The sequence below is a fragment of the Mustela nigripes genome, chromosome 14 (assembly GCF_022355385.1).
Source record: "Mustela nigripes isolate SB6536 chromosome 14, MUSNIG.SB6536, whole genome shotgun sequence".
NCBI classification, from domain to species: domain Eukaryota; kingdom Metazoa; phylum Chordata; class Mammalia; order Carnivora; family Mustelidae; genus Mustela; species Mustela nigripes.
In genome coordinates, this window is record NC_081570.1 from 50991481 (window position 1) to 51135659 (window position 144179).

General features: G+C 36.7%; 1 protein-coding gene and 2 non-coding genes across 6 annotated transcripts; 1 reads left to right on the forward strand and 2 right to left on the reverse strand.

Annotated features, from left to right (window-relative positions):
* Positions 1-21139: 21139 nt before the first annotated feature.
* Positions 21140-21278, reverse strand: LOC132002420 (U4 spliceosomal RNA). Its single transcript, XR_009399889.1, has one exon. It is a non-coding gene; the product is annotated as a U4 spliceosomal RNA (small nuclear RNA).
* A 4781-nt stretch (positions 21279-26059) lies between these two features.
* Positions 26060-26200, reverse strand: LOC132002415 (U4 spliceosomal RNA). The gene has a single exon (XR_009399887.1). It is a non-coding gene; the product is annotated as a U4 spliceosomal RNA (small nuclear RNA).
* Positions 26201-45513: 19313 nt separating this feature from the next.
* Positions 45514-120922, forward strand: ATG4C (autophagy related 4C cysteine peptidase). 4 transcript variants are annotated; one of them, XM_059374970.1, is made up of 11 exons: positions 45514-45556; positions 69501-69638; positions 77771-77854; positions 83466-83699; positions 85606-85936; positions 87950-88020; positions 91500-91636; positions 97612-97690; positions 98348-98424; positions 105282-105401; positions 119769-120922. In XM_059374970.1, the coding sequence occupies exons 2-11, from the start codon at positions 69563-69565 to the stop codon at positions 119934-119936; spliced, it is 1377 nt and encodes a 458-aa protein (XP_059230953.1). In that variant the 5' UTR covers positions 45514-45556; positions 69501-69562; the 3' UTR covers positions 119937-120922. The 4 variants fall into 4 exon arrangements, with proteins under 4 accessions (XP_059230953.1, XP_059230951.1, XP_059230950.1 ...); XM_059374968.1 differs by lacking the exon at positions 45514-45556 and adding an exon at positions 45656-45905; XM_059374967.1 differs by lacking the exon at positions 45514-45556 and adding an exon at positions 45658-45859.
* Positions 120923-144179: the final 23257 nt, after the last annotated feature.

Below are 144179 nucleotides of genomic sequence, written 5' to 3' on the forward strand. Positions count from 1 at the left end.
AGCCAAACCAGTGAATGTGGGAAATGAGCATTTCAGGCAGAATGTTTAAACAGTATGTGCAGATAGAACTTTGTCTTATCCTGTGCGACTGCAAATAGTTCTATGTGATTCGGGCTTGGTATACAAAGTCAGAAATTATGATAAGTGAGAATGGAGAGATAAAGCAGAGGCTGTTCAGGAAGGGGTTGGTATGCCAGGCGGAGGAATATAAAATACACCCTGAAGGAAATGGCATAGGAAGTGGAGGATGGCAGGGAATGAGCAGATGGAACTTGAATTCTACAATGACCCTGAATTTAATGTAGAAAATGGATTGAAGAGAAGTTAAAAGTGAGGGTGGAAAGACTAATCAAATGTTGTGGTATTAATCCATAGACCTGGTTACTATAACAGAAACCTCCCCTGCCAAAGAAGTGGTGTACATGAGATCAAAGTTTTTCCTCCCTGAGACGGAGCAGAAGCAATCCAGAGCTGGTAGAGAGCAGTTCCAGGCCATGGATTCTCAGGTGTTACCCTTACCTGTTGTTCCAAGATGGTTCACTATTTTTTTTAGAGGGGGAAGCAGGCTCCCCGCCGAGCAGAGAGCCCAATGCGGGGCTTGATCCCAGGACCCCGAGACCATGACCTGAGCTGAAGGCAGAGGCTTAAACCACTGAGCCATCCAGGTGCCCCCCAAGATGGTTCACTATTACCACAGATGCATTACAGCCTGAGATACAGAAAAGTGAAGAAGGGGATGTATTTCCCTTTAAGTTTATGACCTGGAACTTCTACATCACTTCAGCTCCTATCCCATTAGCCAGAATTTAGACACATGACCATTGTCTAGTGCAAAGATAGCTTCAAAATGTAGTTTTTATTCTGTGAGGCCATGTGTCCAATGAAAAAACAGGTGTTTATTTTATTTATTTATTTTCTTATTTTTAAGTAGGGTCGTGCCTAGCATGGAGCCCAACACAGGGCGTGAGCTCACAACCCTGAAATGAAGACCTGAGCTGAGATCAAGAGTCGAATGCTTAACCAACTGAGGCATCCTGGCACCTCAACAGGGGTATATTGCCTTAAAAATGGGGGAGAATAAATTTTCAGGGAAACAGCACACAGTTTCTATCATCTAAGTACAAAATATATAAGACCCAAAGCCATCTATAGATCCAGTACAATCCCCAACAAAATACCAATGGCGTTATTCATAGAAATGAAAAAAAAAAAAATCCTAAAACATTTATGGAACCAGAAAAGGCCCAGAGTAGCCAAAGAAACCTTGGGGAAAAAGAACAAAGGTGGAAGTGTCACACTTCTTAGTTTCAAACTCTATTATGAAGCTATAGTAATAAAAACAGTATTGTATTGGCAAAAAATAGACACAGAACCCAATGGAATACAATAGAGAGTCCAGAATTAAAACCTTGTTTATATGGTCAACTAATATTTGATAAGGTAGCCAATAAGGAAAGGATAGCTGCTTCAACAAATGGTACTGAGAAAACTAGAAAAACATATATACAGCAATGAAATTGGAACACTATTCACTCTACCCACAAAAATTAACTTGAAGTGGATCAAGAACTTAAATATAATACCAGATACTATTAAATTCCAGAAGAAAATGTAGGGAAGAAACTCCATGACATTGGTCTTGGCAATGATTTCCTTTAAAGATTTATTTATTTATTTGACAGAGAGACAGAGACTGAGAGAGAGAGAGCAGAAGGAGGGGGAGCAGGAGAGGGAGAAGCAGTTTCCCTGCAGTGAGCCCAACATGGGGCTCGATCCCAGAACTCTGAGATCATGACCAGAGCCAAAGGCAGATGCCCAACAGACTGAGCCACCAGATGCCCCAGCAACAAATTTTTGGATATGACACACAAAAAAATAAATAAATAACAAAAGCAAATCAACAAATGAGACTCTATCGAGCTTAAAAGCTTATGAATAGCAAAAGAAACAATTAACAAAATGAAAACCTACAGAATGTGAGAAAATTTGTGGAAACCATATTTCAGTTAAGAAGTTAATGTCCAAAATATATAAAGAACTCACACAACTCATTAACAAAAAGACAATCCAATTTTAAAAATGAGTAGAAGACCTAAATAGACTTTTTCCCAAAGAAGTCATACACATGACCAACAGATTCATGAAAAGACACTCAACATCATTAATTATCAGGCAAATGCAAATTAAAACCCCGTTGAGATATTACCTCACATATTAGAATGGCTATAATCAAGAAGACAGAAATAACAAGTGTTGGCAAGGATTTGGAGAAAGGGGAACCCTTGTGTACTGTTGGTGGGAATGTAAATTGGTGCAGCCACTTTGAAAAACAGTATGGAGGTTCCTCAAAAAAAATTAAAAATAGAACTACCATGTGATCCAGCAATTTCACTTCTGGGTATTTATCTGAAGAAAATGAAAACACTCACTTTAAGAGATGTCAGCACCACCATGATCATTCCAGCATGATTTGCAGTAGCCAAGATATGGAAACAACCTAGGTGTCCATTCACAGATGAATAGGTGAAGAAAATGCAGTAAACATTTACAATGGAGTATTATTCAACCATGGGAAAGAGGGACATTCTGCCATTTGGAACAACATGGATGGAATATGAGCACTTTATGCTAAGTGAAATGTCAGAGAAAGATGAGTACTATATGATATCACTTGTATATGGAGTTTTAGAACGCCAAATTTTTAAAAACAGAGAATAAAATGATCATCAGGGGATAGAGGGTGAGTGGACAGGACAGAGGTTGTTTAAGGGTACATAATTATTTGCTGTTTATGGTCCTAGGGCCCCGGGATCTGAGCCCTGGGTTGGGCTCCCTGCCCAGCAGGAAGCCTGCTTCTCCTCCCTCTGCTGCACCTCTTACTTGTGCTCTCACTCAAATAAATAAATAAAATCTTTAAAAAAATTATTTGTTGTTTAATACAATAAGCAGTACAACAGCCCCAGAGATATGACACACAGTACAGTGAATATATATATAATCATCAAACGTAATATAATCAATCAATATAATCATCAAACTTGCTAAAAGACGAGGACTTCATTATTCCAGCTACTGAAAACAAAAGATAATTATGTAATGTGATAGAGGTGCTAATTATTGCTACGATGGCAATCATATTACAATATATAAATGTATGAAAGAAACATGTTATAGCCCTTGAATTTATACAAAGTTATATGTCAAATATATTTCAGTAAAAAAGAAAAGGACCTGAAGTAAGGTAGTGGCAGTGAAAATGAAAAGAGGTGTACTTGTTTGAGAGGTAAGTAGGAGATAGAGTGGACTCAGTTTGGCTATGGAGGGTGAAGAACAAAATGATGCCAGAAATAATAACCAGGTTTCCGACTAGGGTACCTGGATGGATGATGGTGAATAACTTTTACTGAACAAGAATACAAAAGAAGAGATTTAAGGAGGAAGTAAAGAATTCAGTTTTGCACAGGAACTAGAGACACAGCAGTCTGGAAAACCTGATTCCCTAAGAGCCAATACGAAAGAGCATTTTATTTAGGCACTATCCCTTCAAAATAGAAAAAAAAATCACTTGATTTTATTACATCACTGTCAAAACTCAAAACTATTCAGTTATTAAGGAATCCTTGGTCATCTGGATAGACCAAATACAAATTTTTTTAGTTATTTATTTGATGTACTTGATGTATTCTCCTAGTTTCCATTGTGGGTGAGCACTCCAGTCCAAAAGAACTTCCATCTCTGCTCAGATTGGCTCCTCTTACGAACTTTCCATAATAAAATGCTGAAGGCTGGAGTTCGTAAATTGCAAACTGCTCATTAGTGCTTTGAAAACACATTGTTTCCACTTACCAGCACAAAAGAATTGTTTGGAGTTTCATTCTTTAATTTTAGTTTTATTTGTGTTGTTGCTATTGGATAGGTTCTGTTTAAGAATGCTGTAAACCAGGGCAGCTGGGTGACTCAGTGGGTTAAGCCTCTGCCTTGGGCTCAGGTCATGATCTCAGGGTCCTGGGACCAAGTCCCACATTGGGATCTCTGCTCGGCAGGGAAGCTGCTTCCTCCTCTCTCTCTCTCTCTCTCTCTTTCTCTGCCTGCCTCTCTGCCTACTTGTGATCTCTTTCTGTCAAATAAATAAATAAAATCTGAAGAAAAAAAAAAAAAGAATGCTATAAACCATGAGAGTGCGAACAGACAAAAAGGAGAGTGTAACCTGCTTCATGCTAAAAAGGACTCTTCAGAGAAAATCACCTTTATTACGGATCAAGGTTAGGTTGGAGGGCTGATGTCTGAGGAAGTGAGTTTCCTAATACTGAGTCCAGAGTTATTCAGACCTGCCTACCCAGTTGCAGACAGAGCAGGAACTGGGGAGACCCCTCGTCTACCCCCAGCATGGGCGGGGCCTGTCCCTGGAGGAGCAGAGAGGAAAAACAGGGCGCCTCTCTGTAGCTAGATGCCAAGAAGCAGCAGCTGAGCTGTTCATGCCCAATTTCTTTTTTCAAACATTACCCCCAGGGTGGAATGTATGCCGAGCTGGCAGAAGATCAGAAGCACTATACTAATACATACGCTAATGGCCTCCTGTCAAATGTAAGAAACATCAGGAGCAGGAAAGAAGTATTCTCTATAACTCTGATAGCATACTCGCAGGTTAAACACATCTATTTGTCTATCTAGAAGGTCCAAATTGTTTGATTTATAGCTCTTTCTAATATTCTTGATAAAAATTTATTTTTTTCCTTTGCCTTATAAAGTTCAAGAAATTACTCTGCCTATACTTAGAGTTTTAATAGTACCATCACTTTATCATTATGAAGCAATTATACTAAGCACCTACCTGTATGTAACCTTGGGATAGATACGTTAATCTCATATTTTATCACTGCTATGATTTCAAGAGAGGACATTTATTTTAACAGATTATGAAACATGAGGGTACAGATGAGTTCAATGCTAATGACAGTTCCCAAAGGCCTTTATCTATCTTGTTCAGCACGGCTCCCAAGCTTAGTGCCTGGCACATAAAGGGTCTCAATAAATACGTGTTGGATAAATGAATACACTTTCCCCAAATCTCACATTTATTTGGATGGTCTGTTTCTAAGTTAGTGTTTATGGGCGAGCCTTCATATTTGCAAAAGAAATATGTTCTGGAAGACTTTTCAATTGGGAAAATCCTCTGTACTTTGAAATGTTCTCAAGGAGAAGAAAGCCAAGAAGAGAGAGGTAGTTAAAAGGAAAAGTGTGATGCTCTTTTTTCAAGTGGGTATTTGCATATATTCTTTCCCCAGGCATTTTCTCCTCTCGACACAGTTTCCCCCTCTTCTTTCCTTTCTTTGTACTCGTTGGCTGCTGCTTCTCCGTCCTACCCTTCTCCTCCTCTTCTTCCTCATAGAGAGGGACACCTGGCACCCAGGAAGGAGGTATACCAATTTAGGGAGCCTGGTCTGGTCTGCCCTAGAGGAGTGAGGAATTCTCTCGACTGGGGGGATGGAACACATTGGAGGAGACGAAAGTTTGCAACTTTCTAAACCAATTGTGACATTGGTATTTCTCAGCACAGACCGCCTCACTCATTAAAGAGAGAATAAGAATCATTTTTCAATTAAAAAAAGAATTCAAGTAAGAGATAAGCTGATCAAATTTGTATTTTAAACAAACTCTGGCTGGTGTTTGGAAGATAGATGGAGATGGAGACTTGGAGAATGTAGATTGTTGGCAGTTGTCCAGCCAAGAAATTCTGAGGGCCTGATCTGTGGTAGTGATTTTAGGAATGGAAAGGAGGAGACCTGGCTAATTAACGATGTAAACTTGTCTTGAAGAGTGACTAGGAATTAACCTGGCAGAGAAGTGAAAAAATGATATTCCTAGGCTGGAGGAGAGGCAAGGAGATGTGGACAAGGAAGAACTCTTCTGAGAAGTAATTAACAAATAATTCAGTGTGAGAGGCACACAGTACCACTATGAGTGTGTCAATCAAAACCAAGAGCTGCACAGTAAGTAGTTAAAATGGTGAAAACAGATCTTATTCAGGAACTATTACAATAGGAGAAAAGAGAACTCAGTATAGAATTGGGCTCAATTTAGGATATAAAGGAAAGTGGGGATTTGTAGCCAAGGATGGGGTGGGTGGGTAGGTAAGTCTATCAGTGGATGGAAAATTACTTAAAGGGTAGAATAATCTTGCTCAAGTGACCTAATAGGATTCTTGCTGAAAGTAGGCCAGAATCATCAGGTATCACCTGGGAGATTGCGGGGAGTGGCGAATTTGACCAGGTATTGAGGGTGATCAGATATCTGAGGTGAGGGATTCCCTCTATGCTGACTTAGCAGGATTCTTGCCACAACTGCACCATGCAAGCCCAACAAAAATTGACTCTGAAGCCCAACGTCAAAGCCTAGTTGAGAAGACAGTTTAGAGGAATCTGAATTGTTTGGCCAAAAAGAGCATCTTTGTCAGGTAGAGGCAGAAGAAAGAGATGTTTGGGGAGTCAGAGTCTAGTTCATGAAGGGTCTCCTATGTTATGCTTAGGAGTTTGGTCTCCTTGATAGCTTATGCTGCACACTACCCACATCCATCTTTTTCTCTTTGTAAGAAAGAGGCTCTGAACTCCAGGGCATGCAATAAAATCAAGGAGTCCTTGGGTAGGAGGGCCACAACCCCTCCAGAAAGATCCAGAACCATAATCAAGAATCCTCACACAGGGAGGGCCTGTGGTTCCTTTGTGAACGACCTTTCAATCCTGCAAACCTCATAGCCTCAATCACCACGGAGTGTTATCTGAATATAGGCTGCCCTTTCAGTCTCTAATTTCATTGCATTGACTGAGGCTTTAGTGAGTCTATTGTTGGAAAAGGAAGCATTTGTGCCTCAAGTACAGGAAATCACCAAACAATTAACTTCCATGGACTCGTGCAGCCTGGGTCAAATGCCTCAGTGTGATTGTCTTTGTTTCATGTCAGGCTATTGAGGAAATGTTTTGCAGGTCAGAATCTTGGCTTTAATGTGTTGTTTTGAGTCAATGGGATCAGCTGTGAGACCTCTCACAGTGATAATTATCTATAGCAAAATGTGAATATAGCCGTCAGAGGTCTGCCATGAGGAAGAAAGATTTCAGGGGGGAAGAGTTTTCTCTAAAATACACTGTAATTTGGATATTCGGAGGTGGGAAGGGCCACTTAAAGAGACCAGGGAGAAACTAGCGTGGGAAGAAGGGGAAAGGAAAATAGTTATTACATTTTGTGGACAGGGAAACATTAACCCCTCAGAGACAAAGAATTTGGTGTGTGGGGGGACAGTAGGCAGAGGCTGTTGAGAGGCACTTGAACCAATGACTTCTCTGACCTAGGATATGCCTCAGAGAGAAGTGCCAGAGAAGCCTCCCAGAGGATGAGCTTTCACAATGTCACAATATTTTCCAGGAAACCATTTAGGATGGATCATTTGGCTAGTGGAAGAAAACTATATTCACACCCTGGAACAATATTATATATTAAGAAAGTGGCAACTAATTATTATTACTATTATATTTTTTTCTTCATGGAGAAAGCAATAGGAGCTAAGGGCACAAGACTGAAATTAAATGGATCTGAGTACGAATCCTAGCTCTATTGCGTACTGAGTCACTTGGCATAAATTACTTCTCTGATATCACTTTCCTCATCTGAAAAATAGGAATAATGACTCATTAATTTTCCAAAATATTTGCTGAGCAGTGAGGTGGGGGAGGAAAAATTTCTTTTTCCCCTCTACCCATCTTAAGCTCATAGGCTGGTGCTCTATAAATTAGAATGACAAAAGACAGATTAACAAGAGAAAAACTGCTCACTCCGAGGTGAGCAGTTCAAAGGGATGGTTAAAATTTGGGCTTATATGTATCTTCACAAAAAATAAATTTTTAGAGAATTGACAAGACAAGGAAAAGGGCTTTGAATTTCAATTGGGTGGCAGACTGTGGGAAGGCAAACATGGGGGAAATCATGGAAGGGCTTGTTAGTGAAGTTTGTTATATAGAGTCCCTGGGGCTAATAAGGGTCTAGAGTTTTCTCCCATGATTAACTTTTGTCCTACCTGGCAAAGATAGAAAGGGAAATACTTTCACAAATTTAGGTCCTGCTTTTAGGCAAATAAGGGAAGGGCAAAGAGTTTTTCTTCTGTTTCTCAACCGCCTTCAATTTAAAATACGTGGCTTATTCTGGGGTGAGATGTTCTGCCACTCTCCAGCAGCTACTATGTGAATGGGACGAATAAGATTCCTACTTTTGAGAGGCTTACATGCCACGTGGGAGTGTAGAAGGAAAGAAAAATAACGAATACGTAAATAAGAAATGGGATGGGGGCACTTGGGTGGCTCCGTCGGTTAAGCATCTGACTCCTGATTTGGGCTCAGGTCATGATCTTAGCCTCGTGAGATCAAGTTTTGTGTTGGGCTCCATGTTGGGTGTGGAGCCTGCTGAAGAGTCCCTCTCCCTCTTGCTCTGCGCCCCATTCCCTCCCTCTCCAGAAAACAAACAAACAAACAAAAAACAACAACAAAAAAAAAAACCACATCACCACCACCAGCAACAACCAGATGATTTTAGAATGTGATAAATACTGTAGAGGAAATACAGTTTTAAGTGTGTGGTCTCTTGAATTAGTCAGCCTGGGTCCAAATATTGGCTCTGCTACTTACTAGCTATGAGATCTTTGCAAGTTACTTAGTCTCTGTGTTTCCATTTCCTCATTTGCTATTTGTTTGTTTGTTTGTTTAAGATATTATTTATTTATTTGACAGAGAGAGAGAGAGCATGAAAGTGCACACAAGCAGGGGGAGTGGCAGCAGAAGAAGGAGAAGCAGGCTTCCCGCAGAGCAGGGAGCTGGAAGACAACTGGATCCCAGGACTGGGGACAGGACCTGAGTAGAAGGCAGACACTTAACCCAATGAGCCACTCAGGCACCCCTCCATTTCCTCATTTGTAAATGGGGATAGTGACAGTACCTACTTTGTAACTTCATGGGGTTATTGGGTGTGGCATCTAAATGGGGTGTCTCTTGATCTGATGGGGGCCCGTCAAATGTGGGGTGACGATCTGGTGCAAGCCAGTAGCACAGGAGGTGAAAAATTTACCTGAGGCAGAACAAAGGACATTAAAGTTTATTGAACACACAAGGGAGTGGTGGGCAGGACAGCGGAGGAGAGGCTGTCTTTCAGGAGGCAGTGGGTGGGGGCTGCTTCTAAAAGAGAAAAGATAAGGAGTATGGTGACTTGTGGAATTTTCCCTTTTTTGGAAACTGTGCCTAGTTCTAAGTAGCCCATTGGTCAGTTAGGGCCTATGGATATTTTGAGATGGGTCACCAGATGGGCCTGTTTGTATTCGGCCAGATGGTCGCTGTGGGCCCTTTCTACATTCCATTGCTTAAAGTCTGTTTGCCTAAAAGAGGCTTCTACACTGGGGAGATTAAATGAATGAATGAATTAAATAAATGAATGCATCCATGTGAAGTGCTTAGAACTGTGTGTGTCCCACAGGAATTGCATACTAAGAGCTACCTACTAGTACTATGAAGATAGTGATAAAGGACAATAAATGCGGAGGGTGGTGCTTAAGATAGTCAGTGAAAGACTTACTGAGATTGTGGTGATTAAGCTGTCACCCGAAGTGTGAGCAGGAGGAGGGAAATCTAAATGTAAAGATCCTACAGCAGAAGTAGCTTAGCATATTTGAAGAAGAGAAATGTGGCCTGTGTGGCATGACAGTGAGCAAGAAAAAAAGTTGAATTCTATTGGTTTTCTACTGTGGTGCAACAAATTGCAACAAACTCAATGCCCATTTATTAGCTCACAGTTCTGTGGGTCAGAAGCCTGGGTGGGCTCAGCTGCATTTTTCACTTAGAGTCTCTCACAAAGCTGAAGGCAAGTTGTTGGCCAGACAGTACTCTTATTTTTTTATTTTATTTTTAATTTTTTAAAAGTATGCTCTAAGCCCCACGTGGGGCTTGAACTCATTACCTGAGATCAAGGGTCACACGCTCTACTGACTGAACCAGCCAGGTGCCCCAGACACACAGGACTCTTACATGAAGGCACCAGAAGAGAATTCACTTACAGACCCTTTCACTTACAGATCCATTCAGGTTATTGGTAGAGTTCAGTTCCTGGTGGTTGTAGGACTGGGGTCCCCATCACCTCGGTGGCTGTTTCTGAGGTACTCTCATCTTCTAGAGGCTTCCTGCACTCCAAGGCCTCTTCCTCCCTCTTCAAAGCCAGCAAAGGCGAGCCACATCTTTCTCCTGTATTGAAGTTCTCTGACTTCTGCTTCTGCCTCTACTTGCGCAAACTCAAGTAATCTCCCCTTTGCCATGTAACATAACACAATCACAGGAATAATACGAGGGATGGAGATCATGGGGGCCAAAATTCTGCCTACCACATGCATGAAATAAATTGTAGATGTATTCTTAAACCAGATTATGAAAAGACTGATAGAGAGTGTTGATGTTATTCTCCCCACCCCCCAAGTTTCCTTCCTTCTTTCCTTCCTTCCTTTTCCTTTTTTCTTCCTTCCTTCTTTCTCTCCCTCCCTCCTTCCTTCTGTCCTTCCTTTCTCTCTTCCTCCTCTTTCTTTCTTTCTTTGTTTATTTCTTTCTTTATAGCACAGGGGGAGGGGCAGAAGGAGAGAGACAATCTCAAGCAGACTCCATGCTGAGCAAGGAGTCCAAGGTGGGCCTCAATCCCACAGAACTGAGATCATGACCTGAGATGAAATCAAGAGTCAGACGCTTAACTGACTAAGTCATCCAGGTGCTCCAAGTGTCAATGTTATTCTAAGTCTAAATGAAACCCTTAAGGTTTCAAGCTTACAAGTGTCCTGATCTGATTTATATTTTCCAAAGGTCATTCTGGCTGCAGGTGAAGAACGGATTGTAAAGATTGTTAAGCAAAGGCAAAGAGGATATGCCTGTCCAGATATGAGATGAAAATACCTGGGACTAAGAGTGATGGTGGACATGGAAAGAGAGGATGGATATTGGCATTCTTCAGATAAGGTCAGAGGAACTTACTGATCAAAGTAGGTATAAGAGATATGGAAAAAGAAGTGATCAACTTGGAGGATCGTAGTGCCATTGCTGAGATGGGAAAGAATGGGGAATGGTCTGTTAAGAGTGGAGAATGGATTTGGGAATCAAGAGTTCTGTTTCACATGTGTAATAGGAACCAAATCTCTTCACTGGTTTCTGTTTCCATTGTTGTCTGGTTCCTCCCCACCGACCGCTCTTCTTAGCAATCACAGTAATTCTTTTAAAAAACTTCAGCCTTACAGTATCACTTTCCTGCTCTCAACCCCCAAATGGCCTCAGTTCACAGAATGAAATAGTTTTTTTATCATGGTCTACAGAACACTCCCTAATCTGACCCTTGACTCTCTCTCCAACTTTGTTTCCCATCATTCTTCTCCTTGCTCACTGTGCCTCAGCCACTCTGGCTTTCTTCCAGTTCCTCAAACTTTGCAAACCTGTTCCCATTTCTGAGTTCTCACAGTTGCTTTTTCTGTAGATCCCAGAAGGTCCACTTCTTCACTTCATTACAGTTTCTGCCCAAATGTCTTCTTCTCAGATAGGCCATCTTGACCAATCTATAGAAAACAGCAACACTGTTGCTCTAATTCTTTGTCCTACTTTAATTTTCTATCTAGCATCTATCAACATTTAACATTGTAACTTAAGTTTGTTTCTTATCCATTTCTCCCACAAGCCTCACCAACCTACAAAAATTGGGATATCAGTGAGGTTTTTTGTTGTTGTTATTTTTTTTTTAAGATTTTATTTATTTATTTGACAGAGAGAGACAGAGCAAGAGAGGGAACACAAGCAGAGGAGAGTGGGAGAGGGAAAAGCAGGCTCCCCACAGAGCAGGGAGCCTGATGCCAGGCTCGATCCCAGGACCCCAGGATCATGACCTGAGCTGAAGGCGGACACTTAACGACTGAGTCACCCAGGCACCCTATCAGTGAGTTTTATTATTTTTTTTTTATTTTTTTTTTAAAGATTTTATTTATTTATTTGACAGAGAGAGAGATCACAAGCAGGCAGAGAGTCAGGCAGAGAGAAAGGGGGAAGCAGGCTCCCTGCTGAGCAGAGAGCCCAATGTGGGGCTCGATCCCAGGACCCTGAGATCATGACCTGAGCCAAAGGCAGTGGATTAAACCACTGAGCTAACCAGGCGCTCCTATCAGTGAGTTTTAATATACTTTTCTCTTACTATGAATAAAGCTGATAAGTTTTTCATATTTATTTTATGCAGATTTTTCCTCATTTTAGTAAATATTGCATATTACATATTTTAGGACTGAGCTTCCCCTTTTAATAAAGTGGTTACTTCTGTATTAAGTATGTGTCCTATTCCATTTGGGCTGCTATAACAAAAATATCATAGAATGTGTAGCTCAAATAATAAATACTTATTTATCAAAGTTCTTGAGGCTAGGAAGTCCAAGGGTCAAGGTATTGGTAGATTCAGTGTCTGAGAGCTACTTTCAGGTTCATAGATGGCCGTCTTCTCTCTGAATTTTCACATGCAGAAGAGGCAAGGAAATCTCTGGAGTCCTTTATAAGGGCACTAATCCCAGTCCTGAAGGCTCTGCCCTCATGACCTAACACCTCCAAAAAACTTCAAATACTATCACATTTGGGATTAGGTTTCAATGTATGAATATTCACGGGTATATGAGCATATAGTCTATATTAGCGTGTTAAGTATGTTTATTTATAAAGACCCTTTTCCACAAAATATTTGAGAAAGGTTTTAAAAAGGCACATATAGGAAAGTACTACACTATAAATAAAAGAAAATAAAGGCTAAGAAAAAGAAGAATACTAACATGGCAACCATTGGGGTAAACATAAGTTACTGTATTTTTTTTTAAGATTTTTATTTATTTATTTGACAGAGAGAAATCACAAGTAGATGGAGAGGCAGGCAGAGAGAGAGAGAGGGAAGCAGGCTCTCCGCTGAGCAGAGAGCCCGATGCGGGACTCGATCCCAGGACTCTGAGATCATGACCTTAGCCAAAGGCAGCGGCTTAACCCACTGAGCCACCCAGGCGCCCCTACTGTATTTTTTTTTTAAATATTTTATTTATTTATTTTACAGAGAGAGAGAGATCACAAGTAGGCAGAGAGGCAGGCAGAGAGAGAAGGGAAAGCAGTCTCCCTGCTAAGCAGAGAGTCTGATGCGGGGCTTGATCCCAGGACCCTGAGATCATGACCTGAGCTGAAGGCAGCGGCTTAACCCACTGAGCCACCCAGGTGCCCCTAAATTACTGTATTTAAATCACACAATTTTCTATGAACATCTTAGTGTTGACAGGTATAAAATTGTTCAATAATTTGCATTTAGACACAAAGATGGCCCCAAATTATCCTCACTTCCTGGTATTCATGCCTTTGTGTAAATCCTTCTCCTTGAGTATAGGCAGGACCTGTGACTTGCTTCTAACCAATAGAATATGTCAAAGGTGATGCAATGTTAGTAACCTCTGTCATTGCATTACAGAAGACTGTAACTTTGATCTTGCTAGCGGATTTTCTCTATGGACTCTCTGACTTACTGGCTTTGATGAAGTAGGTCACCTATGGAAAGGCCCATGCAACAAGGAACTGAGGACAGCTTCTCCTCAACTGTACAGGGGCTGAGGCCCTCAGTCCAATAGATGACAAGGTGTTGAATGCTGCTAACAATGATGCGAACTTTAGTAGATCCTTCCCCAGTCAAACCCTAGATGAGAGACCAGCCCAACCCTGATTAGACCTGATGGCAGCCTTGTGAGAGACCCTGAAGCAGAGGACTGAGCTAAGCCATCCCAGATTCATGACCAAGAGAAGCTATGACCTAATAAATGAGTAATTTTTTAAAAGATTTTATTTAGAGATTGAGAGAGAGTAGAGAGCACAGGGAGGGGCACGGGGAAAAGGAGAGAGAGAATCTCAAGTGAGGCTTGATCTCAAGACCCTGAAATCATGACCCGAGCCGAAATCAAAAGTCAGACAACTTAACTGACTGAGCCTCCCAGGCGTCTCTATATGAATAATGTTTTAGCCCTTTAACAAGTGACTGATATTTTAAGTTACTCAGTTTGTGGTAATATTGTTACACAGCAATATATAACTTATAAAACTACAGTGTAAGAAATACCACATTTCATTATTTTTCTCAATTAAATAAAATCCTTTGGGCTCTTATCTATCAGGGTTGGTAATTCAATCATAGTTATTTTTAGAAGGCCCTACCTCATTCATTATAAAAGAACCTAAGGCTTATGTAACTTACGAAAACTGATGTGGAGGAGAGAGTTATAGAGAGTTCTCAGTCCACTGATTTGCTGCTGAAACACACATTGTCCCTTCTTACACTCCATTCAAGGGTGGTTGCCTCTGCTGAAGATAGCATCTACTCCCTCTGCCGAATTTGGCAGCTGGAATTTTCACTACAGGGAAGATTACAGCTTAGTGCTCAGTCCCCAGATACAGAAAGCCACGCTCAACAACATTCCTGCTGCGTCCAGGCCACTGTGAGAAAGCAGAATGAGGAGGCCCACAGCTAGAGGACCTAGCACAGCCTAACTGCCCACTCTGGATATAATCCATCTCTGCTCCAGTCCCTTCTCTCTTAATACCGGAAGTTCTCGTCTTTTAGGCCAACTCAGCAAGTCTCCAAAAACAATGTTTTCTTAACTAGGTGAGGGAAGCCTAGACTCTACCAAATAGAACACAAAGTCCTGGCTACCCTCCCCTCTCCAACCCTCAGACTCTTCCCGAGGAAGCAAGGAAGATTCTTTTGTGAAGATTCTCAATCTTTTGTGAAGATTCTATAGCAATTTAAATAAATTAAATTTAAATAATTTAATGTAAATAATTATTTAATTTAATAAAGTTAGTAATAATAATTTAATAATTATTTAATTATTAATTATTTAATTTGTCATTTAGGTTGCTAGCCACACCATCAGGGCAAGATGAAAACACTTCATCATGAAGTTCTCACTATCGTGAAAGATTCTGTTTTCACAAAACAAAACAAAACAAAAACAAAACAGCACTCTTCTTAGCTCTAAATTCTACAGGAGATTTTCTTTTTAAGAATAAAAAGGAAATAAAAGGAGAAAAAAAAAGACATAAAAGGGACACAGTATTACGATTTGTAAGTTCTGGTCTACTTAAAGTCCAGCAGTAAGTGAAACCCTCATGTCAGTGACCCTGGGCCTCTGTTCTGGTGTAGTATTTTGCGATAAGGAGAAGACTGAATATTGTGGTAAAAACCATATTGTGTAGGGACTTGCTGGCACTATAAAAGGGATAGATTAAAACTGAACCAAAAGTAGACATTTATATTTCACAAATTTAAAAAAAAACTGTACTATTTATCACTGTGGTCTTGGCTGTTCTAATTTCTGATGCTCCTTTAATTTTTTTTTTCTCTGAAATGCATTGGACAGCATTACAAATTGTCTACTTCGCCAAATCTGGGTTCTTCCACAAAGATATGAATTTAGTTTTTCAGCAGTTCAAATATTTCCCTCCTTTTTCCTTCTGCCATTATCTCTGATAATGCTGTATTAGTCAGTCCTCCCACTCAAAAGCAAAGAAAGACAATCCAACAACTTCCTCCTCCAACTTACTTAGAGGAAAGAATAGAAACAATTCTATCAACTCCAGCTGGGGCAGCAAAATGCCAAGAAGCTTTTCTTAGATTTTTGAATTCTGTGTGACTGTCACTGTAGGTGCTTTCCAACAATTTGCTTTTATTTTTCTTGAATTCTGTTTTTGCTACAAAACCCTTCAATTGTCTAACACTGGTGATATTTAGTAATCTTAGCCAAGTTTCATTCCAATTCAGTTGCCTGGAAGGTTTCAGTGACCCTGGAATAAGCTTTTGTAAAGCTTGTTTTGTGCAATGGGAAATTGCTCAAGGAAGTATGAGTCAGCCTCCCCCCTTCCAGTAAAACAGATTGATTTATTTCTTTTTATTTCAAGATGGAAACAGAAAGCAAACAAAAAAAAAAAATATGACCATCACCCTTGCTCCTACTGCAGAACAAGTTAAATCTGCAGCATTGTAAAAAGCAATGTTTGCCTCAGGGAAGTATCTGTCTCTGACAGTACCCAAGGTCATTGTAGCTGGTAAGCTGGCAAATATTTTATTATAAAAATTGTTCCCTTAATATGTATTAAGAAAGTATGACAATGTATTAACCTATCATTTCATGGATATTATTATTTCAGATTAGGCTAAACAAAAAAAGCTCCAAGAAAAATATGAAATAAATGATAACACAATTGTCATGTGAATCCTGAAAGTGGTACATGAGCAATGGTGTACAAACAGTTGATGGTTGAGAAACATTGTCCAGGGGGCGCCTGGGTGGCTCAGTGGGTTAAGCCACTGCCTTCGGCTCAGGTCATGATCTCAGGGTCCTGGGATCGAGTCCTGCATCGGGCTCTCTGCTCAGCAGGGAGCCTGCTTCCCTCTCTCTCTCTCTGCCTGCCTCTCCATCTACTTGTGATTTCTCTCTGTCAAATAAATAAATAAAACCTTAAAAAAAACACACATTGTCCAATTAAAATGTACAGGGATTTGTCTGGATGGCTCAGTCGGTTAAACGTCAGACTCTTGGTCTTGGCTCAGGTAGTGATCTCAGGGTCATGAGATTGAACCCCATTTTGGGCTCTGTGCTCTGCTTAAGACTCTCCCTCTGCCCCTCCCCTCCTCTCTCTAAAATAAATTAGTCTTAAAAAAAGAAAAAAAAAAAGATGAAACTGTTTGAAACCAGTATCCCTGCTAAGCGGCTCTGAGCTTTAGGCAAGTCCACAAACCTCTCTGAAACTCAATGTCTTCATCTGTAATTTAAGGAGAGTTCCTACCTTAACAGTTTTTTTGAGAGAAACCAGCTACTGAGTTTAAAGCAGAGTTTTATAGTGAGCATAGTGTGTACTCTATTAAATGGTAGACATCTTTATCTGATTCCTTGTGACTCTGTTTATTGTCACTTATCTTAAGTAAAAATCTTGTAGCCACAAAGCCAGTAACCAGCTCTCCTGCCCAACATTAGTGTCAGAAAATACTGGTGCCCCTGAGAAACAGGGGAACTAATGAATAGGGCACTGTTTCAGGAATCAGGATATCTGGCTTTCATCCTGGACTTACTGCAGCTAGTGACTTAACTTACAAAGCAACTATGAAAACAAGCCTTGTGCCTGAAAAAATAAACCATCTCACTCTTTTCTTGGTATGTTTGATTGCCATGGGATTGTTTTCAGAATTAGGGGAGTATGGCTCAAGTTCAGTTCAGGTCAACAACTTTTTTTTTCTTTTTTTTCAGGACTTGAGCTGTGTCAGGCACTGTGCTAGTTCTTGGATATAAAAATGAATAAGGCAAGAATCTTGAGCTTTCCTCCACTCATTCAATAAATGTTTATGGAGTACCTAATACATAATAGAATCCTTGTAAGGCCTGAGGAATCAAACAAAAAGAGTTACTGCATTGAAGGAATTTATAATATAGAGAAAGTTATAGACAGTAATGTATTAATACATGTTTAAGAACTAGCTCACTACTGGGGCGCCTAGGTGGCTCAGGGGGTTAAAGCCGCTGCCTTTGGCTCAGGTCATGATCCCAGGGTCCTGGGATTGAGCCCCACATTGGGCTCTCTGCTCAGCAGGGAGCCTGCTTCTTCCTCTCTCTCTGCCTGCCTCTCTGCCTGCCTCTCTGCCTACTTGTGATCTCTGCCTGTCAAATAAATAAATAAAATCTTTAAAAAAAAAAAAAAGAACTAGCTCACTACAAAATAAATTTTAAAAGTGTGCATGTATTAAATTTTATTAAGATAAAGAATGTGTAGCCAGGATTTGTAGATAATAATATACACTTTATTGTGAAGTCATTACAGCCAGTCAGTTCTCACTAAATGATTTTGTTGATTTTTGCAGAACTTTTGAATCCATGGCAGACCTATGGCTGTAATTGACAAATGAGTGTGGTTACTCCTGAATGTTGGTCAATATTTTAAGTTAAAGATTAAGGTGAAGTGGAACAAAGGAGAAGAATGTCACTTGTTTGTCAATGACTGAGTGATTTCTTCTTGAATGAGATAATCGTTTTCAAATACTGAAAGAATATATACTCATTTTTTTGTGCTATTGACAACCTAACTCCTACAGACAAAACACACTTTTAATTTTAATTTTTATTTTTAAAAAAGATTTTATTTATTTATTTATTTGAGAGAAAGAGTGAGCGAGAGTGAGCAGAGCACAAAGCCTGGGAAGGTGCAGAGGAAGAGAGAGGAGTAGACTCCCCAGTGAGCAGAGAGCCCGACTTGGGGTTCAATTCCAGGACCAAAGGCACACACTTAACCAACTGAGCCACCCAGGTGCCCCATTTTAATTTGTTTATACTATTAATATACTTCTTTATCATTTTATTCATATATATATATATATTAGAAAGAGAGAGCATGAGAGGGAGAGAGAGAGAGAGAGAATCCTAAGCAGGCTCCATGCCCAGTGCAGAGCCTAATGCTGATTTCAATCTTAGAACCTTGAGACCATGACCTGAGTTTAAACCAAGATTTGGACAGTTAACCAACTAAGCCACCCTGGCACCCCTCTTTATCACTTTCTTAAGCCTAGAGAGAAGGAAAAGCACAGTATTAACCCTTATTGTAGCATTTTCTTATTTCTGTGATAAAAATACTGCCAGTATTGCCACTTTCGCTTCTAATATGATTTTCCTAAATATGCGGTTGGAAAGAGATTATATATTATTTCCACCATATAAAAAAGATAAATGTAAATAACTTCAAAAACATAAATAATAGTAAAATTCACTAAAATAAGTTAATTTATGATCTATTTTTGATATAATTCATTTCATTGTAAGTTATAAGATACAATAAGAATTATAAATTTATTTATTTTTATTTTTTAAAAATTTAAAAAAGGACTTTATTTGTTTATTTGAGAGGGAGAGAGCACAAACAGGAGGAGGAAGAGGGAGAAGGAGACTCGCCACTGAGCAGGGAATCCAACATGGGGCTTGATCCCAGAACCCTGAGGTCATGACCCAAGCCAAAACCAGACGTTTTACCCATTGAGCCTCACAGACACTCCTTTAATTTAATTTTTAATAATGGTATTTAAGGGGTACCTGGGTGGTTCAGTGGTTAAGCTATTGCCTTTGGCTTGGGTCATGATTCTGGAGTCCCAGGATCACGTCTCACTCAGGCTCCCTGCTCTGACCTTCCTCCCCTTTCATGTTTTCTCACTCTCTCTCTCTCAAATAAATAAATAAAATCTTTTTTTTTTTTAAATGGTATTTAACAACTGGTTCACAGCATTTTAAAAAAAAAACCATTATTCTTTTGAGCTAGTATAAGCTAGCTCCAGCACTCTTGGAAATGTTATAAGGTAATATCTTGAAATATTCGTATCTGTGGGGTTTTTTTCTTTTCTATACTTTCTTGTACTTGATCTTTTCCTTGTAACTCAGAACTGTTGCCTTAAGAAGAAGCATGGCTATTTTAGTGAACAAGAAAAAAGGTTCTTATTATTCATGATAGAATGAACACATGTGTTCACCACAGGTTTCTCTTGAAATCCTTATGAAGACATAAACAAGAAGAGAGAAGAGAGTGGGAAAGGAGAAAATATAACAAAATTTGAAGCATGGAAGTAGATGAACAAGTGATGAACAAGTAGATGAACAAGTGAGAATGAATATTCCAATCTAAAGAAAGTTAAAATCTGAACTTGCAGAGGTAAAGTTAATAACAACAAACTGATTCATGGCTGTGGAATCCCAAAGGCTCGAGAATTTGAAGATAAAATTGAAGGAAATCTCTGAGAAAGTAGAATCAAAAAATAAAAAAGAATGGGAAATAGAAAAGAGAAGAAAATTAAAGACAATTCAACATCTAAATAATAAAAGTTTCAGAAAGGAAGGATAGAGAAAACAGAGGGGAGATGATCAAAGTAGTAATTAAGAGCAATTCCCACAATTGAAAGACATGAGTTTCCAGAGTAGGAGCACTCATTAAATGCTAAGCACAATAGATTTAGAAAGACCCACACCAAGGCATCTCATATGAATTTTTATTTACAAGAGACAAAAAAAAGTTCCTAACCATTTTCAAAGAGCGAAAAGGGAGGCCACAAACAGAGCTAGAATTAGAAAGGAATTGTCTCTTTCCAGCAAACAGAAGACAACTAATCAATGTCTTCAGAATTCCAAGGAAAATAGTTTCAACCTACCATTCTATACTCAACCAAACTTTCATTCAAGAGTGAGGATAGAATAAAGACATTTGTAGATGTCCACGTTTTTAAAGATTGTATCTAACATGTATACTGCAGAATGTGTTCCACAAAACAAGAGAGCAAAATAAGGAAGAAAGATATGACACCTAGAAAATAGGAGATCCAACATAGGAAGGAGAAAGAATCCTCAGCACAGGGCTGGAGATCTCAGAGCCATATTTGAATACTGGTAGGGAAAAATCTATTCCTGTTGGGACTGGAGAGCAGAAGGCTTCACAAGGGATGTTGCCACGAGATAAATAAATTAAAAAAAAAACCTGATGTATTTGAAAATTATGAGAGGAAATTTATAATTCTGGAGGAATTTTTGAGGATGAGTTAGTTATAGGAACATAGAAAACTGAGCAAACAGTAAAGATAATTATTAATTCCAAAAGAAAAAATTGTAGAAGAAAGGAAATACAATCATGGATGTTATTTAAGAAGATGAAAACAAGTACCAGAAAAATATTCAGCTAACATAATGGAAAAAATGTTTTAAAAGTGGGAATTGAGAGTAGTGGAGGAGAAACAATGTAGTGCTTTACTTCATTGTATTATAATAGTATTTGATTTTTAAAGCTCTGTACAAAAATAAGCTATTGTTTTAGTTTTTATTTTATTTTTTATTATTTATTTATTTATTTGAGAGAGAAAGAGAGCATAAATAGGGGGAGGAGCAGAAGGAGAAGCAGACTCCCTGCTGAGCAGGGAGCCTGTTGCCAGGCTCCATCCCAGGACCCTGGGATCATGACTTGAGTGAGCCAAAGGCAGACGGACGCTTAACTGACTGAGCCATCTAGGTGCCCTGATAAATTATTGTTGTAAATAAAGAAGTAAGAGGCACCTAATTGTCTTCTTTTTGTTTTTTTCAAATAATCTTTTTCAATTAGCAATAATCGCGCCTCAGATAAACCTCATTGGCTATGATACTGCCACTGCACAAAGCTTGAAAATAGAATTCTATTTTGAAAATAGAGAGAATGCAGTGAGGAAAGTGATAGTGGTGTGTGAGGGAAAGCTTCAACCATAATGGTATAGTGTCCTGGAGAGTGATAATTACCACAACCGTTACAAAAATAATCACACCCTTCAGTGTTACAAAGAAAACCCAGAGGGGGTTGCCTGGGTGGTGCAGTCGGTTAAGTGGCTGACTCTTGGTTTTGGCTCAGGTTGTGATCTTAGGGTCATGAGATCAATCCCCGCATTGGGCTCTGCACTCAGCATGAAGTTGGCTTAAGACTCTCTCAACCAGGGGCGCCTGGGTGGCTCAGTGGGTTAAAGCCTCTACTTTCAGCTCAGGTCATGATCCCAGGGTCCTGGGATCGAGCCCCACATCGGGCTCTCTGCTCAGCAGGAAGCCGGCTTCCTCCTCTCTCTCTGCCTGCCTCTCTGCCTACTTGTGATCTCTGTCTGTCAAATAAATAAATAAATCTTTAAAAAAAAAAAAAAGGCTCTCTCAACCAGGTGGGTTAAGCCTCTGCCTTCGGCTCAGGTCATGATCTCAGGGTCCTGGGATTGGGCCCCATATCGGGCTCCCCGCTCGGTGGAGAGCTTTACCCCCTCTCTCTGCCTGCCTCTCTGCCTACTTGTGATCCCTCTCTCTGTCAAATAAATAAATATTAAAAAAAAAAAAAAAAAAAAAGACTCTCTCAACCATATGGTTCCTGGGTGGCTCAGTGATTGGGTATCTGCCTTATACCCTTTAGGTCAGGTCCTGATCTCAGAGTCCTGGGATCAAGTCACAAATCAGGCTCCTTCCTTAGTAGAGGGCCTGCTTCTCCCTCTGTCTGTCATTTTCTTTCTCTCTCCCTCTGACAGATAAATACATAAAATCTTAAAAATAAATAAAGACTTTCCTTCTTCCTCTGCCCCGCTCCACTTTAAAATAAATCTTAAAAAATTATGAAACATTTATGAGGTACTAGTATTTCTTTAAAAAAAAGAAGAAAAACAAGGGGGAATTGTGGACCCTTATAATAAGGGTACTCAATGCCCTCTGGGGCTTATGGAGGATTTCCATACAAGCTTACAGTTCAGCCAAAGAGACAGATTATAAATAGATAATTTCAACACAGGTGGTAAGTAGAAATGATGGAAGTATACATAGAGGGGCTTGGAGCACAGATTGAACATTTAGCCCAATCTGCATATATCAGGGACTTCTGTAGGAAAGAATGGTTAAAGATGTGCAGGAGGGTAATGAAAGATGTGGAATAATCATCAAATATTTCTGAAAGGGGGGCGCCTTGGTGGCTCAGTGGGTTGAAGCCTCTGCCTTCAGCTCAGGTCATGATCTCAGGGTCCTGGGATCGAGCCCCACATCGGGCTCTCTGCTCAGCGGGGAGCCTGCTTCCTCCTCTCTCTCTGCTTGCCTCTCTGCCTCCTTGTGATTTCTGTCTGTCAAATAAATAAATAAAATCTTTAAAAAAAAAAATATTTCTGAAAGGTTTTGAACCTTTACATGCATAAGTTGAAAGTTTCTAGACAAATGTTTTAACCTGATAATCAGAATCATATATAGCTTTAATATTTGAATATCTCTTTATAGAGTTGGTAAAAAAGGGAAACAAGATCAAATAATAGTAATGTTTATAATTAACTAGTATGGGAAAACCTTAATTTATTTGAGCATTACCATATTTCTTTCTTTCAAGTTATATTCCTTCTCCTGCCCTGGAGTCATAAGAAAGTTTGAGAATGTAGGGGTATTTGGAAATTTTCACCCTAATCATATTCTTTTCTTTTTTTAACTTTAAAGAATTTATTTTAACCTTATTCACTTGTTGTATTTCTTGGAATGGGGATATATACATTATTTATCAATAAATTCCTTTTTCTTTTTTTTTCCAATAAATTCTTAATGCCTTAATTTACAATTACCATTTATTTGCAGAATTTTGAAAACTATCCCAATTACATGGAAAAAAAAATGTACAGAGGCACCTGGGTGGCTCAGTCATTAGGTGTCTGTCTTCGGCTCAGGTCATGACCCCAGGGTCCTAGGATGGAGCCCCGAGTCACCTCAGCTCCCTACTCAGCAGGAAGCCTGCTTCTCCCTCTCTCATTCCCTCTGCTTGTGTTCGTCTCTTGCTGTGTCTTTCTTTTGCCCTTATAATTCAAAGTACATTCAAATTAACATGGTGGGTTTCTTTTCTTTTCTTTTTTTAATATATAGAGAGAGTGCACATGAACATTTTGGGGGAGAAGAAAGGGAGAGAGGAAGAGAGAGAATCTTAAGCAGGCTCCAGGCTCAGCACAGAGCCCAACCTGGTGCTCAATCTCATGACCCTGAGATCATGACCTGAGCAGAAAACAAGAGTTCCATGCTCAACAGACTGAGCTACCCAGGTGCCCCTATAGCAATCTTTTTAACTAAAAATTCAGTGACAGTTTTGTAAGTTTAACAAATGGCCACATTCTTAAGTTTAATTCCATTGGTACCACTGACTCTGCACACTAGTCTGACTGAACTAAGAAGTTATAGCTGCTAGCCAATGAAAAACACGTTAAAAGAACTCTAGTCGTGTTTGTAACTATTATCCGGGCTCTCTAGGTTTCCTTCAGTCTGGCTCTTTATTCAGATTCCTTCTCTAGCAGCTTCTGGCCTTTGTCTCCTCTTTCTGGCCATGTGTTTCATTGCCTCCTGGACTTGATGAAATCTGCCTTCCTTAGAAGGAATCTCACTGAGAGATTCCTTGGCCTAGAATCTCACTGAGGCCAGCCCCATGGAACCATGGGAAAGACTTCACTCTCTTCAACCAGTCACTTGCTCAAGTTTGTTTGAAGATAATCTTTAGGGTTTGGAAAAATATAGTCTACCCATAATTCTCTATGCAGTGGAATTGTTAGTGATTCCTATTCTTTTTTTTTTTTTTAAACTTGTTCTTGTATTTATTTCCCTAATAAACATGAGAAAGAGCAACAGTAACATTTTAAATTTGTATGATGGGCTTCTGCCCTTCATATCATCTTCAACCAGGGCAATTTGACTTCTCTGTGTTTTATTTCTTAACTTCCATAGTAAGATTTTAACAAAGGACTCCTTCGTAAAAACAATGTTTTTCAGATCAATATTTGCTTTGAGTATTTAATTTAATCCTCAAAACAACCCAACAGGGCTGATAGTTCATTTTTTTAAATCCTACTTGAGAGATAAGGATATGCAAGCAACAAAATACTGATTGAACCTCTTTTATACAGCTAGTTAGTTTTACATCTGGCATTAGAATTCAGGGCAGAAATAGTTATGGTGCAGGTTGCCTGGGAATTCAGGTGGTAGTTTCTTGTGGTTGCCAACATATGAACACCAAATTAGATTAAAAAAAAAAAAAAGATTTTATTTATTTATTTGAGAGAGAATGAGGGAGAGAGAATATGGGAGAGGAGAATGTCAGAGGGAGAAGCAGACTCCCAAAGGAGCTGGGAGCCTGATGCCGGACTCGATCCTGGCAGTCTTGGATCATGACCTGAGCCCAAGATAGTCACACAACAAACTGAGCCACCCAGGCGCCCCTCAAATTAGATTTTTAATATCCACAATATTCATATCTCTCCTCAATCCTGCTGGGGTCATCAATACCACATTACCCTGCCAGAGGTAATTGTTCGATTCAATTGTTCGAACTCTGATGCTTTGGTAATTTTTAAAAAATTAATAATTGGGATTTGTAAACTAGCAAAATATTTTTTTAATTTAAATGCATGAATTCACTTATAGGAAAAATCTTGCAGAGACATAAAATTTAAAATCCAGTAAAGGAATGACCTTTGTTGTGGAAAACAAAAGAAAGGAAAAAATCAGGTCTTTTCTGGAAAATCTGGGACATCAAATTATTAGGCATAAAATGTTTCTCCCTGGGGACATAGGTCACTTTCAATATTTGCCAAAGCATTAGATCAGCCAGGCACTGGGAAACATTTGTAAGCTTTAATAACTGAGCTCTTTCAATGTGTTTTGGTAGAAGTTTAAAATCTCTCTGGCCCCATTTTATTAAACATATATACCTTTGGCTATACAACATCTCTCTCCTAGGTTATTACTGAGAGAATAACCATCTACTTAACAACTTTTTTTTTTTTTTTTTTTTAAAGATTTTATTTATTTATTTGACAGAGAGAAATCACAAGTAGATGGAGAAGCAGGCAGAGAGAGAGAGAGAGAGGGAAGCAGGCTCCCTGCTGAGCAGAAAGCCCGATGCGGGACTCGATCCCAGGACCCTGAGATCATGACCTGAGCCGAAGGCAGCGGCTTAACCCACTGAGCCACCCAGGCGCCCTACTTAACAACTTTTATTGTGCCTGCAGTATATGTACATTTGTATAGCTGTTACATTGCACAAATGCAATTATTAGAGCTCTGGAAAGGGAGTTGGAGAAAGAGGAGGAATTTGTAATCTGAGCAGGATAGGACTTAATTATTTAACTGGTTAAAAGTGTGTCAATCTCCTCTGCTTTGCAAATAAACTGGAACCCAGAGGTAAACTTTAAATAAAACCCAGAAACTCTGGAGTCAATTAAGGAGACATTTAAGGCATTAAAAACAAATAGTTGAAACAAATTTGTTGTAGAATAATCAGAATATACAGGGACTTTTAAAAAAAGATATATTGATTTTATTTTAGAGAGTGTGAGCCAGGGGAGGGGAAAGGAGTAGGGAGAAAGAGAACCTCAAGCAGACTCTGCACTGAGCATGGAGCCCAATGGGTTCAATCCCATGACCTTTAGATCATGACCTGAGCCGAAATCAAGAGTTGGACACTGAGCTACCCTGGCGCCCCTGTACATATACTTTAAAAAAAAAGTTTTCAATTAACAATAATCGCGCCTCGGATAAACCTCATTGGCTACGATACTGCCACTGCGCAAAGCTACTTTAAAAAAAAGAAAGAGAATAAAAACTACCTGAACTCTACCAACCAAAGATAAGAATTACTAACATTTTAAGATGAATCTTTCCACACTTTATATGTGTATATATACATATGTACAATAAAAAGCTATACATACTGGTTTATAACTTACCTTTTAAGATTCATCAATATCATAAGCATATTTCTATGTCAGACAAGAAACTAAAATGTCACGTTAGTTACTATGTAGTATTTCATTAGACTATTTTACCAAAATTTGCACAATCTTTGTCTTGTTACTCATTTTTGAAATTTATTTATTTATATTTTAAAAATATTTTATTTGTTTATTTAAGAGAAAGAGTGAGCAGGGGTAGGAGCAAAGGGGGAGAGAGAGGAAAGAGAATCTTGAGCAAAGTCCCTGCTGAGTGAAGACCCCCACCAACATGGGGCTTGATCTCATAGCCCTAAGATCATGACCAAAATCAAGAGTTGGCTGCTTAACCGACTGACTCACCCAGGCACTCCTCATTTCTATAATTTATAGACATTAAAATGATAGACATTTTCTTTCTTTTTTTTTAAATGAAAGTCATTCTTTTTTTTTTTTTCTTAAAGATTTTATTTAATTATTTGACAGAGAGAGATCACAAGCAGGCAGAGAGGCAGGCAGAGAGAGATGAAGGGAAGCAGGCCCCCCGCTGAGCAGAGAGCCCCATGCGGGACTTGATCCCAGGACCCCGGGACCATGACCTGAGCCGAAGGCAGTGGCTTAACCCACTGAGCCACCCAGGCGCCCCTGAACGTCATTCTTATAACCAAAATCTTCGGACTCCTTTGTTAGTTCTTAAAGATAAACTCTGGGAAGTAAAATTATAAGGTATACTGGTTAATATTCTTTGGTTGTAAGCAACAGAAATCTGGCCACAACTAGCTTAAGGAACAGGGAAGAACTGATTGATTCACATTCATCCAATAATTGTTTAAAAACCTTTAGAAGTTTTGTTCATTGGAAACTATAAGGATATATTTATCATCTATTTCCCAAGTTGGAACACATAGGCTTAAAGAAAACTATAAAGATTTTTGTTTATTTCCACCTTAGTTCCTTATATCCATACTCTGATCAATACTCAGCTAAGCAATAGAGGTAGACCTCTCTAGATCTTCAGAGTACACTCTGTGCAATGATCTCTTCTTTGGTATGCTGCCCTGAAAACTCTAGCCGCCTTGTCCTCTCATGGCCCCAACTCTATCTTCTCAACTCAGAGAGACCATGAGGCTCCACCTGGCTTCCCCCTCTTCGCAGTGCAGTATGGAACTCTCTCCAGACAATAAGTAGAGATGTTCATAAGGCTCACTTTGTTTATTTCCTCCCTTTAGAAATCATACTGGTTTTTTTTTTTTTAAGATTTATTTATTTATTCTGGAGAGAGATAAAGAAGAGGGAGAGAGTAGAGGGAGAAGCAGACTCCTCGTTGAGCATGGAGCCTGACATGGCTCAATCTCACAACTCTGAGACCACGACCTGAATGGAAATCAAAAGTCGGATGCCCAACTGAATGAGCAATCCAGGCATCCCCCCCCCACTTTTTTTAGAGCAATCTCTACCCCCAACATGGGGCTTGAACTCATAATCCAAGATCAAGAGTTGTGTGCTCTACCAACTGAGCCAGCCAGCTGCCCTGAAATCATACCGTCTTTTATTGCCTGATGTCCAGTGTCTAAAAACCATTTTTTTCTTATATTTTGTCTTTTTTAAAAAATTGTTTTGTAAGGAAGTGTGAATGTGGTCCGGGTCACTTCATATTTGTCCAAAGGAAAGTCTCTATCTCAACATTTTTAGAGCTCCTGTCATGTGCCAGCACTTGGGATCCCTAGTAGAACACATGACAAAGCTACAGAAAGGTCAGAATTTGAGCTGCCTCCATGGAGAGCAGTGCCCAGGGATATAAATTCTCTCTGATTTTAAGATCTCTGTCTCTCCATCTCTATTTCTTTCTCTCTTTCCTTATCTTTATGTCTCTATCTTTTTGCACATTGGTGTTAATTTTTCCTTTAGATGTCTAATTCATGAAGATTAACAGGCAAAGAGACTTGAAATTGTATTCTTTCAAGCTTAGTTGTTTTAGAAAAAGGTAAACCTCTTTTTCTCAGCTTCATTATGAAAACTCTCTAGGAAGGAATAATAAACCCATCCCTTGGATAAATCACTCTGGCTAGGGAAGTAAGGAACTTAAACTGACCCAGTCTAGAGCATGTGCCTTACATTGGTGACCAGGGATCTGGAATCCCTTACAAAACAGAGTCACAGGGGAATGAGCAGGTGAACAGCCATCACAATTTGTGTCTACAATCCTGGGTATATTATTTTTTGTTTTGTTTTGTTTTAGAGAGAGATAGAGAGTGTGAGTAGGGAGAGGGGAAGAAGGAGAGAGAAAGAGAGAGAATCTCAAGCCGACTCTGTGCTGAACAATGAGTCAGACACAGGGTTTGATCCCACAACTCTGATTGAGATCATGATCTGTGCCAAAAATCAAGAGTCAGACACTTAACTGACTGAATCACCCAGGTGCCCCAGTGGGTATACTATTTTTTGATATTTACAAAAAACTACTTTAAAATAATATCTGGGATGCCAATGTGTCTCAGTCAGTTAAGCATCTCTCTTTGGCTCAGGTCATGATCCCAGGGTCCTGAGATTGAGTCCTGCATCAGGCTCCTTGTTCAGTAGGGAGCCTGCTTCTCCCTCTGCCTGACGTTCCCCCTGTTTGTGCTCTCTCTCTCTCTCTCTCTCTCAGACAAATAAATAAATAAAGTCTTAAAAAAAAAGTCCAACTTCAACACATTTGCCAATGGGTAGCGTTAAAGAGTCAGATGCTTGTCTAGTATAGTGCATAGAGAATCTAAGTTAGTAGGACACTTAACATTTGATTAGTGAATATGGTTCAGAAAAGCAATACACTACAGAAAAGCATATGAGGGTCCAGAAGAACAACAGAGAACTCTAAAGGGTTTCTAAAGGGAAACATTTACAAAGGTAGTTAGAGGGACACCTGGGTGGCTCGGTCATTAAATTGTCTGGCTTCAGCTCAGGTCATGATCCCATGGACCTGGGATTGAGTCCGCATTGAGCCCCGCATCGGGCCCCTTGTTTGGGGGAAAGCCTCCTTCTCCCTTTCCCACTCCCCCGGCTTCTGTTCCCTTTCTCACTGTCTCTCTCTCTCTGTCAAATAAAAAAATAAATAAAAATCTTTTTTTTTTTTTAAAGAGTAGTTTATAAAACATCCAAAAAGAACTTTATGACAAGGTAGGGAAATCTTTCCTCATTCATGTACCCACCCAGGAAATTCTTAAGACTTCTAGGCTAACTGTGTCAAAGTTGGGCAAGAAAAAACTTTAATCTTGGAGTCATCTTTGAATAGTCTCTCAGCTTATTATTCTCTCAGCCAATTAATTATCAAGTCCTATTCATTCTCTCAACCCTCTTTGGCCTCTTCTTATTTAAGTCATCTATCGCTTGGATTACTGCAAAGGTCTTCTAGCGGGCTTTCTGAATCATGTCTTGCTGCCTATGATGGGATGCTTGTGCTTACTGCCCAGCAGCCATTTCCACTTCTCTGTAGCTACACCCAAAAATCTCCTTTTGGGAAAAATTCTTCTCTCTTGCTCTGAACCATATAATTTTGGAGAGATTAATTTCACCTTCAGTTCCAGAAGTGGATTCTTGTGAGCTTAACTATTTAGTGAATTTCTATTGAATTAATAAAATTATTGATTCACTTACTGAATTAGTGAATTCATCTATTTCCTCTGATCATACTGATTACCTTAGGCCAATGAGACTCAGTGAAATATTTGTTGGGGCCTCTGGGAGCTAACACATTTTTCCTTTGAATCTCTGTAGAAAAGTCATTAAAAAAAAAAAAGAATGTCATTTTCTTAGAGACACTTTCCCTAATTTCACAATTTTGGTTATCCTCCCCTGTTAAACACTCCTGTTACTACCTTATGTAATACAAATACATTTGTAATTGTTTAAAATTTGCCTTCCTTGGGGCGCCTGGGTGGCTCAGTGGGTTAAGCCGCTGCCTTCGGCTCAGGTCATGATCTCAGGGTCCTGGGATCGAGTCCTGCGTCGGGCTCTCTGCTCAGCAGGGAGCCTGCTTCCCTCTCTTTCTCTCTCTCTGCCTGCCTCTCCATCTACTTGTGATTTCTTTCTGTCAAATAAATAAATAAAATCTTAAAAAAAAAATTTTTGCCTTCCTTTTAAAGAATATACACTTCCTAGATGGAGGGTTTTCTATCATACTATCATTCTATCATTGGTATATTCCCAGAGTCTAGTGCAGGGCCTGGGACCAAATACATGGTGAACAAATCCATAGACCGAGAATGAATGTGGAGCAGAGAGAAGGCAAGAAAGTGTATTTTAAGAAGAAATGAGTATTTGACCAAACCTAATTTAAACATCAACCTAAAGCTACCTGATATTAAAGAATCTGAGTTTTGGGGCTAAATTCCAATTTAGACTGAGTTGAGAGAAGAAATGTGAAATCAGAGAGGCCAAATATTGTGCCTTTCCAGTAAACTTTTTAAAAGTTTTCTTGTTTGTTTGTTTATTTATTTATGAGTAGGCTCCACACCCAGTGCAGAGTCCAATGTGGGGCTTAAACTCACAACTGTGAGGTCAAGCACTTAGCTGAGATCAAGAGTCAGACACTCAATTGATTGAGCCACCCAGGTGTCAAACCAAGCTTATTTCTTTTTCTCAGTAATCTCTACACCCAGCAAGGGGCTTGAACTCACAACCCTGAGATCAAGAGTTGCACGTTCTTCTTCTTCTTTTTAAAAAAGATTTTATTTATTTGACACACAGAGAGAAAATAGCAGGGGGAGTGATAGAGGGAGAAGCAGGCTTTCCACTGAGCAGGGAGTCCGATGTGAGGCCTGATCCCAGGTCCCCAGGACCATGACCTGAGCCGCAGGCAGACACTTAATGATGGAGCCACCCAGGCACCCCAGGACTTGTACATTCTTCTGAGCCAGCAAAATGCCCCTCAAATAAACATTGACTACACTTTTCTTAATGAGCTCTGTGAACTCATCCATGTCTATGCTTGTGCATTGTCTATCATTTTGGTGTTTTGTTACTCATTAATTCAATAAATATTTATTCACTATCTCCTTTATGTATGCACTGCTATAGATGCTAGAGATGAATGAATAAAATGTGATCCTATAAGGAATTTACAGTCTAATTAGAAAGATAGATGTGTAAATAAATAAATTATAACATTGTGGAAAGTGCTGGAAGAAGAAATTAATGATTATTGCTTTCTTTAAACATATGGTATTATTAGTCAGGGTCTTTCAGTTGCAAATGACAGAACCCCAATATCAGATGGCCTAAGCAGAAAATGGAATCTATTGACTTTTGTAATTAGGAATTCCAGAGAGAGAGCTAAGCTGAGCTACTCAAATAATATTGTTGGACTTCTCTATTTCTTTCTGGTTTTATGTCCTGCTGTTTAAGCTTCATTTTCTTTTTCTGAAGATGGACTCTGAGATAGATCGCTGTGGTGCACTGTCCAGATGCCACCTTTAAGATGGAAGCACTGATTTTTCCCTGGCTTTGGCAGTGTTGGCTGCTGATGGCTCAAAGCTGAGTCTCTCTCTCTGGGAATTGCTCTTACACAAAGGGAGCACCTCATTCCATCTCTTTATGCTTCCTTTCTGGGAGCAACTTATGTCCAGACTGATCAATGAAGGGTTCCAAATCCTGGCCTCTTGCCTTGATTCAAGACATTTCTGAAGGGCCATCTCAGCTTTAGAGCTACCCATGGGGTCAGTCGAAGAGTCTGAGGAACATGAGAAGGTCTGACACTTGGCCGATCTATTCTATGAATAACAGGTTTGAATTTATTTTTAAATTCTGGTTATAGAGGAAGAAATGGAGAGAAGTAAAGAGGAGGAAATATGAAGTAAAATCAAGAGTGTTCTAATTAAAGACCAAGAGCCTTGCCCTGTGACTTCTCCTTGAGATTCTATAGCTCTTCAATAAGTGCTTCTGTGTAAGTGGGTCTTTGTGAAAGTAATGAAGAGACCGGGCTTCCCCCTGGACTTGCCCAGGATGCGACAGAACTGTAGAGCACAGGTATATTTAGGAGTTTAGAGACATCATCTGAAGAAATAAGTTCTAAAATTTTGCAGAGACAGTGAGTAGAGCTATAAACACTATATGTTATAAGGTCTAACTGGTGAATATCTGTTTATATCTGTCATATATACAGATACCTTATAGAATAAAATACAGCTTTATTGGGGCGCCTGGGTGGCTCAGTGGGTTAAGCCGCTGCCTTCGGCTCGGGTCATGATCCCAGGGTCCTGGGATCGAGCCCCACATCGGGCTCTCTGCTCAGCAGGGAGCCTGCTTCCCTCTCTCTCTCTGCCTGCCTCTCCATCTACTTGTGATTTCTCTCTGTCAAATAAATAAATAAAATCTTTAGAAAAAAAAAAATACAGCTTTATTTCCCAAACACTCAAGGAACTAATAACAAAATAAATTCTAATAAATCACAGTATAATAAAAGAAAGGTAAAATGTCATAGCGATGGAAAGATCTTAAACAACCAATATATTATAGAAAAGTTGGCTTTTTAAAAATATTTTATTTATTTATTTGTCAGAGAGAGAAAGCATGACAGCACACAAGCAGGGGGAGTGGCAGGCAGAGGGAGAAGCAAGTGTCCCACTGAACAAGTAGCCCAATGCAGGACTTGATCCCAGGACCCTGGGATCATGACCTGAGCCAAAGGCAGATACTTAACAGGCTGAGACACCCAGGTATCCCTAAAAAAGATGGATTTTTATAAGTCATTACTTGACTGTTATTTTTTAAAAATGAGATAAAAAGAAAAATTAGAAGCTCATTTTCCAAGAAAAATTTAAAAAACAAATTAGGTTCATCCATGTATCATGACATGTAAAAATAACCAAAATTCTTGTCTCTGATTAAAACATTACCCAAAGTGTTCCTTGAGGTTTTATTCATTAAACAACAACAGAGGCACCTGGGTGATGCAGTTTGTTGGACATCAGACTCTTGGTTTAAGCTCAGGTCCTGATCTCAGGGTTGTGAGACTGAGCCCTGTGATGCTCTTTGAGTTTAGCATGGAGTCTGCCTGAGACTTTCTTCTTTCTGCATACCCCCTCTTTCTCAAATAAATAAAAATAAATATTTAAAAAAAAAATAAAACCACCACCAACAACCCCCCACAACTGTCCTCTAAAGAGGTACTTCTGCAGATGACTACAGATGTGTATTTTAAGTCCTTCTAGAAAATAGACAAATGAATTAGATAATTTCTGGGGAACCATTTCTACCCCGTTACTGGGATTTTTTGATGGTTGTAACTTGACTGGGAAAAAGCACAAAGCTGAAGTGAAAATAAAACAGCAAATTAAGAGAGCCATCTACTGGCAGCTCATTGAAATCTGTTTAATTCATTAGGTTTTTAGGCCGAAGATACTTCCTAAGTTTATGTATGATACACTTTCTTGGATAAATTTAATCTGACCAACTTTCATGCTGTATTTTGTATGAAGGAGGATATCTGTAATATAATAGTTATAACCTGAAATACAGATACCCATGTTTAGAAGTTATTCTTTGAAATTTAGCCAACTTGGCTATTAAATGAAGAATGATGATGACAAGGTAGATGATGTTTAGTATAGTGAGTATAAGAACAGACAATATATGGCTAGCACTGGTCCATGGACTTCCCTTATATTAATTTTTATAATCTTCGCAACAATCTTATAAAGTAGGTGTTATTATTATCCTCATTTTGTAGATGAGAAGACTGAGTACAAAGAAGATGGGTGGATATCTGGCCCATAAGTCAAACAGCCAATAAGCGTCAGCACTTGGAATAGAACTCAAGTAATTTGGCTGCTCAGTCCATACTCTTAACTGTTACCAGATACAAAAAAATATTGAGTTCATATTATGTAATCAGCATTGTTATGCTTATAGAGAGACTCCTGAAATTGTGCTACAGATACAATTCTATAAAAATTTTAGCTGAGGGATGCCTGGGTGGCTCAGTCAGTTAAGCTTGCTGTCTTCAGCTCAAGTCATGATCCCAGAATCCTGGGATTGAGTCCCACACCGGGCTCCTTGCTTGGCGGGGAGACTGCTTTTCTCTCTGCCTCCCCCTGCCACTCTGCGTGCTTGTGCCTTCTCTCTCTCTCTCTGACAAATAAATAAATAAATACAGTTTTTAAAAAAAAATTTAGCTGACTTTTTGCAGAAATTGACAAGACGATCCTAAAATTCTTAAAGAAATTTTGTAAGCAACTGGCAATAGCAAAAACAATTTTGAAAAAGAATAAAATTGGAAGACTCACATTTCCCAATTTTGAAACTTACCACAATGTTACAGTAATGAAAGAAAATATGGTACCAGCGTAAGGATAGACATATATTTCAAAAGAATATAGCGGTGCTTGGCTGGCTCAGCCAGTGGAGCATGTAGGGTTGAGCCCCACGCTGGGTGCAGAGATTACTCAAAAGTGAGGTCTTCAGGGGCTCCTGGGTGACTCTGTCATTAACCATCTGCCTTTGACTCAGGTCACAATCCCAGGATCCTGGGATGGAGCCTGGCAGCCAGATGGCATCGGCATCGGGCTCCCTGCTCCTCGGAGAGCCTGCTTCTCCCTCTGCCTATAGCCCTTTCTGATTGTCTCATTCATAGGCGTGTGCTCTCTCTCGCTCTCTGACAAATAAATAAATTAAATCTTTTTAAAAAAGTTTTAAAAAAGGAATAGAATTATGAGTCCAGAAAAACACTTAACATATTTATGGGCCAATGGATTCTCAACAGGAATGCCAACACAATTTAGTGGTGAAGGAATAGTCTTTTCTTTCCTTCTTTAAAAAATTCTTTATTTAAATTCAATTTAGTTAACATAGTCTGTATTATTAATTTCAAGTGTAGGAATAGTCTTTTCAACAAATGGCACTAGGACAACTGGAAATCCACAAGCAAAAGAATGAAGCTTTACCTCCTATTATATACCAAAAGGAATTCAAATGGATTGAAGTTCTAAATGTAAGACAAACAAACAAAAACAAAAAAACCCTAAATGTACAAGCTAAAACCGTAATGTTCTATCTTCCTACCTTGCCAAAAAATACTTTTATAATAATAAACTGAAAATTTTGTTTAAATTTATGGTTTTATATAACTGAATATCATCCAAATATCAAAGATGATTGAATTTAATTACTATTCTTGGACATGTTTGTGCATCCTGTTGATGAGTTGGGAATATTTGATTTAGTAATAAAAAATATACATAACTTATAAATTATTGTATGCTGTATTAGCTTGCTAGGACTGCCATAATAAAGCACCACAATTTAGCAGTTTAAATAACAAAAATCTCTTGTCTCACACTTCTGGAGGCAGAAGTCTGTGATTGTTTGAGTTGCCAGCTAAACTGGATAGTTTTTTCTTGAAAAACCATTTTAACATGAAAAAGTAACTGGCAAATATGTTTATTCAGACTTCGGCATTTGACAGAATGAGACTATGTTACTTCAATAAAAACTACACAATATTTTCTGCTGACAGTAAAATTTGAGATTTTAAGTGAAAATTAGAATGTGGGAGAACTATCTGCCACAGTGAGCTTGTCAGCTTCTAAATACTTAAAGATATTTCTGACTAGAGAAGGGCACAGGTAAAGGCATATTTCCACCTTAGAGCTTTTGTACTGCCTGTTCCCTCCATTTAAATACTCTTCTCTCCTGTCTGCTTGCCTTCCTCTCTTACTTCCTTAAATTTTCATTCACATGTCACCTTCTAAACAAGGACTACCTCCAGTGCCATATTTAAAATGATAATCCATCCCTGAGGACTCTTGAACTTTTCTCCTATCCTCTGTTTTTCTTCCTCTCTTCATCTCCAAAAACTCACCACCATCTAACATTCTACATAATTTACTTATTTTTTCATTTTTGAAAGTTTATTTATTTTTGTTAGTAATCTCTACACTCTACAATGTGGGGCTGAAACTCATAACCTTGAGATCAAGAATCACATGTTCTTCTGACTGAGCCAGTCAGGTGTCCCTATTTTATTTTTTGTTTGTTCTGTCTTAACCAACTAAAATGTAAGCTCCTTGAGAAGAAGAACCATTGTGTTTGTTCACTGATATAACCCAAGCCCCTAAAACAGTGCCTAACACAATGTAGGCAATCTATACTTATTCAATATATTACCAAATGTTTGTAATAATATTTTATGTTAATATAGTCATAAAAAGCTAAGATTATACAACAAATTCCTAGAGGTCACTATCTTCATTGTAGTATGTTTCCTTAGTATTTGATTTTTTTTTTAAAGATTTTATCTATTTATTTGACAGACAGAGATCACAAGTAGGCAGAGGCAGGCAGAGAGAGGGGAGGAAGCAGGCTCCCTGCCGAGCAGACAGCCTGATGCGGGGCTCGATCCCAGGACCCTGAGATCATGACCTGAGCCGAAAGCAGGGGCTTTAACCCACTGAGCCACCCAGGTACCCTTTGAATTTTTTTAATCAAAGACTTAGATTATTTTATTTGAGATTTCATTTATCTATTTTAGAGAGAAAGAGTACACATCTATGCACACAAGCAGAGGGAGAGGGAGAGGCAAAGAATCTCAAGCAGACTCCATGCTGAGTGTAGAGCTCGATGAGGGCCTCAATATCATGACCTCATGATCATGACCTGAGCCCAAACAAAGAGTCAGATGATTAACTGACCGGGCCATATAGGCTCTTAAAAGATCTAGGTTATTTTATAAATCAGAATATATATGTAGAGGGGTGCCTGTGTGGCTCAGTTGATTAAACGTCTGCTTTTGGCTCAGATCATGATCCCAGGGTCCTGGACTTGAGCCCCATATCTGGCTCTTTGCTCAGTGGGGAGTTTGCTTCTCTCTTTCGCTCTGCATTTCCTCCTGCTTGTGCTCTCTCTCCCTCTTTGTCAAAGAAATAAATAAAATATTTTTTAAAAGGAATATATATTTACATAAACATGTACATGCATGTATACGCATAGATACAAAAGTGCATGTATATGTATATTCACACATATACATATCTATATTTAGCCCAGCGCAAATTATCTTCTACCCTGATATGGAATTTATTTTGAGGATTTATTCTTATTCTATGCCACAATAAGACTTTGTCTTTATTAAGTCCTATTCACATTCGGCCTTGCTTTATAATTTATTGTATATATTCTTGTCTCCCTCAAAAGATTTCAAGCTTTTCTAGGGCAAGACAATGTCATGCTCACATAGGCACCTGGCCAACTGAGTTTTTAGCCTTGCCTCAAAGACCAAACATTTTCAAAACTCGAGTAAATTTATTTTGAAAATGGCATTTGTCATTTAGTGGTACAAATTTGCGAACTTAATAAACAAAACTAAGTACTGGGACTTAATAAACACGATCCTTTCCAGCTTTTGTGTTTCTGTGGAGAAGTAAAAAAGAATAAATATCAAAAGGAGTTCTCTTCTGGCTGCTTTTTACTTTAAGATACATCAATCTAAGGTTTTTATAAGTTCAAAAACTACAGCTTTTGTGATATCAAGGTTTAATATTAATACCAATTTATTATTATTCTTAAATGAGTAACACCTTTATATTTATAAAATAAAATACAGGTTGTAGGGCACCTGGGTGGCTCAGTTTGTTAGGCTGTTGCTTTCGGCTCGGGTCATGATTCTGGGGTCCTGGGATCGAGTCCCGCATTGGGCTCCCTGCTCAGCGGAGAGCCTGCTTCTCTCTCTCCCTCTGCCTGCCACTCTGCTTAATTGTGCTATATCTCTGTCAAATAAATAAATAAACCTTTAAAAAAAAATACAGGTTGTAAATCATTTGTGAAGTGTAGAAATCTGTAAGAAAAAAATTATTCAAAATTTCATCATCTAAATGCAACTGCTATTGATATTTTAATCTGTATATCTTGATATCTTTTCTTCTAAGTGTAGTTTTTCATTTGTTTAAAAGAGTTGTGATTATTTTACACACATAATTTTTTATTCAGCTTTTTTCACTTGTCATTAAAACATAAAACACATTTCCATGTTATGAACTGTTGATAAACATTTGAATCTTAGCCCAATTCAAAGTTTGAGATCTGGCTTTTGGTTCAAGTGACAAGTTGCCAGTATCAGACTCTTTCTCCTTTCTCCTGTCTCCTAAAACCCAAAATAGTTAATAATTTTCTATCAACAGCGAGAGAGAGAGAGAGAGAGAGAGAGAGAAACTATATTTAGATTCAGAAGAACCTGAAATTGAGTCAGACTAAGACTTAGACTAACACAAGTAATGTTTATGAACAGTATTAAATTGCTATTCTTCCTTGGAGAGCAGTGTTTGGTGGAAGGAAGAGTATAAGTGCTTGTTTGTTTGTGTTTTTTTTTTTTAAGATTTTATTTATTTATTTGACAGAGAGAGACACAGTGAGAGAGGGAACACAAACAGGGGGAGTGGGAGAGGGAGAAGCAGGCTTCCTGCTGAGCAGGACTGTAGGGCTCAATGCAGGGCTGGATCCCAGGACTCTGGGATCATGACCTGAACTGAAGGCAGACGCTTAACGACTGAACCTCCCAGGCACCCCCTTTGCTCATCTTTTAATTGGGTTTTTATCTGTTTCTGATCTGTTAGTTCTTTGTATATTCTGGATACTAAACCTTTGTTAGATATATGACTTGCAAATATTTTTTCTAACCTGTGGATTGTCTTTTCACCATTTTCACGGTGTCCTCTGATGCATAAAAGTTTGTGAAGTTTGATGAAGTCCAACTTATCTATTTCTTTTCTTCTTTGTGCTTTGGTGTCACATTTAAGAAGCTATGGCTGAATCCGGGTTATGAAAATAAACCTGTATGTTTTTTACTGTATGTTTTATTATTTTAACTTTTCTATTTAGATCTTTGACCTATTTTGAGTTTATTTTTAAATATGGTATGGATATATCATATGATTAGGGATTCAGATTTATTCTTTTGCATGTGGAAATCCAGTTGTCCCACCACTATTTGTTGAAGAGACTATTCTTTTGCCATTAAATAATCTTGGCATGCAATGCTTTTTTTCCCCTCCATTTTTTTTATTGTAGTAAAATATACATAACATAAAATTTACTATTTTAACCATTTTAAGTACACAGTTCAGTAGTATTAAGTACATTCACACTGTGGTGCAGCCGTCACTACCATCTGTCTTTAGAACTCATTTCATCTTACAAACCTGAAACTCTATAACCATTAAATAATAACTCTTCATTCCCCACTCCCCCAGCCCCTGACAACCACCATTCTACTTCTGTCTCTGAATATGACTATTCTGGGTAGCTCACATAAGTGAAACCACACAGTGTGTGTCTTTTTGTGACTGGATTATTTCAGTCCTCAGGGTTCATTCATGTTGTCTCATATATCACAATTTCTTACTTTTTAAAGGGCTGAATAAGATTACATTGTGCGTCTATATACATTTTGCTTATTCATTCACCTGTTGATGAACACTTGGGCTGCTTCCAGCTTTAGCTACTGTGAATAATGCTGCTATGACTAGGGTGCCGAGCATGAACTGCTTTTTGTTAGCAAAAACCTTTTCCAGAAGCTCCCTGGCAAGTTTTCCCTCACATCTCATTGTCTGGAATTGTGCCACATGTTCATGCCTAAACCCAAATAAATGTTTGATTAGAGTCTAAACTTCAGGAAAATCATACTTTATGCCTTATAGGGTTTGGGGGAGGAATATCCCTGCCCAGAAGCTCTGGGCCGTAAGGAGGATGTGGATTCCATCATAAAACAAGGATGTGAGTGGAAGCCAGTCAGTTGCACTTTCTGTGGCCAAGAGTCCTGAAAGCTACACACTATTAGGGTCAACCTCAGATTTATGTCGAATTTCTGCTTTGAAACCTCGAGCCTGGTGAATATACCTCATATTCCTCTCATCCTTGGTCATCATCTTTCTTTTTCTGTTCTCACCTGTGCTTCGCTTTCCCCTGACCCAATCCTCTTACTACTTTTCTCCCTTAGAAGTCTTTCCATTTCTTCTCTCATGCTCTAATTAGCTACAGCATGATTCTCCTCACAGAATTCACTTCCTGTTTTTTTTTTTTTTTAAAGATTTTATTTATTTATTTTCGAGAAAGAGAGCAGGAGGAGCAGGGATGGAGGGCGGGGGGGCCGTGGAGGGAGGGGATAAGGGAGGAGCAGAGGGAGAGGGAGAAGACTCCTTGCTGAGCAGCTGAGCAGGGAGTCTGTGGCAACTGGGGCTCTATCCCAGGAACCTGGGATCAGTCTAAGGCAGATGCTTACTCAACTGAGCCGCTCCCCTCACCTCCTGTTCTTTTTTGTTTTTGTTTTAAGATTTTCTTTATTTATTTGTCAGAGAGAGAGAAAGGAGCGAGAGCAAGAGCAAGCACAAGCAGACAGAGTGGTAGGCAGAGGCAGAGGGAGAAGCAGGCTCTCCCTGCCAAGCAAGGAGCCCAATGTGGGACTCAATCCCAGGACACTGGGATCAATACCTGAGCTGAAAGCAGCCGCTCAACCAACTGAGCCACCCAGGCATCCCTCAACTCCTGTTCTTAATGAATGCTGACTTTTCTCTGGATTTGGTCTCTCTGCAACTTTCTTGAATTTCTTTTTTTATTGTTTTAGTCGTTTTGTTCTCATTTATTCATGCACACCAGGTCCAGAGACAAGTTCAGCTCTCTCTTCATTCTGAAAATCCTCTGCTTTTATGTAAAAATTTGTTCCTCGAAGGATTTCGAGACATTTGTATATACCTTCTCTCCCTTACCTCATTCCTGAATTATAAGCTTATATCTCTATTTACGTAGCTCACAATCTTATCCATGCCCAGGGATGGCTGGTGGCTCAGTCGATTGGGCATCTGCCTTTGGCTCAGGTCATGATTCCAGGGTCCTGGGATGGCATCCTGCATTGGCTCCTTGCTCAGTGCGGAGCCTGCTTCTTCCTTTCTGCCTGCTGTTTGCCCTGCTTGTGCTCATGCTCTCTTTCTTTCTTTCTAACAAACAAACAAACAAATAAATTTAAAAAATCTTCGAAGAAAAAAAAATCTTACCCATGCCCACGTTTTTTTCAATTGTCATCTGAAGTCAATTACTCCAAAAGTATATATTGAGCTCAAATCTTTCTCTTAAGCTTCATATCTAACTGTCTCCTGGATATAGCCATCTGGGAACTCTAAAGCATTTCTTTCTTATTTTTTAAGATTTTATTTTCAAGTAATTTCTACACCCATTGTGGGGCTCATACTCACAGTTCTGAGATCAAGAACCACATGCTTTTCTCACTGAGCCAGCCAGGTGCCCCAACCATTCCTAACTCAACATATGGAAATTGTAAAAGCAGAAACCTGGGGGTCTTTCTTGATTCCTTCACCCCCTCATACCCCCTTTTGATTCTATTATCCTAATATCCTAATAACTTTTGATCTCAAGGTTGTGAGTTCAAGCCCCACATTGGGCATAGAGATTACTTAAAAATAAAATCTTTTTAAAAAATCACTATTTACTTCAGATTTCCCATTTTTAAATGTGAATTATGAAAACAGTATCTTTTTTTAAAAAAAATTTGTATTGTTTATTTGACAGACAAAGATCACAAATAGGCAGAGAGGTAGGCAGAGAGAGAGGAGGAAGCAGGCTCACTGCCGAGCAGAGAGCCCAATGTGGGACTCGATCCCAGGACTCTGGGATCATGACCTGAGCTGAAGGCAGAGGATTTAACCCACTGAGCCACCCAGGAACCCCTGAAAAGAGTATCTTAACTGTTCTTTTCAGCCCAAGACATTCTCCATACCACTGCAGGCTAAAATGCAATCAAATTATACCATTCCCTAAATGGTTCCCTATATAACCAGGTTCAAGTCCAATATTCTTAACATAGTACACAAGACCCCTTCAGGAAATAGCCCCAGTCTGTCTTTCCTGCCTTGTATCGTACCACTCTTTCTTTCTTTCTTTCTTTTTTTTAAAGATTTTATTTATTTACTTGACAGAGAGAGATCACAAGTAGGCAGAGAGGCAGGCAGAGAGAGAGGAAGGGAAGCTGGCTCCCTGCTGAGCAGAGAGCCCGATGCGGGACTCGATCCCAGGACCCTGAGATCATGACCTGAGCCGAAGGCAGCGGCTTAACACACTGAGCCACCCAGGCGCCCCTTGTACCACTCTTTCACTCTCATGTTCCAACTGTAATGAATTTATAAGTTATTCTCCATTGGTTCAGCTGCCCTCTTCTGTAGATGATTAATTATTTTTGTCATTTAAGTTATCTCAGGACTTTCTACTCCAAGGTCTCTCAATTTGAGAATAAGTGACATGCCTTATTCTCTTAATACCTTGTCCATACCTCTATCATAATGTTTATTACATTGTATTGTGGGACCATAATTTTCTTATCTGAAGTCTCTTCATATTTCCAGGATTTAGCACAGTGCTGGGTATTTGGTAGACATAGGTTGTGACTAGATCGTGTGCGGCATTTCAAGACTAAGGTTTACCTTGCTGCACTTGCTGAATGTGGCTATGTAATGAAAAGGAGGAGGGAATAATATTGCATTTAGGAGAGAAGCTGAATCCACTGAACTCGCTTTCAAAATTATGAGGATTCTGTAGCTAGCTAGGTTGAGATACAGAGGGCAGTGGAGAAATAGAAAGAGATAGAATATGCAGGAGAGGTGATAGAAATAAGGTCACGTGGAAAGGAGGAAAGGTTTTAAGATTTCCTTAAAATAGGGGCATCTGAGTGGCTCAGTCCTTAAGATTCTGCTTTTGGCTCAGGTCGTGATTCCAGGGTCCTGGGATTGAGACCCACATCCAGCTTTTTGCTCAACAGGGAGCCTGCTTTTCCCTCTCTCTCTGCCTGCTGCTCCCCCTGCTTGTGCTCTCTCTCTCTGTCAAATAAATAAACACATATAACAGCTTATGTTAAAACTACATAGTATGAATAAGAAGGGAGTTTCAGGGCCTCAGACATCACTCTGAACTCCCACAAACACTTATGGAGAGGGAGTTACTCTGAGCAAAGTGCTGTGTGAGAGCTGAGAGGGACACACATATTTAAGATGTGGTTCTCTCCTCTTAGAAGTTATATTAGCTAGTATAGGGTTCCAATTAACCAAATCCAATTAACCAAATGCATAAATGATTGTTAGTAGGCGGTGTTACACATATTTTACTTTCTGTTTTCCATTCTAATAAAGCTCTCTTATCTTCTTTCCATCATCCTTTTAAATCTTTCCCAACTATCAAAGCTATCTGTGCTTCAGAAATAGATGGTAGTGCCTAAGCAAAGTGCTTTGTCCCTAGAAGCACTAATTGTGTATGTGTTGAACTAAAATGAGTATCTTGTCCAGTTTTAACTCTCTTGTGCTTGGCAGTTGGCTGAATTGGAAAGTCAAAGACACACTTAAAAATGAGGAGAGAATATTGCGGAGTATTGCAGCTGCCAAGAATCTCCTTTCAAAACCTAAAAAGTCTGTTACATAAATTATGTACTCTTTTAACTCTCTTCCACTTTCATTTACACAATTGATCATTGAAACTACTTTAGAATATGTATATCAATTATTTAGCATATTTTAAAAGCTTCCTTAATAACATCTTTAATAAGTGGATGCAATTATGTATTTATTTACTGCAAACACTTATGAATAACAGATAATCTAATTATAGTTTATCATTACCTCTAACCATTCCAATGGAAAGGTTTCTCTCACTGTATTCATATTGTTGCTGCATGAGTATGGAAAGCAGCAGCTTGTTTTCTGTGATCATAGATTTTAAATATTTACTCGCTAGTGCTGCATAATTTAGCACACTGTAGTTGGAAAGCAGTTTGTATGGTAGTGCATGCTTTGTCAGTGTTACAGAATACAGTTTCCCTCTGTGACTTCTATGTGAGGTTGTAAAAATGGAAAGTATTCTACTTCGTTTTTCTAACCAATTAAAATCTGTTTAGCTGTAAATCCATAGAAAACCAATGTTTATGATATATTTCAATTTTATTTTGTGGAATTACTATATAACTTAAGAATTCAAGCATTGTTTTCCATGGGCTACTAGTGCACAATATCAAAAATAAAATATATTAATTCTTGGTAATGTAAATATTTTTTATTAAAGATCTTATTTATTTATTTGACAGAGAGAGATAGCTACAGAGGGAACACAGCCAGGGGTGAGGGAGACACAGGTTTCCAACCGAGCAGAGAGCCCACTGTGGGGCTCCATTCCAGGACCCTGGAATCAAGACCTGAGCAGAAGGCAGATGCTTAACGACTGAGCCACCCAGGCGTCCTGCTAGTGTAAATCTTAATGAAACTAACAAAAAGGAACCCAGACAGCTTGTTTGATTCATGGTATCTGTCCTAAGAAATCAAAACAAAGTTCTGTATTTTAAAATATGGAATCACAGGCTATTTAATGAGGCAAGAAAAGTTATTTTGTTTTGTTCACTCTAATAAATGTTACATTTATGATCTTGCTATATTCTTTGTGTGATTGGTTATTGGTTGCCTTACCACATAATAGAAAATAAATAGTTCCAATTACCTGTTTTTTGTAAGAATAATGAAAATAATCCAAACTATTAGCACGTTAAAGAAGTGGAAAACATTTTAAAGTTTAACATTGAACTTTCAACTCGGCATTCTGAACGATTTTCTTTGCCATGTGGGTGCACAGTCCGACAGTACAGATTAATTTTTCACTTCCAGCTCTTACTTTAATTTCTTATGCAGTTCAGGATCATGTCTGGTAGTCCTTGCTCCAACACAATCTTTCAGTACTGCAAAACGATCTAGGATTACACTTTGCAACAATTTATTATTATACCCCTTATGAATGTGGATAAAAACTTCCATTTCATAAAAAGCCTTTATACTGTCCTGGTTTTCAATCCTTGAAAATAACGGGAATATAAAAAGTGCACACGTTCCTTAATATTTTGTAAGTATTTACCTACAGTCTCAACTACAGCTTGGCTTAGGGAACCTTCACAACAAGACAGTAAGGAATAGCGGCATTTTTATCAAAGTGGGTCTACATTAGTCCAAGGAATTTAGTGACTCCTCTGAAAGCACCCCTCGGCTCCGTGGGGATCAAGAGGAGCGAGAAGGGGGCGCAGTGCATACTGGGTCTTGTAGTTCCTGCGCAAAGGAGGGGGGGGCATGGTGTTGCGTAGCACTCTGGGAGTTGAAGTCCACTTGTCCAGTGGGAGCTCAAAGAAGGCATACTGTGAATTGTCCGTCAGAGTCACCAGTTACAGGTTGATGCTTTCTCTTGGCTCTGCGCTTGCCGTATTGGTGGCCGAAGGGCTGGCGTGGCGAAGAGTGGGGAAAAAGAATGAGGTGGAGCATGGGTCTGTTGGTTGCAGATATTGCTACAACAAATCAGAAGGCTTTCGTGCCCCGGAAGTGGCTGACCTACTCGGTTCGAAGGGGAGGCCTTTCCTCTTACTACGGTGGCCGGGGAGCTCGGGTCCCTGTGGCAGCGGCGCTGAGGTCGGAGCGTTTGCGTGTGTACTGGCTGCTTTTGGGGCGGCTTCTGCTAGAGCTGGAACACTTCCCGGGTTGGTGGCTCCTGCACATTTTTTACACTTTTCCAGTTCTGTTTCGGTGAGGGGCGCTTTGAGCCTGGCGGAGTCAGGAGAAGGTTGGGACTTAGTGTTTCTGGTCCCCAAATGACCGGATTTTGGGGGGACCCTGCCCTCTCTGAAGATCCTGTTGCCAACCGTTTCGGCTCTCTCTTGAGAATTTTGGCACCTCCCTCATCTACCTTCTAGGGTAATTTGTCTTCTGACCCTACGTTCTTCCTAGGCTCCAAAGGCTAACAAACCGTAAGCCTTCCTGTGGGCAGCTGTTCCCCTCTCCTTGTGGCTTTTCTTGGTGTTCGAGATACGACCTCTTGTCCCCTAAGCTTTCGCAGCCGTTTAACTTTTTCCCGTTTAAAAGGAAAAAAAAAAAAAAAAATCAAAACAAAAGAACTAGATTCTCAAGATGTCAATCTTCTCATTCCTAAAACCTCTCCTCCTTTTTGGCCTTTGTTACTGCTGCGGACCTTAACACAGTCGCCTGAGTGTCTTAATGTCTTTCCGTCCAGACACTAACGTTCACTCACTTTACTGGGTTCTCACTCATCCTCAACGCTTCCACCTCCATCCACATCTAAGGGCGTTATAGGTTGAAGTTCGAATACATTCTTAGGATGACTGGTGAATCTGAGAGACGTCAATGGTCAACTCGGCATGCTTCTGCTTAGAGAGTTTATATTTCTTAAGATTTCTTTGGCTTGCATTTTTGTCTTGTGTTGATTATTTTCCCACAAGGGATTGGCTGCTAGCTTATAGTTAGAGGAGAATACCTTGTCCTACAGTTCTTTGTATCTGAGTTACTTAGGTGGGATATTCCCCACTCTGTTCGTAGTCGGATCACGTGTCCCCTGTGGAATTTGCAATGATTTTGTGTCAGTCAAGAGCAGATAGACACAAGGGAATTCTCTTTCCTTATTGCTTGCTTGTGATTTGTAATTAGATTATGAGTCATTGAGAGTACCCAGAGGGATTGGAAAAGCTTTGAAAGGAAAGTCTATGTATGTTCCAATTTACAAATTAATAAAACTTCTTTCCTGAACAAGGAAGAGTTTTTAATTGGTACAATAATCTCATGCTATATTGACTTATCAGTTCATTCTCTGTAAAATTTTGGGGACGATTTAAAGTTAAAAAAGTAGCCAATATAAGGAATTATATAATGTAGTATAAAAAAGTTTGAAAACCGTTTAACTAATGCTCTTTTTCTGTAAAATGGAATGCAAATATGTTGAAAATTTTATTTGTTGTAATTGTGTATTTTTTAAAAAGATTTTATTTATTTGAGAGCGAGAGAAAGAGAGAGATAGCAAGAGAGAGAGCACAAGCAGAGAGGAGAAGGGAAAAGCAGGCATTGTGATCAATCCCAGGACCCACTGGGTCACGACCTGGGCCGAAGGGAGACACTTAACTGACTGAGCCACCCAGGCGCCCCTATGGTGTATTGTTATATATTTTGATAAATCTGGTAAACTACATTGTTTACTATTCACTAATATTTTGTAGACAGAAATTTTTTTACTTCCTGGCTTTATGGGGACTGTGTGACTCAAATAAGTTTGCAGTTTCTCTTTTATTCTGATTATTGCTCTATGGAAATCCTAATAGTAAAACTTCATTCTTCCGTAAGCATCGAATATAATCTATACATGTCAATAAAATATAATTTTTAAAAAATATTTTATTCATTTTTTGACAGAGAGAGAGAGATCACAAGTAGGCAGAGAGGCAGGCAGAGAGAGAGGGGGAAGCAGGATTTCCACCGAGCAGGGCGCCTGATGCGGGACTCAATCCCAGGACCCTGAGACCATGACCTGGTTGAAGGCAGGAGGTTAACCCACTGAGCCACCCAGGTGCCCCAGTAAAATATAAATATTAATACCTGTATCCTGTCAAATTGGACTTATTCCTAATTAGTCAGAAATGATTTCAGTCATGCTTATGATTTGGAGCTAAATATATAATTCAGATTTAATTCACTCATAGAATTCTTGACAGGATAAATGATAGGCTAGATATTACACAAACTTATTATATTTTTCCCGAGACTTTATTCATTTTGTAAGCAATTATTGAATATGTCTTGCTACTTAACTATTGTAAGAAAAATCATCAGAATATTTATTGAGAGCATCCTCTTGTCCTCAGCTTTGTACTAGATGCTGTGAAAGCCTTATTGCGTTTAATCATTATAACAACTCAGTGAGATGGTGAGCATTATTTACATTTAGCAGATCAAGAAACTGAAGCTCAAACAGTTTAAGTCATCCAGTTCATTTTGACTCTTCCCACTATACCACAGCTGCAAAGATGTGTTCTTTACCCTGGAATCTATAGGGAACATTAATTCAATAAGTATTTTTTGAAGTAGCTGTTATTTGGTACATGATAAATGTTATCCCTTGCTGGAGATATAACAGTAAAAAAAAGAGACAAAAGTCTCTGCTCTTGGGAAGCTTACAGTATAGCAGAATGTATGGGATGTAAACCTTACCTTCAAGAAGCAGCAAGTACAACCAATATGCTGTATTATTTTTTATGTGTTTTGGAATGTTAAAGTTGAAAAGAGAAATTAACTAGGAAAGATTTAATGAAGAAGATGAGATTAAATCTAGAACTAAAGTAGTGACTAGGTTTGGTAGGTGGAAACTGGGAGGAAAGTGATTCTAGTTTGAGGCATAAAAAGAAGAAAATTATGAATTTTGGGGACAAGAAAAGAAAGGGAGGGACAGGTAACTGGACTGCTTGTATCATCAGTTCCTTGTACACACAAGTGCTCAGTGTTGGTTGAATTTGAAACAAATATTTAAATGAATGAAGCTATGACAAGAGTTCAGATATGAAGCAATGAGGAATTAGATAGATCTAGTATTATAGTGGGACTGGGAGAAAGGAATGGATTTGATAGCTCTTGGTGAAAGAACTACTAGGTTCTGTTAATTATTGAATGTTGGGAGTAAACGGTGGCCAAAGGAGAAAGGGAGGCTAGATTACCAGGTTTGAACTGAGTGATAGACCGGATGTGAGGAATGAGGGAGAGGAAGGTGGTGCCACTGCTAGCTTTTTGGCTTATGTAACTGGATGTATAGTAGTACAGTGCACTGAGAGAACACTGTAAGATGACCAGGTTTGGGGGACATGGTTTGTTTGTTAATTTTTTTTTAATGGTGGCATCAATTTTCAAGGCTGATTTCTTATTTCATCAAATAATGAGATTAAAAAAAAAATTCCAAGATGCATCTTTGTTTTGTGAACCACTATGAAAGAAAAAAATATTGCCAATTTAACAAAGATCATCAACTATAAGATGTATTTATTTCAGAGTTAAAATGTAAATGTATGATCTAGAAATGATGAAATAAAGTACTCCTTATGGTTGGTGGAACTGATAACCAATTTTTTTTTCTGTTTATAAATAAACTTGCAGTCTTTGACATGAATTCAGTCATTTAGCATTTACTTATTAACTGGGCACTCTCCTAGGTCACAATGATGAAATGGTGGGTAAATACAGTTTCTACCCTCATAGAACATATTGTATAATTGGAGAGGCAGACATAAATCAAATGTTCAAAGTAATTTAAAGTTCTGGTTATTTTAAGTGCTATAAGAAAGAACTTGATGTTCTACAGAGGAAAAACTATTTATAAGAGGGATAGCAGTGTGGATAGGGAGAGGCCAGATGAAAGATGATATCTTGGGCAAGATGGTGATGAAAATAAAGTGGGTGGATTAGAGATATTTAGGAGGTGGAAGTGGGTGATAGACTGGATGTGAGGAATGAGGGAGAGGAAGGTGGTGCCACTGCTAGCTTTTTGGCTTATGTAACTGGATGGATAGTAGTATAGTGCACTGAGAGAACACTGTAAGATGACCAGGTTTGGGGGAGATGGTTTGTTTGTTAATTTTTTTTTTATGGTGGCATCAATTTTTAAGGCTGATTTCTTGTTTTTTTTTTTTTTTCCTTTTATGTCATTGTTTGAATTAAGCATACTTGAGGAATGTTGTACCTGAAATACATTTTTTTCAGGTTTTTTTTTTTTTAAAGATTTTATTTATTTTCATTTGAGAGAGAGAGAGAGAGAGAGCACAGAGAGGAAGAGGGAGAGGAAGAAGCAGACTCCCTGCTGAGCTGGGAGCCTGACAGGGGCTCCATTATAGGATCTAGAGATCATGACCTGAGCCAAAGGCAAACACTTAACCATATGAACCACCCAGGGTCCCTCCCCTGCCTTTTTTTCCCTTGAGTGAGCAGGGATAACGTTCTAGATGAAAGAATTTGGAAATATGTTGGTATTTGTTTTGAATTTATATGTAACATATTCAGTCATACATATGAATAGGTATATGATCTTTATTTTCACATGGGATTATGGGCAATAAATTGGGCATCTGGTTAAATTCTAACTTCATTCAGTTAGTGTTTTTGTAAATTTAAATGTGTATTAGGGAAGAAAGAAGTACTTTTTAAAAATTTTTTTTAATTTTTTATTTTTTATAAACATATAATATATATATATATTTTTAAAGGGTTTTTTAAAAATTTATTTATTTGACAGACAGAAATCACAAGTAGGCAGAGAGGCAGGCAGAGAGAGAGGGGGAGGCAGGCTCCCTGCTGAGCAGAGAGCCCGATGCGGGGCTCAATCTCAGGACCCTGAGATCATGACCTGAGCTGAAGGCAGAGGCTTTAACCCACTGAGCCACCCAGGCGCCCCAACATATAATATATTTTTATCCCCAGGGGTACAGGTCTGTGAATCGCCCGGTTTACACACTTCACAGCACTCACCAAAGCACATACCCTCCCCAATGTCCATAATCCCACCCCACTTCTCCCAACCGCCCTCCCCCCAGCAACCCTCAGTTTGTTTTGTGATTAAGAGTCACTTATGGTTTGTCTCCTTCCCAATCCCATCTTGTTTCATTTATTCTTCTCCTACCCCCTTAAACTCCCATGTTCAATCACCATTTCCTCATATCAGGGAGATCATATGATAGTTGTCTTTCTCCGCTTGACTTATTTCACTAAGCATGATAGGCTCTAGTTCCATCCACGTTGTCGCAAATGGCAAGATTTCGTTTCTTTTGATGGCTGCATAGTATTCTATTGTGTATATATACCACATCTTCTTGATCCATTCATCTGTTGATGGACATCTAGGTTGAAAGAAATACTCTTGATTTTTCCTTGAAATGTCTCCTTTGTGTAAATTTTGATAGATATTGAATTAATGCACTCAGTTTATTTTTTAAATTATATGTTTCATAGTAAGCAGAAGAATGTGTAGAGCAGAGAGCATGGCCTCTGGAGTCAGACTGCCTAGATTCAAGGTGTGTTTTGCTATTTATTAGAAGTATGACCTTGTAGAAGTTATTTAGTCTTTCCAAGCCTTTTTTGCCCTTAATCTATAAAATGAAGATGATAATAGTATATACATTATAGAGTTGCTGTAAGGATTAAATGAGATGATACATGTGCATAGGTTAACAAAATTCCTGGTACAGAGTTTGTGTTTATTATTGTTATAGATATGTGGCCTGAAATTGTATGTCTGTGATGACGTTTTAATTATAGAAATCCTTAACTAAAAGATCTCAATTGGAGAAAAAATTTGCTTGGTTAGTCATATTTGAATTTAGAGTAAATATTATGTAAGATAGCTTTGTTGATTCATAATTGTCATGAGTTAATACATGTCCTCTTTTAAGCATTTTCATCAGAGATTGTGTTTAGTCTACAGCTGTAATAGGAAACTGGTGGTGGGTTGGTTTATAATTACGTATTATTTGTTAGTATTACTACTTTTATTTTTAGCCAACCTTTTCTGAACTTCACACTTGCTTTTAGTGCTTATGGATAGGATAAAAAAGTAGTTAGACAATAAAATCTGATCAGCAGCTTGAAAGTCAATTTAATTTCCACACTAGTTTTTTCTTTTGAAAGTTTCAAACCTAGGGCCCCTCGGTGGCTCAGTCAGTGAAACGTCTAAATGTTTAGGTCATGAACCCAGTATCCTGCGATTGAGTCCTGCCCTGAGCTCCCTGCTCTGTGGGGAGCCTGCGTCTCCTTCTGTCCCGCCCCCTCAACTTGTGTGCACATTCTCTTTCTCTCAAAAAAAAAAAAAATCTTGGGGCGCCTGGGTGGCTCAGTGGGTTAAGCCGCTGCCTTTGGCTCAGGTCATGATCTCAGGGTTCTGGGATCGAGTCCCGCATCGGGCTCTCTGCTCAGCAGGGAGCCTGCTTCCTCCCCTCTCTCTCTCTGCCTGCCTCTCTGCCCACTTGTGATCTCTCTCTTTCTTCTGTGTCTATGTCCAAACTTCCCTCCTCTTATTAGGACATCATTCTTTAAAAAAAAAAAATCTTAAAGTTTCAAGCCTATTAAAAAACTGAAAGAATAGTATAACAAATACCTGTATATCTTTAACTTAGATTCAGTAGTTGTTAACATTATATCTCACTTGCTTTTGCTCTCTAAATACACACACATGGCATGCTTTCTTTTTCTTGCTGAACCACTGGGAACTAAGGTGGAGTCATCCTAACACTTAACTCCTAAATTCTTCCTTATATATCGCTTATGAACCAGGACATTCACCTACTTGGCTATAATGCTATGTGCACACCCAAGTAATTTAACAGTGTTTGACTATACTATCTGATGTATAGGCCATATTAAAAAATATGAATTTGCTCAGATGTTTATCAGTAATGTCCCTTATAGCTTAAAAAGCACTTTAAAAATACTTACAATTTGGGCTCCTGGGTGTCTCAGTCAGTTAAGCATCTGACTCTTGATTTCTGTTCAGGTCATGATCTCAGGGTCCTGGGATTGATCCCCACATTGGGCTCTGTGTTCAGTGTAGGGTCTGCTTGCTTGTCCCTCTCCTTCTGCTCCCCGCTATTCCCTTCTTGCACTCTCTCTCAAATAAATCTTTTAAAAAAATACTTCCAATCAGAGATTATGAATTTTCTTAGTTGTGTCTATTTTCATTTATCTAGAGCAATTCTCATCTTTACTTTTTCCTCCTTCCTTTTTTGTTTTTTTGGTCTTTCAAGACTGACAATTTTGAAGAGTCCACGCCATTTTGTTTTGTATAATGCCTCACAAAATGAATTTGATTGTTTCTCCACAATTTCAGGTTAAATTTTTTTTTTTCATGACTATTAAGTAGGAGATATTGTAAACTTTCCATGTCACCACTTCGGGAAGAATATAATGGCAGTTTGTCCCATTATTGGTAATGTTAAGATCAGCCACTTAGGTTAGCCAGATTTCTACATCCTAATGTTATCTTTTCCCTTTTGAAATTAATAGTTAATCTGTGGGGGTAATACTTTCAACAGTTTTTTTTTTCCCCTATCCTTGGTTTTTAGTAGCCATGGATCATCCTTACCTCAATCAGTCATTGTGTTGGTGGTTGCCAGATAGTGATTTTCCAGTTCTCTCAATCCTGCATGTTTGCTGGCTATCTTCTCCGAAGAAGAGCTATTCCTCCTCTTTTCTTTTATTTTAGTGTCACTATGTACCCAAGGATTCTTTAAAAAAAAAAAAAAATTACCGGCTGTAAATCTATTGCCATTCTTCTTTTTTAAAAAGATTTATTTATTTACTTATTTATCACAGAGAGAAAGCACAAGTAGAGGGAGTGGCAGGCAGAGGGAGAGGAAGAAGCAGGCTCCCTATGGAGCAAGGAACCCAATGCAGGGCTCAATCCCCCTGGGATCATGACCTGAGCTGAAGGCTGATGCTTAACCAACTGAGCCACACAGGTGCTCCTTCTTCTTCTTCTTTTCTTTTTTTTTTTGAAGTAGGCTCCACACCCTGTATAGGACTTGAACTCATGATCCTGAGATCAAGAGTTTCATGCTCCATTGACTGAGCCAGCCAGGTGCCCCACGATTATTCTTTCTTTTTTTTTTTTTTTAAAGATTTATTTATTTATTTGACAGACAGAGATCACAAGTAGGCAGAGAGGCAGGCAGAGAAAGGAAGGGAAGCAGGCTCCCGGCTGAGCAGAGAGCCTCATGTGGGGCTCGATCCCAGGACCCTGAGATCATGACCCGAGCCGAAGGTAGATGCTTTAACCCACTGAGCCACCCAGGCGCTCCACCATTATTCTTTTGATGATTAAATTATCTTAAATTTGATTAGTCAGGTTCAAGCCAGTTTCTTTGGCCTTTGCCAAAGGAACTGGCATTCACATTGGTATCTGGGCACATTCTTATTTTTTTGTACAATAAGAAGTTCCAGGCTCACCTTGTAAATTCCCTGCTTGAGACCTGGATTAGTCATTTTATCATGGAGTCCTTGTTCAGTTTAGTGGGAAATGCTACTCCGAAACAAGATTTGGGCATTGAATGTACTCATTGCTACTGGAGTACATTGCTTTTAGGATACACACATGCACACACACACATACTTATAAGATACCTTAATTCATACTCAGAACCACAGAATTCATCTTCACCTTCTGGCAGTTCATATTTTATCTCCCTTTTCCTACAGGGAATTCTGATTCAAAACCATATCAGTATATTTACTCATCTAATCTCTCCTATAAAACACTCAGTTTTGGTATTACTATACTGGTACTCTCTCCAACAACAGATTTACCAATTAAAGATTTCTTTGCCATTTTATGTCTTTAGACTATGTCCCACTAAAGACCTAGAGTCAAATTATGTGTTCAAAGTTATTTATATTATACTTTCTGTGTGATTTGGTTATAGCTTAAAATATAAAGTTCCTACTAAACTACATTTTAATAGACTCTGTAAAATAAGTTATCTGGTAAAATGACTAAAGTACCCATAGTAATTTAAACCTTTATCATAGTAATATGTATATTGCTATAGGGAACTCTATAACAGTTATATCAGGTAGAAAATACGCATTTTTAAAATATTTGTAAAGCTTTAAACCCTTAGCTTTATTTTCAAATTGATATACTATTGTTTAAAATTAGAAATGACATCAAACAATTCCATTTGTAAGCCAAAACAGTTGTGTTTGTGAACATTTTAAACAATGCTCTTTTGACCGATGATACAATTCAAGCATTAATCTTTAACAATAGACATAATTGTTGAGGGTACTTTAACTCCTTCCTAAGAAATATGCCTAGTGTTAGCCTTATTTACACCCAGAATGTAAGATTTATATTGTTTGTGTGTCCTTGGTCTTTGTATTTGAAGAATCCCAGTTGTGACTGTGTGTGATATTTTTCTTGTAGGAATATTCTCATTGGAAAGGGGAAAAATATTTCCCAGTAATGTTAACATTTTTATATTTCTACTGTGGGACATAACCATATTACAACTGAAGTTCTGGTTAATTATAAACATCTTGCATTTTAGGATGTAAATTTAATGGGGACAGGAACTGGATCTCATGGCTCATTTTATCTCCCATAGAGCCTTACGGAAGTAGCCACTCAAGTACTTGATGAATGAATAAATGTGATATTTTGTGTTTAAATGAAGTATAATTACTAGTCTCAATAATATGGATGCACCTTTTTGTAGCAGAAGTAACTAATGGAATGGGACTTGAAAAAGATCCTGTCCATATTTACTTGTTAAACAAACCTCAAAATCACTATGTCATACTGAATTGATGTTGCTAGTTCTATCATCTGAGCTTGCTGTTTATATCTCATTTTTTATATCTCATTTCTTATCCCTTTATCAGTACCCTGATTGAGGCCTCATTTCCACTCATTTGAATTGAGAATATTTAATGTGGAGAAGAGATGGTGCAGCGGGAGTGGGGAAGATATTGGAAGGTCTTTATTTTTTTACTTTTTCTTCCTTTTTTTAAAGATTTCATTAATTCATTTGAGAGAGAGAGAGCGCGCTCGAGAGAGAGAGCACAAGTGGGAGGGAAGGGGCAGAGGGAGAGGGAGAAGCAGACACGCCCTACTGAGCAGGGAGACCAATGCAGGAGTCAGTCTCAGGACCCTGGGATCATGACCCCAGCCGAAGGTAGATGCTTAACCAACTGAGCCACTCAGGCGCCCCTGGAGGTCTTTAAATACCTGATGGGTTATCGAATGCAAGGCAGATTAGTTTCAGAAGGCCCCACCAGGAACAGTTGGTGGACATTTTAAGGACACAGATTTTTGGTTCCATGTCTTTTAAGCAACTGAAGTTGTTTAAAATTAGGTGGAATAATGTAGTGATGTGGATACTCTAGAACAGTGATGTTAGTGAAGAAAAATAGTTTAAAATTGTATCAGGCTTTTAAACTTACACAGCTGTATTTTTAGCTCAGTACAGAGCTCATTAAGTACTGAACTTTCTGTTTTGGAGGCATTCACTCAGAGGCTTGGTCAGTGCACTTGGCTAGGACATTGGAAAGGAGATCTTGCTCTTATACGGGTAGTTGAACCCAATTAATAATTAGTGAGTGAATTTGAACCAGATAGCAGATTAGATTCCTGGGGATGGGAGTGATATATTTTTTAATCTTTTAAATTTACACATTTTCTTTCACTGCTTTCTTTCACTGTTCATAGGAGAGTTTAGGGATAGATTGGAGTGTATTATATGGGAAAATGGTTAAAACCTGTTATTAATACTACTACTTACTGACTAACTAGATACTTTGTAAATTCCCTTTCAATCCTGAGATTCTGACATCCTTCAGTTCTTGTAGAGGTTAGGTTAATTTTGTTAATGATTAAATAATTTGACCCTGTATGTTTCTTCTTATGCAGACTGCATGTTTCACCACTTGCAAAGTTGCTTTGGAAGCTCCAAACATTCATAGTTATGTTGGACCAGTCAGAGGTTATCTGACATAATTAAAATTTATTTCTCAAGCTAGAGTAAATATTATATGCTTCTTAGAGATAAGATCAGGGAAATCAAGGAATGCTTAAAACAACCCAGATATCATTAATACCTCTCACTATAATTTTAAGTAAGTGATTGAAGTCACTTATTTATATCCCATATAGATGGTTATGATGACAACTTTATAATCTGTGAATGTGTAGTACTCCATGCGGCACAAATGGAGGTTTTTTGTTTGTTTGTTTTTAAGATTTTATTTCTCTTGACATAGAGGGAGCACAAGCAGGAGGAGTGGGAGAGGGAGAAGCAGGCTCCCCGCTGAGCAGGGAACTCCATGAGGGGCTCGATCCCAGACTCTGGTATCATGACCTGAGCTGAAGGCAGGTGCTTAACTGACTGACCCACCCAAGCACCCCTCTAATGGAGATTTTGATTGTAGGACCTTGATACAAGTCACATGTGAAGGTAAATGAATGCTCAGTACTTAGTTTCTTTTTTTATTTAAGAGAATAAAGCACAAGTAGTACATATTGAGTTATCATTGTAAAGAAGCTCTGTATTGATTTAGTGTTTTTAACTGGAGGGTATATTCCTGAGGAGTTTTAAGAATGTTTAGAAGCTGTATTCTTGAGGCAAAACTATCTCATTAGTCCCTTATTAATCTTTTTGCTATAAGCTCTTTTATCCCTCTTTTAAAAGTCAGTTTCTGAATATGCGAGCCCTGCCCTTATTATGTTGCTGTTCCTTTGCTCAACTTTTTAACTCTTACTGCCATGTACTTTGCCTAACCCATAGCTCTGAAAGAGGACAATTCAAATAAATATTACCAGCATTCTCCCTTTCTTTATATTTGTGACTTTTTAAAAGAGATAAACATGCTGGGTTTACAAACAACATTTTTAGACAGCACGTTCAGTGTATGAAGATGGAAGACTGGCAAATGTAGGAAAAGAGGGAAAAAGAAATGGATACAGTAATTGATGTTTCTGCAGACAAAGAACTGAGATGGAGAGAAATAAGAGAGCAGAGATGACCGACCAACATATTGAGAGACATTCAAGGTCAGACAAGGGATTAATATTTGTTACTAAAAATGCAAGCAGGTAGAAAAGGTTACAGTAGATGAAAACTTAGAATGGACCTCACACTTCATTTTATTTGATGGTATAGCTAAAAGCACATAAAAATTTTTAAATCAATACCTATATTTCATCTTGCTGCAGAATACCATTTGGGGAAGATGCCCAAGCATACGCAAATCCTGTAAAGTCTGTGTTTTTGTCGGTTGTACTATGTGACTGAGATATATTCTGTAGAGTCAGTCCCTAAAGTTCTGTTAGGAGCTTTTTCTTGGCTTTAAATTCTCAGTGGATAAAATATTCTTTTACCTATTGCCATAAGGGAGAGGCTGATTACCTTCATCTGCCCTTCAAGGACATTGATTTGAGTACCCTTAACATTTATCAGTTTATAATTTATTGACTGTCTTAATGCATGGTTATGGTTAGAAAAGTGACTCTCTAAAAATGACATCTGGGTCTCAATCAACGATTTTCATATCAAATGTAGCTCTGCTTTCCAAAAGAACTCTGCTCAATGTTCACTCTGCTTTTCACATCATTAAAATAGTAAAATTTAGGAATAAACCTCATCTGGTAGCTTTATGTTTACTATGATAAAATACAATAGAGATTTCTCCTCTTTATTGCTATTTTTTAATTAAAATGGATTTGTCAGAAGGCAAGCAGTGAACAGAAATATGGGAATGGTGGATGGTTAAGATTTATTGTAGTATCATTAACAAAGAAAGTCTACTTGAAAAAGTTACTAATTTCTCTAAGGTTTAGGAAATAACCATAAATCCCTTCTTAAAAAAAAGAAAAAGAAAAAACCATACCCCCCCCCCCCCTTTACCCATAAATCCCTTCTTAAAAGTGTTTGGAGGGGCACCTGGGTGGCTCAGTCAGTTAAGCATTTGCCTTCAGCTCAGGTCATGATCCTGGGGTCCTGAGTTAGAGTCCAGCATCGGATTCCCTGCTCAGTAGGGAGTCTGCTTCTCCCTCTGCCTGCCTCTCTCTCTCTGTCAAATGAATAAATACACTCTTAAAAAACTGTTTGGAAGTTGTGAAGAATGTTATTTTGATGGTTTTCTAGCTTAAGGTTCTGACATTACATAAACTAAACAAGAATTCTGGCATATCAGTTTGATCACTGGAGCAGTGAAACCAGGTATTTCAGGTAACAAAAGAGATAAATATACTAAGTAATGGGTAAATCAGCACTTCATTTTATACCTGATAGAATGAATTTTAATTCATTTTTAATTTTTTAAAAATCAAGAAAACTTTTGGAAAGGGAATTTCTGGGTGAGGGTGGTTTAGACTTTTTAATGGTATTACTATTAAAGTGCATTGTGGTTTTGTTTGTGTTTTTTGCTAATTTGTAGTTAAACTAAAAGTACTGTTTGTCTTGCCTTTCCTTGGCCTATTTCACACAAGTATAAAAAATATTTTAATAGACTGAATGGACTCAATTATTAATTTATTCCTTTTCCTCTTTCCAAGTCTTACTACTATTTCAAGGAGGAAAAAAAAAAAAAAAAGAATTAACTAGGGATATCCTCCCAGTCATTTTATTCAGCCAGAGCTACCCTAGGGAATTGCATTGAGGAAGTTACGTTTTCTATATGACTAAAGAGCTGAATCTGATGTCGTTAAGAACCGGAAGAATAAAATTGTTTATCTTAAAAAGGAAAAAGCACTGGCTCAGCATTTTATTTTTCTTAGAAGCTGCTTAGGATTTTGTAATAGAATGTGTTCTCTGTAGGTTTCTTAGTCAAGCAGTTTTCGGCACATTTGTAATTTCCTGTATTATTTTTAATCTGAGCAATTTATTTTTGAATATTATTTTAATGTAAACATTAAATGTAAACAATTTAAATAAATAGAAGTACAAAAATAAATAAAAGATGACATTTCATCTCTTAGTTCCACTTTTTTTTTTTTTTTTTTTTAAAGATTTTATTTATTTATTTATTTGACAGACAGAGATCACAAGTAGGCAGAGAGGCAGGCAGAGAGAGAGAGAGAGAGAGAAGCAGGCTCCCCACTGAGCAGAGATCCCGATGTGGGGCTCGATCCCAGGACCCCGAGATCATGACCTGAGCCAAAGGCAGCGGCTTAACCCACGGAGCCACCCAGGCGCCCCTCTTAGTTCCACTTTTAACATGGACTTCAAGACATTGTTTTTGCATATTTGTGTGTGTGTGTGTGTGTGTGCAGTTCTCTATACATATATAGTATATACACATGTAGATATGTAAATTGTATTCATGCTATTCTCTCTTCCTTTTCCTCACCTTCTATAAAGTTAGTAAACTTTTATTTTTTATTATTTAATTAACTTCTTTATAAAAATATTTTATTTATTCATTTGAGACAGCAAGTTAGAGAGAGCATGAGCAGGGGGAGAGGCAGGGAGAGAGGGAAAAGCTGACTCCCCTTTGGGCCCAGGACCCAGAGATCATGACCTGAGCCAAAGGCAGATGCTTAACCATCTGAGCCACCCAGGTGCCCCTAAACATTACTTTTTTAGAGCAGTTTTGGATACATAGCAAGATGGAGCAGACAGAGTTCCTATATCCCTCCTGTCCCACAAAATGGAGAACTTTGCCCACTATCAGCATCCTGTACCAGAGTGGTACATTTGTTACCACTGAACCTACATTGACACATCATTATCACTCCAGGTCTGTGGTTTATATTAGGGTTGACTTTTGGTGTAAATTAATGTATGATGACATGTATCTACAACTGTAGTACTACAGAGTATAGTTTTATTGCCTAAAAATCCTCTGTGTTCTTCCTGCTCATTCTTTGCCCCTACTGCCCCATCCCTCAAAAACACTGATCTTTTTGCTATTTCCATAGTTTTGCCTTTTCCACAATATCATTCTGTTGGAATCATACAGTTTGATTAAGATTGGCTTCTTTCACTTTGTAATACACACTTAGTTTTCCTTAATACCTTTTTATGGCTTGATAGCTCCCTTCCTGTAAGTGCTTGAGTTCGTCTGTTGTCTGGATATATTATAGTTTATTTATTCATTCACCTACTGAAGGACATCTTAGTTGCTTCCAAAGTTTTGGTAATTATGAATAAAACTGCTATAAACATCTGTGTGCAGGTTTTTGTGTGGATTGTTTTTATTTCATTTGCGTAAATACCAAGGACCACAATTGCTGAATCATATGCTTAAGAGTATGTTTAGTTTTGTGAGAAGCTGCTGTACTGTCTTCCAAAGTAGCTGTAACATCTTGCATTCCTATCAGCAATGAATGAGAGTACTTATTGCTTGACATCTTTGCTGGCATTTGGTATTATCAGTGTTCTCGATTTTGCCCATTTTAATAGGTATGTAGTGCTATCTCATTGTTTTAATTTGATTTCCTTGATAGCATATGTGGAACATATTTTCATATGCTTATTTGCCCATCTTTATATCTTTTTTGGTGAGCGGAATCTGTTAAGGTCTTTGGTCCGTTTTAAAATTAGGTGGTTCATTTTCTTATTGTTGAGTTTTAAATGTTCTTTGTGTATTTTGAATAGCAGTCCTTTGGCAGATATGTCTTTTGCAAATAGACAAGGACAAGTCTGTGGCTTGTCCTTCCATTTTCTTGACATTGTCTCTTACAGAGAAGTTTTTAATTTTAATGAAGTCCAGTTTACCAGTTGTTTCTTTCAGGAATTGTGCTTTTGGTGCTATATCTAAAAAGTTACTGCCATGCTACAGGTCATTTAGGTTTTCTTCAATGTTATCTTCTAGGACTTTTATAGTTTTGTGTTCTACATTTAGTTCTATGATTTTGAGTTAATTTCTGTGAAGGGTGTACGATCTATTCTATCTCCTTTTTCTTTATGTGTATATCCAGTTGTTCCATTTATTGAACAGGCTGTCTTTGCTCTGTTGTATTGCCTTTGTTCCTTTGTCAAAGACCAGTTGACTATATTTATGTGTATCTATTACTGGCCTCTCTATTCTGTTCTGTCAATCTCTTTGTCTGCTCTTTTGCCAGTATCAATAATGTCTTTGTCTGATTTTGGTATTAGGGTAATGCTGACCTCATGGAATGAGTTAGGAAGTATTTTCTCTGCTTTTATCTTTTGGGAGACATTGTAGAGAATTGGTATAATTTCTTCCTTAAATGTTTCGTAGAATTAAGCAGTGAAACCATCTGAACCCAATGCTTTCTTTTTGGAAGTTTATTAATTATTGATTTGATTTCTTTAATAGATATAGGTCTATTTAAATTGTCTATTTCTTATGTGAGTTTTTGGCAAACGGTCTTTAGAGGAATTGCTTCCTTTCATCTAAATTACCAAATTTGCTCACATAGAATTATTCATAATACTCCCATATTGTCCTTTTAATGTCCATGGGATCTGTGGTGATGGCTCCTGTTTTATTTCTGATGTTAGTCATTTGTACATTCTCTTTTTCTTTGCCTGGCTAGAGACATATAGATTTCATTGATCTTTTCAAAGAACCAGCTTTGGTTTTGTTGATTTTCTCTACTGATTTCTTTCTTCCTGCCTTAATTTTTGTTACTTCCCCCCCTCCCTTTTTTTCTGGCTTACTTTATATTTAATTTGTTCTTTTTCATGTTCCCTAAGGTGGAAGCTTAAATTATCGATTTTAGATCTTTCTACTTTTCGAATATATGTATTCAATGCTATTAATTTCCCTGTAAATTTTAAGAGAATTTTCTGCATCTCACAAATTTTAAATTATATTCATTTTCATTTTCATTCAGTTAAAAACTTTTCTGAATTTCTCTTGAGATTTCTTATTTGGCCCTGTGTTATTTGAAGTATTTTATTTAATTTCCAAGTATTTGGAAAATTTCCAGCTAACTTTCTGTTACTGATTTCTTGTTTAATTCCATTTCAGTGGGAATAATATTATATGATTTCTATTCATAACATAAATGACAAATTAAAAAAATTTTGTCAAGAGGTGTTTTATGGCCCAGAATCTTGTCCATCTTGGTGAATATTCCATGTGAACTTGAGAATAATGTGTAATCTGTTTCTGTTGAGTGAAGTAGTTTGTCAGTTGTGTCTAGTTAATTGATGGTGCTATTCAATTCAACACTGTCTTTACTGATTTTCTGCATGCTGGCCCTGTATTTCTTTCTGTTAGAGGGGTATTAAAGTCTCCAACCTTAATAGAGGAATTATCTATTTCTTCTCATAGTTTTAGCAAGTATGTTGATGCTCCCCAGGTATCTTTTTATGGTAATAAATATAGATCTATGTCATAATATGTGCATACCATAGTTTTGTCATCAGCAGATACTTGTGTCTATTAGCACACCCATGTGCTAGGTGTAAGGATACAGTAGTAAACAAGACATATTCTCTGTACTCATGGACTTTATTATTTGAGAAATTATTATGTAAAATACTTGTTTCTTCAGGCTCACCAATTTCATCTCTTACGATGATGAAAAAATATGAAATTCCTTTAATGTGCATTATTTAGATTTAGTAAGTTTGAAAATATTTTCCCATTTTTATTTGTCTTTTTCTTTTAGAGTGCCCAGATTTTTTTTTTTTTCTATTTGGTTGTTTTTTCCCTAATTGATTTATAGGAGCTCTTCATATATTAGAGACTTTCAATTCAGTTTTGGGGGAGTCAAAAGTTACACATGGATTTTCACTAAACAGGGGGTCAGCATCCTAAACCCTGCATGTGTATTATTCAAGGGTCAACTGTGTATAAATTATTAAACTAGCAACAGCTTAACTAGTTTGACATTATGATAATAATTTTATTATTCTCACCTACCCTATGTACAATGGCAATAAAGTATTCTTATAGCATAGTCAACGATATGTTACAAAACATTTTTAATGTTTCATGTTTGGGGGTATCGTTATTTGGAGTAAATAGTCAATAAAGCAGGAATTTTCAGGAAAAATAATAAAGGTATAACCTAACAATTTATTCTACTCCAAGTTCCTTGAGGTTTGAAAAATTTTCTAATTTCAGAATCTGTCACAGCATCTTACCTTGGCTAGCTATTTATTATTTGTTTAGGAGCCATTGTCTAAGGTACAAACTTTTCCCATACAAAATATCTTTGTCTTTATGTTCCTCCCACCCACTTTAACAGATCATTTTTACATTCTTTTTAAGGACTGTCCAGGGTATTCCTGGTAACCAGTGCTGCAAGCTTTTTGAACCAAAGTCTTCCCCATGACCTACTTTCTTTCTGACTTAGAAAGAAAATACATGTGTGTATATTCTCTTATTTTAAATATTTTGAATTTAGAAGACTTGTGGTTGGTGGCCCCCCCCCCAAAGAAGATGTATTTATTTATTTGAGAGAGAGAGAGCAAGCAAGGGGAGAGAGAGGGAAAGGGAGTGAGAGAAAGAGAATGTCAAGCAGACTCTCCTCTGAGCGCAGAGCCCCATGTGGGACTCAATCCTATGACCTTGAGATTATGACCTGAGCTGAAACCGAGAGTCAGATGCTCAACCAATTGAGCCACCCTAGCGCCCTGGTTGGTGGCTTTTTAACAATAAAAATTTTAAATTCTAGGGGTACCTGGGTGGCTCAGTGGGTTAAAGCCTCTGCCTTCTGCTCAGATCATGGTCTCAGGTTCTGGGATTGAGCCCCGCTTCGGGCTCTCTGCTCAGCGGGGAGCCTGCTTCCTCCTCTCTTTCTGTCTGCCTCTCTGACTATTTGTAATCTCTATCAAATAAATAAATAAAATCTTTAAAAAAATTTTAAATTCTAAAAATTACATCTGTTCTTTGTATAAGATTTGGAAAAGGTGGGCAATAGTGGTGTAAAAATAACCTCACACAATTTTACATCCAGAGAAACTTGTCATTTTTTTTATTTCTTTCTAACTCTTTCCCTGCTACTTCTACAGCTAGAATTATGATGCATAATGTTTTAGATTCTCTAGTGTTTCCCCATTATCACAAACTTTTGGAGACTTTATTTATTTATTTACTTATTTATTTTTGATGAATTATTTTTTAAAAAGATTTTATTAATTTGAGAGAGAGAAAGAGCAAGTGCAAGCAAGAGGAAGGGAGAGAAGCAAGAGGGAGAGAAGGAAGCAGACTCCCCTTTGAGCAGGGAGCTTGATGCAGGGCTCGATCCAGGGACTCAGAGATCATGACCTGAGCCAAAGGGAGATGCTTAACTGACTGAGCCACCCAGGTGCTCTGGTGACATTTTTTAAAAAAACATTTATTTATTGGGCCATCTGGGTGGCTCAGTCCCACATTGGGCTCCTCACTCAGCAGGGAGCCTGTTCTCCCTCTGCCCATCACTCCCCCAACTTGTGCTTTCTCTCTCTGACAATTAAATCTTTAAAATAACCCATTTATTTATTAGAGCAAGAGGGAGTGAGAGCACACAGCAGGAGAAGAAGCAGAGTGAGGAGGGGAGAGAGAGAATCTCAAGCAGACTCTCTGCTGACCATGGAGCCCAATGCAGGGCTCGATCTAATGATTCCAAGATCAAGACCTGAGCTGAAATCAAGAGTCAGACACTTAACCAACTGAGCCACCCAGACACCCTCTGGAGACATTTTTAATGGATATGTAATCAGTCGTGTGGACGCACATTTTATAAACCTTTCTCCTTACTTTTCCAAATTTTGTTAAATTATGCAATTTTCTGAAGGAAGATTTTTCTTTTTCTTTTTTTAAAAAAATGTTTAATTTATTTATTTGCCAGAGAGAGAATGGGAGAGCACAAGTGGAGAGAGCTGAAGGCAGACGCTTAATTGACTGAGCCACTCAGGCACCCCTGGAAGAAATTTTCTTTCCTTTTCTAGGTGTCAGTGAAAAAATTTCCGATTGATAGACTTTTACACCTTGTTAGAGCACTACTAGTGATCTACCTTATTAATTTATCTATTCACTGATTCATTTAATAAACATTTTAAGAACTAATTCATGCCAGGCAGAACTAAAGAACATGCAAAAAGTTGACCACTTAGTGTGTAAGAGGTAAGAAGTAATGATAATACAGTATGATGAATGCCATGATAGAGGAGGACATAGAATCCTATGGGAGCTAATAGCAGGACATCTGTTTTAATTTGAGGTATGGAGGTGGCTAGAAATCTTTTAAGTCTGACCAGAGGAGGTGAAACTTAAGCTGGGTCTTAGGGACTCATGATTATAAGGTAGTCAAAATTGAGGGTGAGCAGGGAGGGCTTTTAGGTGGAGGGAATAGCACATGCAAAGACATGGAAGCATTTCCAGTTTAGGAAGCTTTAATATTCATATTAAAAATGGATTCAGTAGCCTAGTATTATATAATTTTTCCCTGGAAGTGAACTTTGTTTGTAATGAAAACCTTAGTTCTGTGGAAAAAATTAATAAGTCAGGTTTATGTACACTTCTTTTAATTACCAAGTGTAATACCATTTTGTGATTAAATTTGCTTCAAATTAAAAAAAAATGGCTTCAGTGAATGGTACATATGAGGAAGTGGCAAGAGTGGAAGCTACATAAAAGGGCAGATGTAATTTCTTAAAGGGCCTTGGATATTCTCAAGGCTGAGGTGTAAACATAAGGCAAAGTCATTGAGGAACATGTTTGTAGCTCTGATTCTCATTTATACATCAGAATTTCTCAAATTAATAGTTTTCACTCAGACCTCATCTTTAAGCTCCAGATCTATAAATTCAACTGCCTCGTTGGCCTCTCTAGAATATATCAAGAAGGTAAGCTCCATGAGAGTAAGTATTCCACTGCTTTTGTCCTAAGCTCTATCTGCATTGCCTTGAAGAGTGCCTGGCAATAATTTCTTGAATAATTAAATAAATGGATGATTCTATAATATATCTCTCAGATATATCTCAAACTACATATAAATTAAATTCATGATCTTCTGCCTCTAACCTGACCCTCTTCTGACGCTTCCTATTTCAATGGTTGGCACCTTTTATTTAGTTTCATAAGCCAGGAATATGGGTGTATCTCTGACAAAACTGCCTTTCTTGCCTTCCATATTCATTTAATCACCAGGACATTGAATTTTTGACACATTTCCTTATATGTCTAATTCTCTCCCTCTCTGTTGCTCCCTTTGAAGCTATTATCATCTCTCTTCTAGTCCTGTATAGTACTAGTAAGCTCTAATGTACTTTTGTCCTTTTCAATCTATTCTTTGTGCTACTCTGGGAGCCAAACCCACTGAATCAGATACTAATATTCCTGTTTGAAACCAATTGTTCCTAGGATAAAAAAAAATTCTTAGCATTGTGTACAAGAATATGTGTGCTTTGGCCCGTGTCACAACTCAAGCCCCCTTTTTGGATTTATTGTGCTCTAAAATTTATTGACTTTAAAATTTTTCCAACAGACCATGCTTTCTCCTGCCTCAACTCTTCTGTATAATTAGTAGCTTTTAGTACATACTATAAAATGGAATGTCTATTGTTAGAGAATTAAATGTATCTATACTTTTCAGTAGATATTTATAACCCTAAAAGGGCAATGTTCTATGCAGCATTCTTTTTTTTTTTCTGTGCAGCATTCTTTTCTTGAAAAGTAAACTTTCTGAATTATTGCAAATAAGCACAAGCATTTTAAGGTATAATTTGTTCCTCTTTCAGATTATATCGCACATCTCAACTTTCCCACAAGTCAGTTATAAAACAAATATCCGTGAGCTACATTTATTCTTATTTTAAAGTAAAAAAAATCTTCTGTTGTAGATTTAAACCATTCTATTTTTTTTTAAAGATTTATTTGTTTATGAGAGAGATGGGGTGTGTGAGCTGGGTTGGGGGGAAGGAAAGGAGGGACAGAAGGAGAGGGAAAGAGATCATCTTTCAGCAGACTGCTAAGCTCAAAGCCCCATGTGGGGCTTGATTTCAGGATCTGGAGATCATGGCCTCAGCTGAAATCAAGAGTCCCATGCCTATGGAGAGGATGTGGAGAAAGGGGAACCCTCCTACACTGTTGGTGAGAATGTAAGCCGGTGCAGCCACTCTGGAAAACAACATGGAGGTTCCTCAAAAAGTTGAAAATAGAGCTACCCTATGACCCAGCAATCGCACTACTGGGTATTTACCCTAAAGATACAAATGTAGTGATCCGAAGGGGCATGTGCATGCGAATGTTTATAGCAGCGATGTCCACTATAGCCAAACTGTGAAAAAACCAAGATGTCCATCAACACATGAATGGATAAAGAAAATGTGGTATATACACAAAATGGAATACTATGCAGCCATCAAAAGAAATGAAATCTCGCCATTTGCAACAGCGTGGATGGAACTAGAGGGTATTATGCTGAGCGAAATAAGTCAATCAGAGAAAGACATTTGATCTGATTAGAGGAATTTGAGAGGCATGGTGGGGATTGGGGGGGTAGGAAAGGAATAAATGAAACAAGATGGGATTGGGAGGGAGACAAACCATAAGAGACACTTAATCTCACAAAACAAACTGAGGGTTGCTGGGGGGTGGGGGAACTAGGGATAGGGTGGTTGAGTTATGGACATTAGGGAGGGTGTGTGGTATGGTGAATTTTGTGAAGTGTGTAAACCTGGCGATTCACAGACCTGTACCCCTGGGGCTAATAATAAATTATATATTAATAAAAATAATTAAAAAAAAGCCCCATGCCTAACTTACTGCGCTACCCATGTGCCCTTAAGCCATTCTGTTTTTAGTAGCGTTTAAAAGATGCTGCAGTATTGGGGCTCCTAGGTGGCTCAGTGGGTTAAAGCCTCTGCCTTTGGCTCAGGTCGTGAATTCGGGGTCCTGGGATCGAGCCCCACATCGGGCTCTCTGCTCAGCGGGGAGCCTGCTTCCTCCTCTCTCTGCCTCCCTCTCTGCCTACTTGTGATCTCTGTCAAATGAATTTTTTAAAAAATGCAGTATTGACTGCATTTAGGGAGGAAATGCCTTAAAAAACAAAACTTTAGGTTTTATATGAAAGTAGTGACAATCAGTTTTAAGTGGAGTCCTCCTTTCTGAAGATAGTTGTCATTTATTTTTTTAAACAATTATTTATTTTTATGAGAAAGAAAAAGAAAGAGCACAAGTAGGGGGAGTGGCAGAGGGAGAGGGAGAAGCTGACTCTCCTCTGGGCAGGGGCCCCATATAGAATTTGATCCCAGGACTGTAGAACTACAACCTGGGCGGAAGGCAGATGCTCAACCAACTGAGCCACCCAGGTGCCTGACAGTTGTTATTTCTTGAGAGACTTAAAACCAACTTCCGTCATTACAAATAAAACAAATCTTGAATAGTCTCACAAGCACCAAAGCAGAGTTATTTCACTAAACTAACATATTGTTCTTAATTTTGAGTACTTGGAAGAGGTTATTGTTTGGTTTTGTATGGTAATTTTTATTGTGTATTTGGTATTTGATGTTTTTTGTAATTAAAGTGCTTATAGAATATTATATATATATATATTTTTAAAGATTTTATTTATTTATTTGACAGACAGAGATCACAAGTAGGCAGAGAGGCAGGCAGAGAGAGAGGAGGAAGCAGGCTCCCCACTGAGCAGAGAGCCTGATGCTGGGCTCCATCCCAGGACCCTGAGATCACGACCGGAGCTGAAGGCAGAGGCTTTAACCCACTGAGCCACCCAGGCGCCCCTGTTTATAGAATATATTATATCCTGTTATGTAAAATAAGAAATTGGTTTGCTCATTTGCAGTTCAAATTGTATTCAAATTGTATTAATCATATATAAAACTTAAGCAGTAATATACCATATAATATATACTCATGACTTATTTTTCTTTAATTTTTTTCTTTTAGCACTAAAGATAACTTTACAGAAGAATGCAATCAAGTGATGGCTTTTTCTTTAGAATTTGAATATGGAGGCCACAGGAACAGATGAAGTTGACAAGCTAAAAACTAAATTTATATCTGCTTGGAACAACATGAAATATAGTAAGTATCATTCGAAAATTGTATAAATCTAAAGAAATATTTGAGGACGTGTATCGTTTGCCTTATTAAGTCACTCACAATTGCTTAAGTTTCTCTTGAATGAATATAAACATTGAATTTGGAAAACTATGGACACTGATTTTTTAAAAATTGAGATACAATTTACATACTAAAACATTTACCCTTTTATGATTCAGCGGTTTTTAATATATTTTAAGATTGTGCAACCATCATCACTATCTAATTCCAGAACATTTTTTCACCCCCAAAAGCAATCCTGAACCCATTAGCAGCTCCCTACTTCTCTCCAGGCCCTGGGAACCACCAGTCTACTTTTTGTCTCTATGGGTTTGGGTATTGTGGACATTTTTTTTTAAGATTTTATTTATTTATTTATTTGTCAGAAAGAGAGAGAGAGAAAGCACACAAGCAGGCAGAGAGGCAGGCAGAGGTGGAGAGAGAGGCAGGCTCCCCGCTGAGCAAGGAGCCCGATGCGGAACTCGATCCCAGGACCCTGGGATCATGACCTGAGCCGAAGGCAGGGGCTTAACCCACTGAGCCACCCAGGTGTTCCAATGTGGACATTTCATATAAATGGAATCATACAACTTGTGGCCTTTTGTGTCTGGCTCCTTTCATTTAGCATAGTGTTTTTGAAATCCATCCATATTGTAGCATGTATGTATCACTACTTCATTCCTTGTGACTGAATAATATTTCATTGTATGGCCATACCACATTTTCTTAATCACTTACTAGTTGATGGACATTTTGGTTGTTTTGACTTCTTGGCTAATATGAATAGTGCTGCTATGAACATGGTATATGAATTTTTGTGTGAATATATCATTTCAGTTCTCTTGGGTATATACTTAGGAGTAGAATGGCTAGATCATATGTTAACTCTAAGTGTAACTGAGGAACTACCAAGCTGTTTCTCAAAGTGGCTGCACCATTTTATATTCCCATCAGCAGTGTTCGAAGTTCTGAATTTCTCTGCATCCCAACCAACACTTTCTATTGTCCATCCTTTTTTAAATTAAGTCTTTTATTTATTTAAGTAATCTCTAAATCCAGAGTGAGGCTCAAACTCACAAACTGGAGATCAGGAGTTGACTGAGCCTGCTAGCTGCCCCATATTGTCCACGTTTTTAAAAAAATTTTTTAAAGATTTATTTTAGAGAGAGCATGAGTGGTAGGGGCAAGGGCGAGGGAGAGAGAATCTCCAGCAGACTCTGTGCTGAGCACAGAGCCTGCACACAGGGCTTGATTTCACAACCCCGAGATTGTGTCCCCAAGCAAAACCAAGAATAGGATGCTCAACTGACTGAGACACCTAGGCTCCCTGTTCATCTTTCTTATTAAAGTCATTCCAGTGGGTGTGAAGTGTCTACGGAGTTTGATTTGTATTTCCTTGACGAATAATGACATTAAGCATCTTTCCATATTCTTATTGGCTATTTTAATAATTCTTTGGAAAATGTTTATTTAAATCCTTTGTGCTTTTTTAATTGGGTTATGTCTTTTTATTGTTGAGTTTTAAGTGTTCTTTGTATATTTTAGATACAAATCCCTTAGCAAATAAATGTATGGTTTGTAAATATTTCTTCACATTTTGGGGTTATCTTTTCACTTATTTGATAGTGTTCACTGAAGCACAAAACTTTCAAATTTTGATGAAATCAATTTATATATTTTTTTCCTTTGGTTGTTTGTGCTTTTGGTATCATATTTAAGAAACTTTTGCTTAAATCAGGCTCATGAAGATTTGTACCTATGTTTTTTTTTTTAAGAATTTTATTATTTTAGGGGAACCTGGGTGGCTCAGTGGGTTAAAGCCTCTGCCTTTGGCTCAGGTCATGATCCTGGGATCAAGCCCTGCATTGGGCGCTCTGCTCAGCGGGAAGCCTGCTTCCCCCTCTCTCTGCCTGCCTCTCTGCCTACTTGTGATCTCTATCAAATAAATAAATAAAATCTAAAAAAAAAAAAAGATTTTTTATTATTTTAGCTCTTACATTTAGGTCTGTGTTCCATTTTGAGTTAATTTTTGCTTGTGATATGAGTTATAAGTCGAATTCATTTTTGTATGTGGCTATTGAGTTTTCCCAGCCCCATTTTTTGAAAAGACTGTTCTTTCTCCTTTGAATGATCTTGATACCCTTTTCTGAAATCAGTTGACCATAGATGTAGAGATTTATTTCTGGACTTGCAATTCAGTTCTGTTTATCTACACATCTGTCCATGTGCCAGTACTACACTTCTTGATTACCTTAGCTTTTTGTAAAATTTAAAACTGGGAAGTGTGATTCCTCTAACTTTGTTCTTCTTTTCTAAGGTTGTTTTGGCTATTCTTAGATCCCTTGCATTTCTATATGAATTTCTTGATCATCTTATCAATTTCTATAAGAAATCCATCTGGGATTTTGATATAGATTTTATATGGAATCTGTAGATCCACTTCAGAGTATTGTCATCTTAAAAGAGTATTGCCATATTAAGTCTTCCAATCCATGGATATGGGATATCTTTGCTTATATTTAGGCTTATATTTTTTTCAGTGACATTTTGTGGTTTTCTACATATAACTTTTGCACTTTTTGGTTAAAGTTATTCCTAAGTATTTTATTCTTTTTGATGCTATTTTAAAATGAATTGTTTTCTTAATTTTATTTTAGTATGTTTATTGCTGGTATATAGAAATACAGTTGTTTTTTTATAATCTGATCCTGTTTCTTGTAAGCTTGGTGTTCTACTTCATTACCTCCAATAGTTTTTTGTGTATTCCTTAGCATTTTCTGAATGTAGGATCATGTTCCTCTGCAAATAGAGGTTTATGCTCTTTTTTAAGCCATTTAATCTGGTGAACAGGTTGTGTGATGAAGATTTCATTTGTAAGTTGAAAATTGTCATATAGCTACTTGGTAGTAGTTCAGGTAACTAAGTGTTCTAGATAGCTTCAAGTTATGAAGTAGTATTCTTTATTTGATTTTATTGGTGAAAATCATTCTAAAATGTTTTATGTATTTTCCTTGCTTAGAGTTTGTGTATTATGGGTGGTGTAGGAAGAACTAACATTGATTAAATACCCATTAGCATATTAGCATTTTGGTTTTTGTTTGTTTGTTTGTTTGTTTTTTTAAAGATTTTATTTATTTATTTGAGAGAGAGACAGTGAGAGAGAGCATGAGCAAGGAGAAAGTCAGAGGGAGAAGCAGACTCCCCATGGAGCTGAGAGCCCGATGCGGGACTTGATCCCGGGACTCCGGGATCATGACCTGAGCTGAAGGCAGTCGTCCAACCAACTGAGCCACCCAGGGGTCCCAGCATATTAGCATTTTGTAGATAATTTATATACCTTCTTATGTAAATCTCATTTATTTCTGTGATAGATATCTTTCTGGTGGGGCACCTGGTGGCTCAGTGGGTTAAGCCTCTGACTTCGGCCCAGGTCATGATCTCAGGGTCCTGGGATGGAGCCCTACATCGGGCTAATTGCTTGGTGGGGAACCTTCTTCCCCCTCTCCCTCTGCCTGCCTCTCTGCCTACTTGTGATCTCTCTCTTTGTCAAATAAATAAATAAATAAACTCTTAAAAAACTGATATCTTTCTGGGATTTTTTTTCACTAAAAAACTGAGATTAAGGGACATATTCATGGTCATATATCAAAGTTATAAGTCTTGAAACTCATACTCAAACCCAGCCTCTCTTGCTCCCCAGTCTTGCTGTTTTCTGAATACAGTAAACATAATTAGGATTATTTATCAATTTCAGTGTTATGAAGTGATGAAGAAAGAACTAGAAATGGCATAGCACTCAAGGCTTAAAAGACTGAGGACTTTGGGACACCTGGGTGGCTCAGTCAGTTAAGCTGCTGCCTTCAGCTCAGGTCATGATCCCAGGGTCCTGGGATCGAGTCCCACATCAGGCTCCTTGCTCTGCAGGGAGCCTGCTTCTCTTTCTGCCTCTGCCTGCTTGTGTGCTCTCTCTCTCTGACAAATAAATAAAATCTTTAAAAGAAAAAAAAAGACTGGACCTTACTTTTTTGTAAAACTCATTTTTTGCTTTTTTCCTCCCTCCCCCCTTTTATTTACATGACATTATGAGGTATGTAAACTTGACTTCCTTTTTAAAATAGTAATAAGTAGGGGCATCTGGATGGCTCAGTGGGTTTAAGCCTCTGCTTTCAGCTCAGGTCTTGATCTTAGGGTCCTGGGATGGAGCTCTGTATCAGGCTCTCTGCTCAGTGGGGACCCTGCTTCTCCCCCTTTTTCTCTGCTTCCCTCTCTGCCTACTTGTGATCTCTGACTGTCAAATAAGTAAATAAAATCTTAAAAAAAAAAAGAAATTGAAAAAAAGTTTAAAAAATAATAGTAATAAGTAAACCATCCTTCTGTGCGTTTCTGATCCTCCAGAAAATCATTGTCATCTGTTATTTCTATGTTCTTTGGCTTATTTGCATCTTTTAAAGCCTCGTGATTTTCAAGTTGCTGACTCAATGGACTATAGGATTTTTTGTAATATTCTGTTTATGGTAGCTAGGCTCCAAAGATTGTCCTTAGTAAGGATCTTTAATCACATTTGTGTTGTTTCTTTTTTTGTTGAGTCTGGGCTGGCCTATGCTTTATATTAACCAATAGAATGAGACAGAAGTGAGGCTCTGTCAATTCTAGGGCTGGTCATTAAGAGGCAACTTCTGCTTGCTGTGTTTTGGAGCTCTGAATTGTTATGTAACCAGCCTAGATATTCAGCTGGAGAAATAGCATGGAAAGGCCACACGAAGAAGAAAGGCCCTGAGACTGTATTAGAGAGAAAGCATTAGCCAATGCAATGTCTCAGTTGAGCCTCTCCATCTGATTTTTATGACATTAGAGACTCCAAGCATGACCAGTGGGAGATTGAGCCCAAATCAACCCTCAGAACTATGTGATATAAGAAAAAAAGTTGTTTCAAATTATTAAGTTTGGAGTGGTTTGTTAAATAGGAACAAATAACTGAAACACTGTTCTAGTTTATCTCTTGATTTCTTTTTGTAATTAAGAGAAAAGTAACAAAGTGAGATGAACATATCATAAGTATACAATTTGCAGAGTATGATACATGTTTATATCTATGAAACTAACAATTTAATCAATATATATAAATTTCCTTCACCCCAGAAAATTTCTTCATACTTCCTACTGGTCAATGCTCACCCCTCATAGACAGTAACCACCTTGTGTCAACTTGTTTAATGGCTTTTTGGCCAAATTCACTTACTTTCTTAATTTATTTAGTTTTATTTAATTAGTTTTTATTTAGAAATCATAATGACATTTAGGATGTCTCTGTCCCACCTCTCTGCTGCTATAAATTGAGATTTAGAAGTAAAAAGTAGGGGAAATTGAAGAATAAAATAAAAATATATACTCGAGTATGGAGAATTCTGATGAATATATATTTTTCAGTATGTGTAAGAACTTATTCATAATCATACTTCTTACTCATGGCTCTTTCCTATGCTCTGGGCTCTGTTATCCTGTTCTTCTATGAATTTTACATCTTTCATTTACCATCTCTGTGTGCCAGAGAGTCCTGGTTCAACATCAACAAGCTAGGTTAGAGATTGTGTTACATTGCTTACAATGCTTTTAAAAAGAGGAAATGAAAATTGGTCAGCTAAAACTAAATAATCAAAAAAAAAGAAGAACTTAAACCAGTTACTTGGCATATTGGTTTAATTCAGCTCTGACATGCTTGTGGAAAAACAGAGGAAAATGGCTGGGCCTTATCAGAAGTCCTGAGTCATCTTTATGTACCTAGCATCATGGAGTATTAAAGGAAGTCAGTCTATTATGAGGATTAGGTCCTGCCAGGATTTGCACAGGAAATACAAAAGCAAGAGTATGTACCATATGAATGATGGTTGAGCTTTAAAGCACTGTAAATCTGTGCTCATGTAAAATGTGGATCCTTGCAGTGCCTGAAACTAGATTCGCAACTTCTGTTTTCTTGAGGAAGGACTGGTAACTTTCAAGAGGGGTAGGCAGAGGTTAAAGCATAGAAGTTCCTCCTTAAAGATTATTTCCTTTTATTTGAGGTTTTTGTGAAGTTCTTCAAATTTTCCTTAGAAATGCTGTTGGAGGGCAGGGAGTTATTAGTATTTTGGGGATTAGAATTATTTCAGTACAGTACTAATAATATTTCAAAGACATAATGTTTGTAAAGTACCTGGTCTAGTTCCTGGTATACAGTAAGTGGCCAGTGAATACTAATTTCCCATTAGAGTTCAGAGAAGAACATCAAAGCCAAGTGTGAAAAGGAAAAATTGGCTTACAAGTGCATCCATGAGCCAGAAGAAGTAGGATTTAGATAGGCTGATATTGAGGAGGACGTTTTTGTCATGGTAGTATGACCCACATAGCAAGCCCCACTTTGAGTATAAGTGAAAGTAGTGGTAAAGATGGCTGTAAAGGTAATTTGTAGCATATTTTGGAAACTCTTTAGTATTACTGAGAAGAAGTTCATAATAAATCTGTTAAGTAATGAGTCACTGAGGATGGTTTTTGGGCTGAAGAGTTACCTAATCAAAACTGAGCCACAGGGAGATTAATACGGCAGTGACGTGTGACATATGCTAGAGTGAAGAAAGACTGATGGCACAGAAATCATTCTGGAGAGTACTGCAGTAATCCAGGCTGCAGGAAAACCCGATTCCTGGGTTTGATTTTCCATTCTTTTCTCCAGCAAATGAAAATACTTGCATCATCTTTATTGTGAATACATATTTTTATTTGTTTTTTTGTATTTATTTGTTTTACAGCACTTTGGGGAGTACTTTCATGAGACTTACTGATTTTAAATTTTCTATCAGTTCTTCAATATAAATGGCAGATAGTCTACCTAAGAGTAGACCTGTCAGGCAACCCTCTTGGGTCTCCTCCCTCTTCAGGAGCTTTTTTTTTTTTTTTTTTTTTTTTTTTAAGATTTTTTATTTGACAGAGAGATCACAAGTAGAGAGGGAGGCAGAGAGAGAGAGAGGAGGAAGCAGGCTCCCTGCTGAGCAGAGGGCCTGATGTGGGACTTGATCCAGGACCCTGAGATCATGACCTGAGCCAAAGGTAGAGGCTTAACCCACTGAGCCTCCCAGGCACCCGTCAGGAGCCTTTTCTATTCAGTAAATTTTTACTATCGCTCAATAAACTTTGCTTTGCTGGCCAAAAAAAGAAAGAAAGAAAAAAAAAAAGCAGACCTAAGTCTGTTGACTCCCAATTTCAGATTCTTTCTGTTTATATGCTCTTGCATTTCAGAAGCGGCTCTTAAGGCTACCATTAGCAGTCAGGAATTTCATATACTTGGGAATATTTAGGAATGTAATGGACAGGCTTTTTTTCAGGAAATCGAGAACTACTAATGGTACCACAAAAAAACCAAGAGGGGCACCTGGATGGCTCAGTTGGTTGAGCAACAGACTCTTGGTTTCAGCTCAGGTCATGCTTTCAGGGTCATGGGAAAAAAAACAACCCAAGAGGATACTACCTTTTAGACACATACAGTTTAGTTGGAAGAAAATTGGAATGATATCTGAAAGCTTTATTCAGTATTTCAGAGATCCTCAGGTGGCTGACATGATGGGGTTAAAACATTTTTCCAGGAAACTTCAATACACATTTATCAAAAGCACTAGTGTATTTTGTATTTTGTTACCTTGTCCTTAAATCACTCCATTGGAATACTCAATTTCTTTAAATATTTTAATTATCTAAGATGGAAGGAAATATAAGAAATTGGTAATATTTGTTGCATTTGGGAAAAGAGATTGATGTCAGAGAAACTGGAGTAGAATTTGTACTTTTAAGTTTTATACCATTGTGTGGTAACATTGTGACCTGTTTGAAAAGAAATTAAAATTAAATTCTTTTTTTTCTATGTCCTTTTTGTGGATAGAATATGTTTAAAATACTTGACTGTATTTGAATGTCACATAAGTGGCCTGTATTTTCAGTTCATTGTCCATATATTTTGCTATTCATGCAAAAAAATGTGTGTCCATAGTTGAAAATTAACAATTTCAAATTAAGAAAAAGGAAATGCTGCTAGACTCTTAGTCTGAAATCCTTTAATTGCAAAACAACTTTTCTCTTTTCTTGTTTAGGTTGGGTGTTGAAAACAAAAACATATTTTAGTAGAAATTCCCCTGTATTATTGCTTGGAAAATGTTACCATTTTAAATATGAAGGTAAGTGCTAAATTTGTAATCCATTTAAAAATCTTTCTAGAAATTCATTGTGTAACTGTTTTCATTGTTTTATTTCCAGATTAATCTACTTTTGGCATATTTCTTTTTGCTTACTTATACTTTTTTTATTGTAGCAAAATACACATAAAATGTACCTTCTTAATAATTTTTAAGTTGTATTTAATTGCTGATGACTTTTGAGAGAGCAGTTTCACTGGAGTGGTAAAGATAGAAAAGTAACAGCACCTAGCCTGCATTTACTCAGCATAGGTATGATATTTGGGAGAGAAGAATTTTTTTTTAAAAGATTTTATTCATTTATTTGAGAGAAAGAGAGAGACCGAGGGATCATGAGCAGGGGTGGGGCATAGTGAGAGAGACCTGCATATTCCCTGAGTGGGGAGCCTGACACCAGGCTCCATCCCACGACCCTGAGATCATGACCTGAGCCAAGGTCAGATGCATAACTGACTGAGCCACCCAGGCGCTTCAGCGAAGAACTTCTTATATAAAACATAACATTATAGGGGCGCCTGGGTGGCTCAGTGGGTTAAAGCCTCTGCCTTCGGGGCACCTGGATGGCTCAGTGGGTTAAGCCTCTGCCTTCAGCTCAGGTCATGATCTCAGGGTCCTGGGATCCAGCCCCATATCGGGTTTTCTGCTCAGTGGGGAGCCTGCTTCCCTTCCTCTCTCTCTGCCTACTTGTGATCTCTGTCAAATAAATAAATAAAATCTTTAAAAAAAATAACATTATCGCCTATACAAGAAAATATTGATCAATTTGACCAAATACAAATTTAAAATATCTATATGACAGAAGACACCATAAACAAAATTTCATAGCAAGCAAGATAGAGAAGATATTTACACATACTCTTTCATTCTCTTTTCATGTGTGTAGGTGTCTTATCTCTATGTGTATTACATGATGATCTTTCTCTCTCTCCATCTACATCTTAAACAAAAGGTTAGTTTCCAAAATAATAATGAACTACAAATTTAATATAAAACATATAAACAATCCAAGAAAAAAGTGAGCCAAGAAAATCAACAGGCCAGGTGCTTTTTAAGTAGAAATCTGAACGGCCAAATATGGAAAAGTGCTAAAAATTAAAATGAGATGACTATTTCTTAGTCATCGGATTTGCAAAAATTGAAAGGTTTCATGATATCAAATGTTAACAAGGATATGAAGAAATAGAAATGCAAGCACGGGTGATCAGAGCATAAATTGGTACAACCTCTTCATGAGAAATTTGAGAGTGCTTAGAAAAATTGAAAATATATACAACTTAGAACCCAGAAATTTGACCTTTAAGTATTTACCGTAGTGAAGTTCCCCATATGTGTGGAGAACACACGTACAAGGATGTTTATTGTAGCTTTATTGAAATAAAAAGTTGGAAACAACTTAAGTATTCAGTAGTAGGAGGTTTGATTAATAACGTTATTTATTTATTCCACAAATATTTATTGAGAGTCTTATAATGTGCCAGGTGAGGAGTTGATGTTGAAAGTATGATAGGCACAGTCCTTACTGTCAAGGAACTTATTGTCCAGCAGATAAGACATTAAACAAATAAGTAAAAAAAGTCATCAATACCATTATATTTGTGATGAAGCAGAAGTACAGGCTGCTATAAAACTACAGGAGACCAAATTAGAAAAGTTGCTAATGGATGTATTTCAAAATAGTTTAAAAAATAAGGGGATGTATTAACATACACAAGCAGAAGTCCCATGTAGGGACGGCTTTAGGTTGGTTAATTCAGGGCCTCTGTGACATCAAGGACTCATATTCTGTTTATCTTCCTACTCTGCCAATCTCGGCATGGTGGCCTTATCTTCACCTACCACTCCTTAAAGTATCAAGTGTCTGTTTCAGCACCAAGCTAGGATATATAACCAAAACGACAGAATCCAGTGGAAGAAAGACTTTTTCTTTGTATTATTTCTTTATTACAAATATCGAGTTATTATTTTAATAACTTTATATTAAATCTTTAGAATTTTGAATTATGAATTATTCATACATAGAGAAGATAAAAACCTTGTGTATATACTTTTAAGGAGTATAACAAAACTGAACTCAACACAAAAAACACAATATTACTTTATTTAGCTTTAATTTGATATGACATAATACTGTATGTTAATTATATTGTAAGAATTCTACTTTCTCTTTGTCACCATTACTTGATATTTTCCTTTTTAATTAGAGCTACATTTTGATTTTAATTTTCATTTCTCTGATAACTAATGGAATGAGCATATTTTCATAAACATTTTTCCGTTTGGATATGTCTTCTATTAGATTCTCTTTTACTTATTGATTCATTCCTAAGTTTTCTTTATGTATTCTAGATGTGAATCCTTTTTTGAAAATATTTGTAGGAAATGTCTTCTTTTAATCTATTGGTTTCTTTTTCACTCACTTAATGTTATCTTTCAAAGAACAGTAGCTCTTAATTTTAATACAGTCTGGTTAACTATTTTACCTCCTTACATAGTTATTGCTATTGTGTTCTGTTTAATAAATTCTTGGTTACCTCAGGACAAGAACATGTTCTCTCCAGTATTTTGAAGCTGTCATTTCTTTGTTCTCTCTGGTTGTTGTTGTTGTTTTTTTAAAGATTTTATTTATTTATTTGACAGACAGAGATCACAAGTAGGCAGAGAGGCAGGCAGAGAGAGAGGAGGAAGCAGGCTCCCTGCCGAGCAGAGAGCCCAATGCGGGACTTGATCCCAGGACCCTGAAATCATGACCTGAGCCGAAGGCAGAGGCTTTAACCTACTGAGCCACCCAGGCACCCTCTCTCTGGTTGTTTTCAAGATAATTTTTTTTTTTTTTTGTCTTTCATTTGAACTTTCTTTTACTCTACTTAGAATTCATGTCTTTCTTAAAATCTGAGATATTTTCAGCACTTTTAATTTATAGCTATTCCCCATTCTTCCTATTCTCTCCAGCATCTCTGATAAATCTTTGTTAGATTTTTTCGTGTCTCTGAAATTCTTTGTTTTATTTTATTTTATTTTTTTACATATTCTATTACTTTGTCTCTCTGTGCTGTATTCTGAGCAATTTTTTAGCTCTTAATTCTGGTTTCTTAATTATCTCCTGAGTGGTATGTAATTTTCTGTTTAATCTTACACCAAATTTCTATTTTTAGTTATTATATTTTTCATTTCTAGCAGTTCCATTTGATTTTCTTTCCTATGTGCCTGATCAGTTTTAATAGTCTGGTTTTAGTTATTTGTTTTTCAATACTCTTCTATTTTTTAAACATATGCATACTTATTTTATCCTATACTTTGATAATTACAAGAGCTGTAGTCTTTGAGAGTTCATTTTACATTTTGCTTACTTATAATTATTTCTCATATTAACTTGTTTAATTGTGATAGTCAGCCTTGATTGAACCCTCAATGATAATAGCAGTTCTCTTCTGTTTCCTTTATCAGCTTTCATTTCACTTTGTTGTGGTTCTTTGAGACTTCCCATGCTTTGTAGAGCTCAGCTCTCACATCTCTCCCATCATAAAAAACAAAAGCAAAACTAAAGTTTAAAAACCCCTCTTCCTTTGGTTCCACTTATCTTACATTCACCTGACAAATGTTTATTGCATCCATTATGAACTGAATGAACTCTCTGCAAAGTCCTGGAGCTTTAGGGGTGCAGAAGAAAGCATTCCTTCTCCTCTAGTGTACTTGAAATTTGGAAAGGAGGCAAATGTAGATAAATATTATAGATTAATTAAGATTGTGAAAAGAAAAGCCAGTAAAAGAATGGAATAGTAGGGGCAGTATTACTATAGTGGAAAGTCAACAGGACAATGAAGTTCATTTAGTATTGGCAATTTTCCAATAATATTTAGAGTAAATTTTTTTCGGGGGCAGAGAGGGGTAGGGGCAGAGAGAGGGAGAATCCTAAGCAGGTTCCACGCCCAGCATGGAGCCCTATTAGGGTTCCTCTTCTGACCCTAAGAACATTACATAAGCCAAAATCAAGAGTCAAAGGCTTAACTGACTGAGCCACCTGGGCGCCCTGTAAATTTTAAATTTAGAGTAAATGTTTAGAGTAAATTTAGAGACTAGATCTTTTTTTTTTTAAAGATTTTATTTGTTTATTTGACACAGAAAGAGAGAGAGAGAGTACAAGCGGGAGGAGCAGCAAAGGCAGAGGGAGGAGCATACTCCCCGCTGAATAGGGAGCCCAATATGGGACTTGATCCAGGACCCTGGGATCATGACCTAAGCCGAAGGCAGCCACTTAACTGACTGAGCTACCCAGGTGCCCTAAAGACTAGATCTTAAAAGGATAAAGAATTAATCACTTCATCAAGGTAGGAGATTAGGCAAGCCACAGGATAAGGGTGTGAGAGTTATGTACTGTTGTATCAGATTTCAAACAAATTTAAATGTCTCTAAAGTAGAAATATTTGACATATTTGTAGGGCCTTGTTAAATTTCTAGGCATTTCTATTTGTAATTAACTTCAAATAGTGAGAGAAATTCATTGATCATGGGGGTTTGGTAGTCATTCTTTTTATTGTCATTGAATCTGTATGCCACAAGTTACCTTCATTAAGCTGAATATTATGAAGTTCAGGTGACTGTGATTTTTTTTCAGAATGAACTTGAAGGAGGATAGGTGCAGCAAAAATAAAGAATAAAAGCATGATAAAACTGTTTTAACATCCTGCAGAAGGGCATTGGAAATTGAACTCCTTGGAATTGAGAGTTGTAGGCAGATTTATCTATCCACCTGTCCACCCACCTAAACCAAGCAACATTTATTAGGATCTACTTGTTTAAGACACTGTGCTGCATGCTGAGGTTGTAAAGGTGACTAAGATATTCTCTCTTTTTCGTTTTGAGAGAGTAATCAAGGAATGTTAGTTCATTTGAGCCTCAGTATTTTGTAAATTATTGGGCAAACAGTGACCACAGTTTTCACACAGAAATTGTATTATAGGTAATCAATTTGAAAAAGCTTTTTAAAATGATATATGTGGGTCAGAGCAGTTTTTAAAAAACTATATTTCAACATGAAAGGATAACTATATAGTTAGGAATTTCATATTCTTACTCTTCAGCTTCTTAGTTTTGATTATATAATTTGAGTATAAATATTCATGACAATAAATACAATGTGCACCTTTTATTTGATTTTAAGAACAAGTTTATGTGATCACATTCAGTCTTACATATTGACAAATCATGATATTTTATTTGCAAATCTCATTTTAGAGAGCACTAATATGTATATCCTCAGCCAAATGAGGCAAAAACAAAAGGTATTTTTATATTATCCCCTCATAAAAGAGTTGATTATATTTGGAATATAGGATATTATTATTAACAGTGTTACTGATGATACCTTTTATTAGCTAGTTCAAGAGTGTACAAAACATTTCAGCATCCATTCGCATTTGATTTTCATAATAGCCTGATTAGGCAGAATAACATTTATCTTCATTTAAATTGAAAAAAAATCTATTAGAAAAACTATAATATAGTCCATATCTAATGGGCAGTAATGGGGACATAATACCATTATTGACATTTCTTTGCGTATATTTAGATTATAGTTTATATTTTTATTTTGTAGATGAGAATAAACTGTTACCTGCAAGATCAGGATGTACAATAGAAGATCATGTAATTGCGGGAAATGTAGAAGAATTTCGTAAAGATTTCATTTCAAGAATATGGTTGACCTATAGGGAAGAATTTCCTCAAATAGAAGGCTCGGCTTTGACAACAGACTGTGGTTGGGGCTGTACATTAAGAACTGGCCAGATGCTATTGGCTCAAGGACTCATACTACACTTTCTTGGTAGAGGTAAATAAAATCTCTGTTTTTGTACGGAATTTTTGTTTTGGAGAGCCAGGGACAGAGGAAGAAGGAGAGAGAGAATCTTATGCAGGTTCCATGCCCAGCACAAAGCCTGACGTGGGGCTCAGTCTCAGAACCCTGAGATCATGACCTGAGCCAAAATCAAGAGTCAGAGGCTTAACCGACTGAGCCACCCAGGCTCACCTGTTTGTTTTTTTTAATTTGAGGTCCAGCTTATAAACTGTGTAAAATTTTGTATAGTTAATTTCTTGACTTCCTTATGTCTTCTAAAGGTTGTAACTAATCTAGCATATTCTATCTTTATTGAACTAGGGTGTGTATTACTTACATGTATGAGTTTTTAGTAGCCTTTGGTTTTTTTTTGTTGTTATTTAGTTTTTTTTGATTGAATTATCTGGATTATCTCCAGTTCAGTAAATCTTGAGCAGGTCAATAGCAGTGACTTTGAGCAGGTAGTTGTTATTTGTATATTATTTAAATCTTAAGAAATTTAAGCCATTTCTTTATTTTCTCTCTACATATCAATAATGCTTTAAAATGTTTTTATCTTTACAAATATGATTATAATCGGTTAACTTGATTATGCATATTCTTAATAAGGTTATCATGCTTCATCTTAAGATTATCATGTTTCATCTTTTAGACTCTCAAAAATATCATTGATACTTCTTACATATATCTATTTAAAAAAAAAACAAAAACCTTTCTTACCATTTCTGTTAGTCCATTTTTTTATAATTTGTACATTTGTAGGAAGATTTTGGTTTGGTATTTTAGCCTATCATATATGGTTATTACTAAGTATTATCATATTTTTAAAGTGTTAAATAATTTCCCTGCATTGCATGGCAAATATTTGGTAACCTTTCTGTAGGGATTATTGATGAGATTATTTAGAGAGAATGTTTATTAAAGAGTGGTATGGATAATACAAAGAAAAAGAATTTTTAAACTTTCTCTGAGAGGATTTATTTGTAGTCTTGTGCAGTCATTGGCAAGAATTGGGATATTTTTCACAGTCCTAATTAGTTCTCTGAGTCTGTGACTCATTTTTTTAACCTAAAGTTACATGTGTGCTTGAAACTGTCTTATCATAAAAACTGTGAAGTAGTGAATATAGTTGGTTTGGGGGGGGGATCTTTGATCTTTAATGACTTCTGTTTATCAACTTCTCATTTACTAGAAAATTGATATTACTCTCTAAACAATGATTATTTTGAAAGGATTGTTTGAGAAAAAAAGAAAAGAAATTTAAAACTTCTATGGTTAGACTTATATTTTAACATATAATCAAAATCCTCTTTCTGAAGTTATTCTCTCATTCATGTTAGTGATTATGTTTATTGTGCCTTTGGGTAGTCAAGACTGGATATCTTATAAACAATACTGGTAAGGGAGTACAGATGTCCTCATTCCATTTCAGCACTGTCAAAGAAAAGAAAAGAAAAGAAAAGAAAAAGAAAAGCATTTTCTGGAGTTGTTTATTTGTACCTGAGTTTACTATTTTTTAAAAAATTAATCTCAATACTTTTGTTTAACATATCACAAAGCTTTATTGAGATATAATTTATATAACATAAAGTCACTCAGTTAAAGTGAACAATTCAGTGGTTTTTGGTATGCTTCCAGGGTTCTGCAACCATCACCATTACCGAATTTTAGGACATTTTCATCATCCCCAAAAGAAACCTCCTATCCTATGACAGTCACTCCCAATACCCTGCTTGCCATATGCAAACAATCTACTTTCTTTCTCTATAAATTTGCCTACTTCTGAGTTTACTGTTTTAGTTTAGTAACCTGTATCACTTTAAATGCTATCTACTTACTTTAGTAGAATTGTTAAAATCTATTTAAAAGATCTGAACACCTTGCTTTGGAACTACTATAGCTTGGACGTGGCCTGATGCTTTGAACATTGAAAATTCAGACTCTGAATCATGGACTTCCAACACTGTAAAAAAATTTACTGCATCATTTGAAGCATCACTTTCAGGGGAAGGAGAACTCAAAACCCCAACAGTTTCTCAGAAGGAAGAAATCAGAAGATATTCTGATGATCATGAAATGCGAAATGAAATTTATCACAGGAAAATCATCTCTTGGTTTGGTGATTCCCCTTTGGCTCTCTTTGGTTTACATCAACTAATAGAATATGGAAAGAAGTCTGGGAAAAAAGCCGGAGATTGGTATGGACCAGCTGTGGTTGCTCATATTTTAAGGTAAAATTGTATTGAAATCTTTCATCTTACGACAGAGGTCCTTAGGCTTAGAGATACTGATTTTTGCAGTGCATATATAAAATTGGCAGTTCTAAAGTCTTACTGCTTGAGAATATTCACAAGGAAGCTTTCATTTGCTAATAAGGAAAAAACAAGACCTTGCAACTCTAGTTGCATTTAATTTATCTATGACAAATTTTTCTTTTGTTCATTGGTATAGATATCCAGGGTTTGTGTCTAACCAGCTTTTCATTAGACCACCTTATTGGAATGTTCTAAAAACTAACAACTCTTTCAACCTTGGAACATACATAACATTATAGTTTTTTTTTTTTTTTTAATAGTGTAACCTGGGGGCTGTAATGTACTGATAGTGTAATGAAATGTCAAGAGCTAAAATGATGTTTTCAGCATTTCTTTGCACACATCAAATTCTTGTGAATTGTAAATGTATGGGACTATTAATATTATAATTATATCATAGTAAAAGTAAAGGGTCTGTGACATTCAGAGTAGTTAGAAAAAAGTCAAAAGTCAAATTTCACTGTTCCTCAGCCTTTTATGTGCCATTTGTTTGGATATTGCTTGATTTAAAAAAAAATTGTCTTATTTGTTGTGTGTTCCATTGTTGTAAATGGAATCATTAATATATCATCCAGATATAGTATGTTATAGTAAGTTTACTCCATCTAAAATCATATATAAATTAGAAATTATTACATTTTTTTGCATATTAACAGGCTTTTATATTTTATAGGCCAGATGCTTACAAATGGAAATGTATTTGCCTAATGTTATTAAATGGATTGTTAATAATAATATCAAGTCCTGCTTGGTATGATATTTATAAAGATGTAATTATAAAAGCCTAGTTTCTATTCTCCAAGATACTATGTTCTGACACCAGGGATCAGAACACTTTTTCTGTAAAAGGCCTCATGGTAAATATTTTAGGCTTTGTAGGCTATAAAGGGCTCTGTTGCCTACTTTTCTTTTCTTTTTTTGTTTTATAACCCTTCAAAACTGTAAAAACCATTCTTAGCTTACAGGTTGTACAAAAGCAGGCCACAGGTTGTATTTGGCCTATGGCCCATAGTTTGCCAGTCCCTCTTCTAAATTAACACATGCAAACATAAATAATAAGTCATGTGAAATTAAAGAATTATAAAGATACAGTTAAATAAAAATATTTATATTTTTTCCAATTTGTCTAATTTCCTTTTACAGATATTATTGTGGCTTTTTTCAAATCATGTGTGCCATTGAGAACATAATACTCACTCAAATATTTTTCAGCTTGCAATTTTACTTATAGAATTCTAAGACTCAAAATCAGGAAATTCATTTGTTCAGGTTACTTAGGTTTTTGAGTGAAGGGAAAAATAGTCATGCTTGCATTTATTTATCTATTTATTTTATTTTATTTGTTTTTTTAATTTTTTTTAAAAGATTTTATTTATTTATTTGACAGAGAGAGATCACAAGTAGGCAGAGAGGCAGGCAGAGAGAGAGAGGAGGAAGCAGGCTCCCTGGTGAGCAGAGAGCCCGATACGGAACTCGATCCCAGGCCCCTGAGATCATGACCTGAGCCGAAGGCAGCAGCTTAACCCACTGAGCCACCCAGGCGCCCCGATTTATCTATTTATTTTAAAAGATTTATGTATTTATTTGAGAGAGAGAGAGAAAAAGAATCTCCAGCAGACTCCCCACTGAGCATGAGTGCATTTGGGGCTTGATCTCATGACCCTAAGATCATGACCTGAGTTGAAACTGAGTCCAAGTCTTAACTGAGGTGTCCCTGTAACTTATATTTTAATGTTCTTTGAGTAATTTAGTGTAAGGATTGACTTGATTTAGATGTCATTCAGATAATAGTTTTGAGAGCAGACACTATAGGTTAAATAAGAAAGTTAAAAAAAAAAAAAAGATGATGGCTCTTTCCCCTTAAATTAAACCTTTAACTATTAACTGAAAATGTTAGGCTTTTAAAGGATGATATGTGTTGTTTTTTAGAAAAGCAGTTGAAGAAGCAAGACACCCTGATTTACAAGGAATAACTATTTATGTTGCACAAGACTGTACAGGTGAGGAATATATATAATTCTAATGTTTATTATCTATTATTTGGTTATACTTTTTAATTTAGATATAATTGACATATAACATAATAGTTTCAGCTCTATAATATAATGACTCATTATTTGTATATATTGTAAAATGATCACACAGTAAGTCTGATTAACATCTGTCACCATATGTAGTCACAAAAATCTTTTTCTTGTGATAAAGACTTTTAAGATCTACTCTCTTAGCAACTTAAAAAAATATATTTTATTTATTTGAGAGAGAGAGAGGGAGCACACAAACGGAGGGAAGGCAGTGAGAAAAGGCATGGGACAAGGACAAGCAGACTCCATACTGAGCAGGGAGCTGGATATAGGGCTTGATCCCAGGACCCCAGGATCACCACCTGAGACTTGAGCCGAAGGCAGATGCCCAACCAACTAAGCCACCCATGTGCCCCTCTTAGCAACTTCCAAATATAACAAGGTATTATGAACTGTAGTCCCCATGCTCTACATTACATTCTCCTGACTTATTTATTTTGTAGCTGGAAGTTTGTACCTTTTGACTCCCTTTACCCGCTTCACCTTCTTCCCCACCCGCTGCCTCTGGAAACCAGCAGTCTGTCCTCTGCAGGTGAAGCTCATTTGATTAAAGTATATATATTAGTTCAGAAGAGTCAGAGATAGGGATGGTCATGTGTGTGCTGCCTCAGAAAAATGAGAGAACTTAAAGGTTTATAATTAGAAGTCATTACTGAGTAGTTTGGAAAAAGTAAGATGATAGAATTGAGACATGAAAAAAACTCTTGTTGCATTTTTGTACCTTTGGTTTAGATTGACTATGGGAGATAGGGAAACTGCTGAACAGAAGAATTTGGTAGCTCTTAACCTAAATTTGAAATTTAAAGGGAAGAAGTTGGGCACAAGTAGCAGAATTTGTTAATCAGCTAACTTCAAGAGCAGAAGAGTTTGGTTTTCTTCAAACAGGGAGTTTGAAGAAAGCTGTTTTGTAGTTGTTAAACAAAACAAAATAAAGTTTTGTCTGTATATGGTTCTACAAAATCCCCCCATTTTCTCTTGAAGTATTCTACTTAGGCTGTTAACACCCATCACTCTACCCAGACTGCTCTTACAATAATTTAATCTTGCTAAAAATCCAGGGGTCACTTCTCAGTCCTCACATTACATAATTTACCAGCAGCCTTTGACACAGTCGACCACTTTTTCCTCCTTGTAATGTTTTGTTTACTTGGTTTTTAGAATGCTGCTTTTCAGGTTTTCCTTCTATCTTGTCTACTCCTTCCCAGTCTTCTTTGCTGGTTTTCCTTATCTTGGTGATCTCTAAAATTGCACTCAGCCTTTAGACCTTTTCTCCTGTACACAGATTTGAATTCACCTGGTCTCATGGCTTTGCAGAACCATCTGTGTGCTGTCAACTCCCACATTTATAGGACCTTTCACCAAATCCAGGCTTTTATATCCATCACTGCCTACTCATCCTCTCTGCTTGCATGTTTAATAGATATTTGAGACTTAGCATGTCTAAAACTGAATTCCTGATTCTCCTCTTTGTGCCCCTCCTATGGTTGTCTATAGTATGCTTTTGTAAATGGTATGTCTCTTACTCTGTTTACTTGTACCAAAACCATTCAAATCATCTCTGACTCCCTTTTTTTCCTTCTCCCATCTTGCCTTTCACATATTAAGGAGTTCTTTAATTTACTGATCACTTTTAACCAGCTCCAAATGACCAACCCATGACTGTTCCCTACCTTCACAATTACTGCCCTTGTTTGAGCCACTATCATCTCATGATAGACTACTGCAATTCCTTCCTTCCTTTCTCTCTCCCTCCCTCCCTTCCTCCATCTCTTTTTTCTGTTGTTCTTTCTTCCTTTCTCTTCCTCCCTCCTTCTTCCTTTTCTTTTCCTCCCTGCCTCCCTCCCTTCATCCCTCCTTCCCTTCCTTTCCCCTTCCCTTCTCTTTCCTTCCTTGCTTTCTAGATTCATTTCTTTGAGAGAGAGCATGTGAGCATGACGGGGGAGGGACAGAGGGAGAGGCAGAGAGAGAATCTCAAGCAGACTTCCCACTGTCTGTGGAACTTGACACAGGGCCTGATCTCAGGACCCTGAGAGCATGACCTGAGCTAAAATCAAGAGTTGGATGCTTAACTTACTGAGCCACCCAGGCACCCTATTTTCTAGCTGTTCTATATGCTTCAGCCCTTGTCCCTACAGTCTATTATCAACACAGGAAACACAAGTAAAGTGTAAGTCATATTAGGACATTCCTTTTCTAAACTCTTCAGTGGCATGCTATGTCACTCAAAGTAGAAACTGCAGTCTTTACAATGGCCTTTAAGAGCTCACCCAGTCTCTTGCTTGCTTTGGCAGCACATACACTAAAATTGGAAAGAGTTCACCCATTTTGGGACACATGGGGGCTCAGTCGGTTAAATGTCTACCTTTGGCTCAGGTCATGATCCCAGAGTCCTGGGACTGAGCCTCACATTGGGCTCCCAGCTCAGTGGTAAATCTGCTTGCCTCTCTCCCTCTGCCACTCACCCTCACTCGTGCTCTCTCGCTCTTGCTCTGCCCTCTGTCAAATAAATAAATAAAATCTTAAAAAAAAAAGAAAAGAAAATGAGTTCACACAATCTGTCTTCATCCCCCCCCCCAGTGTTTTACTTTATCTCCTAACCTTATTTCCTGTTATTTTACCCCTTGCTAACTTCCCTCCAGAGACACAGGCCTCTTGTACCTGGAATGTGGTGGTTATGCTTCTGCCTTCAGGCATTTGCATTGATTGATCTTTATACCTGGAATGCTCTTCCCCCAAGTTCTGGCATTCTTGATTTCTTACTTTGTCTTGATTTAACTGTTAGGTTTCTCATAAGGCCCTCCTCCCCACCTTATTTTAACTCCCACCCCCCACACCTGCATTTCCTATCCATCTTTCTCCCTGTGTTTTTCTTCAAAGCACTCATTACCATCTGACGTATCTTTTTTTTTTTTTTTTAAGATTGTGTTTATTTATTTGAGATAGAGAGAGTGTGCATAAGTGGGAGGGGGTTGCAGAGGGAGAGGGAGAAGCAGACTGCCCAGTGAGCAGGGAGCCTGATGGGGCCTGATGGGATCATGACCTGAGCTGAAGGCAGACGCTTAGCCAGCTGAGCCACCCAGGGGCCCCAAACCATCTGACATACCTTACATTTTACTAATTTACTATCTATTTCCTTATATTAGAGTATATGATCTATGCAGACAGGGTTTTTCCTCTATATTGCTCACTGGTGAAGTCCTTGGTACCATATAGTAGCTACTCAATTAAGTATCTGAAGAATGTATAAGTGAGGTAGACATTTTTTGACTCATTGAGACCTTGATAGTGATATCAGAGATCAGATGACTGGCCAATGGGGAGGAGGGATGAGAGTAAAAATGTTTCTGAAAATCATTTTTATAAAATTTAATACATATTTATTATATTTTTCTCAGTTTACAGTTCTGATGTAATTGATAAACAGTGCACTTCCATGGCCTCTGATAATACAGATGACAAAGCCGTTATTATTCTAATCCCCGTTAGACTTGGTGGGGAAAGGACCAACACCGACTACTTAGATTTTGTAAAGGTATGAAATAACTAATTTTTTTAACATAATGCTAGCTAATATGAAAAATACAGAAGATTTGCAGTCTTTTTTCTATGAAATGGATAGTCATGTAAAGCTTGGATTTTAAATTTCAGTACTGTAAGATCAAATGTAATTTAAAGGGTATGGTGTTCTATGACCAAGTAGCCTTTTAATCTTTTTGTAGCTAATCAAAGAAACATAGATGCCAGAACAGTCATAATATGTAATATGTCTACAGTTCCCATTATCCCTATTTGTGATTGTTTAAAAGTATGTACCTTTATTTATAAAACCCACATTAAACTATTTTGAGATAATGATTAAAATAAACTGAGTTTTCTATTATTGCTGTATTGTCTCTTAACTTGTTTCCTGTGCCACCAAAGGTTAATAAGTAGAATGACTGTTTTATATAGACAGAAATGATGAAGATAGTATGGGGGAAGGTTCCACCTTGGTTTTTTTAATATTAGCCAGTTAAAAATCTGTTCTATTTGAGAACACATAATTCTTTTTTCCAGATGAACCTGTTTAATTATGTTATCTTGTTTTGGGCAACAAGACATTCACTTGTCACAAAACTTCAGCTTAAAAGAAATTTTTTTTAATTTGAGTATAGTTGACACACAATGTTACATTAGTTTCAGATGCACAACATAGTGACTCAGCTTCTCTGTGTTATGCTTGTACTCACCACACCGGTAGCTACCAATTGTCATCATACAATGCTAACGCTTTTACCGTATCATTGACTATATTCCCTATGCTGTGTCTTTTTTTTTTCTTTTAGTTTTTTCTTTTACTAAGATTTTATTTATTCATTTAAGACAGAGAGAGAGAGCACAAGCAGGGAGGAGGGCAGAGGGAGAGGGAGAAGCAGGTTCCTTTGCTGCAGGCTCCCCACTGAGCAGGGAGCCTGATGCGGGGCTTGATCCCAGGACCCTGAGATCATGACCTGAGCTGAAGGCAGTTGCTTAACCAACGGAGCTACCCAGGTGCCCTGTGCTGTGTCTATTGTTATGACTGTGACTTACTCGTTCCAAAACTGGAAGCCTGTATCTCCCATTCCTCTTACTCATTTTGCCCATCTCTCCCACGTCCCTTCTCTCTGTTTATAGGTCTGATTCTGCTTTTTGCACAAAACTTTAACTTTTGAAATACTTCATTTTGGTTAAGATTATAGTATTTATATTATTTTCATAGTTTTAATAAAGTTCTCATCTTTTCAAGGCCAGAGATGGAATTCCTCTTTGAATGGAGTGTTATGGCATATAGTAATCTTGAAATTTGTCTCTTGTGTTTCAGTAACAGTTTGTTCCCCACATGAAGCATCATGGTCCATGTGTATATGAGTGAAACATATATCCTCACTGTAGATTGTGCTGTTTCTAAAAATCTAGAGCAGTTGTTTTCAATACATGGATATAGAAGTTTTCTAGCTGGTATATTGGCTTTTCATAATAGTTACTAAAATTCTGTAGGCATACCTGTTACTAATAATACCAATACTGTACTATATTGATAACATATGAATTCCCTAGGTAGAAGTGGGGTTTGCTTTCTAACATGTGGGCTCTTTAGTAAAGTTAATGGTAGAATGTGAGAAGTTATGAGCCATTTCATCTAGCGAATCCATTGAAGGTTTTGGGACTTTTGGCATGTTGCCATGTCTCAATAGGTTGTAAACACGTTTGAACTGGATTCTCTATGTCTTTTCTTTAACCATGAAAAGATTAGGAACTGAGACAATCTTGAAATTGACTCCTTTAGCCAAACCCCAATTTCTGGTAGAATGGGCTGCAGATGGCTTCAAGGCATGTTTCATATAGCTGAGGGCTTTGCTCCTTGGTGGTATTAATATTTCTTATCAGATGGCAGGATTGTCTCATGCTCTTGAATGATTCACTGGAGCCTGAAGTGTAGTGAAACAAACCATGGTTAGTTGTTAAGAGTGATCCTCGGTACCTAGCATATAGGAGTTGCTCAACAAATACTTGTTACCTCTCATGTTTGTATAATACTTTTAATACAGATATATCTCATTTTGCCTTCGCAACAGCTGGGAACTATCTTACCTTCATAAAACAGAAAAGAGAGATGTCAAGTCATAAGTTTAAGTTCAGATAACAAACTGGTAATGACCACAATTTTTGTTATTTTCATATTTTCCCCTAAAATATGGACTTTAAAAAAGTATTTTATTTATTTAGCATGAATGGGAGTAGGGGCAGAGGGAGAGAGAGAATCTCAAGTAGACTCCCTACTAAGTGCAGAACCCAATGTGGGCTCACGACCCTGAGATCACAACCTAAGCTAAAACCAAGAGTCAGGTGCTCAAGCAACTGAGCCATTCAGGTGCTCCTAAAATATGGACTTCTAAAAATGTAAGTTTTGTTTAATTTTTATATTTTATACATTTTAACTTTTCAGTTATCAGCAGAAAATGGCTGAAATAGCTAAATAGAGTAGGTTATATGCTTTGTGTTATGTTTGCTTGGGTTTGGTTGGGTCAAAAGTCAAAATGATAACTTGTAAAGAGGCATTCACTTGGAAGTGAAAAAATAGAGTGATAGTCCTGAAAAAAGAATGATCTTCCTCTTCCATTTCTTCTTCCTCCTCTGCTCCCCTTTCTCTTTCTTCACCTCCTCCTCCACCAGCATTCCATGCTTCCTACTCCATCTCCCTCTCTCCTTCGACTTCCTCCTCCTCCTCCTTTGTTAGCAGTTGTCTTTTTTCCTGCCAAACCATTGTGCATTGTACTCAGTACAATTCACCACTCAGTTCTATTTTTCAAATTTATTAATCAAGGTAATTCCAATCTTTCAGAGATGGTACCATCCCCTGCTACATTCTCTGAATAGAAAGAAGTTTGGTGTGGTGCTTTATCAGCTCTTAGCTCAGGAAGTTTGTTTGTTTATTTATTTATTTATTTATATTTTAAAGGACCTGGGATGGGGAAAATCTAATATGTTCTTCTCCAGCAAGACAAATTAGGACTTTTCTTTTTGACTGATTACTTCAGTCTTATTTATTGCTTCATGAGTACAGCTCAATAAATTCTCACCACTAGATAACCGTGAAGAAGCTTTTTTAGGAGCTGAAAAGGGTTTCGGGTTTCCAAAGGTGCAGTCTTTTATATGTAAAGGCATTCTAGTTCCTAATCTGCTTCTGTTTATTACTAAATGTGCTCTAGTCTGTTATAAAGGAAATATAGATGTCAGGAACCAAAGTCTTTATTCCATTACTTGGAGTCATTCTTTTTTTGCTGAGGAGAGCCACTGATGATTCCTGCTATATATTTTTTTCTTTTCTTGGCTATGAGGGACTTAGAACTTTCACTTCCTGGTGGCTCTCTTTGTCAGAAACATCGTGTGTCAGCTGATCAGACTGCTTCAACTTGAAGTAAGGCACTCTCTAATTAAGGATTTTTATTTTAGGGGAAAGGAACAGAATAATAGACTATTAATGGAATAATAAAAATAGAATAATAATATTTTATTGTTCATTTTCTGTATAATTTCATCTTAATTTGTTAGCTCTAAAATTTTAACCTATCATACGTGTTCTTTATTATATTTAACTTTTTTAGTTGCAGTTCTCCTTTCCAGAAAAACCTCTATATTTTCACATGACTGAAAATGTACAAAGTTGTTGTTTTCTCTAAAGGTTTATTTATAACAGTGAGGACCTGGAAACAAATATTCATAATGGAGATTTTAAAGCATGTTGTGCTATTTTCATAAAATTGAGTATTTTACAGCCATTAGAAATTATACTAGTGATCTGTATTTATTGGTAGAAAAAGATGTATATAATATAATGAGCGACTAAAGTTAAAACAACATATGTAGTGTGATCCCACATACATAGGACTGTATTCAATAAATCTTTATGTGAATGTATGTAAAATACATCAAGTTCAAGATGGTGTTTCCCAAATATTAATAATGATGAGCTCTTAGTGTTGGGGTTTTGGGAAATTGTTAGTTTTCTTTTTTAAAAAAGCTAGTTTATTTAAGTAATCTCAGCACCCAATATGGGACTTGAATTCATGACCCTGAGAACAAGAGTCACATGCTCTTCAGACTGAGCCACCCAGGCACCCAGGAAACTTTTACTTCTTTTTAAAGTAGGCTCCATGCCGAGTGTGAAGCCCAAAGTGGAGCTTGAACTCAGGATCCTGCGATCAAAACCTGAGCTGAAATCAAGAGTTGGATGCTTAACCCACTGAACCATCCAGTCCCTCCCAATTTTTACTTTTTAAAATACATCTATGTTTTAAAAATAACAACCACATATTATTATTTTTTAAATATTTATTTTATTTATTTATTTTAGAGAGTGCATGTGTGGGGAGCGGCAGAGGGAGAGAGAGAGAGAATCTCAAGCAGACTCTGTGTTGAGCATGAAGCTCAATGTGGGGCTCCATTTCACAACACTGAGATCACAACCTGAGTGGAAACCAAGAGTCAGGCATTCAACTGACTGCATCCAACCACATATTATTTTTAAGAAAATAATTTAAAAAATACTCTATGGTTTGATTACTTGTTAAAGGGAAAAAAAACATTAGTTCATATACTTTGTATTTTTATTAATTAATTAATTAATTTTAAAGATTTATTTATTTTGAGAAAGAGAGAGAAATCCATGGGAGGGGTAGAGGGAGAGGGAAAGAGAGAATCTGGAGGAGGCTCACTGCTGAGTGTGGACCCCAGTGCTGGACTCCATCTCACAACCCTTAGATCATGACAAGAGCCGAAACCAAGAGTTGGATGCTTAAACGACTGAGCCACCCAGGTGCCCCATGTACTTGTTGTTTTTATGTCTTCTAGATTTCAAAACATCCTGTCGTTTAAGAGAAAGAAAGTTTATTATTTAATACTTCGTGGTTTTATAATGTGCATTTTATCATTATTAGTGTTTTCTAACTTTATATGATATATTTATATGCATAATATAAGCTAAACTATTGCAAGACTTTACATGATTCCACTGGACATGTGTTTTAAAAGGTTAAGAATTATTGGGGTGGCTCAGGGTGGCTCAGTTAGTTGAGTGTAGGGCTCTGGGTTTCAGCCCGGGTCATGATCTCAGGGTTGTGAGATCACACCCTATATCTGGCTTTGTGTGCAGCTTGGAGTATGTTCCAGATTCTCTCTCTCCCTCTCAGTCCCCTCCTTTCCCCCCAAATAAATAAATAATAAAACACAAAAATAATCTTTAAAAAAGATTTAGAATTATTTGACCCACTTAAATAGAATTCTACTTAGAAGTGGATGCTGAGGGATGCACTAAATAATTTATTGAAGTATCCTTGTTATTTTATGAGTAAATTGACATTAAAAACAGTAACAATTATTATTTGCCTTGGATTAAATTATTTTCATCTTTGTTTATTCCAATAAATTTATGAAATAGCATAAAAATGTGTTAAGTGATAATGATGTACTGTATGGTGACTAACATAACATAAAAAAAAGTGTCATGTGAATGTTGATTAGAAAATTATTTATAGTCTAAGACTCGATGTTCAGTGAAAACAGTAATAAGGTCTAAGGACTGTTTCTAGTATTTCAAAAAATGTGATGAAAATACTGTGTTGATCATGATAAGGCTGCATCAGCTAACCGAAAGGCCAAGTGCTTGGGCTTTGGCAGGAGTTTTATTGCCTTTAAATGCTGACCTTATTTATTTCTGTATCTGGCAGACAGTAGTTGTTAATGTTGTTGAATGACATGTTGATCAGAACAGTTGATTTAGTCATGTTAATGTTGAGTGATTTAAAGAAAATAGAAAATAGTATGGTAGATAAAAGGATTTTAAAATATGGAGCATATGTACTAACCATAAAACTGGTGGTGAAATTTGGAAACTGCTATACATATTAATACTACTAATATAAGTTTGGTTGTTTTGAATAATTACCATTTTCCTCTTGACTCTAAATCTGAATTAATTTTTTTTGGCAGGGTATTTTAAGCCTTGAATATTGTGTGGGTATTATTGGTGGCAAACCTAAACAGTCATACTACTTTGCTGGATTTCAAGGTCAGTGATTTAATAAAACATATTTCTTTATTTTTTCTTTTAAAAGTCGGAAAGTTAATTTGGGACCATTTGGAAACAGAATGATTAACAGAGCAAAATGAGTACCTTATAAATTCATCAGTCCTACCATAGCCACTCATTTGTCATTTGGTCCACAACATAATTGGATTCTGTAAAATGTATGTTTAATTTCTGTTATTGCATAAACAGGCATAATTTATTGGTTTCACTAAACTTCAGAAGACATTGCTGCCACATTCTGGCAGTTACTATTTACATATTTACTTTTTACCAGTTTTAGTGGTGCTAGTTGATGATAAAATGACAAGCAATATGTTCTTCCTGTCAGGATAAAGTAGTGCAATACATTTTTCATATGCAAACTGTAGAATATAATTGTGTGTTTGTGAAAGTAATTTTATGACCAAAAATTAAATGACAGTCTCATCACTTTATAAAAATTCTGCTTATACAAGCATATTTGATTATGCAAAAGTTAATCTGTCCTGTGCAAACCTATGTTTCAGTCAATGAATATCAGTCTGGCAAGCTGTTATTCCCAGGTTTTTTTCAGCTATTCTACATAGAAATTGGATTGTAAGCCGTGTAATAATAAGGTGTTTTTTGAATTACTTGTCTTCTGTTTTGTCCTTGTAGATGACAGTTTGATTTACATGGATCCTCATTACTGCCAATCTTTTGTAGATGTCAGCATAAAGGATTTCCCTCTTGAGGTACTATGGATAAAGAGCTGCTACTGTTTTACAATATGAAGGAAACTCTTAAGTATGTAGAGATGTGCTAGACAGCTATGCTTTTATGGTATTACAAGTTAATAATATTTTACTGATTTATAAAACCACACTCCACACAGTAGTCAAAGGTTAAATAATTTGTTGCTGAATTTTAATTTATGACACACTTTCTTCTTCATTTATCTTTGTCTCTAACTTGTTAGATATCCCAGCCCTACCAAAATAAATGATCAAGCCTCTAAGTTATTTTGTAGATAAATAGCTGAATATTACTGAAAAATTTAAAATATTAGGTATGTTTAATAAAAAGAAAAAGGGGGAAGAAAAAGATGATGGAGATGGGTTAGAATGACAAAGTGTTTTGAGACTCTGCTGAATTATTTTAAGTATAGTGGTTGAGGCTTAGGCCCTAGCTAAGTTTTTCAAGAGCTAAGTTGTGTTTCTAATATTTGTTTTAGCTCTGATTTTTTTAAAGATTTTATTTATTTATTTGAGAGAAGAAGAGCATCAGTTGGGGGGTAGAGGGCGAGGGAGAATCAGACTCCCTGCTGGGAAGGGAGTTGGAATTGGGACTTGACCAAGCGGAAGGCAGACCTTTAGGCCACCCAGGTGCCCCTGTTTTAGGTCTGATTTCTTAACATATTCTTTTCCTTTATGTTGGGTCTTTTGTGAACCAGTATTTTATTTTATTTTTAAGTTTTATTATTATTATTAATTTTTAAAATTTTTTAATTTATTTTACTTATTTTTAAAAAAGATTTTATTTATTTATTTGACAGACAGAGATCACAAGCAGGCAGAGAGGCAGGCAGAGAGAGAGGAGGAAGCAGGCTCCCTACTGAGCAGAGAGCCTTATAAGAGTCTCGATCCCAGGACCCTGGGACCATGAGCCGAGCCGAAGGCAGAGGCTTTAAACCACTGAGCCACCCATGTGCCCCAGGTTTTATTATTATTTAAAAAATACTTACTTAGCAATCTCTTTGCCTACTGTGGGGTTCGAACTCACAAGCCTGAGATCAAGAGTTGCATGCTCTACTAACTGAGCCAGCCAGGCAACATGTGACTCAGTATTTTCTTTCAGAAAATTTTGAGAGTGCATAAGTGAGGTATGTAATTATTATATGGTTTTGGTTCTTGTTTTCTCAGTTGTTGCTTTTACAGACTTTTTTTTTTTTTTTAATATTTTATTTATTTATTTGACAGAGATCACAAATAGGCAGAGAGACAGGCAGAGAGAGAGGAGGAAGCAGACTCCCTGATGAGCAGATGCCCCTTTTACAGACTTTTAATATAATTGTAATCAATTGAGGGGCATGGATCACTATTTCTCAAAGGCTTGACAAATCGGAAATATCGTTTAATACTTGTTTTAGTAATAGCATCCTAGCTAATATTAATATCTAGTGGTATTTAAATGATAGGTTATCTCAGTAGGACACTGAGAAATTGGGTTTAGATTTATATTTTTGAGATGCTGGTAGAGTATCTCCACCTGTCTGGGTAATTCCTCTGGATAGTTTTTCATTTATCTCAGCTTAGGGATGTATCTTAGGCTATTTAGTGAATAGTATCATTTATTTTTCTATGAGAGTATAACATAAAAACTATAACAAATTGCTTTTGTACAAAAATGAAATTTCACTTTTTGCTTTTTAACATATTTTAAGCTTAAAATGCTCCAGGAGAATGTATTTTAACTGCCCTATATAATTGACATCCTTGACTTCTTATGTAGGTTGTGTGTATTTATGCTACTGAAATTTTGCAGTTGATTGACATAATGATACGAGCATTCTAAAACCATGCTTATACCTCAATGATCAAAATTATTTTTTTAAAGATTCCATTTATTATTTGAGGGAGAGGGGCAGAGGGGAGAGAAAGCATCCAAGCAGACTCCATACTAAGCAGGGCGCCTGACATGGGGCTCACTTTCACAACCCTGAGATCATGACCTGAGCTGAAATCAAGAGTCGGATGCTTAACCAGCTGAACCACCTAGGCATCCAAAATTATTTTTGGAAAGAAACTTTTTTTGATCAATACTTGTTTTTGGTCAATAGATGGAGAAATTAAAATCTTAGCTCTTTTATTCAATTCCATGTATTCAATCACTAGTAGTCCTGATACTTTGAGTGAATGCCTTGAATCCAATAGGATTATGAATATTTAAGAAAGTAGTATGATATCTGAATATTTGAGATTGAAGAGGAAATTTAGCAGATTACATCTTTTGTTTTTCTTACAGTATTGAATTCCTACATATTTAGAGTTGAGCTTTTAAAATACTGAAACCAAATCAGACCAAGTATTCTATTTTATTTTTATTTAAATTTTTAAATTTTATTTATTTGAGCTAGAGTGAAAGAGAGAAAGAGAGAGAGAGAACACAAGGCTGGGGGAAGGAGAAGCGGACTCCTCAATGAGCAGGGAGCCCGTGTGGAACTTGATCCCAGGATCTGGGGATCACAACCCAAGCTGAAGGCAGATGCTTAACTGACTGAGCCACCCAGGCACCCCTCTTTTTTATTTTTAAAAAAGATTTTATTATTTATTGGGGGGTGGGGAGGGGCAGAGGACAAGGGAGAAACAGACTCCCTACTGAGCAGGGAGCCCAACATGGGGCCCAATCCCAGGACTCTGAGATCATGCATGACCTGAGCCAAAGTAAAATACTTAACTGACTGAGCCACCCAGGTACCCCCCAAGTATTCTTTTTTAAACTGCCATTTATTGAACTCTTTCCATATGCAAGGCACTCTCCTAAGCACATTAGTTAGTTGTTTGTTGAATTGTTTTCTTCCCTATAGTTCCGTATCATTATATATTTGTACTAATTTTCCATTCTTGTGGATACGTTCTTATAAAATATATTAGTTTATACTGTTGAATTTTTATGTTAACTTTGTAGAAGAGAATTTCCTTCATCTCTATCTACACAGAGTTTTTAACACTGTGAAGTGAACGTAAGTAGTCATGAATGCATATATGTCTCTAATTTTCATATAGAGAATAGGGTATGAAGGAATAACATGAGCACCTTAAGGAAAAAAGTTGTGGAAAACAGCTTGAAATTAAAAGGGAATGAGAAGAACACAAGTGGCTTCTAGCAGTGAGGGTATGTTGAACTGTGGGTTCCAACTATCAGTGGTTCAGGCAGAGTATCAATTGCTGGGATGAGAGGACTAGAAGATAATGTATCTTCAATGTAAATACATATTTGTGTGTGTGTATGTTTAATAAGATTTCTCAAACCAGAGACTATTGTTTCATGTTATTTATGATATACTTTCAGAATTACAGATTCTAACTCTTATATAACAAATTCTATTCTATTATTAAGGCAATATTTGATTTTCTAAATACTAATATTCCACTAGTAAGGCAGGAAAAGCCTTATTAATAGACATGTTAGTCTGTTGTGATTCCTAGGCCCCCAGTTTCAAGTTTTAGAATGTCTATGCAGTGATTATTTTAATCTACCCTAGTAAAATCAGAGAATAGTGGCATTAAAGATTTAAGAATGATGTGACTGATTAGAGAGATGGATGAGTGAATTCATCAGTGAAACATGTACCCATTATGAATTACACATGTGGACTGCAGTTAGTAGGATTTGTTTTGTAGTAAGGGTATTCTCTAATTATCTTAGGAGGCTCCACCTTAAAGTATTTGTTTCAGTATTATTTGTATGTTTAGGTAATAGGATCAACTATTCCAGAAAATAAGCCTAGAGTAGTACCTGGCATTTAGTAGGTACCTAATAACTATTTGTTGAGGCAGTGAATAAATAATATATTGAAAAATGAAATAAATGGGAATTGACTCTTTTTTTAGTCATATATTTTTTTCAGAAACATATTTCATTGTCACAGAACTGTATCTAGTAAATACTCCCTAAAATGTGTTTGTAAAGTAGAGGGTGCTACTCTTACCAATCGTCAGAATTGTAAAGATTAAAAAAAAAATCATAAGTACATAGCTCAAAGAATTATCACAAAGTAAATATAGCTGTGTAACACCCCTTAGAAAATATTTTAGTCTAACTTGTTCTGCAATAAATAGACATGATTCTGAATTATAAATTAATGTTGGCTTGACTTCAGAATCTTCTTGGGTGAACGAAAGAATATAGTTTTAAATTTTAATGTTATAAAATGCCTCTTTGTAATATGAATCCTAGTACTCATATAGTAACACCCAATAGCAGTTTTAGTTTTCAGTCATCGGAGATTTATATCTGTGTTTTTGCGAATAATATAAAAAGTTCTTGGTATATATCAAAACACTATGAACAACAATGTAGTATTTGTCATTACTATGATCATTGAGATAATACAGTGAAACAACACTAAAACGATTTGGTTTAGTCTTGTTGGTTCTTACATGAAAACAATAATTAAAAAAAAAAACATAGGACATCCTCGTAGATGAATTTAAAAAATATTTTGTTGGACCTTGTAGAAACGTTTGGTCCTTTCTTATCCCTAAGTAGTAAAAACTAAATAAACATTCCTTATTATTGGCTTTGGAAGGAGTTGGACTGTTTTTAGATAGCTTATATGTATGTAGAATAACTTCTTTTTTTAAAGATTTATTTTTTATTTACTTATTTGAGAGAGAGGGAGAGAGAATGTAAGTGGGGAAGAGGGGTAGAGGGAGAGGGAGAAGCAGACCCCCTGCTGAGCCAGATGCAGCATTCCATTCCAGGTCCTGGGATCCTGCCCTGAGCCAAAGGAAGAGGCTTAACCGACTGAGGCATGCATGCACTCCTAGAATAACTTTTTGTAAATATGACCTAGAGCTGTCTGTGCCGTGTACACTAATCTATTCCTGTATATTGTTAACAAGTCTATGTAGTTATTCTGTGCCTTTTCAGATCTGTTTTCAGTAAAACAGATAAAAAAAAGGCAGGTTGACACAGTGTTGAAAAAAGACCAACTAAGGCAATACTTGTGTTGACTTGTACTTTGGAGACTCCAGTTTAGTTAGGTTGGATCTCACTATATAAAGTACTAGTTAAGCATTTTATAGAAGTTATAGGTTTTTTTTTTAAGATTTTATTTATTTGACAGAGATCACAAGTAGGCAGAGAGGCAGGCAGAGAGAGGGGGAAGCAGACTCCCTGCAGAGCAGAGAGCCCGATGCAGGGCTCGATCCCGGGACCCCGAGACCATGACCCGAGCCGAAGGCAGAGGCTTAAACCACTGAGCCACCCAGGTGCCTTGGAAGTTATAGTTTTGAAAACATATTTGTTTGGCCTGTATTTACTGCAGTGATAGAGAATTTGAATCTAATATATGATTGAACTATCTATAACGGAAAAAAGGAGCTTGAATAGGAGCTTGAAAAGGAGCTTGCATAGTCTCTAGTGATAACATGGGACACTAATTGGATCACTGGGATGGATATAGGGGGAGGGAAAAGAATTATTTTGACTGATTTACCATGAACATAAATATGAAAGCCTATGTTTTTCTGTATTTTGATAGTTTCAGGTTAAAATCCCTTAGTTTTAGATATTAAATGTAGGGAAAATTTAAGTTTATGAGTTCAAATTCGGCCTGGATCATTTTGAGAGAAAGAACATGTGTGCACAGGCGAGTGGGGGAGGGGTAGAGGGAGAGGGAGGGAGAATCTTAAGCAGGCTCTATCCCCAGCGTGGAGTCAGATGGGGGCTCCATCTCACAACCCTGGATCATGACCTGAGTGGAAATCAAGAGTCAGTCACTTAACTGTCACCCAGGTGCCCCCCAAGATCATGTCTTAATTGAGCTTATTCTTCAATTAAAAAAATAGAATATACAATAAAGAATTTCTCATACCTGTCTACCATTTACCCAGTTTTCTCTCTCTCCCCTAAACTTGTTAATTTTGGTATATCCTTGGGCGCCTGGGTGGCTCAGTGGGTTAAGCTGCTGCCTTCGGCTCAGGTCACGATCTCAGGGTCCTGGGATCGAGTCCTGCATCGGGCTCTCTGCTCAGCAGGGAGCCTGCTTCCCTCTCTCTCTCTCTGCCTGCCTCTCCGTCTACTTGTAATTTCTCTCTGTCAAATAAATAAATAAAAAATCTAAAAAAAAAAATTTTGGTATATCCTTAAAGTTCACTTATACAAACATAAACAAATTTGAATATATATATTTCTAAGGCCCTCCTTTTTTTACATATAAGCATTTTTTTATACACAGAAAAACAGACTTTGGTAGCCTCAGTGATTTTTAAGGACAAGCTATCTGAGCATTCAGGATGCCTGGATGGCTCAGTTGGTTAAGCGTCTGCCTTCAGGTCAGGTCTAATGATCTCAGGGTCTTGGGATTGAGCCCTGCATGGGGCTCCCTGCTCAGCAGCGAGTCTGCTTCTCCCTCTGCCCTACCCCCACCCCGCTCCTTCTCTCTCTCTCAAAATAAATAAATAAAATCTTAAAAAAGGCAACCAAACCAACCCAGCTTTAATTGAACTATCATAGAAACAACTAACTTGATTCTAAACCTTGTACTAGCTTATGTATGTCTTTTCCAGTGGCACATTTTTCCTCCCTTCTGCAAGTATTAGAAATGCATATCACTTTGACACACTTGTTTTCTTTTACAGAATGACACTAATGCCACATAAGGTGGAGATTTGACTTGAATGTAAATAATGGTGGCTGTCATGTTTTACAGCTTTGGAGAGTGGAAAGGACCATTTGCAGAGGATAGTCTAAAATGCTGTTTGAAATATGAAAGCATATTTATGAGAAAAACTAGAGGGCAAATTTTAAATTAAGTAATATCTTGTATATATTCAAGTCCATCAAATAAAACTAAATTAATCCTAAAGAACTTTTAAAATTGCAGACATTCCACTGCCCATCTCCCAAAAAGATGTCATTTCGAAAAATGGATCCTAGCTGTACGATAGGATTTTACTGTCGAAACGTTCAGGACTTCAAACGAGCTTCTGAAGAAATCACTAAGGTACTTTTATTTAAAATATTACAATATTTGTAAATAACCTAATTTTTATTAGACATAACCTATAAGAGGACAAAACTCTGTAAATAATTCTTTGGTAAAATTTCCTCTTGATTGTTAGTATTATTAGGACTATTGTGAGCCAGAAAATTAGACTGGGGACTCCTAGTCTTTGAGACTAATGAACATTACCAACTAGTGACCAGTTGAAAGTATCAATTGCTCCACTAGGTGGCACTGTTGAAATAAAAATCCCTTTGCAAACTAGCCATGTGCAAGCAATTAGGGTTATATTTTATTTGAAGAGGATTTTAAAAGGGCAATACCTTAGGGGGTAGAAAAAAAATTAATGAAGTATTTGATCAAGCCAAATTGAGCATTATTTCTTGTTAGTCCAAGTGCTTCTTTGATTTTTTTTTAAAGAGAAATGGTATTTTTGGATTTCTCAGAACTGCTTTATAAAATGAGCTGTGTTGTTACCTTCCAATAAGCTTGTCTAATCTGATCTATTCTACTTACAGGATCTTTGAAATAGGTTTATTTAACTCCCTCTCATAAGCTTTAAACTTCTGCATTTTTTTGATCTTTGAGTACTGCTAAAACATTTATAGAACCTTAAGATCTGTCTATATTTAGTACTTTAGAAAATAAAAAAGATTATTTAGGAAGTAAGCATAAATGGATGGCTGTCTTTATTAGTATCATAATAATAGGCTATCATTTTAAGGTAAGTAAAACCAATACTAAATTCATTTTTTGGAATTTTCAACTTGAGTTCAGGTATAATAGTATTCATTACTGCTTTAATTTCCAGTTAGTTTCCTTCTGGAAAATGGACCCAGTGGGTTGAAATTTGATTTTTACAATGTAAAAATAGAATAAAAAGTTTCATATAAGCTAAGTTTAGTTTACTTGACCTGCCATGTAAAAGAGGAAATTTAACAGGAAAATGACAGAAAAATGAATGAGAGGAGAAAATGAGATATGTGAGAACCTTTCCTTATTCTTCATTTCTCATAGTTGTCGTCTTTTCATTCTCCTTTTTAACCCAGAGGGCCAAGTGAATGTAACAAAATGTGTCTTCTCTATTTCCCCCCTTTTCTTGTTTGAAGTTAGTATATACATTTGTTTAATTTTTCTTTGGCAATTCTGTCTTTATAAAATATCATGTAAAATATGTGCTAAAATATACAGTCCAGATGATATTGTAATATAGATTTATGTTGATGAACATTTCCCTTTTAAAGCCGTTTCTGTTTCTACCAGTTTATTTTCTGTCTAGGTGAAAATAAGTGTGTTTAAAATAGTGGTCTATTCCTGGAATAGAAACAAATCAAATTATCATTACCAAATTAAAAAAAACAAGATGAACAAATGAGTTGCATATTGATATTTTCTGATTAAAACAGTTTTTGTCGGTTTTATATATTATATATATATACACACATACATAATATATATTGCCTGTATATTTATATTGTTTTTACATGGGAAAAATACCTAGAAATTATTGCTCATGATGCATCAGAGTAATATGCAATATTAAAATAAAGGAAAACCATATTGAAATGTCATTTTGAAGTACTGAGAATTTTTCCAGAGTCAGTTAACTTCTTTAAATAATAGTTTTGTTCTTAAATTAATAGCTTTTCATAGCAGTATCAAAAACTCTCTTTGTTGATTAATAACTTGATCATTTACTTTTGCTTGGAAAATTGTAAGTGAAATAGTTTTCCTTTTCATCTTAAAAACTGAACTTGGCATTTTTATGTTAAACTTATTTTTTTCTTTTTAAAAATTAATACATTTTATATTATTTGTTTCAATGCAGGATATAATTTCAGTTGTCTCATTTTGAAAATAAAGCTAGGTAGCCTAGATTCTCATGTTTAATTTATTATGTGTGGATGAGTATTCTAATGCCATATATTACATGATTTTTAAAATGTTAATAAAAATTGTGAAATTAATTCAGTGTTTAGCACAGCTCAGCCCAGCAAGTATCTGAATAACTACCATGTTGAGAGCATAAAATGACCAAGCCATAATACTACTTTTGAACAGGTATAAGGTTTCTGCCCTCAAGTAGCATTTGTAGGCCAGGAGAGGGAATAAGACAAGTACACATACATTACATTGAATATGATAAGCACTAGTACAGAAACAGAAACAAATTGACAGCAGAAGGAAGGATGTTAAAATGAGAGCAATGTCACATCCAAGTCAAAGTTCTTTATTGTGATGGTGATATTTAATTTGGCCCTTAAAGTGTAGGCTTAATTTTTACTGCTGTAAGGAAAAGAAAGGTTACTTCAAGCAGAGGAAATAACAAGAGGAAACGTATTGGAAAAGGAAAATGTAGAGCTTGACTAGAGAATGGCAAATAGTCCAATTTGTTAGTGCCAAGGGTACATGTAGAGTAGGATTTCTGTCTTCTGACTCCCTAAATTAGGATCCTCGATGGCCCGAGAGTCTCCAGTTCTAACAAGCCTCCCAAGTAGTCTTGTATTCCAAATTTGAGAACCATTGGTGTAAGACTGCAAACCAAAGTGTGACACTTGATGTTTTTAGGTAGCACCAGGATACATATTTTAATCCATATGTATTTATTTATATTCATATTAGAAAAATATAACTGGCATATTAAACATGTGATTTCCTGTTAATTAATGATTTGTACAAGGCTATTTAAGTTAAAAACTATGGAAAAAAAAGAATCCTTAATCGTAACAGAGATGGTGTACATAAAAAAATAATGAGGAGGGTATATGTGTGTCCAAGGCTTGGAAAACACTGCTGTAGGAAACAGCAAAGGATGAGGCTAGAAGAGGAAGTTGGATACTATTGTGAAGAGTCTTGTAATTTAGCAATATGTTGATTTTATTAAATTAGTTTTAATTTCAAGCATACAGAAATATAGAGAATAACATAATAAATACCCATGTGCTACCATTGAGCATAAGGGAAAAAAATACATATATAACTGAAGCATTTTAACCTTCCTCAACCTTATTCTCTTCCTTTCTTCCCAGTGGTAACTATTATCCTATGTTAGTATATAATATTCATTCTTTATATATATACATAAACCATATATACTACTTTGCGTGTTAGTAAATTTATCACAAATGATATGTTTATATGAAAATGTTTATATCCTGTCATTTGCTTTTTCATTAAATAGTGACTTAGAAATTAGATCTATATGGATTGGTCTAGCTTATTCATAACTGCTGAATAGTAGTACATTTTACAATCTACTACTTTTTATTTAAACTGTCTTTTGTTAATGGTCATCTAGCTTGTTTCATTTTCCAATTACAAATAATGTTTTTAAGAATATCCTTGTTCTTATCTCTTCATTTACATGTACTGTGTTAACTGGGATTATTACAGTAGATACCCTAGACACAGCAGAGTAGAACTGCTGGGTCTCAGGGTGTGCATATTTTTAGATTTGCTAGATATTGTCAAATGCTCTCCAAAGGAATCATACCAAGGAGTCTATGAAAATTTCCAATGATTCACATCCTTATTAAAACTCGATATTGTAAGACTTCTATACTTTTATCCAATCTCATGGATATAAATATAAATATAGCTACAAAGTATTTCTTTGTAGTTTTAATTTGTATTTCCCTGATTAATAGTGGAATTGAGCATCTTACCAAAGTTTATTGGTCCTTTGGTTCCCCTTTTGTGAATTTCTTATTTATTCCCTTTCTCTAATTCTCTGTACGGTTATTTGAGTTGAAGGAAATCAAATCAAATTTATAATTTTGGATCCTACCACTTGTTGGCTCTATGTGTTGTAAATATATTCTCCCAGGCTACTATTTTCACTTGTTAAGGGTGTCTTTAATTTTTGTCAAATTAGTAAATCTTTTTTTTTATGGGTTTTGAATTTTTTATCAAAGAAATATGTAATAACCAAAGTCATAAATAGAATTCCTAAATTCTCCTACATTTCTTCCAGAAGTTTTATGTTTCACATTTAAAACTTGTATATGTCTTAAGATCTGCATCTTCTTTGGGAAAAAAATGGATAACTGGTTGTTCTGGCATTATTTATTAAAAAGCTAACCTTTCTTCATTGATTTGTAATGCTTTTTTCAAAGACTTGGATGAGGACAGTGCTGTGGGATGGGAGAGGAAGGAATTATTCGGAGAGTTTGTGAAAGTAGAGTCTATAAGATCAAGCAGTTTTGAGGGCAAGTGAAAGGCGGAGACCCTAAACAAGTCTGCTTTACATCTGAGTGTCTAGGAGAAAGCAATTATTAGTTCATTAATATGGCAGTTCAGGTAATCAACAAGATTTGAGTGCTCTCACCCCTACCATTCTGCCAAAACTCCACATGGCCAAGTCCATTAGTCATATCTTTGTCTTCATCCCACGTATCCTGACATTAATATTTGCCATAGCTGAACACTCACTATACCTTCATACATCTTCTTCATTTGGCTTCTATAATCACTCTCTTGATTTTTCTCATTCTTCACTAGTTTTTCCCTCTCATTTCTCCTTTGTCTGCTCTTCTCCCCAGTCTCTTAATGTTGGAACACCCCCTGGCTTAGTCTTCAGTTCTAATGTCTTTTTTATCTTGGTGATCTCTTCTAGCCCTATAGCTTTAAATATCAAATATAAGTCAGCTAAAACCAAGATCATGTCTTCAACTCAAACCTCTCTTTCCAGTTAAAGATTACATATGTCCAAATGCATTCAGCATCCTATGTATGTCTGATATACATTTCCAAAATCAGATTCTGATCTTCCTTTTCAAGCCTCTTTCTGCTCATAATTTTCCTCTTCTCATTTAAGGGCAAATTTATCTGCTAAGGCCAAAAGCTTGGGGTTATCCTTACCTTCTTACTCTCTCTCATATCCTATAATCAGTTAGATGTTCAATATATATCTAGAATCAGACCACTTTTCATATCTCTGCTGATAGTACTGTGGTCTGCAATGGCCTAATTTGTTTCTAAACCTCCTCCCCCAAACCTATTCTTTCTTTCTTTCTTTTTTTTTTTTTTTTAAGATTTATTTATTTATTTGACAGAGATCACAAGTAGGGAGAGAGGCAGGCAGAGAGAGGAGGAAGCAGGCTCCCTGCCTAGCAGAGAGCCCCACAAACCTGTTCTTGATTTAGCAGCCTTACTGATTTTTTAAAAACCAAAGTCAAAGCACACCACTCTTTTCCTCAGAAACCTGCATTGACTTTTCAGTTCACTTATAAATAAAAAGTTCTTATCACATCCTCTACGACCCCAGGTGATGTATGTTTCCATGCCCCATTCCCTTACCTCAACCCCTTATCCCTTACTCTACCCTCTTTCACTCTGCGTCAGTCATGTTGGCCTCCTTGCAGATATCTACCCTAGTTGCAAAGGACTGGAATGCTTTTTTCCTCAGATTATCCGTAGGACTGATAATCCTTGCTTCCTTTAAGGCGCTTCAGTGAGGCCTAATTTGATCACCTTATTTAAAGGTGCCGTGTCCTCCACCATTCCTTCTTACCTTAGTTATTTTATTTTTTTCTTAGCAGTTACAACTTTCTAATACACTATAAAATTTACTTATATTACTGTTACATTTATTATATTATATATATATTATTATTATATTTATTATTACCTGTCTTCCCCAGTAGAATATAAACTTCACAAGGGCAGGAATGTTTTGCCTGTTTAGGTCACTGATGTATCCCAAAGCTTCTACAACACTGCCTGGCCCATAGTAAGTACTCACTATATTGAATAGTGACTGTTTGGTGCTGGGTATGCACTTGTGAACAAGAAAGTTATGACTTCTAACTTCATGAACATACAGTCTATGTGGACAAGATGAACATTAAATCAACAAATAAGTGGATAACAAAAATGTAAAATTCCATAAAAATATAGTGTTATGGACAAGAAAAACAGGAAACATATAATTTAATTTGGGGAGTACAAATTTTATAAAGTATATCCATTTCATTTTCCTTAATGTCCAGATAAAAGTCTTACATGGTCCACAGTATCTGCCCTATTTAAACCTACCACATTAAAACTGGTAAAAATCTGTAAGAGAATAGTGAGGGTCCTCCTAATTACAATGAACCTAACTGATACATCTTCATGACTTGCTTTTAAGAATTTGAAACCTTGATTTGGGAGCAGATAAGATGAGCAATAGAGTCTGGTGTGTTAGAGATAGCAGAATTTCTGGTAGAGTTAGGAGTATCTTTTATGTCATTGAAATGGTCAATCATGGAATCTCTCTGGATAGGGAAGCAAATGATCTGGGAGAATTGAGAGAGGTGGAAAATTTGGAAGTCAGGTGAATATGATGAAGTCAGGTTTACTGGTATGCATCTAAAACAATACCTCTTCCATCTTCCACTTCTTTAGATTTTAGGACCTCTATGGAACAGTTCTGTTTAATCCTGTCTTTGATCTTTCTATTAACAATCTTCTCCTTCCCTCCCTTTCTCGTCTCTCAGTAGTTAACTGTGTTGTTAAATTTTTTCATGTCCTTTTTGTTCCTGCATAGTATGTAAGATATGTGATAAAAGTTTCCACTTGTAATTGTGGGTTTGTTCATTTCTCCTTCAAGTTCTCTTGCCTTTTGTTTTGTATATTTTGATTACATACAAATTCAGTATTGTTAGGTCTTCCTATTGAATTGACTCTCCACGTTCTGCAGGGTGAACTTGCTCACTTTTCATAAGTATCCTGCCAACACATCTCTTTGCCAATCCCTGACTTAGATTATGTCTCCACTGCTCTGCTTTCTTATAAAAAGGCCTGATGTAGATTATTTTTATCTTATCTCACATCCCCTGTTCTTCCTTTTTTTTACTTGTTCTCAGCCTAAAGATAATTGTAAAATAAAATACTATTTTTTAATGATAAAACTTAACTACCTAATAGTACTGATGTTTGAGCAGAAAATCTCAAATAAAAATGTGAGTATTAGGAAATTGTTTGATTATGGAATGAATGTCCACACAGGAAAAAATATTTATAAGTATCCAGCTGTCCTCCAGCTACAGAACAAACATGATTTACAGCCATTGGATCCCGGATATCTAAGAGATCTTAGGGGTTATTTTTAATAAAATAATAAAAATTGTAAATTTTTAATTTATAAATTATAATAAAAATATTTACAAGTATCCAGCTGTCCTCTAGCTATAGAACAAACGTATATTATAGCCATTGAATCCTGGATATCTTGGAGATCTTAGGGGTTATTCAATCCAGAGCTAACGTCTGTGGAGTCCTTACCATATGTTTGATATTGTGCTACACACCTGATATATATTATCTCATTTAATCTACACAAACCTTCTGAGGTAGATACTGTTATCCCCTTGTACATATGAGGAATCTTACTTTGGTGGTATAGCTGCCTTCCATGACGAATCTTGTCCTTACAGAGGTTCAGTAACCTTCATAAAAAGGTCACAACTAATAAATGATAGTGCTGAGATTTAAACCTCAGACACTTTGACTTTGAGAATATGCGCTCATAAACACTATTCTCTATAGTCTCCTCTTTATCCATCAATCCACATGGTCTGGACAGTTGACTATCTAATCTTCATTTCAGGTAATGGTGAGCTAAATATTTTCCTGGAAGTCTTTTCAATTTTTGGACAGATCCTTATTGTTAAAAAAGCATTTCCTATATTGAGCTGGAATCATTCTCTACATAACTTTTACTCCATCTCACAAAGCAAGAGAATAAGTTTGCTTCCTCTTCTAGAACAAACATTCCCTTTTCTCCAGGGGTATGCAGTTTCTCATACCCATTGCTATTTGGTAAATGTATTTTTGTAAATACCTTAGTGTGTCAGGTTTATGTTCATGATTATATTTCCCCTCCTAGTCCTATACTTTCCAAGTGAAATTTGAGGGATATTTTTCTTTCATAGGTCTTTTTCTGGGTTTTAATGATAAGAACTCTGATTTCTTTTAAAATCTTCAGGGACTTACTGTTTATTGGGAAGACATGAAGTGGATATTAAAAATAAATGACTGTAGGGGCGCCTGGGTGGCTCAGTGGGTTAAGCCGCTGCCTTCGGCTCAGGTCATGATCTCAGGGTCCTGGGATCGAGTCCCGCATCGGGCTCTCTGCTCAGCAGGGAGCCTGCTTCCCTCTCTCTCTCTGCCTGCCTCTCTATCTACCTGTGATCTCTCTCTGTCGAATAAATAAATAAAATCTTTAAAAAAAATTACTGTAAAAATATATTTAGTAAATGCTAACATTGTGATAATAATGACAGTAATAATAGCCAACATATTAGAGGCCCGGTAATCTGAGTGCTTTCCTCACAACAACTTTGTGGCAAAGATGCTATCAATACTGACATTTTACAGCCTAAAGAAAACGAGACAGTCTTGTTAAGTAACTTGCCCAGGGTCATACAGTTTGTAGGTATTAGCCAGGTTTTAGCAGAGACTAAGTTCCATAGTCCCTGTTTATAATCCTTGTGCTACACAAATCTGTAGAACTTTGGGAAAAGTCATAAGCACTTCAGAATGAGGTACTTGACAGTAGATTTTGGGCTGGAACTTTGAGGACTGAGTTTGTATGATCAGAAAGGATGTAGGAAGGGCAGCTAGATGACAGGATATCATGAGCAGAAACATTACAGTAGAGTGTTACTGAATGTTTATGGTTGAATGTTAGGAGGTAGAATGTTTAATGTGGCTAACAAGGGCCTGGATGATCTGGCTTTTATGTACCAACCATTCTTCCTTTTTTCCTCTATCCTTGAGCCACACGGGCCCTCTTTCTGTTCTTTGAACATGCTAAGTGTATTGGCATCCTAGGCCTTTGTACTAGCTGATTTTCCTACCTGGAGTGTTTTTCTCCTAGAACTCTAATGTGTGATTGCGTATTATTATTATTTGGGTCTCAGCTTGGCTTTTTCTGACTAGAGAACCTACAGGAGCCTTCCTGCCTTCCTTACCACATTACCCTGTTTTTTTTTTTTTTTTTTTTTTTTTTTAAGATTTTATTTATTTATTTGACAGAGAGAAATCACAAGTAGACGGAGAGGCAGGCAGAGAGAGAGAGAGGGAAGCAGGCTTCCTGCCGAGCAGAGAGCCTGATGCGGGACTCGATCCCAGGACCCTGAGATCATGACCTGAGCCGAAGGCAGTGGCTTAACCCACTGAGCCACCCAGGCACCCAACCCTGTTTTATTTTTATCATAGTTCTCCTCTCCGAATAGTGTGCAAGCACCATTAGTTACCTGTTCAATATCCACCTCTCTTTTTTATTGTTTGGCTGAGAGAATCCTGTAATTTGGGGGAACAGTGTGCCCAAATATTCATTTTTCTTGGTCTCCCTTGTATTTAAGCACAGTTTGGCCAGTGAAATACAAGGGGATGTGTGTTGGAAATATCTGGGGAAAAATTTGCTCTTCTGATAAAATGGTAGATTTAGATGTGTTTCTGTCACTCCCTTTATATCTACCTGCCCCTGCCTTGAATGTGAACGCAACACCTGGGGTTTCTGTAGTTCTTTGTGACCATGAGGGAAAGGCCAAGAGAATTGTAGGAACTGTCTGACATCAATTAACCAAAGGTAGCATTGTCAGACTCTTTTGTTATATTCCTGGTACCTAAAACCATTGCTGTATTTTATCTTTTTGTCAGTTGGCACAAAAACCATTCCTAACTAATAAAGATGACGTTGTCAATGATAGAAACCTGGAGAAGTTTGGAAGGGAGCTAATTTGGGGAGGCAGAAATGATCATCAGTTTGAGTTGATATTGCAGCATGCCTCTACTTACTGTAGGAGGCGGTATAGTATAGTGGTTATAACAGTACCAGCCTGCTTAAGTTTAAATGCTGGCTCTGCAAGTTACTGGCTATGTGAACTTGCACAAGTCACCTAACCCCTCAATATTTTTCAGTTCCCTCAACTGTAAATTATGGATAATAACAAAGCCTAACAGAGAAATGGCTGAAACTAAGAATAGATAATATTTTTGAGAACATGAACTATATAAAGAAGATAAAGGATCAATAGCTGATTAATATCTGCATTTTGGGATGTAGGAATAAATAGAGTCAATGAAGGAGAGAGAAGAAATGGTTTAGAGAATAGGAGAAACAGGAAAGCAAAATATTGCAGAAATCAAAGGGAGTGAGTATTTTAAGAAAGTAATGCTTAGCAGTGTCGATTACTATAAAACTATCACGAGAATAGGAACTAATAAAAGCTTTTTTAATTTGAGAACCAGAAGAGAGTATGTTCAGTATGGCAAGGGGTAAAAGTTGGGTTACAGTAATTTAAGATTGAGCAGAGAGAAAACAGAGAGGAGTGAGTATCACATGCTCATTTAACTTACTTCAGTTAACTACGTGAACTCTTGCAATAAAACAGGAACATGTTTTTCCACGTGTACTCTTTATTACATACTCTAAATTAATATAGACTGTAGTGTATTGTACTACATGTACAATTGTACTACATGTACAACTATTCCATGTTATAGAATAGGTTTGTACACACAAGACTATGCATAACACCCTTTAAACAATTTAAAGGCCTTTTGAAGATAATTTTAATTATATTGATTTTGACTGTTTGATTTTCACATAGTGGGCTGACTTTAGAACCTAACCACTACATAAAATGTAGCTCCACTGTGAATATAGTTTTGAATATAGACCACATAGGTCTCGATTGCTCTGTACTGGTTATAATTTTACATGTGTGGTGGCAGAAGCTAGAGCTAAAGGTTTTTTTACCCTGGGGAAGAAGAGGTCATCTCCTCGTTCTATTTCTGTTCTTCCTCACACCTATGAGCATTATGGAGGAAGAAATTGCTTAACTTATGTCCTCCAGCTTTTTCCTTTCTAGATTTTGAAACCTGTCAACTTAGCACATGGGAAAAATGTGATAAATTATTTGAACTCCTGAAAAATGATTTTGCCTTTTATTTTTTAATTATTATTATTTTTTAGAGATTTTATTTATTTATTTGCCAGAGAGAGAGAGCGCACGAGCACAGGCAGGCAGAGAGTGGCAGCAGAGGCAGAGGGAGAGGGAGAAACAGGCTCCCCGCCAAGCAAGGAGCCCGATGTGGGACTTGATTCCAGGACGCTGGGATCATGACCTGAGCCGAAGGCAGCCGCTTAACCAACTGAGCCACCCAGGCGTCCCTGATTTTGCCTGTTAAATAATAAAGCTGCTTTAGTGTATCTTTGATTATGTTATTAAAATACAACAGAAGAAGGCTTGCCTATTCTAAAATTATTGTTGAGCAAACCATTGAATCACCTTTTGAAAAGCAACCGTGAGATAGTAAACTCAGTTATCTTAAATTTTTTAAAAAATGGTTTTCTCCTAACTATCTAAGATATACATGTTAGAAAGTTTGGAAATTAGAAGTCTAACAAAAAAATCACCACTAAGTCTTTTGTTCATAGAAAACTTTATATTTTGTTGTATCTCCTACTAGCCTTTTGAAAATACATATTTAAAATGATTTTAACATGACTGAGATTATATTTTATATATAACTTTATATCCTATTTTTTCTTTTAACATTACATAATTTCCCAAGTTTTTGTTATCTTTTATTTTGTATATCTCAATTGATAATACCCTGTATCATACATAATCTAGTTTAGATTTTTTTTTTCATGTAGCTTTTATGTAATCCATCATAGAGCGACTTTAAGCTTAGTTTTAACTTGTAATACAAGAAAAGAAGACTAAAGTTTTCACTTTTGATAAAAGTTTTTAGAAGCAAATTTTCAAATCAGTGTTTTGTTTTTTTTTTTTAACAAGTCTGAAAAAACATTCTTGATAGGGTGCTTAGGAGCTGGGAAAAATGTTTAAAAAGGCATATTGATAAGTGGTTGAGGCCTAATATTCCCAATAATTCCTTATTAGTTGATCTCTTTTTATTGTTGCTGCTGCTGTTGTTAAGTCATCTTGGGAAAGTAATTTAAATCCTTGGGAGCTCAGTTTTCCCATTTATAAAATGAGAGTAAGCTCAATAATTTCTAATGTTTCCTTTGGCATGCCATATTTATGTTCTAAAATTATTTCTTCCCTATCATATCATATTTATGTACTGATAGGTTATCACTTACCTTACTGCCCAACTCACTTGTCCTTTAATATGTATATTTAAAATAGGCTTTATTTTTTAGAGACATTATAGTTTCAAGAAAAGTTAGAAAAACTTGAAACAAGATGGGATCGGGAAGGAGACAAACCATAAGAGACTCTTAATCTCACAAAACAAACTGAGGGCTGCTGGGGGAAAGGAGGTGGTGGCTATGGAGAGGGTACTTGGGTTATGGACATTGGGGAGGGTATGTGCTATGGTGAGTGCGGGGAAGTGTGTAAGCCTGATGAAAATCATAACCTATTATTCAAATTGCTCTCCTAAAGTATACATTGCTCGGTACGCCTGGGGCAAATAATACATTATATGTTAATAAAAATAATTAATTAAAAAAAAGAAAATATGGTGTCGAGTAACCAAATTCAAAAAGAAAACAAATGTCACATTGGTCAATTTTAGAAAGAAAGAAATTGTCCCCCCTCAAAAAAAAAAAAAAAAGTTAGAAAAACTATAGTTCTTAAAGCCTAAATCAATAAATACATATAAGGGGGCCTTACACTACAAGTGAGTTTGCAAAAAGTAAGTATATTTTGTAATTAAAGGACAAAGATCCCCTTTCTGACATTTTGCCCTGGGTCACAGATTTGAATCTTAGTTGATGAGCTGCTAATAAACCTAAATGACTTCTTCATTGATCTTGAAAGAAAGGATGAAGAGATGATAATATTAGCTTTGTTGTGCTGATTTGAAAATGATACAATGCCCATTAGATATTAACTTTTATAAGTAACATTAAATGAATATAAAATGACAATTTTCAGCTGTATTCCAGCCATTAGCTGGAGGTGAAAAGGCTTGATCACATTATTTTTATCTTCTGCACTTTTCCTTCTTTCTTCCCTTTTTTTATAGAATGTAAATAAAATAAACGAGCAATGTATACTTTAGGAGAGCAATTTGAATAATAGGTTATGATTTTCATTACATCCAATTTTTTCTAAGTACTTAATTATTTCTAAATGGTTCGTTCCCATTCAGTTTTAAAAATGTATTTCATAGTAACTGTCTCATTGAAACATTTTAAGTTTAACATTGTATCTGTATGCTAGAGCTTTATATTTATTTAAGCCACATTTCAAGAGAATCTATAAATGCAATATATAAGAATTTGATGATCCTTCAGTTGAATATTGACATTTGGGAGAATTTAGTTTTTACCCCTGAAATTATCCTTTAGAAACAAATTATAATTAATTGATCATGATTAATGATGTGTAAATACTGTTGGTATTTTTTCAGCATTCTCTGTAATTCACATAAATTTCTCAGAATCCTTACAGGTCCTGGTTATCCATAGAAAAGTTTGTTTCTACCACAATGTCATTCAAAAATTTTATTCACTCTTAATGTTTTAATTTTTTAATAGAATTTATTTAAAAGAAAGTTTTAAAGTGGTTTAGAATGGGTTGTTGGATTGTTACCGTATCCCAAATTGACAAAGGTTATAAGGTTGTTGGGTCTTGCCACAAAATTCCAGGTACTGCTTTTTTCACTTTTGAATTATGTAGCTTTAAGAAGGTAATATGTAAGGTATGGATTATTACTATCTATAACAACACTATTTTTCATGTTTACCAAATTATTGAAAAAATATTTTTTAAATATGTGACTATGAAAAGACTAAATTTTTAAAAATAGCTTTTTATTACTGCTTTTGGCCAATTTAACATTTCTCTGAGGTAAGAAGATTGGCTATCTTTTGCTGCATTTTATAGACGATAGTCAGGTAGAGTGATTTTGTCCAAGGTCTCATCAAGGTGAGTTGTAGAACTGAGTTTAGAATGGGCCTTTTGACTCAGTTTAATGGTTTTTCTTCTGTGTAATGGTAACAGTCTTTCATAGTATTTTACCATAGTCAGTAATACCATTTTGTTTTATTGTCTGTTACTACCAAAAGAAGAGAAATCTTGATTCTTTAGTAAACCTTTAAATCACAGAAGGTGATTAGAAGACTGACTTTGGTTAGGGGTGGGGGTAGGAAGTGAATGATAATGTACTTAATTTTGATGATCTACTCTTAAATGGAGAAGCAGGTATTTAGCTATAAGTAAACTCTGCAATGCTAATTAACTTTTTGTCTTTTGTGAGAACAGTGAAACAGTGGTACTGGATAAATGTAAATGAGAGAAACTAACAAGAGAGATTCAGGGCTAAAACATTAGATTTCGTTGTTTGGTCCTAGTGTACACTTTTGCACAAGTGATTTTTCTGTACTTTCTGTTACAGATGCTGAAAATTTCTTCTAAGGAGAAATATCCCTTATTTACTTTTGTAAATGGTCATTCCAGAGACTATGATTTTACATCTACTACAACCAATGAAGAAGACCTTTTCTCAGAGGATGAAAAGAAAAGATTAAAAAGATTTAGCACAGAAGAATTTGTCTTGCTCTAAAGATTAGTGTTTTTGTGCTTGTTGAGAAGAACTCCTCTGCAGGGGGAAAAATGAAGAGAAACAAGTTTACTCGAAACTGGCTTATTTTCACAAATATCTTAATTTTATATGTTCTTTTAAAAAAAGAACATTTGGAAATATACAAGTTTTAGAGATATTTTTCTGAAAGAGAAATGATTTAATGAATCTTTATTTCTAATAAATATCAAGTGATTCTGGCTGCATTCTTATTTCCCTAAGATCTGCTAACGTTAACTCTAACTTAATTGTAAGCCTTCCAGTCTTCAGATTCTTCCACCTGAGGCCACTAGTCTCCTGAAGGGTTTGTGATATAGGTCCCCAAATCAGAATCACCAAATAAGTTTGAAAGCTTCCACTTAGACACTAACAACCAGAAGACCAGAGAATGAACCTTCTGCATAGCCTCCTCATATTAATGCAACCAAAGGATACTTATGGATGTATCTGGATATATTAAACAGCAGTTGTTAGCTGTGATATGCATACAATTATATAAGTAGAATTGTAAGTTAATGTAATACTTAGCAGTATGATTTTATAATGGCTCCTCATTTTGCTTGCTATCAAGTCTTCTCTGAGGAGTGAATATAAAGTATTGGTGTTCCCCAGAAATTTAAAGGTTATGTTATTAATAACTTCATCTAATCAAATCAGATAAAGGCAATTTTAAGGCAGTAGTACTGTTTGTTTCCTGTCTCAAAAATGGAATTTTATGGAATTCTGCTTACTATGGAGTTTTTAAATCTAAAGATAAGGACTAAGAAAGATATCAGTAAATGCTCCTCAATGTGATTTTTGCTATTTGTATGAATCACTGTAGTGGTATTTAGAAGTTGAGGCTATCTATAAGGTAATTCTGCCTTAAGTGTGTTATGTGTTACTGAAAGGCAAATATGTGATATAAAAATATAAGAGTTATTATTCAGCCAGGATTATGTACTTTAATAAAGATGTGAGAACATAAAGTATATTTGTTTGGTTTTAATAGGATTATTTTAGTTCTTTAATTTGAAAAAATCATTGTCTCATATGAAGTCTATTTATTTATAATGAAGGCAAGTAATATTGTTTCTCTGAAAGCAAAATATTAACTTACTTTATGGAGCTTTCATGTTTCAGTGCAGAAAGGTGACTTATAAAGACATAAAACTGTGTATCTTTTAAAGTCATTGATCTCTTCCATCAGAAAGCCTATTTGTTAGGTTTAGAGTTGCATACAAAACAGAAACAGAGGGGGCAATTGCTTTAATATGCCTGATGAGAGAAATCAGGTTTGGCATTTCCCTGTGAGAACAATTTACTACAATGATAAAAATGGCCTAAAATCTAAAATTTTCCTTTATTCCAGATAAAATCTGGACAAATTAAGTCCAGTACTAATTTTCCTAGAATGTCAAAGCATTACAAGAATACGAAGCCAGTATTATGCCCGATTTTATGCACTGTAGTTGTATTGTCTAAACTATTGCAGTTTGTTCTTTATATGTACCTGCAGTATTCACAGGATTTTACAACAAACACATCAAATGAGAGTACTCATACCTTCCAATGAATCAGAACTGATTGTAAGTATTCTCTTACAAGAGCTATATAAAAGTTTAGACTTATATTCTTGCATTCTACTATTTTCTCACCATCTTTGGGGACCATTTTCTTTCTTTCTTTTTTTTTTTTTTAAAGATTTTTTTTTTTTTTTTATTTGACAGAGAGAGATCACAAGTAGGCAGAGAGGCAAGCAGAGAGAGAGGAAGAAGCAGACTCCCCGTCCAGCAGAGAGCCCAATGCGGGACTCAATCCCAGGACCCTGATATCATGACCTGGGCTGAAGGCAGAGGCTTAACCCACTGAGCCACCCAGGCGTCCCCATCTTTGGGGAGCATTTTAAGTTGGTTAAAATTAGACCTGGCCAAAGTTGAGGTGAGAGGAGGCAGAAACTCCCTTTACATTGAATTATATTGAAAATACTCAGAGTACTGTACAGAAAAAACAAACCAATCTTGTAATGCAGTCATCCCAATGACTGAGAATAAATGTGTCGAATTGGAAATGATCAGCATAATATGCACATTAAAAAGTATTCAATATGTATTCAAAAGTATTCATTCAATAATGTATATGAATGAATGCATACATTCATGAAAATCAGATAGGCTGATTGATTTATCTCCCCTGTTAATTCAACTTCAGCTGAGGACCAGCCAAAAGTTGTGCTAATCTTTTATTGGAAAGGCAGCAACAAAACTACATCATTAGATTTAGAATAGAGGTACTGTATATTCTGGTTTCAGACTTTGTTTTTTTTTTTTTTCCAGTTCTCACATTTTTTTTTTATTAATTAAATTTATTTATTTGAATACAGATTTCAAGTTCTGACAGCCAGTAAACTCGGTCAATAAAGCTTATGGATGATCTCTTTCAGACTGGAATAAAGGAAAGTAAAAAAAAAAAAAAAAAAAAGACAAGATACTAAGATGGGTGTTCTGTTAAAATTATTAAAGGAGGATCCTGCATTTAGACATCAATATTAAGATACTAGTTTTACCATTAACATTTCAGAAATGAATTTTTAAAATTCTTAATGTGACTTTTTGATGGCAAAGGTTTCTTTTCTCTCTTCCTGATAAGATTTGACACTTTGAATCCCCTTTTGTCAATGTATTAACCACCAGCAGGCAATGTTGAGAGTCATTTGCTGTATGAGTGAATGAAAAGATCCTTTACAGTACAAGTATATCCAAAAGGATTTCCCAAGGTATCCATTTTTTCTGTTTTTATATTAAACTAGCCCCATTAAGTCTGTATTATTGAGAAGACAATAATATTAAAAATTTAGGTCACTTTTGTGTTCTGTTAACCTTAGCATTGTCCAAGGGCAAGCATATCTAAAAATATGTATGTTAATTCTGTCTTATTTTTAGAAGAATTAAAGAAATAGAACAGCAAAAATGACTTATCTATATAATATATCCAGTGCTAGGTCAGAAATCTTAATTTTTTAGAGATCTCTAGTTACTTTCTATCTTTGCATGCTGGAAAGCACTGTATTTCTGGTCAAATCATACTAATCTAGTCCCTCTCCTCCGTTTTCTCTGCTAATTATTTTGGAACTAGGAAAGTTGTATTTTCATGCTTTACCACAATCACCTTCAATAGCTTGCATTGTACATCTAAATCTTTTTGACTATATATTTATATACAACCCCAAAACAAAACAAAAAGCACAGTCTAAGAATTTTCCAGAAGCAGGAAATGAAGAACAGATAATGAAAAACACTTTGAAAATATTAAATAAGTATATGAATTTCCATTGAAATAGACAAGATAAGGAGGAAACTAGAATTTTTAGTGAAATTGAAGCAAGATATCCAGAACATATTGATAGAGGCAATTTCTTGGAAAGGATTAAGGGATTACTGTTTTTTATAAAAAGAAGAGTAAATTTCTTTCAAAAAATTTTAGACTAAATATTTTGTATTATTTAGTATAGCCTCAATACTGCAAATCACCACAATTTAGTAGTACTATATTCAGTTGAGGATTTAGCCTGAATATTTTGAGATAACTGAATTGAAAAGGTGAAACATCCCACCAGAAAAAATTGGAAACATCTCATCCTATTCCAAAATATAAATTTTATATCATTTTATAGTTTGAATCTTAACTCAGTTTAGAAATCTTAAGCATTTCTGTGTGGTTTTCATGGTTATATAAAGACCTTCTCCTTGCCTATAAACTTTGAAAAATATTATATTTAGAGTCAGTATTGCAGACACATTTTTGAATTAGCATTTTCTTCTCTTTCTTTTTTATAGTCCTCCTCAACATTATTGGTGGCAAGCAATGGCCCCAAACATTCACAACTACAGTTATAAAATTTCACTTATTCTCTCACAATAAGAAAAATATATTAAAAGTGAAGACTACATGTATGTTATTAGGTAAGAAAAGTACTGTGCTACTCTGTAACCAGTTCCTCCAGAAATTTAGAAATTCAACCTTCCTTTATTTATTTATATATTGAAGCATAGTTGGCGTACAATATTATATTAGTTTCAGGTGTAAAATACAGTGATTCAAAATTTATATACATTTTGAAATGATCACCATGATAAAAGTGTAGTTACCATCTGTCATCATACAAAATTATTACAATATTGTTGACTATATGCCCTATGTTGTACTTTACATTTCCATTCCTTGTTTTATAACTGGAAGTTTGTACCTCTTAATGCTCTTCACCTATTTTGCCATTTGCCCTGTCCCCCTGTTGCTCCAGCAACTACCTGTTTGTTCTCTGTGTTTATGAATACATTTATTTATTTATTTTGGTTTTTAGATTCCACATATAAGTGAAATCATGTTATCTGTGTTTCTTTAATATATATACACACATATATGTGTATCATATCTTTATCCATTTATCTGTTGATGGACACTTCTATATTCTATGTTGTAATGAATTTAGAGGTGCATATTTTTTTTGGATTAGTGCTTTTCTTTTCTCTGGATAAATACCAAGAAATGGAATTGCTAAGTGTTATGGTATTTCTATTTTTAATTTTTTGAAGAATTTTCATACTGGCTGCACCAGTTTACAGTGTAGGAGGGTTCCCTTTTCTCCATGTTTTCCTCCCACACTTGGTATTTCTTATCTTTTTGATACTAGCCATTCTGGCAGTTGTGAGGTAGTCTCTTTGTATCTTTTTTTGGCATTGCCCTCATGATTAGTGATGTTGGGCACATTTTCATATGCCTGTTGGCCACCTGTATGTCTTGGAAAAATGTCTATTTAGGTCCTTTGCCCATTTTTTAATTGGATTGTTAGTTTTGGTGTTGAGTTGTATGAATTCTGTATATATTTTAGATATTAACCTGTTAATCAGATATATTATTTGCGAATATTTTCTTCTATTCAATAGGTTCTCTATTTATTTTGTTAATAGTTTCCTTCACTGTGCAAAAGCTTTTTAATTTGATGTAGTCCCAATTATTTATTTTTACATTTGTTCTCATTGACTGAGGTGACAAAGCCAAAATAAGTATTTCTAGGGCCAATGTTCAGAGTTTACTGCCTATGACTTCAGCTCTTACATTTAGGTCTTTAATCCACTTTGTTTTTGCACGTTATAAGAAACTGGTCCACTTCTACTCTTCTGCATGTAGCTGTTTGGTTTTCCCAGCACCATTTGTTGACAAGACTATCTTTCCCCCATTGTATATACTTGTCTCTTTATCACAGATTAATAGGTCACATAAGTGTGGATTTATTTCTGGCTCTCTATACTGTTCCATTATTCTACATGTCTGGTTTTGTTCCAGTACCATACAGTTTTGATTACTATAGCTTTGTAGTATAGTTTGAAATCTGAGAATGTGATACTTCCTGCTTTGTTTTTTCTCAATTGCTTTGGCTACTTGGGGGTATGTATGGAGGTATTCTGTGGTTCCATACAGATTTTAGGATTTTTTTTTCTAGTTCTGTGGAAAATACTACTGATAAGGATTGCATTGATTCTGTAGATTGTGAGTAGTATGGACAATGTTATTCTCCCAGTCCATGAGTATGGTATATACTTCCATTTATTTGTGTGATCTTCTGTTTCTTTCATCAATGTCTTAATAGTTTGCAGAGTGCAGGTATTTCACCCCCATGGTTAGATTTATTTCTAGGTATTTTATTCTTTTTGATGCAATTGTAAATAGAATTTTTCTTTATGATAGTTTGTTGTTAGCATATAGAAACACAATTTTCTGCATATTAGTTTTGTATCCTGCAACTTTGCTGAATTCATTTATTAGTTTCAGTAGTTTTTATGGTGAAGTCTTCAGGGTTTTCTATATGCAGCATCATGTCATCTGCAAATAGTGACAGTTTTTCTTTTTCCTTACCACTTTATTTTTCCTTTTATTTTTCCTGTCTGTCTGCTGTGTCTGAGACTCCCAGTACTATGTTGAATGAAAGTGGCAAGAGTGGGCAGTCTTGTCTCTTGTCTAGTTCCTGATCTCAGAGGAAAAGCTTTCAGCTTTTCACCATTAGGTATGATGTTAGGTATTAACATCATAAATCTTAGAAAAAAAAAAAGTATTGTCGAATTGGGTTTGCTAATATTTCACCATTAGGTGTTATGTTGAGGTATGTTCCCTCTATACCCACTTTGTTGAGAGTTTCTATCACAAAAGAATGTTGGATTTTGTCAAATGCTTTTCCTGCATCTATTGAGAAGATCATATGATTTTTATCCTTCATTTTGTTAATGTGTGGTGCATCACATTGATTTGCAGATACTAAACCATCCCTGCATTCCTGGAATTATCTCATTAATCATGGTGTATGATCCTTTTAAAGTATTGTTGAGGGACTCCTGGGTGGCTCATTCAGTTAAGTGTCTGTCTTCAGCTCAGGTCATGATCCCAGGGTCCTGGGATCAAGTCCCACATTGGGCTCCTTGCTTAGGAGCCTGCTTCTCCCTATGCCTGCCTCTCCTCCTGCTTGTGTGCTCTTTCTCTCTCCCTCTATTTTTCTCTCTCTGAAAAATAAATAAAAATCTTTTTTTTAATTTTTAAAAATTTTTTAATATATTTTTTAAATTTTTTAAAAAGATTTTATTTATTTATTTGACAGAGAGAGATAGATCACAAATAGGCAGAGAGGCAGGCAAAGAGGGAGAGAGGAGGAAGCAGGCTCCCTGCTGAGCAGAGAGCCTGATGCGGGGCTTGATCCCAGAACCCTGAGATCATGACCTGAGCTGAAGGCAGAGGCTTAACCCACTGAGCCACCCAGGCGCCCCAATAAATAAAAATCTTAAAAAAAAATAAGTATTGTCGAATTGGGTTTGCTAATATTTTGTTGAGGATTTTTGCTTCTGTATTCATGAGGGATGTTGGCCTGTAGTGTGTGTGTATGTGTGTGTGTCTTTGGCTTTAGTATCAGGGTCTTGTGGAATGATTTTGGAAGTGTTCCTTGTTCTTCAGTTTTTTTTTAAATAGTTTGAGAAGGATAGGTATTAACTCTTCTTTAAGTGTTTGGTAGAGGGGCGCCTGGGTCGCTCAGTTGGTTAAGCATCTGGCTTGATTTCAGCTCAGGTCTTGATCTTGGGGTCGTGGGATCAGCCCTGTGTTGGGCTCCACGCTCAGTGTGGAGTATGCATGAGATTCTCTCCTTTTCCCTCTGCCCCTCCTCCCCCACTTTCTCTCTCTAAAATACATACATACATACTTCAAAAAAATGTTTGGAAGAATTCACTTATGAGGCCATCTGGTCCTGGACTTTAGTTTGCTGGGAGTTTTCTGATTACTAATTCAATTTCTTTACTAGTAATTGGTTTGTTCAGATTTTCTATTTCTTCCTAATTTAATGTTGGAAGGTTATATATTTCTAGAGACTTATCCATTTTTTGTAGGTTGTCCAATTTGTTGCCATATAGTTGTTTGTAATAGTTCCTTATAATCCTTTATATTTCTGTGGTGTCATTTGTAACTTCTCTTTCATTTCTAATTTTAAGTCCTCTCCCTTTTTTTCTCTTGATGAATCTTACTAAGGTTTATCAATTTTATCTTTCAAAACTAGTTTTTAGTTTAGTTGATTTTCTTTTCCTTCTCTCCTTCCCTTTTAACCCTCTTTCCTTCCTTCTTCCATCTCTTTTTGTTTCCACTCTAATCTTTATTATTTCCTTCCCTCTGCTAACTTTGGGCTTCATTTTTTCTTCTTTTCTTGTTCCTTTAGTTGTACAGTTAGATCGTTTATTTCAGATTTTTCTTGTTTCTCGAGGTAGGTCTGTATCACTACACACTTCTTTTTAGAACTGCTTTTCCTGTGACCCATAGTTTTCAGAACATTGTGTTTTCACGTTCATTTTTCTCCAGATATTTTTGATTTCCTCTTAGCTTTCTTTGCTGATTTACTGTTCATTTCATAGCATGTTATTTAGTCTCCATGTTTATAGTTTTTCCAGTTCTTTTTTCTTGTAATTGATATCTAGTTTAATAGCATTTTGTTTGGAAAAGATGTTTGATATAATTTCAGTCTTAAATTTATTGAGACTTGTTTTGTGGCCCAACATGATCTATTCTGGAGCATGTTTCACAGTCATTTGAAAAGAATGTGTATTCTTTTTGGAGGGAATGTTCTGGGAAGTCCATCTTGTCTAATGTGTCAGAGTAACTGTTTACTTATGGATTTTCTGTCAGTATCAGTGATGCCAGTGGGGTCTTAAAGTCATCTATTATTGTATTACTCTCAGTTTCTCCTTTTTTGCCTATTAATATTTGCTTTATATATTTATGTGCTCCTAAGTTGGATGCATAGGTATTTACAATTGTTATATCCTCTTGTTGGACTGATCCCCTTATCATTATGTAATATCTCCTGTTAGAGTCTTTAAGGTCTGTTTTGTCTGAAAGTAATAGTGCTACTCCAGCTTTTTAAGTATATTCATTTGCATTTGCATAGACTACCTTTTGCCATCTTTTTACTTTAAGTCTGTATGTGTCTTTAGGTCTAAAGAGACTCTCTTGTAGGTAGCATATAATAGGTTTTGATTTTTTTACCCATTTAGTCACCCTATGTCTTTTCAGTGGAGCATTTTGTTCATTTACATTTAAAGTAATTACTGATAGGTATGTACTTATTGCTCTTTTATACATTGTTTTCTAGTTAGAAAATTTTATTATTTATTTTATTCTGTCTTCTGTTTTTGTAGTTCTTCTCTGTTCCTTCTCTCTTGATCTTGTCCCATATAATTTGATGACTTTCTTTAATGTTATACTTGGATTCCTTTCTCTTATTTTTGGTTTGTGGTTACCATAAGATTCATATATAATATCCACTGTATACAGCAGTCTATTTTAAGTTGAAGATCATATAAGTTCAAACTCATTCTATTTTTTATTTTTTAAAGATTTTTATTTATTTGACAGAGAGAGAGAGAGAGAGAGTGCGAGTAGGCAGAGCAGCAGGCAGAGGGAGAGGGAGAAGTAGGCTCTCTGTTGTGCAGGGAGCCTGATGCAGGGCTTAATCCCAGGACCCTGAGATCATGACCTGAACCAGAGGCAGTGGCTTAACCGAATGAGCCACTCATGTGCCCCCACATTCTATTTTTTAATATAAAAACCTCAACAGTTTTTAATGTATATTGAATAATTATTGAATTCAAAAATTATAGAGTAAACATATAAAATACAAGGTGTTTTTTTTTCTTTTTTCACCCAAGTTTTTATTTAAATCCCCGTTACTTAACATACAGTATAATACTAGTTTCAGGTGTAGAATTTAGTGGTTCATCACTTACATACAACACCACGTGCTCATCACAAGTGCCTGCCTTAATACCCATCACCCATGTAACCCATCCCCCAGCCCATATCCCTTCCAGCAAGCCTCAGTTTGTTCTCTATAGTTAAGAGTTTGTTTTATGCCTCTCCCCCCACCATGTTCATGTTTTGTTTCTCAAATTCTATATATAAGTGCATTATATTGTATTTGTCTTTCTCTGACTGACTTATTTCTCTTAGCATAATACACTTTTGCTCCATCCACATCATTACAGATATAAGATTCCATTCTTTTTTTATGGCTGAGTAATATTCCACTATATATATATATATATATATATATATGAAATATATATATATATTTCACATCTTCTTTATCCATCATCTGTCAATGGACATCTGGCCTCTTTCCATAGTTTGGCTGTTGTGGACATTGCTGCTTTCCATAGTTTGGCTATTGTGGATATTGCTGCTATAAACATCAGGGTGCATGTATCCCTTTTAATATTTTTTAATGACATCTTTTTAAAAAAATGATTTATTTATTTTAGAGAGACAGAGAGCAAGAATGCATACATGAGTTGGGGGAGGGCCAGAATGGATATTTTTCTATCCTTTGAGCAAATACCTAGTAGTGCAATTGCTGGGTCATAAGGTAGTTCTATTTGTAACTATTTGTGGAGCCTCCATACTGTCAAACACATTGTAAAAGGACTACATTTTCACTCCTCCTTCTATGTTTTCTGTATGTCGTATTTTATATCTTTTTATTGTATCTCTTAACTAATTATTGAAAATAAAATTGACTTGACTACTTTTGTCTTTTTTTTTGTTTTGTTTTTGAAGATCTAATTGGCTTTATTTGATGATCATGAATTGGGCAGCATCCCATCTAACAAGTAGATAGGTGCTACTCTTGTTTCCTAATCTTCATATTAACTTTATAAGTGGTTGATACACTGCATTTACTAAATGTTTGCTTTCACCAGTGAGATTTTCTTCTTTCATAATTTTCTTACTTCTAGTTATGGCCTTTTCCACATTTGTTATAAATTTGGTTTAGAGCGATAAACTCCTTTAATTTTTGTTTGCCTGGGAAACTCTTTACCTCTCCTTCAATTCTAAATGGTAATCGTGCCAGGTAGAATATTCTTGGTTGTAAGTTTTTTTTTTTCAATACTTTGAATATATCATGCCACTTTTTTCTGGCCTGCAAATTTTCTGCTGAAAAAGTAGCCAAGAAAAATCAGCGAACAGTCTTATGGGTATTCCCTTGCATAACCAGTTGATTTTCTCTTGCTGCTTTTAAGATCTTTAATTAAAAAAAAAAAAAAAAGATTTTATTTGTTTATTTTTCAGAGAGAGCAAGCAGAGGGAGCAGCAGGAAGAAGGAGAAGCAGGCTCCCCACCGAGCAGCAAGCCCAATGTAGGACTTAATCCCAGGACTTGACCCTGGGATCATGACCTGAGCTGAAGGCAAACTCTTAACTGAGACACTCAGAAGTCCCAAGATTCTTTAATTTTTGACATTTTAATTATTAAATGTCTTGGTGTGGACCTCTCTGGTTCATTTGTTTGGAACTCTCTGTACTTCTTGGACTTGGATGTCTGTTTCTTTTCCCAGGTTAGGGAAATTTTTAGCTACTGATTCTTTAAGTTTTCTGCCCCCCTTCACTCTCTGTTCTCCTTCTGGGACCCCTGTATCATGAATGTTAGTATGGCTGGTGTTGTTCTAGAGGTCCCTTCAACTATCCTTATTTTTTTAAATTCTTTTTGCTCTTGAGCTTAGATGATTTCCACTACCTTGTCTTCCAGATCACTGATTCTTAATGGATCTTCCGATCTGCTATTGATTCCCTTTAGTGTATGTTTCTTTTCAGTTATTGTACTCTTCAGCTCTGATTTTTTTAAAAATGTATCTTCTTCTCTGTTGAAATTCTCACTGTGTTCATCCATTCTTTTGCCAAATTTGGTGAGCATCTTTAGGACCATTACTTTGAACTCTTTTATCAGGTAGTTTGCTTATCTTGACTTAGTTCTTTTTCTAAGGTTTTGTCTTTTCTTTCATTTGGAACATATTCCTCTGTCTCTTCATTTATCTTGACTTTCTATGTATTAGATAGATCAGCAACATTTCCTGGTGTTGAGGGAGTGGCCTTATATAGAAGGTGTTCTATGGGGCCTGGAAGTACAATCCCTCTTGGTCATCAGAACCAGGCACCCTGAGATGTAGACTATATGTGCTCTCTTGTGGCTGGCTGAGACTGCCATGGGTGCACTTGTGAGCAGGGCTAGACCTAATGTGGCTTCCTGCAAGACCCTGCCTCTACTCTTGTGGGCCTGCTGGTGGGCAGGGCTATCTCCATTCTATGGGACAGGAGAAGCTTTGGAGGAGTGCCAGCCAGGGAAGGCAGGTTGGGCGGGATGGGTCTGGAGGGGAATACCAGGGCAGGGTGAGTGGTGCTAGCAAGATAGATGGAGAATGTCAGCATTGGTACCCACCAATGTTGGCCTAAACAGGAGGGCAAGAAAAGTGGCACCCACAAGCGCTTCTGTTACCAGAGAAAGTTCCTACAGATCTTTGCCCCTCTAGCACCTGCCCTAAAATTAGTCAAAAAATCTTCATGTATAGCCCAGGCACTTTCCAAACTGCTGCCTCTGTGCTGGGTCTTGGGAGTTAGTTTGTGCATGGGCTGTTTAAGAGCAGAGTCTTGATTTCCTACAGCTTTCTGGCTGTAATGGAGTTAAGCCCCACTGATTTTCAAAGTTCCTGGAGTTACTCCCTGCTAATTTTCACAGCCAGATATTATGGAGGCTTGTCTGTCTGGTGCAGGTCCTCAGGGTGGGCGGTGCCTAATGTGGGGCTTGAACCTCTCACTCCTCAGGGAGGACCTCTGCACCTGTGATATCCTTCTACTTGTGGGTTGCCTTACTGGGGTTGTAGGTCCTGACCAGATGGCATCTCTGCTCCTACTATCCTTTTTTTTTTTTTAAAGATTTTGTTTATTTGACACAGAGAGAGAGCACAAACAGGGGGAGCAGCAGGCAGAGGAAGAAGGAGAAGCAGGCTCCCTGCTTAGCAAGAAACTAGATGTGGGACTCGATCCCAGGACCTGGGATCATGACCTGAGCCAAAGTTAGACACTTAATGACTGAGCCACCCAGGTGTCCCCTCCTACTTCCCTTCTTGATGTAGTCTTTTTTTATTTATATCTTTAGCTGTGGAAAAGCTGTTCTTCCAGGTCTCAGGCCATTCTCAGAGAAAGTTCCTTTATATGTATGTGCAGCATGTCTGTGGTATGTCTGTGGGAGGAAGTTAGCTCAGAATTCTCCTTTTCCACCATCTTAAGTTATTCTTCCTATTGGCTCTTCCCTTTATTTTAAGTCAACAATCCAGATACTGACTGTCATTCAAGAGTAAAACATAAAATTCCATGGAGATTCTCTTCCATTTAAATGATTTAAATGGAAATTACATTGTTATAAATGATTTTGTGTAATATAAGTTAAGAATTGAGAATTCATGGGTTTAAAAAGAAGTTATAAGCAGAAAAGGTAAACAAAATTAGAACTCTCATAGGCAAATACAGTATAGTAAATACAGTATAGTAAATAGACACAGGTTAAAAAAATATGAATTAAAAAAGTGAATTAAAAAGATCCGTAGGCTGGGGTGATTTAAAATTTGATGTAGGCTTTGAAAGAAAGTAAATACTGACCAATACCAGGAATTGGATATGGGCTGCCATGTTGCACAACTCCAAGGGACACTATCTTTTGTTTATGTTATGTGAATGACACTACCTGGAGTTACACAATGTGGTATCCCTGTAACTAATATTTATATACTACTTGCTATTTACTCAGCATAATTGTGGTCAATTTACTTGTATTAAATTATAGTTAATGAATCAAAGATGGGGAATTAGATCTGGGATTAAGGCAACAATTAATAAGAGTCCTTGGATGGATGATCACATAATGGAGGGGGAGGTCAAGAGATTTTATGGTCAGGAGTCTAGTTAATAATAAGGGGGCTTTAATGGGAGAGATCCACATATATATTTAAATTATTTCCAAAATACCTTAAATAGATATCACAGGAAAAAAATATCTACCTCACACTTCTGTTCCATTAACATACTTTTGGGTGCCTGTCTGGCTTAGTCAGTGGAGCATGTGACTCTTGATCTTGAGTTTGTGGGTTCGAACCCCACACTGGGTATAGAGATTACTTAAAAATAAAATCTTAAAAAATACATATATTACTTTCAATGGTCTACATTCCCTTCTATTTCATGTTCATGTTTACATTAAGCATGTTTAATAGGTTGAATTTTGATTCTTATTTTTTAAATTTAATTGTGTTTTGGGGCATCTGGATGGAACAGTTAGTTAAGCGTCTAACTCTTGGTTTTGGCTCAGGTCATGATCTCAGGGTTGTGAGATTGAGTCCTGCACTGCACTCTGTGCTGTGCATGGAGTCTGCTTAAGACTCTCCTCTTCCCCTTGCCTCTCCCTGCCATGTGTGCTTTCCTCTCAAAATAAGTAAATAAATCTTTTAAAAAGTTTAATTGTGTTTAATGGAGAAAGCCACCACTTACTCAAAATACTTATATTTTGGTTTGTATACTGACATTGTCTGAAGGCTCTGATTTGCATGGTAGTCTTTTTTGTGTGTGTCTTGTGACTGGTTCCTAAAACTGACACACTGTGCTTGGCCAGTTTCATGCCTGTACTTAGAGAGAGTCTTATTTTTGTATATTTGATCCTATAAGTACTTAAAAATAGTTGAATCTCAAGGAACTGAAACATAGATGTTTCCAAACAATGTTTTAAGGAAGGTTCCAAGAGAGTATAAAATATAAAAATATTAAAAACATTGTAAAATGATTTTTAATCATAAAAGTTTGACATGATCTTGGATGATACAGTTATAACATTTCATAGATGTTCTTTATTTTTATTCTTTTATAGTCAAACATATAGTTCACTGATAAAGGGAGCGTTTCATTGAGGCTAATCATTCTTTTAAAAATACATTTATTTATTTAGAAAGAGTGTGTGCAAGCAGAGGAAAGGGCAGTGGAAGAGGGTGAGAGATAATCCTCAAGTGGACTCCTCTCAGAGTGCTGAGCCCAACATGGGGCTGGAGCCCAAGACCCTGACAGCACCACCTAAGCTGAAATCCAGAGTTGGCCACCTAACTGAGCCACCCAGGTGCCCTCAGGCTAATAATTATTTCTATCTTTGTGTTAATTACATCATAGTAAGCAGCAAGACATACGTTTCTTATCATGACTTTTAGCACCTTACTGTGGTTTTGATTTGTATTTTCCTAGTGAGTAATGATGCTGAGCATCTTTTCATGTGCTTGTTGGATATTTGTATATTTTCTTTGGAGAAGTGTATATTCAAATTCTTCACTTATTTTAAGATTTGATTTATTTATTTGACAGAGAGAGAGATCACAAGTAGGCAGAGCAGTAAGCAGAGAGAGAGGAGGAAGCAGGATCCCCGCCAAACAGAGAGCCCTATGCAGGGCTCGATCCCAGGACCCTGAGATCATGACCTGAGCTGAAGGCAGAGGCTTAACCCACTGAGCCACCCAGGCACCCCTTTTTGCTTATTTTAAATTGGGCTACTTGTCCTTATGTTATTGAGTTTTAACAGTTCTTTGCATATTCTAGATTTAAGTCCTTTATCAGATATAAAACCTACAACATATCCTCCCATTCTGTTCACTTTCTTGACGGTATTATTTGAAACACAAATGTTTTTAATTTTGATAGAGTCCAGTTTATCTATTTTCTAATTTCTTTGGTTGCTTGTGTCATATTTAAGAAACCATTGTTTAATCCAAGGCTACAAATATTTATACTTATACTTCTAAGAGTTTTATAATTTTAGCTTTTACATTTGGTTTTTTTGTTTTTACTCATTTTGAGTTGATTTTTGTATAAGATGTGAGGTAAAAATGTCCATACTCCTTTTTTTGCATGTGGATATCCAGTTGTTCCAGCACTATCTGTTGCAAAGTCTATTCCTTTCCCATTGAACGGTCTTGGCATTCTTACTGAAAATCAACTGACCATAAATATAAGGTTTATTTCTGGATTCCCAGTTCTATTCCATTTATGTATATGTCTATCTTTATGCCAGTACCACACTATCTTAATTACTATAGCTTTGTAGTAAAATTTGAAATTCGGAAGTGCTCATTGTCCAACTTTCTTATTTTCAAGATGATCTTGGAAATTCTGAATTCCTTGTATATTCATATGAATTTTAGGATCAGCTTGTTAATTTCTACAAAATTTTTGTTCATTTTCTTTTCAGTTTCTGTTTTTACAACAATAAAGTGTTACTGAATTTTTCCACAGTATAAAATTGGCCCGAAACAGCAAAGATACATGTTTGGAAAGGAATATACCATGAAAACACATGTGGGGCACCTGGGTGGCTCAGTTGGTTAAGTGTTTGCCTTAGCTCAGGTCATAATCTCAAGGTCCTAGGATTGAGCCCTGTATTGGGCTCCTTGATCAGCAGGGGGTCTGCTTGTCTCTTTCTCTCTCCCTATGCCCCTCCCTCCAATTGTGCTCTGTCTCTTTCAAATAAATAAAATCTTAAAAAAAAAAAGTGTAGGGTCATTTGGGTGGATCACTTGATTAAGTGTTTGCCTTTGGCTGAGGTCATGATCCCAGGATCCTGGAATTGTGTCCGGAATCAGGCACCTACTGAGCAGTGAGCCTGCCTGACACTCTCCCTGCGTTTGCTCTCACTCTCTCTCTCTCTCACAAATAAAGCAATAAAATCTTAAAAGAAAGTAAAAATAAATTTAAAAAAAAACATGTAAAACATAGGTCTTATAATTATGGGCATATGTAAAATTACAGATTACGTTATAGCCAAGCAGTGGTCACAACAAGTGCTTCAAAAGTAAGACTACTCATATTCACTTAAAACTACTAGTTTGGAAAAAATTATGAATCCTTGTCTTTAGATACTTAATTTCCCTGTCAAGCTTCAGTGTTATACAGTGGAGATGGCATTAATAAACTGGTTAAACTGTAGAGTCAGATTGGCTCTGCTCAAATTGTGACTTTAACACTTACTAGCTACATGGCCTTGAGCATGCTACTTAATCTCATCTATGAAATATGGATAATGGTAACTATTACATTGGGCTATTGAGAGGATTAAGTGAGGAAACATGCAAAAACACTTAAAAAAAAATCCCTGGCCCATAGTGAATACTCAGTAAGTATTAGCCTTTAAAACTGTTGTCAAGATTTCATTCACGTCGCCTTAAGATCTGAAAAGGCTTTAAGAGTATTTTTTGTGTGTCAAGTGGCACTGGAGAACAAGACTTAGAAAAAAAAAAGAGAGAAAACCCAAATCCCCTAAAACCTTTTAATTCTGTTCCAATATTGAATGTCTGTAGGGTCTATAGAATTTATTGAGGTAAAGTGACACTTCTGTCAGGGAACTTCGAAATTTACTTAAAGGTTGGGAAAATACACCAAAAACTCAAACTTGGTAGGGGAAAGAAGACTCAGAAGTTCTACAAAATAAAATAATATTTGGTTTCAAGAGAGCTTACATCTGGTTATGGGGGTTAAGAAAGTCTTCATGGAGGCAGCGGCATTTGAGGTGAATACTAAAAGTCTGGTATGATTTACATAAAGGCAGGGATGAGGTAAGTATTTGGGCTAATAAGGAAATAGCACAAGGACTCAGAGAGAGGATCCATAGACATGTTTTCTAAATGAAAGTGGGGTCAAGGTGGAGGGCCATCCCCCTAGGGTGCATTTGAAACACATGTGTCTGCCTAAGGAGCTGGTATTTAGTAAGGAGATGATGATAAACATCCTGTGATGACGGATAGGGACAGAGAAGTGAGTGATAAGAATGAAAATGTTTATTGAAGGCCTTGAGGGACTTGAGTATCAGACTGAAATTTATACTTATGTAGGTAGATGGTTGGGAGAGAAACACAGGAGAAAAGACAACAAAGGAAGGAAGAAAAAAAGAACTGGGATTTAGTTCTAACACTTTAAAATGTGAAGATTTAAAGTTGGAAGATGATTTCTAAAGCCCTACCCCGAGAGTCTGTTTTACCTAGATAAAATTCTATAGAGTCTATGGATGAAGTCAGTGTATTTCGATGGGGCTGAAGAACAGTAGGTCATTTAATGTACAGGTTCTTAATTTGAACCCAGAAAAAGAATTCAAGAGTCTATGAACTTGGATGCAAAAAAAATTACAACTTTATTTTTTGCTAACATCTAACTGAAACTTAGTATTTCTCTTCCACCAAGAATGTCGGCAACAAAGTCCAGTTGTATCAGCAGTACCTAGGACTATCACTAACAGAAATCGTAAGTACTTTCAAATCATAATTAATGCAATTATTTTGAAATATTTACACTGCTTTAAAATATGGTAGGACTTGTTGCTAGGACTTATTAGTATGTTGATAAAGAAGTCTATATGTATGTCACAAGTTTAAAAATATTTTAACCATTCCCTTTGTAGCCATATGTATTTCATTTATATTTAAAAATATTTTGAGAATGGGTCCATTGACTTTACAAGATTATTAGAGGATTTAGAGTGACAAAGTGGGGGACATGGGATGATAGGTCAAAAGAATGTTAGTCAAGACAGTTCAGGCTGCAGTCTGGAGTTGGAGCATTTTGAGTGTCTGAAATAGATGGTGGGAGCATTAGGGGAAGGTGTGAATGTTGACAGAGCCAGCACCTGACAGTGGGAATGTAAAGCTACCCCTCCGCATCAGAAAGGTTTAAATGGAAGGAAGAGTCTCTGCTGGTGAGTTTAGGAATCCCTTAGTACTGTCAGGAAAAATAAAAGTTTGAGCTGATGTGAAGAGACAGAGGACTGATGACTGCAGTAATGATACTAATGGCAACAATGGCCTTTTTTTTTTTTTTTTTGGCACTTGTTAAGTATTTTATAATCGTATAAAATAGTATATTTAGTTTAATCTTCACAAAAATCCTGGGAAATTAGTTCTTTTTACTGTTTCCATTTTAGAGATGAAGTAACTGAGGGTCAGATATGGTAATATAACTTGCCAAGTTAATGCAATAGGTAATTTGCAGAACTGGGATTTAAACCTCTGCGGACTCCAAAGCCTGTTCTAATTTTAAATGCATCACAGAGAGGTTCCAAAGGACGGAGGAGAAGGCGCAAGCAAAAATAGCATAGAGTGGAGGAGGAACTGCATGGGAATGAAAGCAGGGAGGCTGTGGGAGGGAAGTCTTTGACCTAACGTGGCCAGAATTTTGGAGGACTGGGATTAAAGACATAGGCAGTGTGGTTGGTAGACTGGACAGGCTGAAGAGAGGAGACAGCAGTTGACAGATTTGCTTATATTTTACTGGCACTGAGAATTGGGTTCCTGTTGTTTCAGAAACTTCAAGATAGATGGGAAGTTTATGTAAGCTGCTCCCTTTCTCTCTTCCCTTTGCCTGGTACATCCTGCCCACCCTGAGGTGAAGAGTCTGATCCCAGTAGCTTTAGGAGGCAACATTTTGAGCTTCTCTTCTTTCCCTGGCTTTCAGACCCCAATTTTCCAGAGATTGCAATTGAGAAAGAACCTTTTGTTACTGTACAATAGGAGGAAAACTCCCAGTGGTATTAAGCAGACTGAGGACTTTGCAAAATATAGCAAGTTCATGTCTGCTAATATGTTAAGTTATTTGGCCTCCCTAGTTTAAGTAGTGATTTGTTGTTTTCATGCTAATACAAATTCTTGTATTAATAGGAGCATGGCCTGGGTTTCTTCATCCGCCTGGGAAAAAATTACTCGTTTGATGGTAAACAAAGAACAGAAGAATTGATTCACTGTCCTCATTTTAAAAAAAGATGGTATGAAGCAATAGTGGAATAATTTTAATTGTAACCCTCTAACACTTGCGATCAGTAAGATCATTTGTGTTCTGTTTTTAGGAAATGGAGTATTAAAGAGGACATAGTGCATTAGAAATGCAAAACATGACCGCATGTTCTCAGGATTTTGTCAGTGTTACATGAAAGAGCACTTGTACTGGGATGCTCAGCTCTGAGGGTATTCTCTGTTCAGTGTGTATTTACAGAGATGTATGAATATTTGATTAATGAGTCATGGTCTCTGGAGAAATTTAATAACTGTGTTGCTGTACAAAGCCAGGCCCTTAACTGTTAACACAGCTGCCAATAGTGTCATTGACACTGCAACCCCTTTTGAATCTAATATGTTCTGTGGAGTAAATTCCTTGGTCAAAAAGGGATCTGTGAGAGATACTATTCAGTTATCTTTTTTGAACTTTACTTAATTTGCAGGCTCTGATTTGTAAAGATTTTTCCAATGAAAATAAGCAGTGATATGGAAACTTAAAAATGACTTTTAAGTGATTGCTTTTCCCAGAAATTAGTTGTAAAATCATTGGTAAATAAAAAGCAGTTGATTATCCACTTCAAGATGATGTTAGCAGTTCAGAAATAATTTTTGTCTTGTTTATCATATAAGAAACATAAGAAGTAGATATATGAGATTTGTGATTTAGATATAGATCTCCTATCTACTTGAATGCTATAAACTAAATTCATTATTAAACATAATTTAATGCTTTCTTAGGAATTACTGAAGGCTAATCTATCCTTTCTCTTTCTCTTTGTGTGTGTGTGTGTGTGTGTTTTAATATCTGTGGAGAAATCAATTCTAACTTCCAAAGTTAGGTAGGTATTTTAGTAATGTTACCTCATTTAACTGCTTGAGTAACAGGGAGAAATGTCAGAAAAAGATAAATTTAGTGCATGAGCTTTTGCTGGAAGCTGTAACTGCAGGTTAGAATTATCCATGCTATGCAGAATTTCCTGCAACACTTCTCCTTAGGGCCACAATGCATTACAGCAGACGTATAATGAAGCTGCTATAAAATCTCTGGTAATTAAGGGGGATTTGACAGTAATTGCAACAGTGAATCAACTTAATTATTACCTGCTTCAAAGAGAGCTAACCTGATGTTATAATCTAACCTTTTCTACTCTTAAAATGGGAGATTAAACAAGTATATGTAGCATTTAAGAATTAAATCTGTTGAGATAGAATTGTATTAATATACTTATAATATACATTTTTTTTTTTTTTTTTAAAGATTTTTATTTATTTATTTGACAGAGAGAGATCACAAGTAGACAGAGAGGCAGGCAAAGAGAGAGAGGGAAGCAGGCTCCCTGCTGAGCAGAGAGCCCGATGCGGGCCTCGATCCCAGGACCCTGAGATCATGACCTGAGCCGAAGGCAGCGGCTTAACCCACTGAGCCACCCAGGCGCCCTATAATATACATTTTATGCACAGGTACACATCAGCCTCTCAAGAAGAACTAGCATTAGGCTGTCTGTGATTTCCATTCAAGTTATTTGGTATGCTCTGGAAACTGAACCAAACCCACAACTCTGCTTCAAGTCAGCTTCTCTTCAAGCCACAGACAGACCTTGACTGCTGTTTACCTGACTTCCATAACATAGAAAAAGGGTACTTTCTTAATATTAGTATGTGAAGAAAAGACACCAAAACAATTGTTTACATTTAGATAGATTAGCTCTTAGAATCTTAAATCCCATCAAAAGCTACAAACAAGCTGATAGGAAGGTGAAGATTTAGAATCAACTGAAAGCTCTTACGTAACTTGGAATATCTAACTTTGGGTACAAAGAACAAGACACCCAAGTTTTCAGCCAGAGTTCTGTCTGTGGTATGTTTCTTCTAAACTATCTCTTCTCATTTCCTATTGCTTGCTATCTTTCTTCTCACAGGAATGCGAGTGGAGAAATATGAAAGTAGTCATTGTGGTTTTGATATGAGTTCATGTCATAAACTATCTATCATCAGGTACCTAGAACATTTAATGCCAGGTTCCATATTTATAGTTTGGCCTCCTCTCTGTCAAATTCTCTTAGCTCTCTCTTCTGCTTTTAAGTCTTGTATATTCATTGGCTTTAACTTTATGAATAGCCATATTAACTTCTGTAATTATAGGAATATCAGAGTGTAGTAGTTTTATCTTGGAATGTAAATCTTTTTGTATGGTTTTGTGTTTGCCATCTGTAGAGACCCAATAATCTGTCTCAATTCACAGGGGATGGTTGATTAGGCAGTTTGGGGATGGGACAATCTCATCCTCTACCAACGTTTGCCACACTAAAAATATGCTCATATGAACGTGAACCAGAACTGATTCTCCATCTAAGGTGGCAGGACCTTGTTGACCCATTACATACCTTGTTTTCTTTCTTTCTTTTTTTTTTTTTTTTAAGATTTTATTTATTTATTTGACAGCCAGAGATCACAAGCAGGCAGAGAGGCAGGCAGAGAGAGAGAGGAGGAAGGAGACTCACTGCGGAGCAGAGAGCCCGATGCAGGGCTTGATCCCAGGACCCTGGGATCATGACCCGGGCCCGAAGGCAGAGGCTTTAACCCGCTGAGCCACCCAGGCACTTCTACATACCTTGTTTTCTAATGCTGCTTCATACCACTAATCAAATTCTCTCTCAAAACAGGAGGCAAATAAGTATGATCAATAATTGAATAATAATTAGGAAATTAAGCAATGTGAGTTCTAATTTCAATCTGATCAATGACTGACCTGGAACAAATTGTCCAGAACCTCTTTCTGTTTTATTCCTCTATCAGACTGAATTACAACTATTCCACAGGGATCCCTAAAACCCAATTTACTTGTTTGTCTGTTTGAAAACTTTCACCAAAGCAGAAGTTTACCAAGAACAGTGGCCTTTTGTAAAGGTAGTAAGGACAACTTCCAAAGGTACCTATTTTGTGATGAGGGATTCTCCTATTCTGTGTGAGTCATGGTTGTCTTTAGTTCATGCTCATAACTTTTAATTTACTAAGGATCAGCGATCTATGTAGGGTTTCTCCCTCTGACTTTTCTCTTTTCGATGGCTCAAATTAAAGGTCATGAAATTCAAACCATGTGATTTCTACATGATAAACAGTGTAGCAAGACCACCGAAAGAAGTTGGAGCTGTTGGCCAGAGTAGTCATCTTTTAATGCAACTTTTCTGAGCACTCGAGATAGAAAGGTGAGCAAAACAAGCAAGGTTTCTGCAAAATCTCACGGAGCTCACATTTAATTGTAACTTATATTTACTGGGTCCTTACTATTCTAGGCACTTTATATGCATTATCTCATTTTTATGCCATAAACAGAAATCTGTGCTTTGTAGGGAAGAAACTTGAGATTCAGAGATTAATCAAATCGCCTAAGGCTATCCAGCTGGTAAATGATTCATTCAAGATTCCATCCCTGATCTATTTGATTCCATATATGGCTGAAACCACTAAATTTTGGAATTGCTTGTGGAATTAATGAACCATACTGTTCCTTCCCTAGATATTATAATGAAAACTAACTTTACCATACCAAATATTTACCATATTTTACTATAATAATGCAACAAGGTAAAGCACCCTAACTTTTATTTTTGCTTGCTTGTTTTTTCACTAGAATTATACTCAAATTCTGTTTGTGACTAAACCCAGAAGTTAGCAAGTTTTCATGAAGACCCTTTGTAATACAAAAAATTTTCAGTCTCAGCATTTTCAGTGTCTGAAGTAAGAGCCAGTAAGTTTTGAAGGTATTTTGTTCCATGATATAGCTATTACCCTCTCTCAGTACCTATCAGATCTTTCCCACAAGCAAAACATGTACTAACTCTTTATGAACTTTATGAAGAATGGGCATCCATTTAAATACCAGCATGGTAAAGACAAATTGTCATACTTCTTTGTTCTTATAGAATGATGGAGTAAAAAAAATTAGGATTATGCTTTCTGAAAGAAAGTTAATTATACAATCACCTCAATTATTCAGGGGTAGAATATTAGATTAAGGATATATTCATTCCTGCCTTGGGCACTAGAGGAAGACTTTTTAGTTGACACTAATGTGATCACAATAAGGTATTCAAAGTGAGCTGGCACTACCTGAAAAATGACATATATCTTTGAAAACTGGCAAAATTTAAGGACCTTGAAGGGTATCTGATCCATTATCTTCTTTTTATAGATGAGGAAACTGAGGCTGAGAAAGATAAAATTAGTTGCCCAAGTTACACACTGATATATGACAGAGCTATGACTGCAATCTAGTTTGTTCTTTTAGCTGAGAGAAAATTTATTTTAAAGAGCTAATGTTTGGTGACTTTAATATAAATTGCAGAACATTTCCTGATGTCTTTTATTTTTTTATTTTTATTTTTTTAAACGTTTATTTATTTATTTGTCAGAGAGAGAGAGAGAGAGCACAAGCAGGCAGAGTGGCAGGCAGAGGCAGAGAGATAAGCAGGCTCCCTGCTGAGCAAGGAGCCTGATGTGGGACTGGACCCCAGGACCCTGAGATCATGACCTGAGTCAAAGGCAGCAGCTTAACTGACTGAGCCATCCATGTGTCCCTTCTGATGTCTTTTAAAAAGTCTACTCTATTTAAGTAAATTGGGTCATTGCACTGACTTTCAAGACCAGAATCCTGAAAAGGGTTGGAGTTCTTGTTACAAAAATTGTCTTTCCTTTGGTGTCCAATTTGAGCAGATATAGACTTTGGATATTGATCAAAGTTATAAAGAGAAAACAGAAAACTAAGAGCAGAGGGAATCAGTCTGACCTCCTTTTTAAAAAGAATTCTACCCCTGCCCCATTAATATTTTGGCTTTTTATTTTATTGTTACTGGGTCACTTCTGCAAGAGGCATAAGAAAATAGGTATTGACTGCTAGTTAGTATAACTTCAAAAGGAGAGTAGGACAGGAAAAGAAAAAGAACAGATTTTTATTATAAAATCTCTGTTTTGGTTCTCTATTGCCATGTGACATATTGCCTGAAAACTTCATGGCTAAACCTAATAAGGATTTGTTATTTCTCATGATT

Excerpts from the sequence above, each read along its gene's own strand:
- ATG4C (XM_059374970.1), top strand. The coding sequence starts at position 69,563 with ATGGAGGCCACAGGAACAGATGAAGTTGACAAGCTAAAAACTAAATTT. Across the intron at positions 88,021-91,499 it reads TGTTGCACAAGACTGTACAG|TTTACAGTTCTGATGTAATT; the intron begins GTGAGGAATATA and ends TATTTTTCTCAG. Across the intron at positions 98,425-105,281 it reads TAAAGGATTTCCCTCTTGAG|ACATTCCACTGCCCATCTCC; the intron begins GTACTATGGATA and ends TTAAAATTGCAG.